Source organism: Nicotiana tabacum, chromosome 7 (assembly GCF_000715075.1).
Source record: "Nicotiana tabacum cultivar K326 chromosome 7, ASM71507v2, whole genome shotgun sequence".
NCBI classification, from domain to species: Eukaryota; Viridiplantae; Streptophyta; class Magnoliopsida; order Solanales; family Solanaceae; genus Nicotiana; species Nicotiana tabacum.
Window position 1 is genome coordinate 117858868 of NC_134086.1, and position 144179 is coordinate 118003046.

At 37.7% G+C, this 144179-nt stretch overlaps 6 protein-coding genes across 10 annotated transcripts; 3 read left to right on the forward strand and 3 right to left on the reverse strand.

The window, feature by feature from the left end:
* Nucleotides 1-2381: 2381 nt before the first annotated feature.
* Nucleotides 2382-5921, reverse strand: LOC142161827 (NADPH-dependent pterin aldehyde reductase-like). Of its 2 annotated transcripts, none has more exons than XR_012693499.1 (3): nucleotides 3261-5919; nucleotides 2974-3122; nucleotides 2382-2748 (listed from the first exon to the last, which is right to left on the reverse strand). XR_012693499.1 is itself a non-coding variant. In XM_075217535.1 (3 exons), exons 1-3 carry the CDS (start codon nucleotides 5793-5795, stop codon nucleotides 2727-2729), a joined length of 264 nt encoding a protein of 87 aa, XP_075073636.1. In that variant the 5' UTR covers nucleotides 5796-5921; the 3' UTR covers nucleotides 2382-2726. The 2 variants fall into 2 exon arrangements, 1 of the variants encoding a protein (XP_075073636.1); XM_075217535.1 differs by having other exon boundaries at nucleotides 5703-5921.
* Nucleotides 5922-6927: 1006 nt separating this feature from the next.
* Nucleotides 6928-12153, reverse strand: LOC107830838 (NADPH-dependent pterin aldehyde reductase-like). The gene is made up of 5 exons (XM_075217536.1): nucleotides 11797-12153; nucleotides 10003-10072; nucleotides 8246-8439; nucleotides 7474-7646; nucleotides 6928-7248 (listed from the first exon to the last, which is right to left on the reverse strand). Exons 1-5 carry the CDS (start codon nucleotides 12049-12051, stop codon nucleotides 7179-7181), a joined length of 762 nt encoding a protein of 253 aa, XP_075073637.1. The 5' UTR covers nucleotides 12052-12153; the 3' UTR covers nucleotides 6928-7178.
* A 35596-nt stretch (nucleotides 12154-47749) lies between these two features.
* Nucleotides 47750-56417, forward strand: LOC107830837 (uncharacterized). 2 transcript variants are annotated; one of them, XM_016658503.2, is made up of 9 exons: nucleotides 47750-48330; nucleotides 49624-49776; nucleotides 49903-50040; nucleotides 50227-50385; nucleotides 51509-51601; nucleotides 52287-52403; nucleotides 52702-52776; nucleotides 52964-53187; nucleotides 55182-56417. In XM_016658503.2, exons 1-9 carry the CDS (start codon nucleotides 47950-47952, stop codon nucleotides 56122-56124), a joined length of 2283 nt encoding a protein of 760 aa, XP_016513989.1. In that variant the 5' UTR covers nucleotides 47750-47949; the 3' UTR covers nucleotides 56125-56417. The 2 variants fall into 2 exon arrangements, with proteins under 2 accessions (XP_016513989.1, XP_016513988.1); XM_016658502.2 differs by having other exon boundaries at nucleotides 47756-48330; nucleotides 55173-56417.
* Nucleotides 56418-61088: 4671 nt separating this feature from the next.
* LOC107830836 (DExH-box ATP-dependent RNA helicase DExH9) lies at nucleotides 61089-72338 on the forward strand. 3 transcript variants are annotated; one of them, XM_016658501.2, is made up of 15 exons: nucleotides 61089-61184; nucleotides 61285-61575; nucleotides 61905-62105; nucleotides 62197-62415; nucleotides 64401-64739; nucleotides 65056-65160; nucleotides 65382-65492; nucleotides 66080-66330; nucleotides 67282-67405; nucleotides 67489-67771; nucleotides 67852-68006; nucleotides 70081-70230; nucleotides 70333-70565; nucleotides 71259-71523; nucleotides 71851-72338. In XM_016658501.2, exons 2-15 carry the CDS (start codon nucleotides 61309-61311, stop codon nucleotides 72127-72129), a joined length of 2982 nt encoding a protein of 993 aa, XP_016513987.2. In that variant the 5' UTR covers nucleotides 61089-61184; nucleotides 61285-61308; the 3' UTR covers nucleotides 72130-72338. The 3 variants fall into 3 exon arrangements, with proteins under 3 accessions (XP_016513987.2, XP_075073638.1, XP_016513986.2); XM_075217537.1 differs by having other exon boundaries at nucleotides 61089-61150; XM_016658500.2 differs by having other exon boundaries at nucleotides 61096-61575.
* Nucleotides 72339-78532: 6194 nt separating this feature from the next.
* Nucleotides 78533-79096, forward strand: LOC142162249 (uncharacterized). Its single transcript, XM_075218579.1, has one exon. It carries the CDS (start codon nucleotides 78533-78535, stop codon nucleotides 79094-79096), a length of 564 nt encoding a protein of 187 aa, XP_075074680.1.
* Nucleotides 79097-93126: 14030 nt separating this feature from the next.
* On the reverse strand, nucleotides 93127-94105 carry LOC107830839 (non-specific lipid transfer protein GPI-anchored 30-like). The gene is made up of 2 exons (XM_016658505.2): nucleotides 93748-94105; nucleotides 93127-93348 (listed from the first exon to the last, which is right to left on the reverse strand). Exons 1-2 carry the CDS (start codon nucleotides 94058-94060, stop codon nucleotides 93245-93247), a joined length of 417 nt encoding a protein of 138 aa, XP_016513991.1. The 5' UTR covers nucleotides 94061-94105; the 3' UTR covers nucleotides 93127-93244.
* Between the last annotated feature and the right edge of the window lie 50074 nt (nucleotides 94106-144179).

Sequence of the window (144179 nt, forward strand, 5' to 3'; positions counted from 1 at the left end):
TAAAAAGTAACAGGCAAAGCCATTCACTACACGATCACTACATAACAAGCTACAGAGTTTTTAAAATGAACTGAACACTAAAAAGCAACAGGCAAAGCTATTCACTACACAATCACTACAAAGTACTACCAGATTTACTAGTCACTTGGCTAACTAGACATAGAGATAGTCACTAAACACAATCAGAACAATACTAGTCGATTGGCTAACTACAGAGTCACAAAACACAATCACTATACTTGACAGAGTCGTCTTCATTCACTCACTTGGCGCAAAAATCATTTGGGAGGCACCACAAAATCACACAGCAGACCCCAAGTGAATAAAATTCCAGATAAACTATAAGGAACTGGATGCACCTAGCAGATAATGCACAAATGGACTTTCCTTTCAGCCTCTCGTCCATTATATGAAGATGCTTCTCCAATATCTCCAATGTATCAGCATCCAATCTCTGCTTCAGCCCCCTCACCTTAACCATCTCAGCTTTAATTTCATCCCGGAGAGATGATCGGGTTTCAACTTGATCCATCACCTCACCTTCTTTGAGAAATTTCACTTTCATCAATGCGAGATAGCAGCAAAAAGCTGACAAGCTCATTAGGACTAAACCAGTCAAGTAAAACAAGGGACATTCTAATTCTAGAGTTTTGTTTGAAAACGCAAGCACCAGAACAACAATCATTGCGAAGGACAACCCAAGCGATTTTAAAGAGAAATACAAGGAATTGTCAAGTTCACGTTGTACCCGACGTTCGTCTTTGCGTAGAGAGTCCAGTTTTTCCTTCAAATTCCTCGATTCAGCTTGTACTTCTTCCACAATCTTCTTCATAACCTCAGCCATAGTAAGTAATTTTTCGGGAGAGAGTTTTAGGGTGGGTGAAGAGAGAAGGGAACCGCCCAAGAGAATTGGAACACTATGGAATAACAGGAGCAAGCAATTCGTCGTTACATATATAGCTGGCTAAGACCACGTCATATAAAATAACAAAGATTAGGAGCTTATAATGTTTATTTCTCGTTTGATATTTGAGTAATTTAACGATTTTCTTTAAATTATTTTATTTTCAGGTTAATATTATTATCATCAGTTTTTTTTTTGAGGTTTGGGGGATAAGCCTTTAATTAAAGAAAGTAATCACATCATGAAATTAAGAAAAGAAATGCGCATTCAAGACTTTAACATCTCAATATAACTGCTATTTTTTTGTTTTGTTTCTCAGGGATTGATTTTACTAAATTTTTTACAGAATTAACTCGTCTGTCTAAAAAGAAAATTTGCAGAAATATCAGAAGTACAAGGTTTCAAATATTGATCAGAGAATGATTCGTCAAACAAATTGCTTGAATTGATCTTATCTGTTTAACAAATGAAAACAAAAAAAAATGCTCGGAAAATATGAACTACTTTATCAAACAAGAATGCAAAAAGGCCTCCGGGCCACCTAAAACTGCATCAAATTTTAAATCCGGTATATATAAACTTCTGATTTTCCCATTTTAGCACGTCAACTCGATAAAGTTACTTATAATAAACTCCTCCCTCATAGTGTGTCAATTTATTATTTGACATTTGTAATTTGTGGGTCCCATTTTTTTTAAAACCAACTTATCAAAATTTTAATTCTTTTTGCTTTTTCCTTTGTTCTTCATCATTGTTCCGCCAAAATCTTCCCTTGCCCAACCACCATTTTCAATGATAAAAGTTCAAATATGATCCATTGATATCCTGCGACATATTTTAACCAAACCTCAGTCAAGAAAGTAGTCCAAAAAATCATAAGATCTTTCTAAAAAAAAATATCAAAACCATTCCGATAAAGTTTTCCTCGAAAAAAATGAAATCTCGACGACACTCATCAAAATCAAAATTAACAAACCTCCTTAAGCACCTATTACTTCCCATCCCTGAAAGTTTCAAGCAATTTCTTCGTTCCAATCGGCCAAAGAAGATCACCAGAAATACTGTTACCACCACACATTTGTCGTCAACCGGAAAAATGAGATAGACCAATGCCAAAATGATTATTTTGCAAAGAAATAGAGGCTGGCCAAGGGATCATTTAAAGCTGCAATGAAGAGAAAGGAGATGGAGATGGGGGAACAGGAAGAAACTGTAGGGAGAAAGAAAAGGTATTTTTTTTTTTTTTTTTTTTGGGCGGGGGGGTGGAGGAGGGGAGGGGTAAGGAAGAAGATAAGAAAGGGATATGGTAGGGATTTAGGATTTTTTATTATTATTATTTGTTGTCTTTTATTTACTTTCTCCTTTACATTTTTAAATAGAGTAATTCGAACGACGCACTTTGTCTGCATGATTGGCACGCACTTTGACCACGTGAGTTGTGCTACTGCCACATAAGCATAGTCAGAAGGCGGAGGTGTTTACTTATAAGATCCGGTGCAATTTAGGTGGCCCGGAGGCCATTTTGCCAACATAGAAACAAAATTTACGCAAGCCTAAACTCCTTTCTGACTATCTTAGTTGCTCAAATTTCAAAACATTCCAAACGTTTCAAATCTCCTAAACTCACAAAATCATAAGAAAACTTTGGCCCTCTGGAGACAAAACTGATATCATACTCAATGGATCCAAAAACTGGTACAAAAGGTGGTATGTCACTGGTAGTATCCGGCATTCTGCTGCCTACAAAAGGTGGTATGTCACTCAGCTGCATAAATTTACACCGACAGAGACGCCCCATTATCAGCCGCAGTTAGATTCAGTATCATATTAGCTGCCTTGGAGCCCTGACAAGGTAGAAAGATTTAAGCATCAGCAAACTTCTAGAGTATGAAACTCATTTTGAAGCAAATGCATAACTTGAAACATAACTATAGCATTCCTAGACAAGCCCCAAATACCAACTGAATAAAGATGTCAAGGTTGCATCCAGACAGCCAAAGAAATCGTATGTAAGTAGTTCTTAATTCTTGAAGAGTAGGAGAAGAGGTGAAGTGGAAGGTATTAAGTACCATGACTCAGGTGTCTGGTAGAGGGATGTTGAATTGCCAAAGCACGACTGAAGCATGTCCGTGTAAATGACACCAGCATTAAGTGCAACAGCTGCCATTCCAGGAGGCAACTCCTTCGCAGCTGACCTTGAAGTACAATATGGTGTCACCTGTTTACCGAGAGGTTAAAAAGGTTATGCCTAAATTTGTGTCAAGTAAACAAATGGCATTCTTGAAAGGGAGGCAAATCATGGATGCATCTTTAATCGCTAATGAATGTCTCGACACTAGGCTAAGAGAGAAGATACCAGGTATAATGTGCAAACTTGATATTGAGAATGCATACGATCATGTGAACTGGAATTTCTTGCTGAAGGTCCTCAAAGATTTAGGCTTTGACCGGAAGTGGTTGAATTGGATTTGGCATTGTATCAGTACAGTAAGGTTCTCTGTACTTATAAATGGTTCACCACAGGGTTTCTTCGCTTCCCAACGAGGCCTTAGACAAAGAGATCCTATTTCTCCTTTCTTATTCTTGTTGGTAATGGAAGGACTTAGTAATATGATCAATTTTGCAGTTCTGAAAGCTGAATCAGTGGTTTCAGGGTGAAATGCAGACAGGACCAGGGCCTCTCTATTTCGCATCTTCTCTATGCTGATGACTCCCTTATTTTTTGTGAACCAGAGGTGAATCAATTGAGATATTTGAGACTGATTCTATGTGTGTTTGAAGGAGTTTCAGGACTTCATGTGAAGTGCAGAATAATTCCAGTGAACACAGTTCAAGATTTGCATAGTGTTGTTGCAGTTTTAGGGTGCCAAACAGAGTTTCTTCCTACAAGTTACCTAGGATTGCCTCTGCGGGCAAAAGCAAAATCTGAATTTATCTGGCAAGGAGTGGTGGATAGATGTGAAAAAAGATTGGCTAACTGGAAGAAACAATACCTTTCTTTTGGGGGAAGATTAATATTAATTAACAGTGTATTGGATTCAATTCCCACATATACTATGTCCTTATTTCTCATGTCATCCAAAGTGGAGAAGAAAATAGACAAGCTAAGGAGGGAATTTTTATGGCAGGGAAATAAAGAAAACAAACGGATTAATCTTGTCAAATGGAGCACTGTCACTGCAACTAAGGAACAAGGAGGTTTGGGCATTAAGACCTTAAGGATACAGAACAGAAGCCTTTAATTGAAGTGGCTTTGGAGATTTAGTGCAGAAGCCGACACTCTGTGGAGGAGAGAAATTTGGTCTTTTGAATGTATGGTACACCAACAGAGATCCCTCTTCACAAGGAATTAGTATCTGGAGGAACATAGACTCCTTGTGGCCAGTTTTCTCACAGCATATTGATTTCAAGACAGGTAATGGAAGGAAGATTTCCTTTTGGCAAGATAAATGGTTGGGTCATCTACCTCTCAGAGAACTTTTCCCTGTAATATACAGATTGGTACTCGACAAAGAATTCACTGTAGCACAATGCTGGGAAGATAATAGCTGGAATATAAAACTCAGAAGAGACATTAATGACTGGGAGCTAAATGAGGTACCTGAATTCTTCAGTATACTACCTATATCGGTAAGCCTAACCAGTAATGAAGACCGTTTGATATGGAGAGGACACAGAAATACAGAAATAGAAAGGGGGTGAGAAGACAGACTCAGAGAAGGGGAAAAGAACTTCACAATACAATCGTCTGCTTTGTTTTACTAACCTATTGCTATTTAAACATTCTCTAACCCGGGTCTAACACATAACTTGCTAAATTTCCTAATTCATCCTCCAAGATGTTATTTCCATTCATAACACCATCACACCTTGCCACACCCCCCTAATTACTATATTTGGCCCCTAAAGGAAGCCCCATATAAACCGAGGGATAAACATCAGTTTTCCAACCCATAATACTTGCCAAATCCATGACGCAGTCACTGGCATTTTAGAATTGCTATAAAATATATGAAAAAACAGAATTGAAAAGAAAACTTTTAAGCACGAAACAAGCTATAGAAAGGTTTTGAATAAACTGAACTGTAAAAGGTAACAGATAAAGCTAGTCATTACAAAATCACTACAAAGTGCTAACGGATACCAGATAGTTGGCTAACTACACACAAAGCACTAAATACTAGTCAATTGGCTAACTACACAGTCACTAAACACAATAACTACTTACAGCTACTAGTCAGATCAACTACACACTGAAGTTACGAAGCTAGTTACTTGGCAGGGTTGTTCATTAGCTCATTTGGAGCAAAAAACTGCGTGGGTGACACCTGATAAAAAGGCGGCAACCACAAGAGATTTAAATGCGAAAAAAACTATGAAGAACTGATAGTAAATAGGAACAGATGCAGAAATTGGCATTTGCGCCACCCTCTTCTCCATCATATCGAGATTCTCTCTGACCTTCTCCACTTTCTTCCTTGTATCAGCATTCATTTCCTGCTCCAGCCCGCTTAACTTAAGTATCTCAGCATTAATTTCATCCCCGAAAGCTGATAGCTTTTCAGCTAGACATTTCACCTCAATTTCTTTCACAAATTTTATTTTCCTAAAGGCCAAATAGCAGCAAACAAAAGTCCCGCTTACTTGGACCAAACCACTCACCACAGTAAAGTAAAATACGGGACATTGTAAAGTTTTGTTTGAAGTTAGGGCAAACACAGAAAAAATAATTCATCGCAAAGAAAAGAGCTACGGCTTTTAGAGAGAATTTCAAGGGATTGAGAAGTTCACGTTGTACCAGACTTTCGTCTTCGTTTAGAGATAACAGTTTGGTCGTCAATTTTTTTGATTCAGCTGTTACTTCTTCCACCACCTTTACAACTTCAGCCATAGTGTTGGAGAAAGGAAGAGAGGGAGGGAAAGGGGCCGGCGGGGTGCACAATCCAGAAATTGAATGAAGAAAACCGTTGTTATATATAAGGAGGTCAAAGCCACATAAACGTAAAAGTAGAAACCGGATAAAAATAACTAAGCTCAAACATAATACTTGATTCGCAGCTTAAAATATTTATTTGACTTATTTATTGCTATATTACTAATAATAATTTAATAATTGAAAGTTTAGTTTCTCATATCAAAGTTTAATAGTTGAGTAATTTAACGAATTTGAATTTTTGAATGATGTGAACATAAACAGTAAACATCGATTTCTGACCGTCCATTTTTCTTTAAATTGTTTTATTTTTATGTTGTTATTATTGTCGGAAATTTCGGGGAAAAAAAAGAATAAACCTTTAATTTTGGAGAGTAATGATTAAGGAGAACGAAGGTTGCTTCTTCTTTTATACACGACTACACCGAAAAAATTAGGGAGAAATTCAAAAATAGTCAGATTTACAACTGGTCGTTCAAAAGCAGCCCAGTTTCAAAAGTAATCGAAATTTAATCACTTTTTTGTGTAATGATAAATCTAAGCGAAAACATTGTTCAAAACCCAGAAAATACACCAGTATATTATACTGGAGTTCCAGCCCAGGATAAGTATGCTCCAGCATAATATGACGAAGTTCCAGCATAAGTACACTGGAACTCCAGCATAATATACTGGAGTTCCAGCAAGTATAATTGTCCAGTATAATATACTGGAGTTTGGAGCACCGGTGCTCCAGTCTCTAGTATATTATACTGGAGTCAGCAAAGTATACCGGTCCAGCATAATATGCTGGAGTTCATACACAGGTACACCGAACTCCAGTATATTATGCTGGACCGGTCTCTGTTGCAGCAAAATAGTGACTATTTTTCATTGACTTCGTAAACGCTAGCTATTTTTGAATGACCAGTCCGAAAACTGGCTATACTATGCTATTACGCATTCAAGACTTAAACATCTCAATATAGCTTTTCTTTTTTCGGTTCTCAAGGATTGATTTTACTAATTTTTGTTTAGAATTAACTCGTATTTTTAAAAAATTTGCCTTTGTACTTAATTAGAAGATGATTAGCAATGAAAACAAGAAAAATGCTCGGAAAATAGGACCTACTTTATCAACCAAATAGACAAATTTACATAGCCTAAACTCCCTTCTGACTCTGTCTTAGTTGTTCAACGCATTCCAATTGTTTCAAATCTCCTAAACTCACAAAAACATAAGACAACTCTTGGGGGGTTGGGGGGGGGGGGGGATGTTATCATAATCGCTGGAGTTAAAAACTGGTAATATCCGTCATTCTGCTGTCTACAAAAGGTAGTATGTCACTCGGCTGCATAAATTCAGACCGAAAGAGATGCCCCATTATCAGCTGCAGTTAGATTCAGTATCATATTAGCTGCATTTGGAGCCCTGACAAGGTAGAAAGTTTTAAACATCAGCAAACTTCTAGAGTATGAAACTCATCTTGAAGCAAATGCGTAAGTTGAAACATAACTGTAGCATTCCTAGACAAGCCCCAAATACCAATTGAATAAAGATGTCAAAGTTGCATCTAGACAGCCAAAGAAATTGTAAGTAGTTCTTAGTTCTTGACGAGTTTGAGGAGAGGAGGGTGAAGTGGAAGGTATAAAGTACCATGACTCAGGTGTCTGGTAGAGGGATGCTGAACTGCCAAAGCACGACTGAAGCATGTCTGTGTAAATGACACCAGGATTAAGTGCAACAGCTGCCATTCCAGGGGGCAACTCCTTCGCAACTGACCTTGTCAGACCCTCTATTGCCCATTTTGAAGTACAATATGGTGCCACCTGTGAAGATCCAATCAGGTCACAACAATATTGGCCAAACTCGAACCCCCAGCAATTATTTAAGCTAGTTGGAAATCTAAATAAATTGGTTTTTTCATCACCCATTTGAATAATTAATCTGGTGATGATTCGCATGCATAAAGTTCCGTCCTCATTAACTTCCAAATTTTGAAGTGCCAGTTTAAAGGCTCTCATTTTGAGACCCCCCCCCCCCCCCACACACACACACACACACACACAAAAAAAAAAAAGGTGGAGTGAAAATTTGTCAAAGGCCGAGAATAAATGTATGAGTTGCATGGTCACTACATGTCATATAGGGCAAATGTTCTCAACTGTCACCAAATTAACCTAGCAAAATGAAGCTCATCAAGCATATTGGCTCTTTGCATATTTTGAAACCCCTCAGTTATCAAGGAAAAGATCCAAGAATTTATGACGTGGAACTCTAGGGACATAAAACATGAGATCCGATGCACAGCTGGCATACAAGAACCAACATTTTTGCAAATCATCAGCAATATGATTAACAGACTAGAGTAAAACTATGAGAACTTATGGATAAAGTTCTGGTAATTTCAGTAGAAACTGAGTTTTACCTGTGCAGCGGCAGATCTTCCCCATGAAGAAGACATATTTATGATCACTCCTTGCTTCTTCTCAAGCATTAGGGGAATAAAGTGACGCAGAACATTTGCAGTTCCTTTTATGTTGGTATCAATGACAGAATCAAACTCTTCAGCTGGCACTTCCCATAGTTTGTTGTTCCTATTAATAGTTCCTGCACTGTTCACTGAGCGAGGTTCATATTTTAGGTCTTTTTGAATATGAGATAACAAAGACCACTACAAACTATAGGGTGTCAATTTAAAACCATAAAAGTGTAACCTGCCAATTCAGCAAACTTCAACAGGTTGGGTAAGTGCCATAACCATTCAAGGATTAAATTAAGTTAACCCCAAATTAACCCATTGAAAAGACTGGGTCAACTTGGGCTACTTACCAGCCCATACAAACATGGAGCTGCGCACACTGTCACCCAAAAGAAAAAGACAAACAAATGGTTTTGATGAATGATATAATTTTACTTTATTGCTCAATGAAGCATTTTTAAGCAACTCAACATTACAATATAAACTAGAAAAACATAAACAAATGGGAAAGTAGTGTTGAGTTGGGCGGTTTGGATCAAGAGCCGCTGGTCAACCCATCTTGATCTTACTCATTTCGACCGGAACAGACTTCGAACAAATAGGATCATTGACCCACTCAATGATTCAATCATTTTTTTCTACCTAAATCGACCCATTATACATAATTGACACTCCTAGTTAAGAGTAAATATCCAACTGAATTTCCTACCTTTATTTTAATGCTACAAACTTACAGCCATCTTGACCAAAAAAAATTACAGTCAATCAATCAATCAACTACATCTCTATCAGAATCTTGCAAGTGACCCCAGTTATTTATAAATTCTCAATTTATTATAAAACACGAAATTAGCTCACCAATCCCAGCAACTCGACTCGAGACCTTATAATGATAACACAAATTTCTAAAGCAAGTGTCAACAGACATATCAACCAGCAGTACATGCATATAGAGCGGGAGGCTGCGATTTAACTTTAAGTGCAGGAGTGTACAATACCATACTAAATAATGAACCGAATGCTTAATGATGGCAAAAGAATGATGACACAATATGGCATAATACATACTGATGAACAGCACAAAGCCTAGGCTACACTGTGCAGTCTTGAAACAGCTCAGGAAATATGAATAGAGAATATAAGCCACTTGTAAAATGAGAAGCACTTGTTTTACCCTCTTCTCTAAGTAGAAACCAGAACCAATATGCTCCATCTATGCCAAGAAAAATTGATTATCTTCAGAATAATTTGGCTATTCTCAAAGTAAAGATGTCATCAGTTAGTGATGTATAATCAAGTCCAGTACCTAAATTAGTATGTATGTGAGGATTAATTTCAGATCCTCAAGGACAAATATGCTTTCATCTATCACTGTGAGATGTGACAGGAAACTCAGAAATAACAGCCTTAAATAGGATTAATGAGAGAAACTTTCTCCAATTTCTAGTCGGACCATCGCAGAATGCTTTCTCCTTCAAGATATTCTTCGTTTAAATTTTAAAAAAAAAAAAATCCCAAGATTCAGGAAAAACTCATCTGAATTATTAAATAATTATTTAAGTCAATTGAATGTTGTTGTTAGAGAGGCAGGAGTAAGATTGCACTTTAATATTGGTAATGGGAGCAAAGTTATTAAGATCACTATATCCTTTATAAAAAGAACAAAATGTACAGCAGCAGCAAGGTTGTATACAACCAAGTACCAATAATATCAGGAACGCCCTTTTTCTCCATAACAGCACGTGCTAACTCTTCAACACTGCTATTTAAACTCTGAAATGCCAAGGAAGAAACACAAACTATGTCAATGGATGCATGTAGGCTGACTAGCAATTTTGTGAAGAAAACAAATTAAACTATATAAATATACAAACACAGATATATTCATTCTTGCAGTCAGCCAATATGTTTATTCATCACAGCAACATTCAACTATGACAAACACCTGAGATTTAGATGCAAGCAATATGGAAAGCAAGTACTCAGAAATATAGACAAGGTACAAAGTACTGATTGAGGAGGTGCAGAAAATCTTGTACTGAACTTCAAACATGTATTCTATCTCTCCTTAACCAACAAGGCTTTTAATATTAGTCGTAGTGTCTTACAAGCCATTCTTTTCTTTTTTGATATGTTGGGACACTTTTATCCCTCATTTTTTAGCAAAACTAGCAGATGGAAACACTAGATAAAAAATTAAAAAAGAAATTTACATCAAAAAGAGAACATATAAAAGGGTCTCTAGAGTTGAGCACCCCCATAAAAGTCCTTCCTCGATAATGGACATAAAAAATTAAAGGAATTTCCATATCTTCAGTATACATCGGGTCATTTATATTCTTGTTCTCTTAGAAACTTGTTCCTACCTGTCCCACATCATTTTTGCCCAATTCTGGAGTCAATCAATCTGTGCCTTCAATTGAGCTTCGAGACTCAGTTTCTACTTTCTATCGAACTATATTTTCCATGAACTTTTCGTCAAATCGAATAAGTAACCGCAACACTCTATTCCACCTGAGAGACATAGGCTTTTACATTTTCCATGTCTCCTATTCAACTCATTCTACCAGTCTTCACTCAATTCATCCTCATTATTTATAAACTAACCACACTCAGAACAGCCAAAACCCCACTTTGACTCAAGTATTTGGTATTTTTAGCTTTTCCTCCCCTTAGTCTCCAGCCGTTATTTTCAGCCTATTCACTTGCGCATCCTTTGGAACTTGAATTTATCCAACTATATTCCCCGTGATGTCTTGTTCAGATGAAGAAGTTAAAATAATGCTTTGAAGCTATTATTGTATATCCAGTTCAGAGGAAAAAAAAAACTTCTTGAGTCTTCTCAATGACTCGATCTTCTTCTATTCATGCCTCCTTGTTGCTTAAACTAAAACTACATGCAGGATAGTATACACCCTAATCCAGATGAATAGACAAATTCTAATTTCTGCAACTATTGCGGAGTTTTCTAATACATTAATGGAGCCATATTCCAGAAAAACTACAACAATCACCCATACCACAGTAGCTACAACGAAACAAGCAGCAAAACTAACAACATTACAAATTCATGTTTCAGTTTCACAAAACCGCAGAGCAAAAATAATAGTAGGTAAAATGTGGAATGATGTGGAGGAAGAAAAAAATATTTCTCTGTCACCAGCTTATGTGATAATATTTCCTTATTAATCTGTTCCAAAAAGACATATTTCTATAACTGGAACCAATTACTTTGAACTTCTCATTTAACCTTAATGAGAAGCTATTATATAGCCACACAAATGTTTTGGCATGTTTTAAGGCGACAAATGTCAATCCATAGACAATTACCATCTTGAGTAAGCTTTCTAATTGAATTGTTTAACCAATTTTCCTAAGTAAACTACTGACAAAAAAAATTAAGGTATACAAATGCAACTCCGTGGGAAGATTCTGGACGCAAATACATTTATGCAAAAAGGGCGGGGCAAAGAGAAAAATGTGAAATTAAGGATTACCACGTCGACGTTCATGAGGAGGTGTTTATTCTCAGAAGGAGGATTGGTAACAGAAGCGAGCTCGGGTTGGAGGGCATTGAGCTTGTCCTGAGAACGAGCGCAGCCGATGACACAGTGGCCTCTCTTCGCCATTTCTAGGGCTAGGGCTTTGCCTAATCCTCGGCTCACGCCTGTAATTAACACCGTCCGAATCTCTCCTCCGGCTAATCGCATACTGGAAATTCCTGCCGTCGTCGGCATTGGCGGTAGTGTCATGTCTTCTGATAGGAAAGCGGCAGAATTGAAGTTACTTCCCTTTCCCTGCTTATATCCAGTTGCAAAAATAATACTTGGATAGAATTATTTTAAAATAAATTATCTCAAATTAAAAATTATATCGGGTCTATCACAGAGAAAAATAATAATCCTCGAATAAAGCATAGACAATTTCAGAATCAATACAATATATCTAATCGTCAAAAGATAATATTATAATAGCTAATATCAACATAATTAATCTCAATTCCAACATAATTTATCTTCGAACTAAACGACCCCAAATCGGATTCCAGCTCTCTTCTTTTTTGTTTTAACTTTCAACCTCTAGAATGCCAGCACTTTACTCTTTGGGGGTCATTTGATTACAAAAATTAAAGGCATACAACTATTTTGGGTTCGATTAAATTTTTTATTTCAATATAGGCATATTACAATAATTAATATTTATACCTCATATATCCATTCTAATTATGTATTATTAATCTCGAGGTAAAATATCAAAATAACATATTTACCAATTACCCTTTTCAAATTTCTTTCCCCGAAATCTTTTAATAAAATTAAGGTTAATATTAAAACTTAAAATTCTATCCAAGTTTATATAATATTAAACCAAATGTACATTATTTATATTTATAGCTCATGTATTCTTCTATTCCAACAAATTAAATATCTATCAATAAAAGTATATTTACTAAATAAATTTGTTATTATTTAATCTCGTTTTATGATCCGGACATTATAATGGAACTGTTACTTAACAAACCGAACCTACTTTATTTCTAGCTTGTTTGGGTAAAGTTTTGAAAGATCAAAAGTACTTTTAAAAAAAAATAGTTATTTTAAAGAATTATTATTATATTGGCCGGGTTTTTAGCGAAGGAATAGGCATCTATTTATCTATATCTATATTCTATATAGAATTCTATATAGAATAAGAGAAGCAAAAGCACTACATTAAGACAAGTGTCTTAACCACAAAAGGCCAAGTGGCATTGTTAATACAAAATAAACTACTTTTGTAACTAAATTTTTTTAAAATTTTAAATTTTGAATTAATTGGTTACACTACTTGAATTAATAAATATAGATATTTTATAATTATCAATAAAAAATGAAAATACAAAAAAAAAATATTCTACTCATTCAAATTGGAGTTTTAAAATTATTTTATAATAAATAAAAAATAACAAAAAATAAAAAACTACCAATTCAAATTAGAAAATAATTTTTTCCTAATATAGTAGTAGTATTGTATGTGTGTGTTTACATATGGGAGTAGTTATTATACTAAATCGGTAATTTATTAATAATTCATATGTCAATTTAACAATATTAAGTAGTGGATAATACAATTAGATAAAAAAACAAATAATTTATAATACAATTAGACTTATAAAAATAATTAGGATTATTATGAGAAAAAGCGTACATATACACATAACTAAAATCATAATAAACAAATAGTCATAAATGAAGAATATTAAATAAATAAATCAAATGATATCTTAAAAATACATATACTGATTAAATTTCTCGTATAGGAAAATTTAGTGAATAAATAGAACTCATAATTTCATAATGAAAAATACAAAAATATAAAGAAACTATTAGGATATTATACATAAGATAATATATTATATATAAAACACAAATTATTAATTATTAACATTATTAGTATATTTTTTATAAAAAATAATAAAAGGTTTATAATTTTGATGAATTCAAAATTATAATTTAGTAAAAAAAATGATATTATTTAAATTTTCAGTAAATATAAAATGAGAACTAATCAAATATTATAGTAGAAATGAATGTACGAAAAGAGGTGGATTAATTTTATAATAATTAATAAATAAAGTATAAATAAATAACACTCAAGAAAATGATTAATAAATTCACACAATTGAAGAATTTTAAACAATATAACATAAATATAAAATATATATATATTCAGAATAAGAAAATATATGCGTATGTTCTACTAGAAGAGAAGTGGTATCAAAATATTAAGATAACTGACAAATTAATAAATAAAAATTAGTAAATATATAGTACTAAGTACTTGCTAATTTAATAAAGAATAAATAAGGAATAAATAATTTATTTGATTACTATAATGCTTTGTATCTTTTGATGATAAATTTTATTATACTTAAGTATACTACATTAAATAATAAATAGTAACTATTATTTATTAACATAATATAATATATTAGATCATAATTTTATAAAATTAATATTCCGTCAAATTATGCGCGTATCACGTGGGGTTCAAACACTAGTTTTGAAGTAATAGTCGAAAATGGTTTTCAACTTTTAGACAAAAGCAAACAAAGTTTTATTTTATTTTTTGACCTATTATAATGTTCAAACACATTTTGTTATTTTCTCTTTGACATCACTGTAATGAGAGTGCCAGTAGTATGTATTGTATTATATTGTATTGTATCGTATCGTCTTGATGTATACAGTGTTTAGATAGATTGTATTGTTATTCGTCGTTTCATGATATTATGCACCAACAATATGAAGAATAAACTTGCAATATTATAAAGAAAAAAAGTAAGATAAGAGGTAATATTATTATATAAAAAGGTAGGATAAAGGATAAAATAGGATTTTTTTTAATAATCAAAAAAGGCAAGGTGAGAGAAAAAAAACAAGAAAATGACGCGACCACGCCAAATCGGTCGTTTCATAAAGTGGTACTTTCGTCGTTACGTAACGACGGATTTAACGATACAATACAATAAAATTTAAGTAACAATTAAAACAAACATTGTATTTAAAGTAATAATACAATATAATACAACAGGTAACAACCATCCAAACAAGCTGTAAAGAGTTAGAGTGGTTAGAGTAAATAAAAAATTACAAATCACTACATTCAGACTCGTTTTTTATTTACATATTAAAATTTTATCTTATGAAATATAATATTGATTTATTAATAAATATATTTGATTAACAAATTTTTGGGAGTTATCTTGCTAATTGATAAATAGGTGACAATTTAAATGTATATAATTTTTCATAATTTGACAACATAAAAATTACTCTTTGAAAGAATTAGCCAAATACAAGTTACTAATGAAATAACTTCTCGTATGTGCAGCACCCCGGAAATTTTTCAAATGTTAAAAGTCTCATTAGAAGGTCATTACGAGCTAAACCTTTCAATTGCATGCTAACAACGACAAAACCTATGAATAAAATCCATTTGATATGTTAACATATGTTAGGACATGGTTTGAAGGGTTATAAGGACATTTAGAAGTGGGGTAAAGTAGTTTGGAACTATTTGAAATTGTTACAAGAATGGAGGCGCCCAAGGTCGCACATGACCTAACTTCAAACGACCATGTGTATAATGAGTTACACTGGGTTCAACCTGTAAAATTAAAGATATTCAACAAACATCTCGAAGGGTTCAAATAGCTGGCACTAGGCCCAAATATGACATTCAACCCAAATAATGATGATAGCAATTAGTTTTCAGTCAAATACACGATAAAATCATCAATCGGGACGGATCAAGTCACAATCCCTAATAGTACACGACCTCATGCTCGTCATCAAGTGTGTGTCTCACCTTAATATAGCACTACGATGTGCAATCCGGAGTTTCAAATCCTCAGAACATCATTTACAATCAGTACTCACCTTGAACCGGCTAAATCTCTAGCTCGCGACGCCTTTGCCCCTCGAATCAGCCTCCACGCGCGTCGAATCTATCCAAAATCTGAACGAATACGTCATAATATGCTCAGGGAACAAAGCCCAAGCGAAAACAATCGAAAAATACCAAAAATTCCGAAATTAGCAAAGCCTGAGCCCCGGGCCCACTTCTCGAAACTCAGAAATTTTCACATCAACGGGTTCCTTATCCTTCCACGAGTTCGTACATATCAAAAGTTCCCAAATCCGACATCAAATGGTCCTTCAAATCCCAATTCAAAAGTTCAAAAATCTCAAGCCCTAGTTTCTTCCATTTTTAGCTTAAGTTCCAAGAATTTCTAGGTTGATTTCACAATAGAATCACGTTTTAGGATTCAAAAATCTTACCTCCAATCAATTCTCCTTGAATCCTTCTTTAATCACCTTCAAAAAGCTCTCAAGATGCTCAGTTATGGAGGAAAATGACTCAAAATCGCGAATGAAATAACTTAAAAGCTTTCTGCCCAGTTCTGACCTCTCTTCATCGCGATCGCGGCCCAAGCAACGCAATCGCGAAGAGCAAAATTCCAAGGCTCCAAAAACACGCTACGCGAACGCGACATATGCACTGCGAACGCGATACTTCCACTATCCATATTATGCGAATGCGAGACCAATAATGCGAACGAGAAGAGCAAATTCCACTGGATCCCAAATCCTTATACGCGAATGCGGAACACTTCATGCGAACGCGAAGCATAGGATCTACGCCCTCCGCGAACGCGAGACCTCAAATGAGAACGCGAAGGCTAAACTCAGGCCAACCCAAAATCCTTCTACACGAACGCGAGACCTCAAACGCGATCGCGAAGGCTTAAATGTATGCAACACCAGAACTGAAAATCTGCAATCTCTCAAAATAAAAAATGGTCCGATTGACCACCCGAAACTCACCTGAGGCCCTCGGGACCTCAACCAAAAGCACCAACACATTCTAAAACCTTATTCAAACTTGTTCCAATCATCAAAATACCTCAAACAACATCAAATCTACCAAATCACATCGGATTCAAGCCTAAGTTTCTAAAATCTTCCGAAATACGCTTTCGATCAAAAATCCAACCAAACCACATCCGAATGACCTAGATTTTGCACACATATCCCAAATGACTCAACGAAACTACTACAACTCTCGGAATTTCATTCCGACCTCTATATCAAAATCTCACCTATCAACCGGAAAACGCCGAAATCTAAATTTCGCCAATTCAAGTCTAATCCTTCCACGGACTTCCAAAATGCATTCCGCTTATAAGTCCCAAATCACCTAACGGAGCTAGCCAACTCATAAAAAACCCAATCCGAGATCATATACAAACAAGTCAAACCTTGATCAAACCTTTCAAATTTTAAGCTACAAATTGAGAACTATTCTTCCAAATTCGTTTCGATTCCCCTGAAAACCAAAACCAATGATTTACATAAGTCATAATACATCACACAGGACAAATCATGCCCGAGAACTAGCGATCAAGTGCAAAGCTCACAACAACCGGTCGGGTCGTTATATCCACCCCCCCTTAGACATACGTTCGTCCTCGAACGTGCCCAAAGTTGTTCTAAAAGCCAACCAATTGCTGAATAACCTTACCATGCATATACACGGGGGTGATCCCACGTCACCCTATTTCACATAGGTCCGATAACACAATATGACTGAAATTCACAATCCATCACAGCCCATAAGCCTAAGAATCGCATTTCCACTACCGAAATCATCCACAAGATCAAAATCTCACATCTATACTCTGAATAAACCTGAACCAGCTGTAATAACCCATACCTGCAACCTCAAGTGCAATTACATGATAGACCACATAACTCAAACGCTTGTAGCAATAACTTCTATTCACAGCAGCTGCACACAACACCCGCATACTGATAGGAAAACTTTTATCAATTAAAGTCTCATCCCAACACTTTTATATACTGCCAATGATCACTAAGACATGCGGTAAGCCATAACCATTTCCCAGATCAATCATTCATGAAGTCACTTCTTCCTTGGCAAATACCACAGCAAATTTCTGAACCGAAGCTCGATATTATCCTTCCAACATGCTGAAATCGCATCCGTTCGTATTTATTAATGATCCCAACGATCTCCTCTAATCCAACACATTACTCGGGTGATATGACATATCAATACAGGCCTAAGCCACAACTTGCACGATACACGCACTAATAAGCAACGGTCTGAACATACTCAAATCTTGAAAACGACTCTAACGAAAGAGCTATCCCTCAAGCTCACCGGTGCCATCACAACACAAGGCTAAGAACCCGTCTCACATCATAGAAATAGAACACACGAATCTAACTCGCAAGGTCACATCTCCACATTATTTCGTTGTGATGCGCGATCCTATCCAACACTGTTCCACATGAATCACCTCAAATCACTATGCTCGAAATTAACAACCATGCACAATTTGATGTCTGGAACCAAAGCAATCATCATGCCCACAGTGAAGCAAATAACATACACCACACTAACCTGAAAGGACATAACCGATACGCCATTCACCGAGCAACACCCAATCACTCTTCCCGCTCGACTTCCACTATGAAACCCCAATAGAACTGCACCATATGTGCAAATCATACACCTCGCAACACAGAAAGGTAACTCATAGACCTCCCCAGATTACTGATAAGCTCAATAACAATCGAATCAACACATCCCTTAATAATACAATTTGGTGCCAACCAAGCCGACTCAAGTTAGAACACGCATCTACATTGGCCTGCCAACGAGCCCCTTATCAAGGAAGTCCTGAAGCTGCTCTTTCTACCCCTATAACTCTGTCAGTGCCATACGATACATGGTGCCCGGCATCAAATCAATACCGAAATCAACAACCTTGACCGGCGGCATCCTCGTCCACAAGGAACACATCCGAAAAGTCCCTCACCACCGGAACTGAATCAATGGTAGAAGCCTCTGCCCTGACATCTATCACGAAAGTCCACACAAGAAAGACAATCCTTCCCAGTCGTCCGATGGTTCTTCGAAATATAAAACCACTCCACTAGGACATAATCCGTCGAACCTCTCCACTCAATCCGTGGCATTTCCAGCATAACCAACAGCGCCGCCTTAGCGCAATAGACCAGAATAATACAACACAGAGACAACCAGTCTGAACCCAATATCATATCCAGAATCTAATATCCCAAGAAACAAAAGATCTGCTCGGATCTCCAAACCTCGATAGTCACTATACCGTGCCAATACACACGACCCACAACCACACATAGCCTGAATATGAGAACCTCCCGTCTCCAAATCCATATGGCACATGAATCAACACACCTGATCCCAATTCCGCCGTCCGAATGCATAACACACCTCAAATACCCAATCATTCCACGAAAGATACTCTAAAATTCCCTTATGCCATCAAGCAAACTCGAATATCAGCAGTCGATCTAATAAGAAAGTGTCGCAATATTACCAAAGTACCATCAACTTAATCTCATTGCCTTTTCTGAAGCATATACCCTCGTCAAATCACTTCAATTAGCAATACCATTTTCTTAATCATCTGAAGATCATTCCTCTAATCATCTGAAACTGCCCGTGCTGCCTAAGAATATTATGACCTTCTTTTCAGAACCGAACCACAACCTCACACACGCAATTCTCAATCATTTACAACATACCGCATATCCCATACCATTCTAGGATAACCATGAGAACTTTATATCCCTTCCGAACCGCAAGAAACTATGCATTCCACTAGCCAAGAACTTCTCATTGATCCCATCTAGAAACGAACCACTATACATCCCATGCTCCACATGCCAATAGGAAAATATACATCTCCAACCAAGGTAGGAGCCATCAAGAACTCCCGACATTTGCACAACCCTAACTCATTAGGACTGAATCTTTCTAACTCAACCGAGCTACGCATGACTCTAAAACCCAAAAGAATTGCCGCGAAACACCTGCAGAGACTCATTACCCCATATGCATCCAAAGAGTTAATCATATCCTTACCATATCGATCCAACCCACTATCAAGCTATACCATCTGTCCGAGTTTCCTTCTGATTTACCTTCAACCTGATACTCCTTCTTGCTATAACATCACAATTCCTCAACCCAAACTTACCACGTGGGACCCAAGCAACAAGCCACTGTTTGAGACCAATAAGCCGCTAAATACTCTCTTAACTATTCCCAAAGGCACCGCATTCAAAATACTTGACTCTGAGGAAACTTCCTGCGAATCTAAATCCGTTACCTTTACCTTCCTGATACTGATACATAGAATTCCATAATTAGTATAGAAAATACCACAAGTCTTGACATCTTTCAATGAAAACTCAGTCTCTAGCCACATATACAACTTTAAAATACCCCATTGTACATGTAGAATCTTGAACACATTGGAACCATTCTCGCAAGTCATCCACTCCACTCAACCGTAATTAGCCCGATCAAAAGAACCGAACAACCTGTGCATTATTAGCACTTCAGACACTGCAGAATGCAACATCATCCCAATACAAACAAGCCAGTTCCTGCTTTATGCACTGATCACCCTTTACTAACAACGACTCCAGACATTTCGAGATTCCCATACTCTATGAAGCATAATATAACCTATGTCAAAATTTCCCTTTACTCGATCCATCCTCGCTCTTAATTTCCGCGGGCCATAACTGATTCACCTGAATGCCTCAAACTAAAACCGACATAACACCTAGCCGTGCAATCAACTACTCAACAGCAGACTCCCCCACTTGGCTCAAAGCCACAGATCAAAATACACTCAATAACGCATAACGCTTATACTCTATTGATGTCATAATACCATAGTGAGGTTAAACTCAAATCCTTTATAAGCTTGTAAAAAAAACACAGATCATCAAGAATTTTAACTCTTCTGCCAATCTCGCATTCACTCTCGCAACAGTTAAGCCTACTCTCTTAAGCGACCCAAAATTCAAATTTCAACACTTATATTTCACTTGTACATAAGATCTTCTAATAGACACATAAGGATCACACAATCTCAGAATACTTCGCATGAGATAGTCCACCTGTTTTGCCTTCAATTAACATTTCTGTATACCTTCCACCGTCACAAACATTATGCAATCACTTAGTCTTCCTAAGTTTGAACTCATACCGAAACATGAAATTTACTTCACTCATAACTGGAATTATGAAAAGATTATTCTCACGCCCATAACTCAGGGCTATACCTCGAATCAAGATGAAATCCAAGCACCTAATAGTTCTTCTATCCTCCAGCAGACCCTTCTCGTCGCTTCCAATTTGTACGGATACATCTCGCAGCACCAACATACTTATCACATAGATACCCAGTCGTCACTTCTACTAATAGGGGCACTACTGAACATATAAGTTCAAAAATACTTGCTCACACAATCAGCACCTCGGTGCTCAAGCCATAGGTAAAGATCTGGCCTCAAGTCCTCCAGACTGGACCAACATCAACTCACAAAGATCACATATCGTCCCTCGACCAGGGAATTCACAAGCCATCGATGCACATCTGATACTGAGCGCTCATGCGTGCATATGAATGCGTGGAAGGAATTCAAAGAGTTACATTTCAAGCTGAATCAAGGACGCACGATAAGAATTTAAGAATGTGAAGTTTTTCCTAAAGGTTATGCAGCCTCTCGAGGATAAATACAGACGCCTCCGTACCGATTCGCGAGACTCTACTAACCCTGCTCATGGCTCGTGAGACCTATGTAACCTAGGATCTGATACCAACTTGTCACGACCCTAACCCCGAACCCGGTCGTGATGGCGCCTCTCGTGAAGACAAGGCCAGCCGATTTAACCGAATTTCCATTTTTTAAGCAGTTAATTAACATGAAACAATATAAACATGATTAAATGATACTAAATAGCGGAAAATATATTGATAAAGGTGCGGAATATCCAACCCAACACAGCCCTAACCGGGGTGTCACAAGTCACAAGCGTCTACTAAGATCTAAAATACAACTAAGTTCTGAAATAGGCTAAATACAAACTAATGAATGAAAAGAGAGAAAAGCAGTATTGCGAATGCTGGCAGCTACCTTGCTAAACTCCGATAACTCTGCCTCCGATTAGCCAAAACCCGCTACCGGGTGTATAAATACCTGAATCTGCATACAAGATGCAGGGAGTAAAGTGAGTACTCTAACTCAGTGAGTAATAATCATAATTAAAGTATGAATGGTAAGAAATCACGTAAAGCATATCAGGATGTTGTATAGAAGCAGTTCAAAACCAGTAAGAAAGCAGTGAAGCTATAAAATCTCTCTTAAAACATCTTAGCTCAGTTGGAAAACTTCCTTGAAAATTACCTTTTCAACCGCTATGCAAATGAATGCAAACAATTAGTGCAGATAAACACAGAAATCCGCCCCTCGGGCACAAATACATAGTTTAAACAGGTAAATAGCAAGCAAATAAGATAAGATAAACACATAAGGTTCGCCCCTCGGGCTCAATCTCAGAACAATACCTGCCCCTCGGGCTCAATCTCACATCACAATGGGTACCCGCGCTCACTGGAGGTGTGCAGACTCCGGGAGGGGCCCCTTACGGCCCAAGCGCAATATCAAACCATCTCGTGGCATCAAATCTAGGCCCTCGGCCTCATATCAATCAACAAGCCACCTCGTGGCGTACATATCTCAGGCCCTCGGCCTCATAATCAAATCAGTATCTCACTGCTGCGGCGTGCAGCCCGATCCAAAAGTATCCTCAACACACAAGCCCTCGGCCTTACTCAGTCAAAATCACATAAGCCCCACGGGCAACAGTAAAATATGATGCTCAGCCCAAAATATTATTTGAAATATTATTTCAAGTGTTAAAGCAAAATAAACTTGGCTAAGTTTTGAAAATAGTGGAAAATAACATGACTAAGTTCAAGTATAAAGTCAAAACAGTGAGGAAATATCAACAAACATCCCCGAAGGGTTCAAATAGCTGGCACTAGGCCCAAATATGGCATTTAGCCCAAAAAATGATGATAGTAATTAGTTTTCCGTCAAATATTCGGTAAAATCATCAATCGGGACGGACCAAGTCACAATCCCCAATAGTACACGACCCCACGCTCGTCATCAAGCGTGTGCCTCACCTTAATATAGCACTACGATGTACAATCCGGGGTTTCAAACCCTCAGAACATCATTTACAATCATTACTCACCTCGAACCAGCTAAATCTCTAGCTTGCGATGCCTTTGCCCCTCGAATCGGCCTCCACGCGCGCCGAATCTATCCAAAATCTGAACGAATACGTAATAATATGCTCAGAGAACAAAGCCCAAGCGAAAACAATCGAAAAATACCAAAAATCCCGAAATTAGCAAAGCCCGAGCCGTGGACCCACTTCTCGAAACTCAAAAATTTTCACATCAACGGGTTCCTTATCCTCCCACGAGTTCATACATATCAAAAGTACTCAAATCCGACCTCAAATGGTCCTTCAAATCCCAATTCAAAAGATCAAAAATCCCAAGCCCTAGTTTCTTCCATTTTTAGCTTAAGTTCCAAGAATTTCTAGGTTGATTTCACAATAGAATCACGTTTTAGGTTAAAAAATCTTACCTCCAATCAATTCTCCTTGAATCCTTCTTTAATCACCTTCAAAAAGCTCTCAAGATGCTCAGCTATGGAGAAAAATGACTCAAAATCGGGGATGAAATAACTTAAAAGCTTTCTGCCCAGTTCTGACCTCTCTTCATCACGATCGCGGCCCAAGCAATGCGTTCGCAAAGAGCAAAATTCCAAGGCTCCCAAAACACGCTACGCGTACGCGATATATTCATTGCGAACACGATACTTCCATTATCCATACTATGCGAACGCGAGACCAATAATGCGAACGCGAAGAGCAAATTCCACTGGACCCCAAATCCTTATACGCGAACGCGGAACACTTCATGCGAACGCGAAGCACAGGATCTACGCCCTCCGCGAATGTGAGACCTCAAATGCAAACGCGAAGGCTAAACTCAGGCCAATCCAAAATTCTTCTACGCGAACGCGAGACCTCAAACGCGATCGCGAAGGCTTTAATGTATGCAATACTAGAACTGAAAATCTGCAATCTCTCAAAACCAAAAATGGTTCGATTGACCACCCGAAACTCACTCGAGGCCCCCGGGACCTCAACCAAAAGCTCCAACACATTCTAAAACCTTATTCAAACTTGTTCCAATCATAAAAACACCTCAAACAACATCAAATCTACCAAATCACATCGGATTCAAGCCTAAGTTTTTAAAATCTTCCGAAATACGTTTTCGATCAAAAACCCAACCAAACCACGTCTAAATGACCTAAAATTTTGCACACACATCCCAAATGACTCAACGAAACTACTGCAACTCTCGGAATTTCATTCCGACCTCTATCAAAATCTCACCTATCAACCAGAAAACGCCGAAATCTAAATTTCGTCAATTCAAGTCTAATCCTTACACGGACTTCCAAAATGCATTCCGATCACGCTCCTAAGTCCCAAATCACCTAACGGAGCTAACCAAATCATAAAAATTCCGATCCAATATCATATACAAACAAGTCAAACCTTGGTCAAACCTTTCAAATTTCAAGCTACAAACTGAGAACTATTCTTCCAAATTCGTTCTGATTCCCCTAAAAACCAAAACCAACGATTTACATAAGTCATAATACATCACACGGGACAAGTCATGCCCGAGAACTAGCGATCAAGTGCAAAAACTCAAAACGACCGGTCAGGTCGTTATAGTGACACCAGATTCTAGGTAGTAATAGCAATAATATTGGTCTATTTACTTACTTCTGCATTTATCTTTTCTGGTTTTAACTTGTTTATTGTTAATCACTGAAACGTAAAAGAATTTGGTTAATAAAACTCTAAAGCTGGCTTGCCTAGCAAGTGTAATGTTAAGCGCCATCACGATCCCGATGGTGGGAATTCCGGGCCGTGACAGCCCTTGTCTATATTTCTGATCGAGGTGCGCAGTTCGTTGATAACTAGGGATTTTGACGCATTTTATATTCCTTCTTTCTTACGCTTTGATTATAAATTCATACAAAATAATCCCAGAAGGCTCATAAGTTGTGCTTGATTGCAGGTTTGATCAATAAAGTGACAAGATGTCAAAGATCAGCTCAAAAGGAGTAAAACTTGCACAAGTGCCAAAGACAAGACAAACTCAGGAAAAACAGGCCTAGTGCGGCCGCACTACACTTTGTGCGATCCACACTAGGGAGATTCAGAGAGCTAGTACTTCAGGAATTAAGGTAGTACGACCGCAGAAGGTTTTGTGCGGTCAGCACTGAAGGTAATGCGGCCGCACTACCATTCTGTGCGGTCCGCAGAGTCAAGGTTCAGAGAGGGTGAAGTTGGAGCTTTCAAGCATGTGCAGTCCGCGGTCCAATTTGTGCGGACCGCACTAGAAGCCTTCGCGGCCGCAGTCCATTCTGTGCAGTCCGCGGAGCCTGAGTTTAGAGAGCCAAGTTTTCAAGTTCAAGAGCCTAGTGCAGCCGCACACCATTTTGTGCGGTCCGCACTAACCCCGTATGGGCATTTTTGTCCAGTTTTTCCAGCTTAGTATAAATAGATCCTTTTTCCATTTTTAGGGTATCAGACATTTTAGAATAACTGTTGCGCTCGTGGGAACATATCTTGTAGCCATTTTGGGCATTTTTACTTACTTTTTATCATTGAATCTTTGTATTTAGCTTAACAATTAATTAATATGTGTTCATCTTCATCTATTTCTCTGTTTTTCTCTTCAAGTATGAGTAGCTAGACCCATTAGCTAGGGTTGTGGCTCACCCCTAGTGTGGGTAATTGTTGGGTGTTGCAATTTAAGGCTAGATTGACTATGGGTGTTTGTTATTTGGGTCAATTTCATGGTTTAATTACTGAATTAGTGGTTGCAAACACTAGTTTGTGCTAAGTTAACTTGGGCTCTTCTTGAGAAAGAGAGTCTAAGTCTCCGAAATTGATCCAACAAGGAATTGGGATGGACCCAAGAGAATTGATAGTCCCAATTAAAGGGTTAAACCTCGAGAGAGTAATACCCGACTTGAACCCTAGTTGCTTGAGCAAATATGCATACCCAATTGGTATTGAGAAAGTCAATTGGGCAAAATCATTCTTTCTACCGAGAGGTGTGAGAGTGGGTAATATCGATCGACATTTATAACATATTCCCCAATCATGTCAATCGTGTCTTAGACGCAATTACCAGTCAATTAGCCTCCTAGGTGAAAGTCACTACCCTAGTGCCTTTTAGAATATTTAAACAACTTGTAGCATTTTACTCTTAGCTTAATCTAGTTGCAATTATAATTTGTAGTTTGATAATAGTAGAATTATAAAAGAAAACTAAAAAATGAATAGAAGTGTAATTTGGAACGCTATGCAATCCTAGGCTAAATAGACACTCAATTCCAATTCTAGCTCTTTGTGGATGTCGATCCCGACCCAAAATCGGGTAAAAGCTATTGCGACCCTATCTCACTACCTATTAGTGGTGCAGAGTTGGTTTTGATCACTTTTTGGTGTCGTTGTCGGGGAGCTAATGGTTTTGGCTATCTATTTAATTAGTTTTGCGTATTGTTCTTCTTTTTATCTTTGTTACTTACTTGTTTGTGTTACTACTTAGGTACCAATATGGCATTGAACAATGCTAATGACCCTCTTGGAAACGTGATTGGGGGGAGGAGGTAGATGATGTTGAACAAGATGAGGTGCCTCTTGTACCTCAAGGACAACGTAGAGGCCACAATGCCAATGCTAATCCAAATGGTAATATTCCAGACCTTCCTCCGCCACTTCCAAGAGTGGCTCCTAGAGTACTTCCGAATCAGGGTTATGCAAGTGCTATTGTCCCACCCAGAATCCGGGCGGGCAACTTTCAGATAACCAATGTGATGTTGACCTTACTTGAGCAATGTGGGTATTTCACGGGCGTTGCAGATCAAAATGCCTACAAACATCTCAAGGGGTTTGTAGATACATGCTGGGGGAGTAAACAGACGAATGTGTCTGAGGATGCTCTTAGGTTGAGACTTTTCCCATTCTCACTTCGGGGGAAGGCAGTAGATTGGCTCGAGAGACTCCCCAACCATTCCATCATAACTTGGGATGAGTTGGCGGATAAATTCATTTCTAAATTCTTTTCACCCGGGCATATGGCGACATTATGAGATGAGATATTGGCTTTCAAGCAAGAGCCCATGGAACCTTTTCATGAGATTTGGGAGCAGTACAAAACGATGGTGAAGGAATGCCCCAATAATGATATGATTGACGCTATGATCCAACAAACTTTCTACCAGGGCATCAATACAACAAATCAATGCATAGTGAACCAACTTGTCGGGGGCAACTTTATGAAGTTGTCATATGATGAGGCATGTGATGTACTTGATGAGATGGCTGACACTTCTTCTGCATGGCAAAGTAGAGCCAATGTACCTCAAGGCGACCCTATGGTTATTCATTTACATAAGAAATACATAACCATGGGCAAGCTATAACGGAGTTGACAACTACTATAAATCAATTGGCTAAGGCATAGTTACAACAAGTCCAAAATCCTCGCCAAGTGAATGTCATGGAGGGTGTTAATATGCTTGTCAACTAGAGAAGGCAAAGAAGGCAACAAAACCAAGGGAATTCTGAGCAATTTGATGATACATGTGATGGTTTTCAAAATGATGATTATAATGACCAAAGTGAAGAGGTTCAATATGTAAACAACTATCAAGGCCAACGGGGCAACTCTTCCAAGCAACAACAGTGGCGACCTCAAAGCAATTAGGGCAACCAACAACAAAATAGTGGTAATTGGGGGAACAACAACCAAAACAACAATTGGGGCAATCAGAACAACAATCAAGGCAACCAAGGGAATTGGAATGGTAATAACAATAATTGGGGTGGCAATAATAATCAAGGAGGATGGAACAATGGAAACCAAGGAAACCGGGGGCAAGGCTTTCAAAGGCCCCCAATGTACCAACAACTGAACAATCCACCACCATTTCCATCTCAAGGTCCTAGTTCTTCGGGTAATGATATGGGTAGAATTGAAATGATGTTCGAGCAAATGATGAAGAGGAATGCGGATTCTAATGCACAGTTAGCTTCTCACAATACCTCTATCCGAAACTTGGAGGTGCAATTAGGCCAAATCTCTCAGTCATTGAATATTCGCGCGAAGGGTGCTCTACCAAGTGATACGGTAGTGAACCCAAAGGGTGGGAACAATCATGTTATGGCGGTTACAACAAGAAGTAGGAGAGGCGGTGATGTGAATGCCTCTAAGCAAAAGCAAGTCGTGTATGATGATGTTGAGTTGCAAGATGATGAAGTCTCTTTGGTAGTTGAAGATGTGGTTGATGAAAATGTGAACAATGAAGTGAGGATTGATATTTAAGAAGTCTATATGGAAACTCAAAATGATGTGAACCCGTCTAGGGAACACATAATTGACATGCCGGAGCCGGTTATGCCAAAAGCCAAGGCTCTTTTGCCAAGGCCACCTCCACTTTATCCTCAAAGGCTCGCGAAGTAGAAGAATGATAATCTGTTTAAAAAGTTCATTGATATGATGAAGAGCTTATCTATTAATGTACCTTTGTTGGAGGCACTTGAACAAATGTCGGGTTATGCAAAATTCATGAAAATACTTGGTTACAAAGAAGCATTTTATGGATTGTGAAACTATAAAGATGACTCACCAAGTTAGTGCTATAGTGCATTCAATAGCCCCGAAGCTTGAAGATCCTGATGCTTTCACCATTCCTTGCACCATTGGGAGTGCGGATTTTGCCAAGGCTCTATGTGACTTGGGAGCTAGTATCAATTTGATGCCCTACTCGATTTTCAAAACTTTGGGTATCGGTCAACCTAGGCCAACCTCAATGAGACTTCAAATGGCAGATCGATCGATGAAGCGACCTTTGGGCATTATTGATGACGTGCTTGTCCGAGTGGAAAAATTCATATTGTCGGCCGACTTTGTGATTTTAGATTGTGAGGTGAACTATAAGGTTCCTATTATCTTGGGAAGGCCTTTCCTTGCAACAAGGAAGGCGTTGGTTGATGTTGAAGCGGGTGAGCTCACTTTTCGAGTGGGAGATGAAAAGGTCATCTTTCATGTGTGCAAATCTATGAAGCAGCCCAATAGTACCGAGGTGTGCTCTTTTGTTGACCTCATCACAGCAGTGATAATTGATGGCACTAGTGCAATGATCAATGTGGAGGACCCATTGGAAGCCGTATTGTTAAATTTTGATGTCAATGAGGATGCAAGACGAGTGGAGTGCGTGAATGTTTTACATGGAATAAGCTCTTATTCATATGAGCCTAGAAAATTATCTTAGGATCTTGAAAACCGGAAAATGCCACCAACAAAACCATCAATTGAGGAGCCACCGGTGTTGGAGTTGAAACCACTGCATCCACACCTCAGGTATGAGTTCTTGGGCTCAAATTCTATTTTACCAATTATTCTTTCTTTTTGCCTTACTAACATGCAGGTTGAGGCCACTTTGGCGGTGCTTCAAAAGCGGAAAAGGGCAATTGGATGGACTTTGGCTGACATTTGGGGAATAAGCCCCACATTCTGTATGCACAAAATTATCTTGGAGGATGATGCAAAGCCTTCCTTGGAGCATTAAAGAAGATTGAATGAGGCAATGCAAGAAGTGGTGAAGAAAGAAGTGATCAAGTGGTTGGATGCCGGTGTTGTGTACCCCATTTTCGATAGCTCATGGACTTCTTCGGTGCAATGTGTACCGAAAAAGGGTGGTATGACTGTGGTAACAAATGAAAACAATGAACTTATTCCCACTCGGATAGTTACCGGATGGAGGGTATGTATGGACTACCCAAAGCTAAACAAGGTGACCCGAAAGGATTATTTCCCATTGTCATTCCTTGACCAAATGCTTGATCATCTTGCGGGGCGTGCTTTTTATTGCTTTTTGGATGGATACTCGGGGTATAATCAAATCTTAATTGCCCCAGAGGACCAGGAGAAAACCAACTTTACCTGTCCATATGGAACCTTCGATTTCTCTCGGATGTCGTTCAGGTTGTGTAATGCTCCAGCGACCTTCCAATGATGCATAATGGCTATTTTCACCGACATGGTGGAAGATATATTGGAGGTCTTCATGGATGATTTTAGTGTGGTTGGTAATTTCTTTGAAGAGAGTTTGAGAAATTTGGATAGAGTATTAGCCCGATGTGAAGACACCAATCTCGTGCTTAATTGGGAAAAATGTCACTTCATGGTGGAGGAAGGCATAGTGTTGGGCCACAAGATTTCAAAGCATGGAATTGAAGATGACAAAGCCAAGATAGAGGTGATTTCAAGGCTTCCTCCTCCCATTTCCGTCAAGGGGGTGAGGAGTTTTCTGGGGCACGCGGGATTCTACCGGAGGTTTATAAAAGATTTTTCAAAGGTTGTAAACCCCTTGTGCAAGCTACTAGAAAAGGATGCAAAGTTTGTATTCTATGAGGGATGTATGCAAGTATTTGAGCTTCTCAAGCTTAAGTTGACCACTACCCCGATCATTACCACACTAAATTAGAGCTTGCCTTTCGAGCTCATGTGTGACGCAAGTGACGTTGCAATTGGGGCTGTCTTGGGTCAAAAGGTTAACAAGATGTTTAATCCGATGTACTATGCAAGCAAGACCATGAATGAGGCTCAAAGGAACTATATAGTTACCGAGAAAGAGTTGTTGGCTATAGTGTTTGCAATGAAAAAGTTTCGGTCGTATCTTATGGGGGGCCAAGGTCATAGTGCACACCGATCATGTCGCCCTTAGGTACTTGATGACAAATAAAGACTCCAAGGCAAGATTGATGCGATGGGTGTTACTACATCAAGAGTTTGATCTAGAAATTGTGGACCGGAAAGGTAGTGAGAACCAAGTGGCAAACCACTTGTCTCGTTTGGAGGAGGAAGGGAGGCCTTGTGATGGCCTTGAGATCAATGATTCATTTTCCGATGAACAACTCCTTGTGGTTACAATGAATGATATGCCATGGTTTGCCGATGTTGCCAATTACCTTGTGATTGGAGTAATCCCGTGTGAACTCTCTTCTAACCAAAGGAAGAAACTCAAGCAGGATAGTTTGGATTTCTATTGGGATGAGCCATTCTTATTCAAGATTTGCACGGATGGTGTGATTTGTAGATGTGTCCCAGAGGAAGAACAATTGAGTATCTTAGAGACTTGTTATTCTTCATCCTATGGTGGTCATCACGGTGGGGTGAGGACCGCCTCAAAAGTTCTTAGTTATGGATTCTATTGGCCAACCTTGTTCAAAGATGCGGGTGATTTTGTGAAGAGGTGTGACGAATGCCAAAGAGCGGGTGGAATTTCAAAAAAGGATGAAATGCCTCTCAATACCATTCTCGAAATGGATATCTTTGATGTTTGGGGCATCGATTTCATGGGTCTATTTGTTAGTTCTTGTGGGAATACTTACATTCTCGTGGCGGTTGACTATGTCTCAAAATGGGTTGAAGCCGTGGCTTTGCCTAACAATGAAGCCCGGAGTGTTGTTGCATTTCTTAAGAAGAGCATTTTCACAAGGTTTGGCACTCCCCGTGCGATTATTAGTGATGGGAGATCTCATTTTTGCAATAAAGCTTTCGACACGTTGCTTTCTAAGTACGGTGTCAATCACAAAGTTTCTACCCCCTATCACCCTCAAGCAAGTGGTCAATGGAAGTCTCCAACCAGGAAATCAAAAGCATATTGTTAAAGACGGTCAATGCAAATAGGACCGATTGGTCGAAGAAGTTGGATGACACTCTATGGGCTTATCGAACGGCGTACAAAACTCTGATCGGTATGTCTCTGTATCGGTTGGTTTTTGGAAAAGCTTGCCATCTACCGGTTGAGTTAGAGCACAAGGCCATGTGAGCTTTGAGGAATATTAATCTTGAGTGGGATGTTGCAGCCAATCTTCGTGTGGAGCAGCTCAATGAACTTGATGAATTCAGATTCTATGCCTACTATAGTTCATTCTTATATAAGGACAAGATGAAGTACCTTCATGATAAATATGCTCGTGGAAAAGAGTTCAAAGTAGGTGATTTAGTTCTCTTGTTCAACTCCCGGTTACGTCTATTTCCGGGAAAGCTCAAATCCAAATGGATTGGACCGTTTGAAGTTGTGTTTGTGACCCCTTTTGGTGCTCTTGATTTGAAAAATAAAAATGGTGAAGTCTTCAGAGTTAATGGGCACAGGGTCAAGCATTATCTTGGGAAAATTGATGACATCCACGTGGTGGCGCTCCTTCATTTCAAATGATGTGATGGTAACATGCATCGTGCCGCGACGTTAAATCAGGCGCTTCTTAGGAGGCAGCCCATGTGTTTTTCTTCTTGTTTTCTTTGATTTTCTTTGTAGTAGAGGATTGATTGTTGGGCTAACTGGTTGTGCGATGTTGCAGGGTTGTGTTGATGTAGTATAAGACATGGTGGAAATATGCACAGGTCTCTGAAGTTGCCAGTGCGGCCTGTAAGCACGTGATTTTTGCCCTATGAAAGAATTACTCCCAAAAATTCAAAATAAAACAATTTTCCTTTGTGTGCAATTTTTGTTATTTTGTGGTATTTTTGTATAATTATTTGTATTTTTATGAGTGCATGTTTATTTGTTTTAATTAATAAAAATATAAAATATATCACATTTTCATTTAATATTTAATTAAGTTTGTTTTACAAAAAAATGAAAGTCACAAAAATAGGAATATTTTGCATTGTTAGCATTTAATGTCAAATTATGCAATTTTGTTTTAATTGGTGTTTAATTGTCTATGATAATTTTTGTTAGGAGTTTAATTAGTATTTTTGGAGTTAATTTAGTTTGTAGCTCAATTTAGAATTTTAGTTTTATAAAAAAAAAAAAAAAGAGGGCTACAAAACGTTAATATTTGAATTGAGTCTAATATAGCTATTTTGACTATTTTACCTTATTTCGTCGCAAAAGAAAAATTACAAAAAAATATATATGTAAATTTTAGCTTATGTATTTCTCATAAACTTGAAAAAATACAAAAATAGTACCTTATTTTTTATACTTTATATAATTTCGAAAATTATAAAAAATGTAGTTTTATTAATGTTTTGTAGTCATTTTAAACTTAAAAAATATAGAAATAGTACTTTATATTTTTATCGTTGTATAATTTCGAAAATTATAAATAAAAAAAAGATTTATTAACATTTTCTAGCCATTTTAATCTTGAAAAATACAAAAAATAGTACTTTATATTTTATCTTTATATAAAAAACGAAAATGACAGAAATAGTTTTATTTATGCTTTGTAGCTATTTTAATCTTGAAAAAATACTAAAAGAAAAAGAGAAAGAAATAGTTTTGTTTTAAAAGTTAGTCTTATTTTTGTAGTTATTTTGCTTGCATAGGATTAATTGAATAACATCGTGTTTTATTCTCGGGTCCGGGCAAAAGAATAATATTTGGGTTCAAACTACCCGTTTTTAGGCCTAATTTTTTACCTGGCCCATAATAATCCGAACCCACCACACACGTGGGGAACACGGACGGAACCCCACCACACATGGGGGACATAAGTCTTGGACCCCTACACACGTGAGGTCCATTTCTTTGAGCATGATACAAAATGCACGGGGGGACAAAGAAAAGGGGGTTTTTAAAAAAACGAAAAATTGAAAAGGAGAAAGGAACGGGTAGGGGGATTTAAAAGGGAAAAATTTGGAAAAAGGGAGGGGACAGAACGTGAAAAGGAGGGGTGGGGGCAAAAATTTAGAAAAAGGAAAAAAAATTGAAGAAGACTGTTCACCTTCTTCTTCCTTTTTTGAACTGAAGAAAACAAAAAAAAAAAAGGTTGGCCATTGCTTCTTCTTCCTTCACGTCCAAACGATACCAGTTCTCACCCAATGATCCCTGCTAATCCGCCACAGTCCAAACGACCAGCTTCTGTTTCGTCCTTTTTTGACGTCCACAAAACAGTCCGTTCGACCTCCAATAGTTCAACTCCGAGTTCGACTTGGGTTCGTTCAAGTGTCAGATTTTTCTTTCAAGATTATTTAGTTCATTTGATTTATTTTATGTTATGGTTTTTGGTTTTAAGTGTTGTTCATGATCTTGTTTTATTCATTCTATTTTTCGGATTATTGATTCTTTGTTTAAAGTGTTATTTTGTAATCTTGTCTTGTTCATTAGTTCTCCTTCTTCTTCAAGACCTTTTTATTTGGTCAAGGTTTTTCTTCTTTTTTATTTGAGTGTGCGTTATAAACTACATTCGATTTGAACAACTTCGTCGAATAGTTAGTTTATGACTGCTTTATTTGGACGAATACAACATGAATCACTTCGTTGGTCTGTTTTGATGCTTGAATCATTTGTGTGAATTTGACTTAAGGATTGGTTGTAACTGTGTAGTGATTTGGTGTAGTTGTAAATCAGAGAGGTTTAAATACAGATTGTTAAGAGTGAGGGCAAGACAATAATAATAGGGGATTTTCAGGGTTATTTTTTGGGTGCTAAAAGATTTAAAATGTTTAGTGTTAGTAGTCTGCCAGTTGAATATTCAGTGTACAACTAAATTAGTGAATTATTTAATGAAAAGGGAATTAGTAGTGCAGAATACACCCTGTCTGGTATCTTTAAGGGTGAGAAATCATAAAATAAGCATGAGATTAATGATAAAAGTGTATAGATGCACATGGGAGGGAATATATAGGCTGAAAGTGAAAAACTTTGAATAAATAATGTTTAGTTCTAGCCTATAAATAGGAGGAGTTGATATAGAGATGAGGACTGGAAAATTGAGAGAATTTTTTTTTCCAGAACTTCAAAGTGAGAAATAGGCTAATTTTTCAGAATTAAAAGTCAGTCTTTAAGAGCTAAAAATTGAAAGTGAGGTCCTTTTCTTTACTACTGAAATCAGAACTTTGTTACTGCTTCTGTGGATTGCGTTTAGTGCTACTGAATTTTCAGTCAGGCTTTCCGGGGTTTTTCAGTTTGGTTCTGACCATTGTTACACTGGTTATTACTGGTTTTTGTTGTTGTTATTTGCTGTGGGATTCTGTTGCTGTGCTACTGCTGTACATTGTTGCTCCTGACCTCTTTTCTCTATTTGTAATTCGAATTCCAAGTACACATTCGAATCTTGTAGTGATAGAGCTTTGAAGTTGAAATGCAGCAATAAAATCCAACCGCTTCAATAAAGTAGATAGTAGACAATCTGGTCTATTCAGTTGTTTTCTTTGTGAACTGTTTTTTTTTTTGTATAATTGGACTGAAAAGAGAAGGAATCGTATAAATGGTCATGCGCTGATATAACATAAACCTTTCAATTTTATCAGATCAATGAGGTTAATCATGATAAGTAGCATATCTCTAGTTAGTTGTTTGTTTCCATGCATATATTCAAGTAGTCCATAAACGAGATAAGAGTACTTAGTCAAAACCCGATTAGTATTTCGTTTAAATGGTTAAAACTAATTTCCCTTAGTCATCTTAAGTGATTATACTCTCATCAATATTGGCATTAATTAATATTACAAATAATCTCACATAGATAGATTGTGGACTTGATAAAAATGTAAATGTAAGGTGGTTGGGTAGTGTCAACATTATAGCTCCAATAATAATAATAAAAGTAAATAAATAAATAAATAAAGGTCGTAGTCGATAATTTTATGTATTAATAATTAAGTATACTTACACTAATGTAGAGTAGTTTCAATAAGCATTTAGTATAGTTAAATTGCGAATTCATTAGGGTTAATGAATTAGTCTATAGCTTTGATCATTTAGTTAACCTCACCACAGTTAAAAATGGCTAATTGTAGTAACGTTAGTCAATCTTGTACGTTTTTTTTATATATACATAATTCCATTTTAGTAATATTAGCTTATGGAATAAGGCACGAAACAATTTTCCATTTTTACAAGTTCAGGTATAATTTTCGTTAGCATCTGTTGTAATCTATTAATTAAATAAGTTATGTTTTTTTTAGTATGTAATTAACCAGGATTTTTCTTTATTTAGAGACAAATAAAAATAGAAATGTAGTTACTTTCCTTTTAAAAATAAATAAATAAATGAATGAGACGAGCTTCGTCAAATAAAAAATAAAAAAAATAATAAAAAAAAAATTGCAGGACCCTCAGCAAAGGTTTAAGAAATTTTTAGAAGTCGGGAAGAGCCGTTTAGCGAATTTCACGGCCCTCCCAAAAGATAATAACGCGCTAGAATCTTTAGGCGCGACTTTAGTAAATTACATTCCTAAATATGGGTGGGCATTTTATGCGGCCCGAATCCAAATCCTAAGACGTTGAATAGAGTGTGCCTAAGATTGCGGGTTCATTTGATGCGGCGCAATCCGAAAACATATTTTAAACGGCGTTCACTCTCTCGAATAAATATGTATATGTAAAAGCAATAAAAAGTAGAATCAGCACATAGGTTATTCATGTAAAAATCAGATAATAGCTAAATGCAACAGTTGAGCGACCGTGCTAGAACCACGGAACTCGGGAATGCCTAACACCTTCTCCCGGGTTAACAAAATTCCTTATCCAGATTTCTGGTTCGCAGACTGTTAAACAGAGTCATTCTTTTCCTCGATTCGGGATTAAATTGGTGACTTGGGACACCCTAAATCTCCCAAGTGGCGACTCTGAAATAAATAAACAAATCCCGTTTCGATTGTCCTTTAATTGGAAAAACTCCTTCACCCCTCGCGGGGGCGGAAAAAGGAGGTGTGACATGGCCGCACTACATTTTGTGTGGTCCGTACTGGTGAAGGGTGAATCGAGACCTCTCTGAAGTTTGCCAGTGCGTCCGCACTACATTTTGTGCGGTCCGCACTGGACCTTTGCGGCCGCAGTTCATTCTGTGCGGACCACGGAGAATTGCCTTCTCAGGTTTGAACATAACTGTGCAGTGCGGACCACGGTTCATTTTGTGCGGTCCGCACTGGTTGGTGAGAATGGCCCCCAGGGTTTTTCTATAAATAGACCTTGAGGGACCCCTTTTACTCTTTTCACAAAATTTGAACTTTAGAGCTATTAAACATTGTTCATTCATATCTCTGCTCGTAATTAACTGCCTAGGATCATCATTCCTCAATTTATCTCATAACTGGTAACTTTGAAATCATTTTTTTCTCCTTGTTAATTTTGTAATTTCGTTCAATTTTTGTTTTTCTTAGCTTCTTTTCTTCTTCCTCCCATATTTATTTCAATTGCCTAGGCTAGAGTAGTTAAATTTGGAATTCATGAGGGCTTTGTTAGTTTAATGGACCGGGAAATGATTTAGGGACACTAATTAGGTGGAAAATTGGACTTTAAGGCAAAATTTCATGAACCTAAATTTAGTGCCATTTTTGGGCACTCAGTGCGGGTCGCGGTCGTTTTTGTGCGGTCCGCAGTACCATTTTGTGCGGACCGCACTGAAGAACTTCTGGGAAGCTGAACATTGTGCAGTGCAGCCGCACTGGACCCTGTATGGCCGCACTACTATTTTGTGTGGTCCGCACTATCACGATATAGAGGGTGAGTATTCTGAACCCCATCCTTGTGCGGACCGCTGTCAATTTTGTGCGGTCCGCACTGACCCCTGTGCGGTCGCACTCCATTTTGTGCGGTCCGCACTGGGCTGTTTTCTGCAATTCTTCATGTCTGATCTGCAACTCATTTTGTAACATTGCTTTCAACTGCTGCAATGATATTAACGAGTTCATTTGATTGTGCTTGCGGGCTATGGTTAAACAACGAGGAAAAGGCTCGAAACAACCCGGCAGAGGTGAATCCTCCCGGGGTGGAAAACAGAAAATGGTCAAACTCACTCCCCAAGCTAGGCAAAACATCAAGAACATGAGGAAGGCCATAAAAGCGGTTGACAGAGCCATTGACATGTTGGGGAGTGAGTACGAGCATCGCTGAACATTATCCCTTTTCCCCCGCTGCCCAAGTATCACTGAACATTTCTTCTGGGTTGTCTGAGGGCTTAGGTGAAGGTAGTGGGGAATACTCCACCTCTCCTACAGCTTTATTATTTGGGGAGGGTGCATGAGGAGGTGAAGAGGATATACAGGGAGATGAGAGAGTAGCTAATGGTAGTGAGCCTTAAGTGGGAGGCATTGCTAGAACTAGGAAGCCCGAAGCTTGGGAGGATAGGTTTGTAAGTGAAGTGGCATACCATAAGTTTAGGGAGTGATGGTCGGGGTGAAAGTTGATATCGGAGTGGAGTTTCATTAACAAAGACTTACTACCCCACAACCCCAACGTGTAGAGATAATTTAGAACTAGAGTGGGTTGGGAGCACTTCCTAGATGCTTGTGTGGACGCCAACAAACACTTGGTCAAGGATTTTTATTGCAATGTAGCCTACATCAAAAAGGGCTCCAAAGTGACCAAGGTTCGGAACCTCAAGGTGTTATTTGATGGGAAGTCGATTAATGAATATCCGGGCTTCAATGAGGAGGATGAGACTCTGTATATGGCGAAGATGGAGATGGGCGAGGAGGTCCTCCATGGCTAGCACAATACCTGGTAATCCCAGGTACCGTCCCTGATTGGTTGACTGCTGGGTCAAAATATTGAGAAGGACCTTAAACTTTAAAGCGAGGGGATGGGAGACTTTTGTTTACAGCCGGTTGGACCCTACCACTCATGACAACACCCTTCCTCTCCACCGGGCTGTATTGGTTGCTTCGATTATAGCGGGGTACCCGATAAATGTGGGGAATATGATGTCCTGGATTATCACTATTGTAGGCGCGGGGCATGATCGGAACTATCCTTTCCCCAGTTTCCTCACAATGTACTTCCGGGACCTAAATGTGTACAAAAGGCCCTATGACATCAAGGTCAAGGCAACAACCCCATTTTCCTGGTATAGCATGAAGGGAGATGACAACCCCAAGAGCAAGAACTATAAAGTACCAGCTACTGCTCCAACTGGCCAGTCTGGGGAGCCGGTTGAGGTAGTGGCTTCTGCTGAGCATACCTCCACATCTCCAGATATCCCTCCCGGTCCATCCACATCCTCAGCCATTCCTCCTGGGCCATCCACATCAGCAGGCCTGAAGATCCCATCTAAGTCAGGCCCTTTTGAGTATCAACAACTGGATGCAGACTGCCTCATCCAAGTTGTCCATTTTGACTGCCACTATAGAGGCTCAGTCGGTTTCCCCAGCTCCATTGGTGCCATAGTCGATAGAGGATGCGCTCAAGGAGATAATTCACAACCAGAAGAAGATCCTCGATACTCAGGCTACGCTCTTAAAGATAGTCAATTCACATAGCAAGGCTCTCAAGGAGCTTGCTAAGGAGCATAAGAAGCTACGAAAGACATGAGCCTCCAAGGAGTCTGAGAATGTGTTGCGGGCAGATGTTGATAGACTAAAGGCAGACCAACTGCCTTTAGACTTATTGCTTGATGACCTAGTGCCAGCAGCTCACCCATAGCCGGAGCAGACACAGAGGCCTCCGAAGAGGAAGAGGAGGATTCTTAGAGCTGATGATGCTATCATCCAGTTGGCGGACCCACCGGAGACTTCCTCCAGTCAGCCACATGATGTACCAATTCCAAAACCTGTCGAGTCCAGGCCCAGATCCCAGTAGCAGAGAATCACACCACCGGGAACCAATCTGAGGTTCCCGAGCACATAGAGGACCCAGGGACCACCCATGATCCTATGCAGACAGACAGGGCTTAGGGAGTCTTCTATATCCTTTTTCTCTATCTTTTTGGTTCTTATTTAGACTAGTTGGCATTGGCGACAATGCCAGCTTTTATTTGAGGGGGTAGGCCCTACTATTCATTTGATGGATGACTGTATATATATTGATACATTTTTATGCTTTCTTGATTTTTCATCTTTGGTCTGTATATAATTTGATATTTAGTTACATTTATTGCACTTTTATTTTACTTTGGGTCTGTATATAAAGTTATATCACATTGTATATATTCATCCAATCCGTTGTATATTCAAATCCCCTCTTGTATATATTCATTCTATTTTTCGCAAAAATTTTCGTTTTTAGCTTCTTATTTATGTTCGTAGTTTTTTTTTTTGTTTTGGACATTTTCAATAAGATTTGGTTTTCTTAATGCCACGGTTCTTTCCAAAGGTGGAGTGTTGTGTGAACCAGGTGGCTCTTCCCAATGCTGGATGGTGTGATAACCTTCTTAAGGGTTTGAGTCCGTTTTTCTTTTTGTTTTTAGTAGTTTGTAGTTAAGGATACCTCAACCAAAGCTTCACTTGGGCCTAGCACATTTGACTTTGATCTCATGATCAAAAACAAGTTGTTGTGTTTAGGATGGTGAAAGTCGTGACCTTGAGACTCTTGTGTTGACCAATAATCATCAAGTGGTTTTTCGGGACCATTGTGTGCTCAAATCGTATCTAAGGTCATTGTGGGCCCCCGAATCTATGTCTTTAGCAATCCCTTAGCTTGTGTGGTGAGTAATAGAATTGCGAGTCCAAGTCCCGAGCCATTGGTCTAGAACTTGCCCTGAATATTTGTTGAGGCGAAATCCTAAGTGAATTTTGACTTGAGACGTTATTATAGGCTCTCCTTGATCCAAATGATAGTTTGAACAATTCCATAGCCTACCAATGATATGATCCCTAGTTAACCCTTTTGAGCCTTAGATCTTTTTCTTTCAAGAACCATGATACAAACCTATACCCGTTCTAAAAGATACCCTCTCTTGGCACCCGATCTTTCCTTTAGCACATGGCAAAAATATAAGTTTGGGGGGAGAGACGAGGATGGCAACAAAGTGGTAAAAAGGCACGAAAATGAAAAAGAAAAAGAAAAGGCAAGGCAATGAAAAAGAAAGAAAAGCAAAAAGACAAAAAGAATGTTCAAAGTGAAAAAGAATAAAAAAGGATTCAAGAAAAAGCAAAGAATGAAAGGTGTGGAAAGTTGAGAAAGGAGAAAAAAAGTTTGAAATGCATAAGATAGAGTGACATTATGTCTCTCTAACCCCTTAGAAAGAAGTGAAATGACTCAAAGAGTCAAGAGAATGTGTGCCAAATGAATCAAAAGAAGTGCTTAAGGGAAGATGGAACCTACTTAGACCAAAACATGTCTTACCGTGAACCAAAAGCCTTCACAATATCTCCACTAAAGCCTTATATGATCTTGAGTTGAATGAAGCTTACATTAGTGGATACTCACATAAGGGGCAAGCATATGGTACTTAGAGCTGGACTTGTGACTTTTTCTTGAGAGAGATGAGTGAAATTCTATTTAGCCTCGTTTTGTGTGCCAATATTCTAAAGGTGAGGTTTGCTTAGGGAGAGTTGAGGATGTGTGAGTTTGGGTTCCATAATGACCAAAGTCATTGAGAGAGTTCTTTGATGTGTTGAGTCAACTCTTGAAGCTCTTGTGTCGCACTTGATCCATGGTTTTTCAAAGGTTAAATGTTGTTAATGACTCATTTGTATTGAGGGCAATTGTTAGTCCCAATTGATGCTAGTGAGGTTGCTTTAGGATAGCTGAAATTTTTTTGGATTTTCCCTTAAGGGATGGGTCTTATTTTGTTTGTTTGAGGACAAGCAAAAGCTTATGTTTGGCGGAGTTGATAACTAGGGATTTTGACGCATTTTATACTCATTCTTGCTTACGATTTGATTATAAATTCATACAAAATAGTCCCAAAAGGCTCATAAGTTGTGCTTGATTGCAGGTTTGATCAATAAAGTGACAAGATGTCAAAGATCAGCTCAAAAGAAGTGAAACTTGCACAAGCACCAAAGACAAAACAAACTCAGAAAAAACAGGCCTAATGCGGCGGCACTACACTTTGTGCGGTCCGCACTAGGGAGATTCAGAGAGATGATACTTCAGGCATTAAGGCAATGCGGCCACAGAAGGTTTTGTACGGTCCGCACTGAAGGTAATGCGGTTGCACTACTATTCTGTGCGGTCCGCATAGTCAAGGTTCAGAGAGGGTGAAGTTGGAGCTTTAAAGCCTGTGCGGTCCGTAGTCCAATTTGTGCGGACCGCACTAGAAGCCTCTGCGGCCGTAGTTCATTCTGTGTGGTCCGCGAAGCCTGAGTTCAGAGAGCCAAGTTTTCAAGTTCAAGAGCCTAGTGCGGCCGCACACCATTTTGTGCGGTCCGCACTAACCCCGTAGGGGCATTTTTGTCCAGTTTTTTAACTTAGTATAAATAGATCCTTTTTCCATATTTAGGGTATCAGACATTTTAGAATAGCTGTTGCGCTCGTGGGAACGTATCTTGTAGCCATTTTGGGCATTTTTTACTTACTTTTTATCATTTATTCTTTGTATTTAGCTTAGCAATTAATTAATATGTGTTCATCTTCATCTATTTCTCTATTTTTCTCTTCAAGTATGAGTAACTAGACCCATTAGCTAGGGTTGTGGCTCAAGCCTAGTGTGAGTAGTTGATGGGTGTTGCAATTTAGGGCTAGATTGACTATAGATGTTTGTTATTTGGGTCAATTTCATGGTTTAATTACTGAATTAGTGGTTGCAAACACTAGTTTGTACTAAGTTGACTTAGGCTCTCTGACTTAGGCTCTTCTTGAGAAAGAGAGCCTAAGTCTCCGAAATTGATCCAACAAGGAATTGGGATGGACTCAAGAGAATTGATAGTCCCAATTAAAGGGTTAAACCTCGAGAGAGTAATGCCCGACTTGAACCCTAGTTGCTTGAGCAAATATGCATACCCAATTGGTCTTGAGAAAGTCAATTGGGCAAAAACATTCTTTCTATCGAGAGGTGTGAGAGTGGGTAATATCGAGCAACGGTTATAACATATTCCCCAATCATGTCAATCGTGTTTTAGACGCAATTACCCGTTAATTGGCCACCTAGGTGAAAGTCACTACCCTAGTGCCTTTTAGAATATTTAAACAACTTGTAGCATTTTACTCTTAGCTTAATCTAGTTGTAATTATAATTTGTAGTTTGATAATAGTAGAATTATAAAAGAAAACCCAAAAATGAATAGAAGTGCAATTTGGAACGCTATGTAATCCTAGGCTAAATAGACACTTAATTCCAATTCTAGCTCTATGTGGATATCGATCCCGACCCTAAATCGGGTAAAAGCTATTGCGATCCTCTCTCACTACCTATTAGTGGTGCAGATTTGGCTGTGATCATTCACCTCGCACTTCTGGAGGGCAGTACAATGTGAGTTGGGCACACAGGTTGAGTTGAGCATAATATTTCATCCTCAGGCGGACGGACAGTCCGAGCGCACTATTCAGATATTGAAGGATATGCTCCACACTTGCTTTATAGACTTCGGAGATTCTTGGGATCATTTGTTGTCACTTGCAGAGTTTGCCTACAATAATAACTACCAGTCGAGCATTCAGATGGCTCCCTATGAGGCATTATATGAAAGGTGGTGTCGTTCGCCAGTTGGATGATTTGAGTCGGGGGAGGCTCGGTTGTTGGGTACAGTTTTGGTACATGATGCCCTTGGATAAGATCAAGATTATTCGAGATCGCCTTCGCACAGCTCAGTCTAGGCAAAAGAGTAATGTCGACCGTAGACTTTGTGATGTTGCGTTCATGGTCGGAGAGAGGGTATTGCTCATGGTTACACCCATAAAGGGTGTGATGAGGTTTGGTACCTCGTGGAAATTCCTGAATAGATCTGGTGTAAAAGCGATTGTTCTTGTTGAATTGTACTTGTTTTCCTTTATTTGGTCTCATCGGACTTAAGTTGTGTCTAACTTACTCTACAATATTTCTATTTGTTTGCTTCTTGTTGCTAACCGTTGTTTCTAGTGTTTCATTGCAAGTATTGTTTTGTATTCCTTACCATGCTTAACTTTATATTAACATTGTTTCCCCATTAATTCACCTTCATACTTGTTCAGATTATTTAGTCCAGTAGGTGTCCTAACTGTCCCTCATCACTACTTCACTGAGGTTAGTCTTGATACTTACTGGGTAACACCGTGGTGTACTCATGCTACACTTTCTGCATATTTTTGTGTAGATCTAGGTATTTCGGAGTTGGTTGATCAATAGCTAGTTGTTCGGGTTTTGCAGTGAAGACTCAAGGTAAACCTGACGTAGTGTTCGCAGGCCTAGGAGTCACCTTCTGATATTGTATTTGTACTGTTTTATTTCTATTCCGAAACAGTCGTATATAGGGATTTTCTAGCAAACTCAGTAGAGCATATGACTTGTACTACCGATTTTTGGATTGTTGGCTTGTATGGAAATTTCCATATTGAAATTCATTGTTGTTGGTTAAATTTTGCTATTAATTCAGTAAGTGTTAGACTTACCTAGTCTTGGAGACTAAGTGTCGTCACGACATCCTACGAAGGAAAATTAGGATCGTGACATTAACTTCTACACATAATGGCATTCAATTGGTAAAAGAATTGAGAAGAAAATTTATTCCGCCTTTAGATGGAGCCGTGAAGAATGATTTCGGAAAAAAAAAACACTAAAGAAAATGAAAAGATAAACTAGTAATTTTCATTAATGGCAACCTTTCTTAGAGCTTGTTTGGCCTAGCTTCTAAAATCAGCTTATTTTGAGAAGTGCCTTTCTCAAAAGTATTTTTTTATAAAGTGCTTTTCGTGAGAAGCAATTTGTGTTTGGCTAATTAATTTGAAAAGTACTTTTGAACAGTAATTAGTGTTTGGCCAAGCTTTTAAAAACTGCTTCTAAGTGTATTTTTCTAAAAAGTACTTCTCAAAAAAGTATTTTTGGAGAGAAGATATTTTTTTTGCTTCTAAAAATCGCTTCTGCTTCTCCTCGAAAATACTTTTTTTCCTTCTAAAAGCTTGGCCAAACACCTCAATTTTTAGCCAAAAAAAGCTTGGCCAAACAGGTTATTACTCAGTCGATATTCAAAAGGAGAGTGTTTGTAATTCCCTAGATAAATGTTCTATATTTTTCACATTAACACACAGACCTCAACAAGTAGTTACTAATAAGTATATGTCTTATAGCTTGTTTGGCCAAGCTTCTAAAATTAGCTTATTTTGAGAAGTGCTTTTCTAAAAAAAAAGTGCTTTTGATGAGAAGCAATTCATGATGCAAAGCAAGAAGCACTCCACTCGGAAGCCATCTTAATCTGTCGAAGGACCAATGATCTAAGAAATATGAAGAAAAGAAGTACATGTCCAAAGTTCCATATGCTTCAGCAGCAAAAAGTTTGTTGTATGCTATGGTTTGCACTAGACCTGACATAGACCATGCAGTTAGAATTGTCAGTAAATACATGTTAGATCTAGGAAAGGAGCATTGGGAAGGTGTAAAATGGATATTGCGATATCTCAAAGGCACCTCAGGCATGGCACTTTGTTTTAAAAGGAGCAATATTATCTTACAAGGTTTTGCTGATGCAAATTTAGGCGGCGATCTAGATAGTCGAAAAAGTACCACATGCTACGTGTTTACCTTGGGTGATGGTACTGATTTTAGCTGGATGTCCAGACTTTAGAAAAATGTTGCGCTATCTACCACTGAAACAGCGTACATGGCAATCTCAGAAGCTGAAAAAGAGACGATTTGGCTCAAGATTTTTCTTAAAGAGCTAGGTAAATAGTACGACAATTGTGAGCTTTTCAGCAGTACCTAGAGTGCAATTTATCTTGCCAAGAATCTAGTGTTTCATGCAAAATCGAAGCATATCCAGTTGAGGTATCATCATATCCGAGAGTTGATACGTGAAGAAACTCTTTCCTTACGAAAGATACCAGGATCGAAGAACCCGTCAAAAATGTTGACCAAAGTTATCGGTGTTGACAAACTGAGGTTGTGCACTGCCTCAATTAACCTTCAAGACTGATAACGTGAAGGCGCCACCAGAGAATAACAAATCTTTTTTTAGTTTTTTTCTTGATGTAACATACGTTTGAGAGGGAGAATGATGGGAGCAAACCTTGTTGTATGTGGAAGAAAGAAAATAGACAACACAAAAGAAAGAAAAATCAAAGAGACAAGAAAAGTAGTATGAAACATAATGATAGGCGGAAGAAGTTATCTCTAAATTTTTTTTCTTATGACGTAAGTGATTACGCATGACATTCAAATACGTATAAAAGGGGTCTGTCTTTTCATTAGCAGATCATCCCTCAACTTCCTCTTTCTTTTCAATTAATAAAGAGTTATTCTTTGTATGGTCGTGAAGTAAGCAAAAATTGTCTAACCACATAAATCTTGTCTTGCCTTATCTTGCGTAATTTATTACTTTTCTCTTTTAAATATTTTTTACCTCCTACTTTAACACGCTTCCCGACAACCATTGTTTTCCAGAAGAATAATAACAGTGCTTTTCCACTAATCTAAACTGCATAGTCACGACTTACCAATTGAAAGTGGATGTATCTCATGAACTGAATTTACCGCAGAAATTGCTCAAACAATGAGACTAATCTTTCTATATTAGTTTATTAACTTCTATACATAATGGTATTTAATTGGCAAAAGAATTGAGAAGAAAATTTATTTCACCTTTAGATGGAGCCGTGAAGTATGATTTCGGGAAAGAAACTGAAGGAAATGAAAAGGTAAACTAGTAATTTCCATTAATGGCAACTTTTTTTACTCAGTTGATGTTCAAAAGGAGAGTGTTTGTATTTCCCTAGATAAATGTTCTATACTATTTTGCACATTAACAGACAGAACTACATGCTTGTTCAACAGGTAGTTACTAAGTATGTCTTCATGTTTTCTTGTAAAAATAGCACGGTATAGCCAGTTTTCGGACTGGTCATTCAAAAATAGCCAGCGTTTATGAAGTCAATGAAAAATAGCCACTATTTTGTTGCAACAGAGACCGGTCCAGCATAATATACTAGAGTTTGGCGCACCTGTGTATGAACTCCAGCATATTATGTTGGACCGGTATACTTTGCTGACTCCAGTATAATATACTGGAGACTGGAGCACCGGTGCTCCAAACTCCAGTATATTATACTGGACAATTATACTTGCTGGAACTCCAGTATATTATGCTGGAGTTCTAGTGTACTTATGCTGGAACTCCATCATATTATGCTGGAGTTCCAGCATACTTATCCTGGAACTCCAGTATAATATGCTGGAGTTCAAACATACTTATGCTGGAACTCCAATATAATATACTAACATATTTTCCGGGTTTTGAACAGTATTTTCGCTCAAATTTATCTTTACATGAAAAATGGCTAAATTTCGATTACTTTTGAAACTGAGCTATTTTTGAACGACCAATTGTAAATTTGACTATTTTTGAATTTCTCCCTGTTTTCTTTTGACCTGGCCCAAAGATTATTTAAGAGGAAAAAAACTGAAAAGTTTAAATAGTTTTGCACTTATTGATGAAAGTATGTGAAATTTATTATTATTTTTTAATTATAAATTACGAAAATTAAAAATAATGCATAAAATAATTAAAGATTTTCTCTAACTTGGAACACAATAATTTCTAAGAAGTATTTTCTCTTTTAAGATGGCAAATATCATGATGTCAAAAATAAAAAAGAAATTATTAACGTGTCCCCCACCCCATGCGGGCGAAGCGCGACAATAGTCATATTTAAGCCCACTATTTAAAATATATCCACAATTTATAATGTCTTAAAGATTAACCAATTCACCCAAACTTGAGGACTAAGTATCATGAATTCAGAAATTCAGGACTTAATATCGAGCTGCTAATTTAAAATTCAGGACTAAGTGTCCTAAATTTCTGAACCACTAATTTAAAATTCAGGACATAAAATTCGAACTTCAGCATACAATTTTCGAATTTTAGGACACAATGTCTTGAATTTAAAATACAAAATATATGATTCAAACTTCAAGATACAATTTAAAATTTTAGGACACGATATTGTGAAGTTCAATTTTGTGCCCTAAAATTTAAGAAAAATTAACTAATATTTAAATACATTTTAAACACAGCTTAAAAATGACTAACGCATGTCATTTACAGCTGGTGCGGGTTAATTTTCATGTCCGTGTCTTTTCCTTTTTTCCATTACAAATACGCAAACCAAATACTACAACTTTAAGCAAAGGTGCGTGCTAGGCTGCTACTATGAAATTGAAATGTATGTATTGATCAAAATTCAGAAGGTGAAACCAATTTCATTTCATACAAACCATTGTACTGACACTATTGAAACCCTAGACGTATGACGGAACCGATATCAATCGAAGAAGACGACCGGCAAGTATCGGAACTTCAACAATGCGGTGCGGCGGCGGCGATATGCAAAAATCGCAAGGAGAAACGGAGGTTGACTAAGAAGGAGAAACGGAAGCAGAAAAGGAAGGAACTCGCCGAGAAGGCGCGCCAGGAAGAGGAGGCTAAGCTGAATGATCCGGAGGAGCTTCGCAGGATTCAGCTGGAGGAGGAGAAAGAGAAGGAAAGATTAGAGAGAGAAAGGAGAGAGTTTGAGGAGAGAGAAAGACTCTTCCTCGAAGAACTGGCTCGAAAGAAAGCTCAGGAGGAAGAAGAAGAAGAAGAGCGAAGGAGAGCAGAAGATGAGGAAGAAAAAGCGAAACAAAGCCAGGTACAAATTCTTCGTGCCAAGCGCACTTTCACATTATCTTTGTTAGCTTAGAGAAATATATGCAGATGTATGCATCGAATAGTTATTTAGTTTTAGCAGTCAACTTTGAGTTATGTGGATTGTGTATTAACTTTATTGGTCATGTTTGCTCATTAACCTGGTTAGATCAAATATAGGCCCCAAGGCTTTGGTCTAAGCGTCACACGTGATGTGGGGGTTAAATGCACATACAGGTTCAGGTGCCACTGGCCCTTAGGGATTTATCAGTTATAAAAAATAAAATTCGAATATAGTGCTAGCACGTTGGGAACTAAGGTTACTAGATGATTGTACAATGGACATTACGTGATGAATAACAAAATTGAGGTAGTAATGAAATTAGTCATAAGTTTGCTAGCATTTTTTTGTTTATAAAAGGAAATGCATAGCAATTGACTCTACCAATTGTTGTACGACCGTTAATTTTAAGTCAAGCATAGAGAATCTTGCATTTTGGGACTTGATTGAAATTTGAAGCAGTAGGAAACATTTTGGTGAATGCTTCATATTTTCTAGAGACGCAAAAATAGGTAGTAGTTTAAGAATGACCACGGTGCAGAGAGAATGTGCATGAGAGTTGGTCGTTGCAGAAAAATTGTGAAACCAAACTATTCTATTTTGGTTTCAACATTTGGAACAAGAATATGTCTACATAAACCGAGTGGAACATGTAGCATATCACGTGCTTCTTTGATTGCATAAATTAGTTTGTGCTTTCCAGATTATTGACCTTAGCATACAGCGCACAATTATGTGCACAGGTAGTTCTATTGCCGTTATAGCAAGGTTTGGTGAGATATGTGTGTGAATGAGTGTCTTATTTGACATGCATAACAATTCAGGTATTGGTCCTTTGATCTAAATCATCAGTGTTACCCAGTTTAACACGGTGAACAAACTATTGCTTGCTTAGTTGCAGACAGTTCTGACATCTTGTTTCGCTAACCTTTATTTTTTATTTTTTTAATCAAGTGAGTAGTAGTTTCATTAAGAAATTGGAGAACTCTCATATACAAGAGGTATACCGAAAAAGGAAGAACCTACAAAAAGACATGGTTCTATACAAAAACTCCCGTTCTTCTATTGTTTTGTAAATCTTTCACTGTGGGTGTTCGAAGAGTTTAGCAGCATATGCAAATGTCCCTTTGACTCTCTCCCCCCCCCCCCATGTAGACCTGTTATGTCTGTCTTACACCTTTAAGTGCTGCGATTTTCACGGTTCACTGATATTTTGTATACATGCAATCCTAGTAGGTTGCTCTTGAGAATGAATCAGATGGAGATGACGAGTGGGAATATGTAGAAGATGGGCCTCCCGAAATTATATGGCAAGGAAATGAGATAATTGTGAAGAGGAATAAAGTGAAAGTAAAAAAGAAGGATCCCAATCATGTGATTGTTAAAGAGGTACTGATTTGTAGTTCTCTATACTATGTGTATTTCCCAAAGCCATAGTTTGTCCTCTTTCAAAATCCTATCACCTAGTGATTGCCAAAATAGATGGAATGTAAAGGCTGTCCTTTACCGGTGCAGGATCCCAATAGGCCAACATCCAATCCACTGCCTCCACAATCTGAAGTCTTTGCTGACTACAAGAATGCTTCATCTCTTTCAGCACTGCAGTTATTGGAGAATGTTGCTCTACAAACTCCGAATTTTGGAACTGAGCAGGTAGACATCTACAAATCCTAATTAGTAATTAGTATGTCCTTTTCTGAATGTAGATCCGCCTTAGTAATGATGACATTTTGTTTCTATTTCTTTAACGTAAACTTCTATTATTCAAAATAATTACTCTCTTCTCTCCTCTCATTTTGTCTATCATGACCATCTGCTTTCTTGGTTATCTCATGGCAGGATAAAGCTCATTGTCCTTTCCACCTAAAAACTGGGGCTTGTAGATTTGGTTCACGCTGCAGTAGGGTTCATTTTTATCCTGATAAATCCTGCACACTGCTCATGAAGAACATGTACGCTGGACCTGGTCTTGCTTGGGAGCAGGATGAGGGGCTTGAGGTCTGTTAGTGAAGTCTTCATGTGGCTCTAGTATCCTGATTTTGGTTGTTGTCAATCTTTAGTAGTTTTCAGTTACTGCATTTCTTTGGAACTTCTATTATTATTGGTCAGTTCTTCCTTAGGCTTCTTATGCTTCTCAATACAAAAGCGAAAAAGCACTAATGTGAGTGGTAATAGATACGTCTCTCAGTTTTTGGGTGTGTCTCCTTTTTTACTTCTTTACTTGCATCAGTACTGGATCGATGTTGGTTGTCAATTGTCAGTAATGAAATATGATGTCAAGATGTGGCTGGAACACTAATCCTCTTTTTTTCTGTGTGGCTATTTTCTTGTTTATCGAATTCACTCTTCTTTAAGTTTGTAGAAGTTTTTCTGTTTGTTCTTTAACTCCCTTAAAACAGAATATCTGCCCTGAAAATTCTGGAGGTACGTGTTTCTTCCGCGCATCAGCTGGAGACTCTTATCGAGCTCTGTGTCTTGTTTTGCAAAGTGAGCCAAAGAATTATGAATGTAACAGTTGTTGTATGTTTGTGATTTCTATATTTTGCATTTCTTCATGTTATTTACCCTTCTGTTTTTGGTAATAGATAAAAGGAAGACTGACAAGAAATTATTTTTTAATTGGATTACAAGGTATTACTACTGTATCCCATTGGTATTTTGAAAGATAAGTTAGGGATCATACTGAAGACATGATTAAGTATAAATAAAAGTGTGCTCTCTCGAACAACTTAAGTTTTTAAATGAGATGGTCACACACTTCAACCGAAGCTATTAGTTTTAGCAAAGTTGAGGGTTATTAATGATCTTTAGATAATAGTAGGCTGTCCAGTGCTAAATGTTAAAATTCTGGATTTTCCTTTATTGATTTAATTCTTTATACCTGCATAGTCTTTGTACGTACATGAGTATGGCTACTAAATTTTTTTGGGTAGTTTTATGTAGTCTATCTGCAAAACCTTAAGAGTCTTTCTGGTCTTGGCTTATCATAGAGCTTGTTGGTAATCCGTTGAATATTTAGTTGTTAAGTACTTGCTAGTTGTATTTGAACTTCTATTTATATTTCATATACTATGCATATGTTTATGCAATCAATTGTGGTCCACTGTTCTTTTTTCTACAGTGTACAGATGAGGAAGTTGAACGTAGTTATGAGGAATTCTATGAGGATGTTCACACAGAATTTTTGAAGTTTGGAGAAATTATAAATTTCAAGGTAGTTACTTCTCTTTCTTTCTGTTGTTGCTACTATCCTCAATTTGGGATGTAAGTTCCTAAATCAGTGACAACAGGGATATTCTGTTTGAAGTGAGCAGTGTCCTTTCCTACTCTTTTAAAGCATGTTGCACATAGTAAAAACTTACAGTTTCACGACTCCTTGATGAAAGAAGGATGATTCAAAAGCTGAGTTGTTGAGGTGCCTTACAATACTCTAGCCTTTTCTCTTAGGTATATTTGGTTGCCAAGGAAGCAAAAAAGAAGTATTAAAAGTTAGTTACTTTGCACTTTAGGTGCATTTTATAAGCAGGAAAGTCATGGGAATCGTAATGACCTTCCCACAAAACAACTTTCGTCCAACATAAGTCCTGCAAAAGGTGCCGGATTTCTGAACGGAGTGGTTCTCTCTTACTTTTCTTTTTGTTTGGCGAAACATATGCATGAAAATTAGGACCCCCCCCCCCCTCCTCCCACACACACACACACAAAAAAAAAAAAATCAACTTTCTTGAAATCCAAAAGAAGCCTTGAGGATCTAAAACATGTAACAATATAGCTAAACCAAGGAGATCTTTTGGAGAGCTGTATCACATGACAATGAGAATTTTATTTGCAAAGTAATACTGCTATTGAAGGAGTTCTCCTTTAATCTGGGTAACCAACAAATATGTTTCCACATGTAGGTGTGTAGAAACAGTTCATCTCATTTGCGAGGGAATGTTTATGTACACTACAAAGATATAGATTCTGCGGTGCTTGCTTATCGTTCTATTAATGGCCGTTACTTTGCTGGCAAACAGGTATTTGACTTCCATTCAAGTTAATGGTTTGTGGTTCAAATGAGATGCATTTTGCTGTTTGTTATTCTAATTAGCTTTCTTTTAAAGAGAGCTGACCGAGTGAAGCAAATGAAATTTCCCCTTTTGATTACAGCCTATTGTTTTCTGTTTACCTTGGAGAGTCGAGGTTGATAATACTAACGCCCTAATGACACACTTCTAGGGATCACAATACCCCATATATGCACTTTGCTTACTTGCATTTGAACGACTTGGTTTAGAATGTAATGACAATTGCTTTTCTTCTGGTTCTTGATAGATTACATGCGAGTTTGTTAGTGTAACAAAATGGAAGGTTGCCATATGTGGGGAATTCATGAAATCGAAGCTTAAGGTACAGCTTGAATCTCACTACTCTTGCTTATGTGATGTGTTCTGACTTAGTTACTCTTTTTTTTTTGTCAGCATTATTTTAGGGAGTAGATTAGTTAAATAACATCTTTATTGTTTCCCTGATTCTGATCTTAAGATCATCTTTATCTCCTAATTTATTAACATGAATTACACACATGTATTGACAGTCATGCTCTCGTGGAATGACGTGCAACTTCATCCATTATTTCCGCAATCCTGGTGGGGATTATGAATGGGCAGATTTGGATAAACCACCGCCAAGATACTGGTTAAAAAAGATGGCTGCTTTGTTTGGATACACTGATGAGTCTGTCTATGATAGACGGCTTGAACGGAAAAACTCAGAATGGATGTTGAATTCCTACAAGATGCCGACAGCTGATTCTGACAGGTTTGTTAGCTTTTTGCATCTTTCTTGCGAACTTGATAGTTTAGCGATAATATCTTGATGCTTAAGTCTTCATAAAAGATTATATTGATACTTCATTGATGGCTATCAGATTTTAAGAGATTACAATGAGGCATGCCTGTTGGATATGTGAGTGGTGGCTAGCAGGTGGTTGTGTTGAATTTGAGCGGGTTAAGAACAGTTAAAGAAAATTGGGTCAAAACCCAACCCATGTTTAATGCGTGTCAAAATTGGGTTAGATGATGGGTAATTCGGCTCAAACCTGTATTTTTGTACACAAATGTAGAAAAAAGAAAAGGCAAAAACTCTTTGATTAGCCATTGCCCATCTTAAAAAATATAGATAATTTAAGTCCATTCATTACACTATGTTTTAGGAATTAAGATGTAGAAATTTGATAAACAATATTCCCCAGTCTTTCAGTGAAATACCAATCTTAAAAAATATAGAAAATTTTAATTCCATTCATTACATTATGTTTTAGGAATGAAGACAGTTGTAGAAATATGATAAATAATATTCCCCAGTCTTTCAGTGAAAAAATTAATCTAACCATATTGCAACCAATCTTGGACATGTAAATGAGACAAAACCAATTACTCTTTGACCTAAGTGCATGAATAAATCAATATGATGGATTGGGTCTCCATTCTACAGCTCACCTTTCTATTTAGAAATATTTGCAATGCCTGATTAAATAAATCCATGAATACAGAACTTGGAATATTTTTCCTTTTCTGTGAATACATTTATTGTTCTGGATTCCTCTTAGCGTAGCGACTCAGTTCTCTAATTTTCTGTGATGTATGCTGTTGCAAACTTGCAATTCCCAAGTTCATCGCAGACACTTCTAAAAATGTACTAGGCATCTACAAATCACAAATATTAACTATTGAAAAGCAAAACACTGAAACCAACTTCATCTTTTCAAATAACACCATAGCTAGTATGATCTCACAAGTGGGGTCTGGGGAGGGTGGAGTGTATGCATACTTACCCCCCTACCTTGTGTGAGGTAGAGAGGCAAGGCTGCAGGAACTATTTTAGAAAAATGCCAACACTCTTTGATTGGCTAAATATGAATGAATTATAAATAGAGGTGTTAAAATAATAGTAATTTTTCTTTTTAACAAACCACCTAGCACAAGTTGAGCTACAGATATGTATCATATTAAAGAGAAAATCTACAATTGGTGGAGGAAATCAGTTGATGCCTCCCCATTCAGTTTTAAGATAACAGTAGTTGACAATATTTTCAAAAATGTTTTCTACCTAAATGAGTCCATTTTATTACGGTTTAAGAAACAATCAGCCCATTTTAACCTAATGGGCAGTTTGAATAAGGTTTCATCATGCGCGGTTGTGAGTGGGTCATACAGGGTTCAGATTGCCATATCTGATTACTGTTGGCTCCTCTTTCTTCCCTCAGTTTCATCATTCTTTTCTAATTTTAGATGAAAGATATATTATCTCCCTGTTTAATTTTCCAGAAGACTAAGGTGTGGGTGAATACATGGATGCATATCAATCTTGAGCAAGTATGAAATCCTTTGACTACTTGTTTGGATCCAGTATAGAAGAATTTGGTTGAATATTAGAACAGGTGTAGATGGTCTGATACTCCATGCCTGAATGAATAGGGTTCAACGAACATATTGGAATGTTATTTCTCTATCATTTTATCTTGTCACCTGTGTGTTCTCAAATTGGCAGGTTCCCCCATCCCATCCCATCCCATCCCTTTTCTTTTTTTTCCCTTGTGATGAAATTCTCTCCTGTTTCTATGTAATATAAGCAGAGTGCAGAAAGCATGGTTTAAAATTCAAGACCATTTTAAAATAACTATGCTTAATGGCTTCCTTGCACCATCGAATATTACCGACAGGAAAAGGCATATTTTTTTGTTAGCGTACTTTGTTGTTACTATTTATTATATGTTCAAGTAAAACTTCTGATAAATTTTCTAGAATTGACAGGCATCGCTCTGTAATGTCGGATTCAAGGGAGAGAAGGTCCAGCTCAAGGGATTCAAGGATCCACTATAAGGATTATGATGGTCATAAGAGGGCACATCAAGAGAGAGACGGCAGTATTGATAGGAAACGGCGCAAAATTCTTGATAAGAAACGATACGTAGAGGAAACAGGACAACATGGTAACAATAGATATCATAGTAGTGACTCTGATGGGGATTTATCTGAGAGAGAGAGAGAGGGAGTTATTAGGCGCAGTCACAGCAGAAGGAAAAGATCAAGAATCCACCATAGTGAAAAAATGGGGCATCGACATTGTAATGGTGACAGCAAAAGAGGGGTTAGCCATTCTGACTCTGATGATGATTTGCCGGAAAAGATTAGATATAGAGATGCAGGATCTGGAAACAAAGAGAGGGGCCCAAGACATTGGAAGGAAGATCAAAGTACATATTCTAGCGATGAGTGGTTCAGTGAGATACGAGACAGAAATTGCCATCACAAGAAAACTAAAAGAAGAAGCAGGTCTAGGCGTCATGACAGTGCTCCATCATCGCCCGATCGACGGGATAAGAGAAGAGCAAGCCATGATAGTAGTACTACTGGAGATTGGACTGCTGCTGTCACAGATAAAAGAAAGCCAAGTTCTAACAAGAGTGTCGATTCAGATAGGGATTATCAATATCATCATAATGAAGACATCGAGGAAAGAGGCCGATGGGAACCTGATGAAGGTGCAACTGCAACATTCTCTAAAAGTAGTAAAGGGTCTGAAATTGATGATTCTGAAGATCACAATGTGGAATCTGAGCTGAATGATGATGGGGACTGTAGAGGGAGTACACCAAGGGGGAGCAGCCGATCAAAGAAGCTAAAAGGATCTAAAAAGAATAATAGTAGTCATGAGGAAAAAGACAATAATTACGATGGACACAAACAGCATTAAGTTAAGCTCCTAAGGCAGTCATTGCATTACTAGTTTCGCGACTTTCATACCCTATATATAATCAGTCGAAATGTTAGGGAAAACTTGGGGGTAGATATGAATGGTCTCGTGCATCAACAATTGGTAAATTTTGGTCTTGATCGTAAATAGTGGACTCTGACTTTGTCCGAATTTAATTTCCCATAAATTTTCAGCTGCTGCTGGAAGTATGAACATTTAGCCCGATCGGTGCTATAGTACTTAACGTTGATCACACCTCCCTTAAGGTGTTCAGCTATTTCTTGATTAGAAAAGCAAGACTATTAGTTATGAAGTTAGACTTAACGAGATCACATTAAAATCCATCAGACATCAGTAGTAGATTTCTAATATAATTCTCTTGGGCTTCTGAACCCTTGAAGCACCATGGTTAACATAGCAAAACACCCTCAGAGAGTTTAACTAATAACTTATTGTTAGGTGCTTATCTTGGATGATTGAAGATTAGTGTGCTAGTTCACTTGATGGTATTTCGTAAACTAGCTAGCTCTTTTATGTTTGGATGAAAAAAGGATGTAGTGTTCAAATTTGCTTTTTTAGGAGTCATACATATGGCTCTCTTTGATGAATCTTACTGTGATTAATGTTTGAAACCTTGTACTTATGCTATTCTGTAATATTTCTTTTTAAAGGACGAATTAATTCTGTCCTACATTTTATAAAATCAATCCTTGAGAAACATAAAGAGTTACATTGAGATGCTATATGGATAAGTGAATTTTGAGTTTTGAATAGGCTTATATTTCTGATATATACGTGTAAAAGAAGAATCCACTTTCGTTCTCCCTCAATTTTATGATTACTCTCCAGAGATAATGCTTATTTGCTTATGTGCAACTATCTTTTCAAAAAATTTATTTTTTATTCTATTATGATATATAAGTTAAATAAAAATTTTAAACTCCGAATGATGATTTACGCAAGTAGTTTCAGAGTTTATTTGGTGTGAGAAAAATCACCATAATTTAATTATGGCTTATGTGTCATCTACTACAATAAAGGGGTATGTTTCTTTTTTCTTAAAGTTGATTTTCACTTATTAATAGTCAAATCAACTAAACTGTAGTCAAAATGGACTTGAGTGTCCACATAAATTAAAAAGAAAAAGAAATTAAGGAACTAGCGGATAAAATGCTATAAAATAACTGATTGCAGTTTGAGTATAGAAAATTTTCTTGTACTTCATATTTTATGTTTTTCTAAATGTTCAACACATTTTTTAGGAAGAATTATACAATAGATCACTCCATAAGGTGACCTTGCAGTATTTTAGCTCAGTTACAAGTTTGCAAATGTGTAGCCAAATATCAATAAACTCATATCCGAATTTTTTTTCTTTTTTCTTTTTAATTCTCCAGATCTTCCAGCGTGAAAGATCCTTGAGTTTCCATACTCCTTTTTTCCTCAAGTTTATACACGTACCTATCCCATCTACAAAAATGCAAAAACAGACGCGAGAAACCTAAAATCTCTTCTTCTTCAATGTTAATCTTGTTAAATTTTAAATATGATTTTATGAGAAATTTGGAATGGGATTATTTGAAATTATTAGAAATAGTCTAAATAAGTTGTATACAAAGTTTGAAGTCATTTGATGGAGTTTTGAACTAGTTTTGAACAAGAATAGCAAGTGATATCGTATAAGAAGTTCGTGAGAGATGTTTATACACTTTTATACGACATTATACACTTTTATACAAAAAGGTACATTATGTATATAGTTGTATAGAAGTGTATAAAGATGTATAAGCACTGTAAAAAAATATTTGTGATACCTATGTATATGCGTATAGGAGAAGAACAATATGTGAGAAATTTACCAAATACTTGTGAATAATGTATTATTGTGTATGAGAGTTGTTTATACACTATTATATACTACTTATATAATTTTATACATTATTATACAGATGAATCCTATCGATGGAACTTCACATGTTCTTCTTCTTTCTCGGGATCTTCTGGAATTTAACTCAAATCTACCTTAAACTTTACATGAACCTCTTTAGTGCAAACACAGTTCTTTCCACTCTATTGAAGGAAATGATCTTCATATGACTCCGAAAAACTAATTCTTTTATGTATTATTTTTTCTTCTTCATCCATATAGTGGTTATCGGCTTTGAATCTGGAGGACCGTTGATGGAGAATAACAACGATGGAGAAAGTTTAGGATGCAAAGTTGGAACACAAGGAGAATAAGAACAGAGAAATGAAAACAAAAATTAAAGGAGTAGACTAATGGATGAAAAGTAATTTTCACAGTATATACAACCTGGGCCATACGGGGTAATGACTTCAAACATGGACCATTTTTTGATGGGCTATTGAGCCAAGTGATAATGAGTGTAATTCTTCTTTTTCTTTTCGAAATGGACATATAACTAAAAATAATTTTAGGCCATTTCACCACCGACCTAAAGTCTCGAGATTTAGATTCTAGTACTTAAAGGTAGGGGTGATAATTTGAGCCCAAACTCATCCAATCTACCAATCTGTCCAGAGATTAATGGGTTGGGCTACAAATATTGTAGCTCGTGGGTCAATTTGGGGTGAGCCCAAGTTGACCCATTATTTTTTATAGCCAATTCTGACCCATTAAGCAGCCCAAATACAACCCATAAATCTCACCCAAAATAAAGGAATCTTAACCCAACTTATTTAGAAATTTACTTAGTTGTCCTAATTTTACTTTTTTTTTTGTATTTTTAATTTTCTGTTCATTTGTTTTTCTGCACCACCCACCCACTCCTACCTTTCCCCCTCCCCTCAAAAAGAATTTTACTTTTTTTTTATTTTCAATTTTTTTGTTTTTCTGTTTTTCTACACCCCCCTCCCCCGCGCGGAAACCCCCTAAAAAAATTACTTTTTTGTTTGTATCTTCAATTTTCTATTTTTTTTAATTTTCTGCAGCACCCACCCTACCCCCTAACCCCCCCCACACGCAATCCCCATCCAAAAAAGTTTTTTTTTTGTATTTTTATTTTTTACACATCCCTACCCCCTCCGCCCCCTCCCCCTCCCCTCAAAAAAAATAATTTTGTACATTTTTTTTGGTATTTTCAATTTTCTATTTTCTTTTTCGTTTTTCTGCATTGTCCACCCACCCCCACCCCCAAAATGTTTTTCAACTTACACATTTTAAGGTAAAAGACTTTTTTTATGAAAGATGAGCATGGTTTTAAAACATGGGTCAAGTTGGGCGGGTTGGGTTATGACCCATTGTTTAGCCCATCTTGACTCAACCCATCTTAGCCCAAGTACACTTTGGGCTGGGTTGGGCAATAACCCATTTATTGACCTAACCCATTTTGACTCGCCCAAATTTAACCCAACTCGCCCATTTGCCACCCTTACTTATAGGTAACCATGTGTAGTTTTACGTCTCTTTCCCCCTCTCCCCGCCTTAGAAATATGACTGAGGAAAACGTCGCCACCACGACCTCCAACTGCAACCGCCGACCTCCTTTATTTTAATTGAGAGTTGAGAGACAAAGAAGCTGAATTTCACCAATATTTATTAAAAAGGGTTGCCCATTTCAACTCCTAATTTAGAGTTTGTGGAAGTGTTTCTTCAATAGTTAAAACGTTTTATCTCTTCTTTACGAACAAGGTTCGTTTGCCTCAAGGGCGGTTCCATAAAATTTGTGGCCTAACGCGAAATTTTAATCGAAGACCTTATACTTTTCTAATTAGTACATATACACACACATATGAAGAAAAAAGTTAGTGTTGCCATTTTTTCATACTTGTTATTTATAGTATAATATTCTTAAATATATATTGTTTACCTTTGATGTTGTTGTAAAAATATATATATTTATTAATGTGAAGATTTAAGTAATTTAATTCAAAGTTCTAAAATATTTTTAGTGTTAAAGAGTAGATATTTTTTTTTCTTTCTTTTGTCCAAGTTTTTTTTTTTCAAACTTTAACATTGTCTAACTTGAAACAAAATCATAAAATTCATTATTAAAAAATTAAGGGGACGTAAATTAAAGCTTTACCAGTCTACTACTTGAGCCACATGTCCATCCCCTGATATTCTCAATCAAATTTTATAGAGTCTCAATTAACATAAGTTAACAATTAGTGAATGTGTTATTTAATTGCCAAATATGAACGAGGCTGGTTGAATAACACGTTCATAAGGCAGTGATCTATAAATAATTGGTGATCATTAATGAGGGCGACTCAGCGGAATTGGTGGCTTAAAACTAAAATATATTAAAAGACACTGAAATTTCTTTCATAAAATCCATATAGTATTGAGACAAAAAAGTGGTAAGAAAATAACATATAATACGCAGTTTATGCGCAAGTCATATGGTATTGAATTCTCCCCTATACAAAAATATAGCATTAAGTGAAAATGATAAAAGGATTGAGCCTATTATCGATCGTATTTTGAACCTTACGATACTTGTCTCTGGATTTCTTAGTTAAAAAAAAATGAGACATAAAAGAGCTTGCTTATTGATGTGTGGATCAATCAAATGTGACAAAAAAGAAGAAGAAGCTATTTTAGAGAATCTGAATTGAAATTAGAAATATGAAAAAAAGAAAAATAGAATTGATGAGAATGTAAATATATTATTTAATTTAGTGAGAGAAATGTTTTATCGTATTAACTCATTCAATCTTACATCTACCAAATTTTAGATAAATATTAAAATTTAAAATATTTTATCAATAATTGTATAAATATAAATTACATATATACTCACCCCGGTCCACATTAAGTGACCAATTTGCTTTTTTATTTTGGTCCAAAATAAATGTCCATTTATATAATCAAGAAAGAATTCAATTTGTTTTTACAAATTTATCCTTATATATATCTCTGAAAAGTTTTTTTTACTTCTCATATTAAATACTTAATTAAAAGTGAGAGGTATTTTTATATAGAAATTAGTATTTTTTTAATGGGCTTGCCAAAAGAAAACCGAGGAAGGGGAAGGATCAATGACTTATTTGGGGGCCTAAGGTGAGAGAAGACCCTAGAGCCGCGGCCGCCCTTGGTTTGCCTCACCCTTACTGATTTCTTATATTGTACATGTTCTAAAATAGTTTAGGGTTTTCATTGACTGAATACGGCTTTCTTTCATTGAATTGTTTTAGGTTGTGGATTAATAATAGTGAAAGATGGGTTCTTTTAAGAGGAAGTCGCAAGAATTCTCAAATAATGAGGGTAATATTATACTTCCTCCAAGTAAACAGATGAAACAAAGTGGTTTAGTGGATGAAGCAGTTGCATGTGTGCATGATGTATCATACCCAGAAGGCTATATTCCCTCTGCTGCTTCAACTTTGCCTCAACAAGACTCAAAACCTGCTAAAGAGTTCCCTTTTACCCTTGACCCTTTTCAATCCGAAGCTATCAATTGCCTTAATAATGGCGAATCCGTCATGGTAAGCTTACTTTTTTTCCCAATAGTTAATTTAATTTAATCAATGCAGCAGGCTGGCAGCCAGTAATACATATTCATATAGCCAACTCAACTTGCTTGGGATTGAGGCGTAGTTGTTGTATGAATTAATCAATCAATCAAGATAAGTTTAAATGGCGAATTAGTTGGGGTCTTTATTCGGCCCGTATCATGAGTAACAAATAATGTCATCTAGGGCAAATTAAAGTTTTTTCAGTTTCTCTGAAATTTGACACTTATCTCACATACATCTTAGTTAAGATTATTTTATATTTAATGGTGGTGGGACTGAATTTGAAGTTGTGTCCGTAGGTATCAGCACACACGTCAGCTGGAAAGACAGTTGTTGCATTGTATGCGATTGCCATGTGTCTGAAGAATAACCAGCGAGTAGTATATACTTCACCAATTAAGGCTCTTAGTAATCAGAAGTATAGAGAATTCAAAGAGGAGTTTTCAGATGTGGGTTTGATGACCGGAGATGTCACGATTGATCCAAATGCTTCTTGCTTGGTATACCCAGTTTTTGTTCGATGCATTTGCTCATAATTTTTCTTATTCATGCTGGGGTTTCAGGGGAGGCTAAGGTATGATTTGGTTTCAGGTAATGACTACAGAGATCTGGCGTAGTATGCAGTACAACGGATCAGATGTTATAAGGGAGGTGGCTTGGGTTATTTTTGATGAGGTACATTACATGCGTGACAGAGAAAGAGGTGTGGTTTGGGAGGAAAGTATTGTTATGGCCCCGAAAAATTCTCGTTTTGTGTTCCTCTCGGCCACGGTGCCCAATGCTAAAGAGTTTGCGGATTGGGTTGCAAAGGTATCAATAACTTGTATAAACACATTGATATTGATTAGCATGCTTGATGCTAGAAACCATTTGATATGTTCATGGATAGGGTGTCCTACTTTAATATCAATGACAACAACCGAAAATTTATTGGAGCGATTCTTACGATATACTCCCTCTGTTTTAATTTATATGACTTAGTTTGACTCTAAGTTGTTCGGACTCGGGTGCAGGTATCCGATACGGGACGGATCCGAGTACCGGATTCGGCAAAATCTAAATTTTAAGATTCAGGGTTGCAGATCCGGATATGGATAAGGGTGCGGGGATTCGGCTAATAAAAAATAGAGCTATAAAAATATTGTAAATTTTGAGAGATATTCTGTGAAAAATTTACATGAATATTGTAGAATTCAATTTTCATTCTCCAAGATGGACATTATTCTTTCATTCTCCTAAATCTGTTTTATTTTTGATTTTGAGAAATCAAAATCTCAATTTTTCTTCCAAATTTGTCGATGGACTCTGGTCAAAGTGAAGTCAGTAGACCGAATCCGGGACGTATCCCGCTCCCGTCCCCGTCTCGTATTGGGATGGGGACGTCACCAAAATCGAAGAGTCCGCGCAACTTAGGTTTGACTTGGTATGGAGTTTAAGAAAAAAGGAAGGTTTTTGACACTTGTAGTATGAAGGGATAAAAGCTTTGTGGGGTCATGACATTTGTGTGGCGCAATAAAAATTGCTCATTAAGGGTGAAATGGGTAGAATGAAAAGTTTAAAGTTAAATTATTTTCAAATATAGAAATGTGTAATTTTTTTTTGGAATAGACTAATAAGGAAAGTGTGTCATATAAATTGAAACGGAGGGAGTAATTGGAGTAATGTATTTCTTGATTGCTTTTGGTCTTCTGTTTAAGAATTTGTTTGTCTTAATGACGTTGCTCAAGTCTTGAAAGTAATATAAAAAAACAAATCTTGCTTCCTTCATAAACTGCTTCACGAAGTAGATAGTTTTTGCACTTGTTTAGATATGGAGGATGGTGGCACTTTTTTTTTTTTTTTGGATATGTGGGGACATGTTAGAGTTATGTATTGAAGGGTGAAGAAGATTTGGCTTTGTTTCATCAATAATTCAAATAATCTGACATTTATGGTGTTCACGAGTCAGTGTTGAACTCCTAAATTGCTTGGTTTCTATCTTGTGTCCTCTAAACCTTGCTTTATTGTGAATCCCTATTTAGTTTGATTTGATGTGTAGTTTATTGATTGCTATATGATATGCAGTGAACTAGCATATTTTTTGAAATCTTGAGTGTGACATCCTCTAATTTTTTTCTTGTTATTTGATTACGAGATGTTACACTCGAGGTTTAAGAGAAATGTTGTAATCTTTGCCTGCTACTTATAATTAGGAAAAATAGAACGTTTGCCTGTTATATTATGCGTACTTTATGTGATGTATATCGACCGTGCCCAAGTATACGATGGTCATTTATGGCCTCATTTCCCTTTAGTGAAGAACATAAATACATTGGAGCATGGGCTAATCTAGATTGTAGGGTGATGCTTTGAGAGAGAATCCAATCAAAGAGTTGTAGATTAAAGATTGGCATACGGGCACAAAGCCATTATCTAGGTTCAGCTGGACCATTAGTTCATCCTGGAAACCTGCAAAAGAAACTTAAATAAGGTAGAAGCTTAGGGGGTTTACCCTAATTCCTTGCCTCTCTTTCTCCATCTTCCAGGAGACCCATGTCTCATGAATCTCTCTCCTCTTTTTGTGACACTGCATGCAAATCAATAGCTGTATACCAGTTATTCTGGCCAGCCCAGACTTGAGGTATCAAGTTATCCACAATGGGAGATGATGAGGAGAGCTTTTATTATTGAAATAGTTCACCACTAAGAAAGAGTGATCTTGAATTATCCTTGTTTTGATGAGATACTAATTTCTGAAAGTTTAACCTGTTTATGAATCTTATGGTCGGATATTAACCTGGTTTGTCATAGTGCAGGTCCATCAGCAACCATGTCACATTGTTTATACGGACTACAGACCCACACCACTTCAGCATTATATATTTCCTTCTGGTGGTGATGGATTATACTTGGTGGTTGATGAAAAAGGGAAGTTTCGTGAGGATAGTTTTCAGAAAGCTTTAAATGCTCTAGTTCCAGCCAATGAAGGGGATAAGAAAAGAGAGAACGGCAAGTGGCAGAAGGGTCTGGTTGTTGGCAAATCTGGTGAAGATAGTGACATATTCAAGATGGTTAAAATGATTATTCAGCGGCAATATGATCCTGTAATATGTTTCAGCTTCAGCAAAAGAGAGTGTGAATTTCTAGCAATGCAGGTATGTTTTGTGTCTTTTGCTGAAGCGAATAATTCTTAGATGGCTATTCTGTGTGAGGTTGGCAAACCAACATACAAGTTTCCTAATTTCTTCTCTGTAATATCCCCTTTTCATCTGGTTCAGAGAGAAGAGAACATGCCATCAACTTTTGAAATGATATTCATTCTGTAGAAGTATATTTTGTTCTATCCACCTTTGAACCAGCTTTCCATTGTGTAGAATTATATGTACTTGTTTGCTGGCACATGAGAACATCTATTTCTGTCTAAGTCTTGCTTAATGCGCTAACTATTCTGCCTTTTCAATATGGAAATAGATGGCTAAAATGGATCTTAACAATGATGATGAGAAGGTGAATATTGAAACTATTTTTTGGAGTGCTATGGACATTTTATCGGATGATGATAAAAAGCTACCGCAGGTAAGCATCTTATATTTTTTTTTATTATAGTTGCCCTAGGTGAGATTTTATATGTGGTTACAAGTGAAACACTGAGATTCTTTTCCTACTAAGTACTACCATTGTTTCCCCACCATGTATTCCTGGGATGGTTCAGTTATGCGATAAATTTATTGCTTCATGTTCTTGATGTTTGGAAAGAGTTCTTACTAATGACTGGTTGTTGATAATTGACATTGCAGGTTTCAAATATGCTTCCCCTTTTGAAACGTGGAATTGGTGTGCATCATTCTGGTTTGCTTCCTATATTGAAAGAAGTGATTGAAATCCTGTTCCAAGAAGGATTCATCAAGGCAGGGAGAAAATAATTTTTAATTGCTTCAAAGAATTAATCCTATTAGGAGAAGGATTTTTATGTTACTACTTGACTTCATTCAATCCAAGAAGTTGATTAACTTTATGTTTGCATTTAAAGATATATTTATCTTATGTCCTGAAATTTTTCTGCAGTTATAGAGTAGATTAGAATGTTCTATGCAGGCATATTAATAACTCAACTAAGTGATAGAATGATGCTTTGGTTATTAATGTTGCCTTCTATATTGGCTAGAAAGTTCTTGTTCATAGTTGACCACTCTCCTGTTTTAGTTGGGACCGACACTTCTGTTTAAGCGTTCAATGCCTGCTAAGCCTCTCCATCGAAATACTTCTGTCATCATTCTAATATTCTATGAAGGTGCCAGAGGAATATATATCATCTCTTTTTTTCTTCTTCCAGATTTGTTTACCTCATCTCAAAGTACCTCTGAAGTCATAGATACACAGATACTTGTGCAGCTGCACTGATATATGCATAAAAGTTTCGGTATACTTTTATCCTCCGTAAGAGACTCTTCTAAGCTCAATTCGGATCATGTAACTCTATATGATTTTCTTGCAGTGTTTGTTTGCCACAGAGACCTTCAGTATAGGTCTGAACATGCCTGCAAAAACTGTTGTCTTCACAAATGTTCGTAAATTTGATGGAGACAAGTTTAGGTGGATATCCAGTGGTGAGTATATTCAGATGAGTGGTCGTGCTGGTCGTCGGGGGATTGATGAACGTGGGATCTGCATCCTTATGGTTGATGAGAAGCTTGAACCTCCTACAGTGAAATCCATGCTAAAAGGAAGTGCTGATGCATTAAACAGGTGCCACTTTTGACTACTCATTTATGTCGAGAACTTTTTTTTTTTTTTTGGTGAAGTGGTTTCATTAATGGCATCAAGCAGATGCAAATAGTACAAAAGATAGTAAGAACCAAAGCGAGTTTGTTAGTTCCATTACGATGTGCCCTATGCTAAAGATAAGGAGCTACAAAGTCCAAAAAAGTGTCAGGGGAATTTACGGGGGAAATTACTCCAGCTATAGAAATAGAAGGCACTTGGCCTTGAGAGTCTGATTAGGAGTTGATAGATCAAAACATCTTCTTTCCTTTCTGTCCTGACACACCAAAAAATACAGGCATGAAGCGTTTCCAGATTTCCATTCAAAAAAAAAAAATCCAGATTGTCCTGATGTATATATCAATTTTCCAAGAATATGTAGGTATCCTTAGCATGAGCCAACTTCGTCCAAAAACTGAAAAGAGCGTGTTCCAGATATCTGTAGCATCTGAGCAGTGTAGTAGGAGGTGACTGTTGGTTTCTATACTGTGTTGGCACGTAGCATCTGTTAACAATGGGTATGTTCCTTCTGCTGAGATTATCTCGAGTCAAACATGCTTCATAGAGTGCTGTCAAGCTGAAACAAATTACCTTCTGGGGGTAGTTATCTTCCAAACACCCTGAGTAAAATATCTTTCTTCCTCTTAGAGGATCAGAAATATGTTCTTTTCCGTTAAGAAGCAGTGCGTAAAGGAAAAAAAGACATTGATTAATATTTATGTCATGTGTATATCTAGACTGCAAATAATGCATTGACGACAACTATGCAGCTATTTGACACTACTAAAAAATGAATAATTGGTTAAATTGATGAACACAGCCGTTTCAGCATTGTCTTATTTGTCACCCTATCTCCCACCACACACAGACAAAAGTTTTCTTAATCATCGTATCACTTCCAACGTTGTGTTTTGACTCCTTGTTTGTGTATGTCAGTGCCTTCCATTTAAGCTATAACATGCTTTTAAATCAAATACGGTGTAAAGATGCTGATCCTAAAGATCTTCTCCGTGACTCGTTCTATCAATTTCAAGCAGATCGTGCAATTCCTGATCTTGAGGTTTGTCAATTGGCTCAACTCTTGGCTCCCTCTCTCTAAAGTTCTTTTAGGCTTTGTTTTTATTTTTTCCGTTTTCTTGCCAGAAACAAGCAAAAATTCTTGAAGAGGAGAGAGACTCAATTGTGATTGAAGAAGAAGATAGCCTTGAGAGATACTATAGTCTTCTAGAACAATATAAGAGCTTAAAGAAGGATGTACGTAACATTGTTTTATCTCCAAAATATTGCTTGCCATTCTTGCAGCCTGGTAGGCTTGTATGCATTGAGTGTACGAAGATTGATGATGATGTTCCAACCTTCTCCATCAAAGAAGAGGTCACATGGGGAGTAATAATTAATTTTGAAAGGGTGAAAGGTCTTTCTGAAGGTGAGATGATATTTAATTGGACAGTAGTTGGGTTCTCTTGCAAGTTAGATTCTTAACCTTTAGTCGAATGTTATGTTCAGATGATGCAAACAAAAAACCGGAGGATGCAAACTATACGATAGATGTACTTACGAGATGTATAGTGCAGAAGGATGAGGTTGGTAGAAAGACAATTAAAATTGTCCCGTTGAAGAATGCCGGGGAACCAGCTGTTGTTTCTCTTCCTTTGTCCCAGGTAAGCTCCTTATGCATATTTTGCTGCTAGCAATATCTGATGATACACTAAATTTTGTAAGTTAAGATGCTAGGAAAATTTTTCCCTTGAGCCTAAGCCTTACTGGATAGAGTTACCTATACCTGTGCTAGTGAGAGATGGTAGGTTTGCGACTTGCAGACTACATTTTAGTTGCAGAAGTCCTTCACAAATTACATTTCAGCTAAAAAACTAGGCGAAATACATAAACGGCCCCTTGAAGTTGTCCTCAACGACCAATTGAACACCTCAACTGAGCCTATTTTCAGTTGGACACTTCTTGCCTTTAATAAAGTAGGTCAACTAAACACCAGAGACCAACAAACCTCATGCGTGTATTACAATTGCGGATGACATGTCAAACGGACAAATCATTAAATGGCACTTGTATTTGTTTTTTAAAAAAAAGATTATCTATTAACTTTCCTACCCAAAGAACATCTGCCCACCCTAATTAATTGGTCACCATGGCTGCCAAAACCCCCTACACGTTTTTCTTTCTCAAACCCAAATAAAAAATCATCCTAACCCACTTAAGTGAAGATTTTCACCAGCAGAACCATCTCGTCTCCAGCCCTTCCTCCCCGTCTCCAGTTTTCTTCAGCAACTATTTTGCAGAAGAGGGGAAATTGCAAAAAAAAAAAAAAAGTTCAAACACACCACTCACCCTTCTTCAATCGGAATTTCACTTCAACAATTTTTTCTTTTTATGGAAGAAAAACCTCTTTCTTGTGTTTCAGTCCCTTGATATTGAGCAAATGCAACAGATTTGAGTCCGATCTTAATCCTTTGAATCATGTTGGAAAGGTGAATTAGCTTACCAAATATTTTCCTGATTCTTATCAAAATGAAATGTAGTTGGCTTAGCTGAATCGTCAGTGATGTTAAAAACAGATTTACTAATATTTTGAGAAAGGTAACAAAAGGACAGATGTAGATTAATTCTTTATTCCAATATTTGAAGCAGCTAAATTGAGCATTTGTGATTTCTGTTTGCGTGTTTTGAGTCGTAGCCTAAATCATCAGGCAATCTTCAAGCTGTTCAAACTAGAAATTCATGGCTGCTTGGATCGGATTGTTCATTGTTGTAACTGATTAAAATTTAAAAATGTGGATTTTGTTTGATTTAGATGTGGTGAAGAAGAGGTTTGGTGAAGATGGAATATTTTGGGAAGAAAGTAAAATTAATGTGTGGAAAATAAAATATAATGGGACCCACATAAAATAAAGTTAAATTTAAAAGAAAGAGAAAAAAAACCTTAATTTTGAGGGTTTCACGCGCTTAGAATTGAGTATAAAGCACACACTTTGCCATGTCAGCGTGAAGGGTTCACGTGGTCGTACTTTAGTGGAGAAGAAGTGTCCAACTGAAAATAGGCTCAGTTGAGGTGTTCAGTTGGTCGTCTAGGACAACTTCAAGGGGCCGTTTATGTATTTCGCCAAAAAACTACTTAGATAAAGCATAGCTGATTCTTTCTTGGTGCTGAAGTACAAATAGATCTGCAATTTCCTCTTGATACTCATCTGTGCATATTTTTGAGAAAGGTAACAATATATTCCTCTGTACATATTGTTGGAACAAATTCGGTAGTCTTGGTAATTTGTCATTTCTCAGTGCAACCTTACTTTCAAAAAGGGAAAAATTAAGAGGAGAACATTCCTGCTACACCTTTTAAGTCAGGTTATTTTGATCTACATCCTCCTGTATTACCTTAACTACTACCAAACTATTATGGATGGAGTTACAGTGTAGATGATGTTTTAACTGCTAATCATTCCGGTAACACCCTAGTCCTGTTTCTACTTTTGCAGTGTCGTCACTTCTTTGTTTTAATTTTTCTGGTCTTCTGCCTTCTCTTTCTGCATCTGAATGCTGGGATTTGTCATAGATTTTGAAAATCGTTTCTCATCTAATCATGTGTTGCATGTATCTGCTCTCTAGCAGGTCATGAAAGTGAGAATTTAATTACAATGTCGTTCATGCAAATTAAATTTAGACTTGTTGTTCACTTATTGGTGTACCTGATGTATTTTCTGCTAAACAAATTATTGACAGATTGATAGTTTGAGCAGTGTCCGTCTTGTGATACCAAAGGATCTTTTGCCTTCGGAAGTTCGAGAAAATACACTAAAGAAGGTTTCTGAAGTTCTCAAAAGATTTTCAAGAGAGGGCATGCCTCTCTTACACCCGGAAGATGACATGAAGGTCAAAAGCAGAGCTTATATCTCTCCCATCACCACCCCCCGACTTGCTGGTATTAACCTGCTGGCATATTAGCTTGGTGTTCATTTGATGCTTGTTCTGCAGGTTCAAAGTAGCACGTACAGGAAGGCTTCAAGTAAGATAGAAGCCTTGGAGAGTCTGTTTGAAGAGCACAAGATAGCAACGTCTCCCCTCATAAAAGAAAAGCTTAAGGTTTTGCATAAGAAGAAAGAACTTACTGGCAAAATCAGATCAATTAAGAGAGCAATGCGTACTTCAAAAGCCTTAGCGTTCAAAGATGAACTTAAAGCAAGGAAAAGAGTTCTCAGGAGACTCGGGTATATTCACCTCTCTATCTTACCAACCTTATATTGGTTTTGCAGACTGTGTTTCTTCTTTGAAGTTGCGCTGTGTTGGCTATTGCAGCTGTCAGAATTAGAGGAGTAACATGCTTTTCGTATTGTTTTTGTTTCCTCTCATAAAGTTACTGAAACTTTTAACAGTTGAACTGCTTTATTTATTTTTTATTTTTTCTTCTCCATTTTTTCATCAGTATTATATTGCCAATTGTTTTACCCTTTCAAAGGTGTACTAAACATATAAAATGCTTCTAGTGTTGTAATGAGCCCATCATCCTCCCAAATCCAATTCAGATCCTTTTCCTTTGATATCTGGGTACTTTCATGGGTATATTTGGATTTGACAGTGTAGACTATGAGCTACAGATAAGTAGCCTGCTTTTAAGAGAGAACCTTGCAAAGAATTGTTGTTAATTCTATTTCTATGTGGTATGGCAAATGCTTTTTTTTTTTTAAACTTAAGATAAACATTAATGCAAAAGAGACCTCAGCGGAGTTATTGAACCATCTATGTTTCTGACATACACTTTGGTTCCTCTGTTTGGTATGGTATGTGCTTCTTCATCATGTTATGTATTCTCTCATGGTTTCTTGCCCCAGAATTATGTTCTCTATGACTTTGCTCTGATTGGTCAATTGCATGAAGGTTCTTATGAGGTGGGAATTATGCAGATACATCAAAAGTGATGATGTCCTGGAGTCTAAAGGGAACGTTGTCTGTTTAATCAGCAGCGCAGATGAGTTGACCTTGAGTGAATTGATGTATAATGGGACCTTCGAGAAAATTAAAGTGGAGGAGCTTGTCTCTCTTCTCTCTTGTTTTGTGTGGCAAGAAAAGCTTCAGGATACTCAGAAGCCCAGAGAAGAGCTAGAGTTGCTCTTTGCGCAGTTACAAGATACAGCTCGAAGGGTTGCAAAAGTTCAGCTCGAGAGCAAGGTATGCATCATCTGAGTAATTATGCTGATAAAGCTTGATAATTATGGTATTAAATACAATAGCTGAATGAACATGTCATTGGGTTATTATCTAACTTTCAGTTTTTCGGGCACTATTAAACATTTTCTACGTTATCAGCGATTTGAATTAGTAACATGAGTTTAATTTGTTGAATCTGATTCAATTGTTAATGTGAATTGAGAAACTAATTACCGAAGACCCTCCATAATCTGCAACCAAAAGAGCAACTACTTGGTAGAGATTTGTCATGCAAAGTATCACTTTCTTGTTTACCATTTTGTCTTAACTCCATTGTGCTTTCAATAGGTCCAAATAGACGTTGAGAACTTTGTGAGTTCATTCCGGCCTGATATCATGGAGGCTGTCTATGCGTGGGCTAAAGGATCTAAGTTTTATGAAATAATGGAGATTACTCAGGTGTTTGAGGGCAGTTTAATCAGGGCTATCAGGAGACTGGAGGAAGTTCTTCAGCAGCTAATAGAAGCTGCAAAAGCCGTTGGGGATGAAAAGCATGAGGCAAAATTTAAAGAGGCTGTAGCCAAGATCAAGAGGGACATTGTCTTTGCGGCATCTCTGTATTTGTAGATATAAAATTGAGGCATTTCCGTCAATGGTGTCCATATACAGAGGTTTAGGTTAGGTGGAGGTGATGCCCACTATTTATGCGACTTAAGTGTAGGAGTGATCATGGTTCCGTTTTTATGTAAATCGAGACCAAACCAACTATGTCGATTCATTAGATATACAAATTAAGCCAAACTGCATACAGTCAGATTTTGTTTCGGTTTTGTCAATTTTCTGGAATTTTCCTTTTATATGAAATACAAATTCATTTCATTTACTTGCCCAAAAAATTCATTTTATTCAATGTAATAGAGTATAATTTTTGACATATGTGTTCCGTAAGAATTAGACATTGATTTACCTACTACACACATATATAGGGAATATATATACTAGCTTTAGTGTACGTGTGTTTTGCGTCATTCAATATAAAATATATAAAATAAATAAATAAATTATTGTATACATTGAAACAATATCTTCTTAACATACAAAGATGATGAATATAGTTGAATTAGTTATATAATATAATATCGTGTGAAATAAGAAATAAATATGCATGCTGTTGTATCTCGTCTAACATCTCTTTGGAATATAAGTAATACAAATTTCGACTATCAATTAGACCAATGATAGTACTATATTACGTCACAATTTGTCAAAATTTTTATTTCATCAAAATATTATAAACTTTAACTATTGGATATAAATATTTAACCTGATTGTTTATTCGGTAGATGCGTCACTACATTCCCAAATATATCTACTAAATAATGTAATTTTTCATAAAACTTCAGTCACCTAATTAGGCCAGTCTTCAGGAAGTTGTTCTTTAAGCAAATTTTCTTAGATCTTTATCCAATAATATTAATTAAATAGTTATTATTTTTTTTAAAAATATTAAAAGCTTGAAAAATTGAATAATAACTTAAATTTTTGAAAAGGAGATATAGTGCATTCCTAAAATCACCCTACAAGGAAATAATAACATTTTTTTATTATTAATTATCAAATAATGAATACAAAAAATAATGAAGCTTTAAAATAAATGGTAACATTTTCACAATTAATTTATCTTTAAGATTCTAACACAAATATTTTATGTAGAAAGAGAATTATATATTTAAAGAATTGATTTTTCTAATGTAGAGGAAGGTTTAGTAAACAATATTTATTACGACTATAGATTATAAGTAAGTATAATTAGTTTTCCATTTCCATGAAGAATAATAAATAAAACCTAATTTAATTTGTCAACATTCTAAAATAAATATTTTATGTAGAAAATAAATTATTTTTATATAACAAACAGATTTAAAGATTTAAAATATGTTATGATTTTTTTCTCGAGTTGAGTCTTTTTTCCCCCTTGAAATCTATATGTCTATTTCTTACATGGCGGTAATATTTGTTTTTTGTAATCAAGATACATAGTATTCGTTCATATAGACTTAGAATCTTTCTAACTTTGTATCAAAATTAAAAGACAACGAAAGTAATTATCTTGTCTAAAAGATATGGCGTTGGTAAATAGAATATGGTTATATAGTTTATTTTAAATTCTTCAAAAAATTAGTTAATTTAAAGGTCCTAAATCTTAGGGAGATAATTAAATAACTTTTTTGTCTAGGGTGAACTCTAATTTTAAAAGGGTAAAAAATACGAACATATTTCGCCAAGGGCCTTTGTGCTTTTAATATAATATAAGTTTTTAAGTGTAAGATTTACATAAAATAAACTCTTAATATTTTTAAAGGTTTTGGACTTTTTACATAATTTAAATAAGAAAAAAATTAATAAGTAAAATTTTAATTAATTTTAAACTCCTAAACATAGATTTGTATAAAGTAAACTCTAAACAGTTTTAAAGTTGTAAATGGTAGAACTTTCTGCATAATTCAAATAAGAAAGATTTTAATGCATAAAATTTTAATTCATTTAACTGTTAAATATAAGGTAAAAATTAAATTGATTTTAAAGTCCTAAATTTTAGGATTTTCTACCCAATTTAAATAAGGAATGATTTAATACTTAAAATATAGTAATTAATTTTCAAGTCCTAAATATTAGGAAAATGAGTTAAATGACTATTTTGTCTAGTGCAAAATTAATTCTTAAATGGTAAAAAAGTCGAAAAATGCATATTTTATTTTGTATATATTTTTGGTATATATATACATTATGTATGTTATATATAAAAATTATACAAATCTTATACACTTTTTCGGCTACCGAATGTAAATAATTTCCGGCGCGGGCTAAAAGAAAAAGGCCCCCATATCTATGGGTGAGGTTTTGTTGCTGAGGCATGACATTCACATTCATGAATAAAACAACCTTGCATCCATTTATGTTTTCAAAGTTACTTGACCTAAATGATTAAGTCGATAAAAAAATCACTCCTGAATAACTTTAATATACAAGAAATAGGAAGCTCAATTTTGCAAGGAAATGGTAGCCTGATATTATATGCTTTGCTTCAGCCTTCCACACGGCTTACTTTAATTCTCGAATATGAAAACACGGAAAGAAACACCTGAATAAATTGATCACACACCCAAAAGCTCCACCAGCTCTCTCTGTTCTTGCTTCTGTTGTCACAGGTACACCATACACTTGATTCGGAACCATATACTGTTGAGGCAAAGTACTAGTACTAATATTATCCGACGGTGTTGCCTTTGGTTGATTGATCTCACTAACATTATTGGAGTGCTGAGAATTAGTGCCATGAGTTTGGTTTAGATTTGCTGATGTCGAAGTTGAACCTTGCTCTGTTGTGAAAATGGAGTCATGTAATTGCTGCTGCTCGTACTCGAACCAAGGCGGCAAGGGCGGTGCTGACGGCTGAATTGGGTAATTATAAGGGCATTGATAATAGCAGGAGAGCAATGGTGGTGGCGGTGATGGTGGTTGTTCAAGAAGAGGAGCTCTCTTTTTCTTCTTCTTTCTTGACCAGAACTTGAGTTTCTTCATTGCTTTTGTTAACTTCATTGGCTTTGTTTTTCCTCAATAGTGAGAGTGTCGAAGATGATTGTTGTGATGTGAAAACCAAAATGCTCAAAAAAAAAGGGAATACAGAGATGAGGATTATATGATACACTATCCGTTAAGAAAATGATACAATGTGAAGCTTTTTTCAAATTTCATGACCGTTACCTTTAGATAGCTCCATCAACTTTTTGAAAAAGAACATTGTTAGTGCTAATCTTGCATTATTTGCTGACTATTTAGCCGAGGGCCTTTTCGGAAACAACCTCTCTATTCCTCTAGAACAGGAATTCTTCTAGAATTGGGGTAAAGTCTGCGTTCACACTTGACACTATCTTCCCCAGGCCCCATTTGTGAGATTCCACTGGGTTGTTGTTGTTGTTTGCTCACTATTTCGCCCCATCTTCTTTGTCTACTTCAATAATGATATAGAAATAATTCTATGCCACGCTCTTCCTCCCACCGTTACGATTGTGAATTTAAGTTTTTTGTACTAATAGAGTAATACGTACTACTCCCTCCGTTCTAATTTATATGAATCTGTTTGACCGAGCATGAAGTTTAAGAAAAAAATAATTTTTTTTGGAATTTATGGTTCTAAACAAGTTGAAAAGGGGCTCAGAGTATTTGGGATAGATAATACATATATGATCAGATGCATACGTGGTAAAAGGCTTCTTAGAGTTGGAGAAAGAATTTCTTATTTAAATTGCAATGTACAATGATTCGAGAAGTAAGAATTTTCTTTTCTTAAAACAAAACAAAATACATCCTTTTCTTTTCCGAAAAATATTAATTTATTTTTACGATGAGTGTCTTTTTTCTTTTTTTTTCTTTTTATTCTTTCTTTCCTATAATTCCATTACATTATACAATTTAACTTTTAAAGGTCAAGATTACAAATATTTGAGGCAAAATTAATGTTGACCAATTCAAATATGAAAAGTGAAAGTTGAACAACTTAAAACTGCTTAAGAATCCTATCTATGATGAGTGTTTTTGATAATAATATTATAATAGCAAAATATATAAACAAACATTTAAACTTACTCAATGATCATGTTGACAGTTCAACTTGACAACCCTGGTCCGAGCGATCTTACGCATGTGCTCCAAGCGCGAGTGATGTGGCAAAGTAACAATTAGCAAATGACATGTAAAATTCATATAAAAACAAGAGAGAAAGAAAAACGAAACATTTTAACTGGAAAAAAGAGGCCCTCACCCACCCCCACGAATCCCAGCTTATATAAATTTTACTTTTTAAATATTAACTAATGAATTTTTTCAGTTCGTTACTTCTATCGTGGTATAACAAATACAAATAGTTGGAGGAAGAAAGAACAATAGTTGGGTTAAGCCCCCCCCCCAAAAAAAAAACAATTATTAGACGTAAAGAATTTTGGCTCTCTAGTTGAAGAGGGTTTAATGGCGATAGAAGAGTTTAAGGCCTCACTGGTGGACATCTTTTATGGGATGTGGATGTTAAGAGAAAGAAATAGAAGATAGAGAACGATTGGGGATGGGCACTTGGAATGAAATAGAATTTTTCTTTTTTTTTTTTTTGCTGAAAATTGGTCAAAATAACATCTCATACGCTCAAATGTGAAGACGACACACCTATTGTGCCAAGTCAGATTTGAGTGTCTATGAGACATACTTGAGTCAAGTTAAAATGTATATTTGATCATTGAGTAAGTTTAATTGTCATATTAACAATTGAGGCGAAAATTGAATATTTATCTAGTATTTTGCCTATTATAATACTACACAATTATAGTCTTTGCAAAAGCAACTCTAGGGAAAGGCAAGTAAAACCCTTGCCTAATGCCTCCAAATGTTTAAGCCCCCAAAAATATGAATCATTAATATATTATTATATAATTATTAATAAAAAAAATTTAAATTTTAATATATTTTAAAATAATACAAGTAAGATTGAGTGAGTTAATAGGATAATTTTTTTTCTCTCTAAATTAAATAATATATTTAGCTTCTCATTAATTGTATTTTTCTTCCTTTATGTATAATAATTTTTCATGTTTCTCACGATTTTCTTTCTAAGTTCAACTCATATTTTCTAAATGAAATATTCCTTTTTGTCACATTTTGATTGATCCACGTATCAGAAAGCAAGTTCTTTTGTGTCTTATCTTTAACTAATTTTTTTTTGAAACAAGTGTCGCAAGGTTCAAAACAAGATGAACAATGGGTTCACCCCTTTGCCATTTTCATTTAAGGGGAAATTTCAATACCACATGATATGTGCCTAACTCACACATCATATATTGTGCTCTCACCACTAGGTCAAAGTCATTTAAGATTTTATTTGTTTATTATATGAATTTTATGAAAGAAGTTTCAGGGTCTTTTAATATATTATGTTTTAGGCCTCTGGTTCCGTTGAGCCACCTTTAATTACGTCAATAATTATTACAGACCACTACCCCATCATGAAGGTATTATTCAACCAGCTTTATTCACATTTGGTAACTAAATGACACATTTACTGTCTTTAATGTTCTTGTCATTGTTGTATAAGTCTTATCTTAATTGAGACTCTATAAAAATTTGACTAAGAATACCAGGGGTAAACAAGTGGCTCTAGTAGGAGACTAGTAAAGCCGTGATTTAAGTCCCAAAATTTTTAATAATAGATTTTATATGTTTATTTCAAATTACACAATATTAGTGTTTGTAGAAAAAATAAAAAAAGTACAAAAATTTTGGAAATGTTATGAATAAAATTCTATTTAGAGTGAATGCCTATCTTGTAGAGAGTTTTACTTTGTGGCTAAGTCATTTTACCCTATAAATAGAGGGGTCTTACCCTATTATAAATCATCCCAAAATTCAATAAGAATTTCCTCTCTTTCTTTCTCTGCAATATTATTCTTCTACTTTTATTGTTTTATAACATGTTATCAGCACGAGACTCTACCGTCTCAAGAAGATTAAGGTACAACTTTTCTCCTCTTTTAATTATGACTGGTATTATGAAAAGAAAGTTCGTTGCCCTTGAAATTTCGGGCAAGAACTATATGACATGGGTGTTGGATGCTGAAATCCATTTAGATGCAATGGGTCTTGGAGACGCCATTAAAGACAAAACTAAAGCATCCACCCAAGACTGTGCTAAGGCCTTGATTTTCTTGCGCCATCACCTTGATGAAGGGTTGAAAATAGAATATCTCACAGTCAAAGATCCACTTGTTTTTTGGAATGGCTTAAAGGAAAGATATGACAACTTAAAGTTGGTCACTCTTCCACAAACACGATATGATTGGGCTCATCTGAGGCTCCAAGACTTTAAGTCTATTTCTGAATATAATTCTGTGATGTTCAGAATTACTTCTAAATTGAAACTCTGTGGAGATACTATCACTGATTATGATATTCTTGAAAAACGTTCACAACGTTTCATGCCTCCAATATGGTCTTGCAACAGCAATACAGAGAGAAAGGTTTCAAAAAGTACTCTGAGTTGATTTCTTTTCTCCTTGTGGCTGAGCGAAACAATGACTTGCTCATGAGAAATCACGAAAATCGGCCCGCTGGGTCTACACCATTACCTGAAGTGGATGAAGTATATTCCCATTATGCTAAGCGTGGAAAAGGCCGTGACCCTATTCGTGGTCGTGGTCGTGTGCATGGTCGTGGCCGTGGACAAGGAAGAAATTTTCCTAGTGTTGATCAGCCCCCAAAGAAAAATAACCACCAAAAGTGGAAAGGGAAAGATGAGAAACCAAAAGCAAATGGTTCAAAAACCGAATGTTATCATTGCGGTGGAAAAGGCCATTGGGCAAATATTTGTCGTGTACCAAGACATTTGGTTGAGCTTTATCAAGCATCTCTAAAGAATAAAGGCCATGAAGCTAATCTTGTCTATGACAATGAATTTGACATCACCCACTTAGATGTGGCAGACTTCTTTGAGTGCCCTGATGGAAAAATAGACCACTTGATTGGTGATGGATCTGTGGTTAAAGAAAATTGAGTAGTTTTATTTTTATTTTTCGCCTATTCTTAGTAGCTAGTGAATAAACATCATGTAACCATAGTTCTTTACATGAGTAGTAGTCATTAATATTATTTATTTTATAAAATAATGTTAGTTCATTTTGACTAAATATCGTTCTAATATTCATTTTAAATAATTACTATTATTTGATATTACTTAATTATGTGGCTGCTGATACAACATGAACGCTGCGGTATGAAATCGTATTCGTTTTGCGCATGGTGATTATCATTGATGTACTATTGTGATTGTGGTGTTTGAACTGGTAATTAATTATGGTATTGGGCAAATATAATGCAACACACTTTACAATGATTTGTGTTTAAGAATACACACGTAAGAATACAAAAGTTTTGTACTATTAATTTTTTAATTAATATTTATTACTCCAATAACGTCAAAGTGATATTGATCCTACCAGATTGTGGGTTATAAAGTGTATAGGAACATGATCCTTACCTTTAGGGAATTCAACAACAAATCTTTGTTCATTTATGCATAATAAATTGCCTACTTTATTTACGTTTGCAGCAAATATGATATCTCTCAAAGCAAACTTGGATCAAAGTTCAATTGTAAAAATATTTGTTTAGTTGATTCATGTACGACACATACAATATTCAAAGAGAAGAAATATTTCTCTCATTTAAGTATGTGTAAGGCAGATGTTACTACAATTTCTGGTAGTAGTAAATTAATTGAAGGCTCTGGAAGAGCTACTATAACTCTGCCTAAGGGAACAATACTTATCATAGGGAATGCAATGTTCTCCTCCAAGTCCAAGAGGAACTTGTTGAGTTTTAAAGATATCCGTCGAAATGGATATCATATTGAGACAATAGATGGGAATAATCTTGAATATCTCATCATTACCAAGAATGTCTCTGGACAAAAGAGGGTTATTGAGAAGTTCTCATCTTTATTTTGTGGCCTGTATTGGACAAGAATTAGTGCAATTGAGACACATTCTACCGTAAACCAAAAGGTTACTGATTCCAATACTTTTGTACTTTAGCATGATCGATTGGAACACCCTGGATCAATTATGATGAGACGAATTATAGAAAACTCAAATGGACATTCATTAAAGAATTTAAAGATTCTTTTAAATAATGAATTTTCTTGCACTTCTTGTTATCAAGGCAAGTTAATTATTAGACCATCACCAACAAAGGTTGGAATTGAGTCCTCTGCGTTTTTGGAACATATACAAGGGGACATTTGTGGACCTATTCACTCACCTAGTGGGTTGTTTAGATATTTTATGGTCTTAATAGATGCATCTTCTAGATGGTCCCATTTGTGCCTATTGTCATCTCGCAACCTCGCGTTTGCAAAATTAATGGCACAAATAATTCGATTACATGCACAATTTTCCGATAATCCAATTAAGTCTATTAGACTTGATAATGCTGCTGAGTTTTCATCTCAAGAATTTAATGATTATTGCTTATCAATTAGGATAAAAGTGGAACATCTTGTAGCTCATGTTCACACTCAAAATGGTCTTGTAGAGTCTTTAGTTAAACGTTTGCAATTGATAACAAGACCATTACTCATGAAAACGAGGCTGCCCACTTCCGTTTGGGGTCATGCCATTTTGCATGCAGCAATGCTAGTTCGTCTCAGACCGACAAATTATCATAAATATTCCCCGTTGCAACTAGTTTTGGGTCATGAACCTAATATATCCCATTTAAGAATTTTTGGATGCGCAGTATATGTGCCTGTAGCACCGCCATATCGCACCAAAATGGGTCCCCAAAGAAGGTTAGGAATATATGTTGGGTTTGAATCGCCCTCCATTATTCGCTATCTTGAAACATTAACGGGGGATTTATTCACTGCTCGATTTGCAGATTGTCGATTCGATGAGACACTTTTCCCAAAATTAGGGGGAGAAGTTGGTGAAATCAAACGGGAAATTTTGTGAAAAAATCCATCATTATCTCATCTTGATCCACGTGCCTCTATTTGTGAAAAAGAGGTGCAAAAGATTATCCATTTGCAAAGAATAACAAATCAAATGCCAGACGCATTTACGGATTTGAAAAGGATAACAAAATTACATATCCCTGCAGAGAATGTTCCAATCCGTATTGATGTCCCTATTGGACAATCTTCTAGTGTCATAGCTAATAAGTCAAAAGCACGCCTAAAACGTGGTAGACCATTAGGTTATAAGGATCGAAATCCTAGAAAAAGGAAAGCAAATGATCAAAATGACACTACGAAAGAATCTCATGAAGAAATCCACAATTTAATAAATTCTGAGATTCATGAGAAATCCACTGAGCCCGAGACTCAAGAAAATAAGGAACTATCAATAAATCCAATCGATATTAAGACAAAGTTGAATCTAGTGGATATAATGGTGGATTATGTCTTTGCATATTATGTTGCATCTAGCATTATGCAAGAAAGTGAGGATCTTGAACCTCAATCTGTTGGAGAATGTCGACAAAGACTTGATTGACCAAAATGGCAAGAAATAATCCAATCAGAGTTGAACTCACTTGCAAAATGTGAAGTTTTTGAGCTTGTAGTCCAAACACCTAATGGTGTTAAGCCTGTTGGCTATAAGTGGGTTTTTGTACGCAAGAGAAATGAGAAAAATGAGGTACAAAGTTGCACAAGGATTTTCACAAAGGCCTGGTGTCGATTATGAAGAGACATATTCACCCGTTATGGATGCTATAACGTTCCGTTATCTCATTAGTTTTGCTGTCCATGAAAAGCTTGACATGCATTTAATGGATGTGGTTACCGCCTACCTTTATGGCTCACTTGACAATGAGATATACATGAAAATTCTTGATGGATTTAAAATGCCAAACGCACATAATTCAAAGTCCCGGGAAATATTTTCAATCAAATTGCAAAGATCTTTGTATGGTCTAAAGCAATCAGGACGAATATGGTATAATCGTCTTAGTAAGTATTTATTAAAGGAAGGCTATATAAATGATGCCATTTGCCCATGTGTTTTTATAAAAAAAACAACATCGGAATTTGTTGTACTTGTCGTATATATTGATGACATAAACCTTATTGGAACTCCTATAGAACTCCAAAAGGCAATTGATTATTTAAAGAAGGAATTCAAGATGAAAGATCTCGGAAAGACAAAATTATGTCTTGGTTTGCAAATTGAACATTTGGCAAACGGAATTTTTGTTCATCAATCTGCCTACATAGAAAAGGTATTGAAACGGTTTTACATGGATGGAGCACATCCATTAAGTACTCCGATGGTTGTTCGATCACTTGATGTGAATAAGGATCCATTCCGGCCTCAAGAAGAGAATGAAGAGCTACTTGGTCCTGAAGTACCATATCTTAGTGCAATTGGTGCACTAATGTATCTTGCTAATACTACAAGGCCTGACATAACTTTTTCAGTTAATGTCTTAGCAAGATATAGCTCTGCTCCTACAAGGAGACATTGGAATGGAATAAAACACATATTGCGGTATCTAAAAGGGACTATCGATATGGGCTTATTTTATGACAATAATTGCAGTCCCGATCTTGTTGGTTATGCTGATGCTGCATATTTATCTGACCCACACAAGGCTTGATCTCAAACAGGTTATGTGTTTACCTGTGGAGGCACTGCCATATCTTGGCGATCGACTAAGCAATCAATTGTGGCTACTTCATCTAATCATGCTGAGATAATTGCTATTCATGAAGCAAGTCGAGAGTGTGTGTGGTTGAGGTCTATAATACATCTTATTCGAGACAAATGTGGTTTGAAATGTGACAAGTTACCCACGATTTTGTATGAAGACAATGTAGCATGTATAACTCAATTGAAGGGAGGATTCATAAAAGGAGATAGGACAAAGCACATTTCACCAAAGTTATTTTTCACACATGATCTTCAAAAGAATGGTGATATCAATGTGCAACAGATTCGTTCAAGTGATAATATGGCTGATTTGTTCGCAAAATCTCTATCGACGTCAACCTTCAAGAAACTAGTGCACAAGATTGGGATGCGAAGGCTCAAGGATGTGAATTGATGCTCTCATCAAGGGGAGTTAATGTGAGTTGCACTCTTTTTTCCTTACAAGGTTTTGTCCCACTGGGTTTTCCTTGCAAGGTTTTTAACGAGACAACCAAAAGGCGTATTGTTAGATATGTGTACTTTTTTTCCTTTACTAGATTTGTTTCCCATTGGGTTTTATTTTAGTTAAGGTTTTAACGAGGCATATTACTTATTGAGTAGACATTCAAGAGGGAGTGTTATGAATAGAATTCTATTTAGAGTGAATGTCAATCTTGTAGAGAGTTTTATTTTGTGACTAAGTCATTTTTCCCCTATAAATAGAGGGGTCTTACCCTATTATAAATCATCCCAAAATTCAATAAGAATTTCTTCTCTTTCTTTCTCTGCAATATTATTTTTCTACTTTTATTGTTTTATTACAGGAAAAAAGAAAGAAAGAAAGAATGTCTACTCTTTAACAGTAAAAATATTTTAGAACTTTAAAATAAACTACTTAAATCTTCATATTAGTAAATACTTTAGTTACAACAATATCAAATGTAATATATTGCAAATACATGTCTAATATCTATTTATTTGAATTATTCCTTTCTAATATAAATAATAATATTACTATATGAAGTTAAAGACTTTATGTTGTTTAATAATGTTATACTATAAACAACAAGTATGAAAGAGATAGCAGCACCACAAGAAATACTTGTGAGTCTGCACCTGATAAAGTGAATTCCCCAAGTGGAAAAACCTTCTCAGCAGGCTTCACCCAAGTGAACGAGAAACAATGGCAGATTTCTTGCTCTAAACCCTGCAAAAACTATCTATGAAAGCATTCAAGTAAAAGTCGTCAAGGTGGATAAAGTGTGAAGTCATGGATAATTAGGATTTAAGAAGCCAAAAAAGCCAATCAAGAGGTAACTTCAACCAAATCAGAAGTTTATAGACTTTTTATAATGGTCTATTCATCAAAAAGTTTCTCCAATTCGACCAGGATAGCTGGTCATTTTACTACATGAAACAAGATACAAAATCTGAAATGAACTTGAAAGAAAAAATTTGATAACTACAACAAAGCTACTAAATAGATACTAACTATAAGCTAGTCGCGACTTCATCCGCTATTCATTCGACTGACATGCCCGGTAAGAGGTAGCTAAAAAAAAATGCACCATCCACAATAACATCAATAAAGGGCATGAATATGATTAATTTTGTATACCATCTAGTATACACATCACTAGACGACATTTGAGTCAGCCTCCTCTTCATGATTTGTATATCTGTCAAGATCTTCTCCGATTTCTTCACTGTATCTTCATCCATAGTCTCTTCTCCGATAAGCTTCCTTCAGTTAACATAACCTTTAATGACCTAAGATTAACTTAGACCTTCACCTTCTGCGGCTCACTTGTTTTTCTTATCTTGGCTTCAAGATCTTTTTTCATGGCACACATCTTCTCCCTTAGATTCTTGGCCTCATCACATTTTTTTTGTCTCCTCTTCATCCCGTTTCTCTTCATCCCGTCCCCGCTCTTGAGAAAGTTTTTCAGCATGCTGCTTCTCTTCATCCCGTCGTCGCTCTGAAAAAATTTCAGCTTGCTCACTAGGGTTGGCAGCTAAATTCAGTCTTCTCTCTTCATCCTGTACTGAGACACGACTAGTCCGAGTAGCATATAGCAATGATGCAAGCTTGAGGTCCTTTTCCTTTGTCCTACAAAACTCCTTCAATGTAGTTATGGGTGAACTCAAATTCTTTCTAGATTCCTCAAATTTTGCTTCTTTTCCTTTGTCTGGGGTCTCCATCGTGAGGGAAACCATTTGCAGGAACTCGCTACAAATGATAAATATTAAAAAATAGAGAAATATTACATGTTAGGTTTCTGATTTATCCCGCGGTTCTTTTTGTTGTCCGAATTAAGATGAACTAACTCCGATTCAATTAAGAAAAATACATTTTTATCAAGAGACCAACATTTGAATCATAATATCTGAACTAATATCTGGGTTGAATGGGTTGAACCCAATTTGGATGAATGAAGAAGAAGATGAAAAAAGAAGAAACAGGTAGGAAGGTCGATAGAAACTAAGAGAGAAAGAAGTGATTCTTATTATCTGAATGAATTATATAGTGGTGTATATCTATATATATAGGTAGCTTACTAATTAACTATTACCAAGTAAATAAAAGCTATTAACTAACTAACTAACATTAGGAATGATTGTTAGTAACAAACTAACAACTTGTTTGGATGATTGTTCCCCATTGTATCGTATTGTATGTTTATCCCAAAATAATATTTGTTTTGATTGTTCCATTAAAATTGGTTGTATTGTATTGTTAAATCCATTATTATGGAACAATAAAAATTCCCCTTTTTGAAACAACCGATTTGGTGTGGTGGGATTGTTTTCTATTTTTCTTTCCAATTATGCCCTAACTTATTACTTCACAATTCTATATTACCCTTTAGCTTTTTTTGCTATTTTAACTCCAAATCTCCAACCTATAACCTACTTTGTTTTTTTCCAAAACTTCTGCCGCTAACGTTAAAGGTGTTTTGCCGCCTTCTGTTTTATTTTTTCTCCTAATTTGCTTTTAATTCAATTCTAATTAGTTGTGCTCCTTTGTTTTGTCTTCTTCTGTCTCGCTCCTTTGTTCTGCTTTCTTAAGGTGTTTTGCCTTCTTCTGTTTTATTTTTTTAAAATTATTTTTATGCATAATTTTTGATAAATTTAATATTTAAACAATTGAGGGTATTTTAGTAAACTTATCAATTATAGTACAATACGATACAGTCAAACTAAACAACAAAATATTAGTTAACAATAATAAACAATACAATCTATTCAAATATTGTATTTATAAAACGATACGATGCAATACAATACAATACATTATAAAACGATGAAGAACAATGATCCAAACAGAGTCTAACCAACTAATATAAAATTACTAGACTGCCCTTTCTAGACTATGTTATATCTTTCTCTACACTCCCCCTCAAGCTAGGTGCTGAAAATACATTAAGAGCACCTAGCTTGGAGGAAAGATATTCATGCTGCACCTTGTTGAGCCCTTTGGTTAAAATATCTGTTGGTTGCTCTTTTATTGATATGTAGGTTGTTTTGATAAGGCCTTGTATAATTTTTTCCCTGATGAAGTGGCAATCAATCTCTATGTGCTTTGTTCTTTCGTGATACACTGGATTTGCTGCAATTTGAATTGCAGCTTTACTATCACTAAATACTTTAACAGGTAACTTGATATCAACTCCCACTTCTTTTAGTAATCCAATTAACCAAATAAGTTCTGCCACAGTTGTTGCAAGACTTTTATACTCAGCTTCTGTTGAGCTTCTGAAAACAATTGTTTATCTTTTGGACTTCCACAAAATTAACGAATCTCCAAATTTAACCAAATAACCTAAAACAGACTTTCTTGAAAAAGGACAGGCTACCCAGTCTGCATCACAATAAACTAAAAGAGTGTTGTTGTTTTTCCTGGAGAGTCTAATTCCTTGCCCTGGATTGTTTTTGATATATTTGACAATTCTTAGAGCTGCTTCCTGTGAGACTTCTTTGGTCTTTCTAGGAACTGACTTAGTATTTGAATACTAAATGAGATATTTGATCTTGTCATTGTTAGATATAAGAGTTTGCCTATCAGTCTTTGATAGGAATTTATATATGCCAATTCTTCATTCATCAAGGCAGTAGACTTAGTTTTCTTGATATGTTCATCATATTCTGCTGTTGTAAGATTCATATTTACATCAAGAGGTGTTATTTCTTGTTTAGCAGTTGCAGTACCTGTCTCAGAAATCAATTCTAGTGCATATTTTCTCTGGTGCATGAGAATGCCTTATTTTGATATAGTAAATTCTATACCTAGGAAATACTTTATTCCCCCTAGGTCTTTCATCTTAAAGGACTGTTGTAGATGTGATTTGGTTTCCTCTATTAATTTCAGGGAATCACCTGTTATAAGCATGTCATCTATATATATTAGTACCATTGTGATACCTTCTGCAGTTTTCTTAAAGAATAAGGACTGATCATATTGACTTTGCTGAAATTGAGACTTTAGAAGAGCTTCTGTTAGTTTAGCATTCCATTGTCTGGGAGCTTGTTTCAATCCATATAAGAATTTGACAAGTCTGCATACTTTATTCTCCCCCTGACTTGTGAATCTTTGGGGCAGATCCATATATATCTCATATAATAAATCTCCATGTAAGAATGCATTATATACATCCATTTGATGTATATGACAGTGTTTTGTAGCTGCCATAACTAATATAGTTCTGACAATTTTCATTTTGATAACTGGAGAGAAGGTTTCTTGATAATCTATCCCTTCCTTTTGACTGAATTCCTTAGCTACTAGCCTAGCCTTAAATCTTTCTATTTCACCAGATGCCTTATATTTGATTTTGTATATCCACTTACAACCTATAGGAGTCTTACCAGTAGGCAAAGTTACTATGTCCCATGTGTGATTATTTTGTAGGGTTTCATTCTCAGCCTTCATAGCATCTATCCACTTAGGATTCTTTATAGCTTCAGAGTATAGAGTTGGTTCAGTAGTATTTGATGTTTCTGTTAAGTAGGCTTGATATGTAGGACTTAAGTGTTCATAGGTTAAGTATTTTGATATTGCATATGGTTCATTCTATTGTGCAGTTAATAACACAAAATCTTTCATCCATATAGGTGGTTTCTTTCCTCCACCTGACTTCCTTATGTTTAATTGATTAGTAATTGATTGTGGAATTTGATCTGTTTACTGTAGGACTGAGGTTTGTTGATTTTTAGGTCTGTACAACTTCTGTAGAGTTGGGTTCCTAATATTGTGTGAAATCTTATGTAGTATCAAGTGTAATTGAATCTTCTTGTTGATTTGAATACATATGACCTTCTAGAATTGTAGTTTATGGTATTGGATATGTTATATGTAAGAGTATGTCTGTTATGTTTGGTTGAATAAACACAACTTTGTTATTGTCCTGTTTGTTTTTAAAAGGAAATATGTCTTCTCTAAACTGAACATCTCTGCTTACAAAGAATCTTTTATCTATTAGATCATATAACACATATCCTTTTTGATCTGTAGCATATCCCGTGTGAATAGAAGGTTTTTCTCTAGGTATTAGTTTATCATTCTAATTAACCAATTTTGCATAGCATAAACAACCTATAACTTTAAGATGTTGTAGTGTAGGTTTTCTGTTATATAGTTTTTCATAAGGACTTTTATTATCAATTACAGAACTAGGAAATATGTTAATAATATATACAGCAGCAAGCACACAGTATCCTTAGAGTTTCATTGGTATATTTGCTTGAAACCATATAGCTCTAGTGAGTTCTAAGATATGTCTATGCTTTTTCTCAGCTACTCCATTTTGCTGAGGAGTATAAGGACATGTCTTTTGATGAATTACTCCTAGATTCTTAAAGAAATTTTCACAAACTGAATTAATAAACTCTGTACTATTATCAGTCCTGACTATTTTAACAATTGCTCCAAACTGTGTTTTCACAAAAGTAAAAAATTATTGTACAATCACATACACATCAGATTTCAATTTCAACAAGAAAATCCATGTCATCCTAGAAAAATCATCTACTACAGTTAGAAAGAATCTATTACCATCAACAGTAGGGATTCTGTAAGGACCCCACAAATCCATATGAACTAACTCAAAAATAATAGAAGTTCTTATGCTACTGATAGAAAAAGGATTTCTAGTTTGCTTTGCACAAGGACAAGTAGTACATAGATCTAATCTAGCAGATATATCTTGTGCATTTGCAGATAGTAGCTTCTTGAGAACAGTAGCAGATACATGTCCAAGTCTCCTATGCCAAAGATCAATGTCATTTGAACTAACTCCTTTACTGATTTCTGTCTACTTAGTGTTTAAACTAATTGCTTTATTTCCTGGTAATTTTTGTCTACTGAGAATGTATAAACCACTGTCTTCTTTACCAATCACTTTTACCCTCCCACTGAAGAGTTCCTGAAATATGCAAAAATCAGGGAAGAAAGCAATTGGACATTTAAGTTCTTTTGTTATTTTAAAGACAGATAAGAGATTATACTTAAATTGAGGTATGTAGAACACATTAGTTATAATGTCCTGTTCTGTTAATTCACTAGTTCCAATATGAGTAACTTGAGTAGTTTCTGCATTAGGCAATACTTTGTTTTACTGATTTGTTTGTATTAAAGATGCCTTATTTAACAATTCTAAATCAGCTACCATATGATTTGTAGCCCCTATGTCTATAATCCATTCTTGAAGAGTATTAGAGGCTAATAGATCACAAGGAATACATGCTGCATTAGCTGCTGGTGTTGCTGTAGTAGAAGCAAAAGTTGAATTATCTTTGTTGAGTAGTTGCACAATGTGATCATACTGCTCTTTAGTGAAAGTGCAATTTGCCATCCAAGGAGTATTGTTTACTTGTCCAATGTTCTGAGGATTGTTCACACTCATTGCACTGCTTGTTAGTTGAGAATTCTGAGAACTGTTCTCATTCTAATTACTGCCCTGATTACCCTGTATACCAATATCAGATAACACATTGTAAGCACTGTGTGTATTTATGTTCCTTTTCCTTGCCCTATATTCAGGAGGATAGCCTACAACTTTGTAGCAATTTTCTTTAGAATGTCCTCTTATTTTGCATACTTCATAGAATAGATTGAAATTTTTCCTAGTCAGTCTCTGATTATTTCCACCAGTCTTGGTATACATGGCTACATCATATTGATTAGTTCTAGATGTAGGATTTGCTCCTAGTAAGCCAACATTATTAGCAACTCATTTTTGACTCTCATCACTAATCACCATGGTATATTCTTGATTAACTGATGGCATTGAACTCATCAGTAGAATCTGACTCCTAGCTTGACCATAGGAATCATTTAATCCCATCAAGAACTGAAATAATTTTAATTTTTGCAAATGAACCACAAATCCTCTTGATTTTGGGCAGTCATACCCAGGTGCAGGGACCAGTGCCTCAAACTCCTCTCACAGATCTTTTAGTCTTGATAAATATGTAGAGACAAATGTTGTTCCTTGACTCAGCATTGCAATTTCTTTATGCAAATTATACGATCTTGAGCCATCAACTTTGTCAAATCTCTCATGCAAATCATTCCATCCCAATTAGTTGAAGCGATATGATTGGAATTCCACTAACATCAGATGGACTTAAAAATAACGGATGATTATAATCAAGTACATGCAAACCTCCTTGGTTAGGAATTGAAATAGGTACTCCAGGAGGAACAATTGGAACTCCATTAGGAACAATTTATTGTTCATTTCCATTCATAGTGATCAAGAATTTTTAAGGATTGAAATGTCGAAGAAGTGGATTTCAGAACTATTTCTATTTTGTGAATCAAGAAGTTGAATCGAGGTTTTAGCTACTCAATTAGCTGATCCTGCTCTGATACCATGAACTAATATCTGGGTTGAACCCAATTTGGATGAATGAAGAAGAAGATGAAAGAAGAAGAAACAGATATGAAGGTCCATAGAAACTAAGAGAGAAAGAAGTGATTCTTATTATCTGAATGAATTACATAGTGGTATATATCTATATATATAGGTAGCTTACTAATTAACTATTAATAACTAAATAGAAGCTATTAACTAACTAACTAACTAACATTAGGAATGTTTGTTAGTAACAAACTAACCAACTACTATAAAATTACTAGACTGCCCTTTCTAGACTATGTTATATCTTTCTCTACACTTTACAATTTTGAGCAATTAATATACGCATATTGGAAATGTGGATTACATAAATTATGATCTTTACCCCCTTCAACTCTCAGTCCTCCTTTCCATAAATACTTTGTTTTAATTTAGATCCTCATATAGTAGTCGTGTTAGGGATATAGTAGATATGCCCTAGATCCAATATCATATTTGATAATTTGAACATATTTTTGTGAACATTATTTGATATAAAATATGTATGGCATTAAATATTATTTTATCATTGTTATTAATTGCTTGATTAATTTGATAAGGTCCTTGATTAAATTTTGAGACTTGACATTGTGATGGAGATCATGATAATGAGAGTGAAATGTCTTACAATTTAATCTAAATTTTGTTCTTGATCGTAGGATTATTAATTTGGACATTAGTAATCCGGTTAGATCAATATTTATGTGATCGTCTTTTTTGGATAAAGATTAGTTGATCTCATTAACTAAATCACATAGATAGATGGCGCATATAGAGATATGGTCATTGAACCGACTCATTGGATAATTCCTAATAGTTAGAATTACCATAAACTGTCAATAGGATATTCTTTTGAAGAATGTGATGTAAGAGTTTCCTTTGACCTGAGATCGTCATAGTAATTGACAAGTTATTTATTGTGCTTTCATACTAGACACCTATGGCCCTAGGGCAATAGTTGAAAGGATATTGGGTGCGATTAAATACTTGTAGAATTAGTGATTGATCAAGATGGAATCTGTCAACTCTTGGTAATGAGTTTAATCTCCATGTTATCATAAATTATAAACGACCAAATTAAGACATTGGCTAGGGCAATTGAATGAAAGAAGAAAAGAGTTTCTTAGGTCATTCAATGGTCGATTACATTTGACATGAACACATAGTTGGTCGCCTATTAGGATTTGACAGTTGAACCATATCCTAGGGTGATCCAGAGCTATAAGGACAGAAGGAATTACTACATTATTCTTCTACTGGTTCTTGAGAGTAAATTGTATACTTCATTCTATCCGGTCGTTAAGGAGTGTTGCTAGACGCCACCCTTGATTAGTATATTGATGTGATCAATTTGCTACCGGCTTAGTATTGAACCTATGAGGTCGCACACTAACGAGTGTTCTGATCTTTGCTAAAGGATTAATTATTTTGTTATTTGATAATTAAATTATAGAATTTAATTAGTCAGATAAATAAATTATTAATCCAAATGAAATATTATTATACTCTTTGCTAGCACAGAGACTATAATTAATATTGTGAACGAATTGAAGTTTTCTATTTAAAATAGTTAAAATATATCTCTTGGTTGAAATATATATGTGATATATATAATTAATATTTATTTATATAAGAGACACACATAAAATATAAAATAAATGAATGGGTTGTTAGTAATTCCAATTTGAAATTGGATTGACTCACGTGCAATTTCATCCCATTTGGAATGAGACTAATATTCTATTAATATATGAAAGCAATTCCAACTTTGAGTTGGAATAATCACGTGACATTACTATTCGGCGAAACCCATCTGAATAGGATTCGAAATTTTATGAAAAATTATACAAAGTTTATTTTTGGAATAAACTTTTACCCTAAGTAAATTATTACCTCAACCAAGTAAAAAAAGGGTTTGTAGGTGATGCTATATAAGGAGTGATAGAGAAAATTTGCCGTATTATTATTTCTTGAGAAGAAAACCACTTTGTGAAAGTGAGAGTGCAATACAAAGCCAAGAGAGAGAATACAATTACAAGAAAAGTATTTCTTGTTCTTCTAATTTGAGTTGAGATTTTTGAGAAAAATTTCAACACAATATTCTTTGTTCAATTTGTTCGCGGGTTTCATCGATCAAAGAGTTGATAGCAAAGATCGGTCTCGGTGTGGATACGCATAGAGTCTTCGCACAATCGAAGAATTTGAAACGAGACTTTCTTCACGAGGTACGTCTTAGATCTGATCTATTGACATGTAAATAAATTTTAAATACGAAAAGATTTGCCTAAGATTGTTATTGTCTTCCGCTGCGTGTTACGAACACCTATATACAATCCTTCAAGTCGAACTTAAAGATCTACACTATTTGACAGAGCCCCTATCTAATTGAATGAGTGTTTGTTCGCAAAAAATTAAGCTTTATAAAATAAAATAATGGAAGTCAGATTATACTCATATAGCTTACGTGAGGAATTCACTACATGTGGAGGGGGAAAGAACACAAAGTAAAGAAAATGTATATTGATTGAATATAAACAAGAGGTAAAATATAAGGATGACTATCAATAGAGCCCATCGAGAAAATCAAAATTTAAGTCTCTATTTTCTGTAGCTTCACAACACTTGAGTAAAAACCAGAGAAGCAACAACCAGCAACACTTTCATGCTTGAAGTCCGCATTGAGTAGCCAGCTGAATTTGAATCTGAATTAGATGCTCCTAAAACCAAGAATAATACTCGAAATCAATTATAAGATAATCAAGTTTAATTGCCAGACCATAAAAAGAAGAAGAAAAAAATCAAGAAAATTGTCGAAAACTAGACGACTTCTTACTTATGATTAAGCACATGTTATACATACATAAACATATTTTCATTTACTAATACATGAAATGCTTTCATTACAATAGGAGAAAAAGAATGCTAATCAAATTATTAGTACGCGATATGCCTCTATTATATATATGTTGTTTGCGATTTCATCCCTTCCGTAGTTTCATATTAGAATGAGTGTGTTATCTTTATATATGTAAAGTACTATAGCTAGTTTGACAGAAAGTAATTAATGAGTTGGGTTGAATCCCTAAATTTGCCTCAGCTGGTTCAGGGCGACATACCTTTAAGACATCCAAGGTAATTAACGGGCTGTCCACATCTAGCAGGCAACATTTGAGCCTCGTTGACATTAATTCCAGCTTGCTCAGCTGCATTGCTCCCTTTAACGCTAACCATTTGACACAAACATTCAGGCATGTTTTCTATAACATCCTTTAGTGGATTACAGCAACTTTCTGGTGGATTCCCTCTTGATCCATTGAAAAAGTTCATACACGGCAACAACTTGTTTATACAGTTCGTGTTTTGACCCAATGCTACCTCAGATAACAATATGATCATCATTATCCTAGTTATCATAAACTTCATTTTCATTTTTGATACTCTAATTTGATTGTTCTTTAATTTTCTTTACTATTGAGTTCTTGCAAATGTTATGTTTATATATTTATTTGTGTGTAGTCTAATCCTGTTAGGGTGGAGGAGTTTGGTTGGAGTTGTTGATCTAACAGTGTCTAAAAAAAAATGATAATTTAGGTAAATAAGACGGCAAAAATATAGATAAGATAGGTTGAGCTACTACATACCTTGCTTCTCAATGTGATCATTTTCTTTTTCTCATTTTTTCCACCCTAGCTCTTATCACCACCAAAAAATTGGCAAATTAGTCACAAATCACAAACAATAAATTGACTTAAATATAGATTAAAAAATTGTCAGGGGATTAACATGTCTATTTGGAGACGGCATGTACACTTGAAATATGTGTCATATATTTGGATGAACATCTTCCCAACTTAGCTAATAGTAAATCTGCAAAGTTGGTAAATAAATAATTCAATGTTGCATGCTCTATCTTGCGGAAGAACCAAAGCTGTTTTATTTATTTATTGAGTACGTGTAATAATGCTTGAAGTTACAAGGCAACCCTTTGTTTTTCAAATGAAACAACCGTAATTAAATAGTATTAATATGCTATTAATTGTTCAATAGTGACTTTAATTATATTACTCCTGAAGCATGCAAAAGGAAACAATAAATATAATTAAAGTCAAAAGAAATTTCCAATGTTTTAGTGCCACTTGCTTTCCATCACCACGAATGTAGCTGTTCTCGATATCCAGACAACACAAAACAATTCAAAGGAGCACAAGTCACCTACCGCAGTTTTATACGGAGAAAGTTATTCTGTTCATTTACACTAAATTAATAAATACATTAAAAAAATTATTAGTTGTAGAGAGATCTTCATTTTTGTTTAATTTCGTAATACTAATCTATCCCTCATAATTTGCATAGTACGATTACTTTTCTTGTTTTAATTTATCTATAACAATTCTTTTCACATAATTATATAAATGTAGTTTAATTTTTTTTATCTGACTAATTTGCCTCCGTTGTTTAATTTAATTTTGTAATAGCAGAGACCCTCAAAGAAACATTTCACTTAATGCATTGAGTAGAACATTTTATAACTTTAGCATAAAGACATATATCATATACTAGTCGAGTTAATATAGACATCGAGTCTAAGTTCATCCCATGATGCTAATGATCAGCTTCACTTGTTTTCGAATTACTCACTTTATACTAATTTTCAAGTAATATGAATTTTTATGTAGTTGTCTCTTTTAATACTAAAAAAATCTTTACATTGTTAGGCTATAAATTAAAACCTTAAAATGGGCAAAATTTCAATAAGTTTATGTGCATTGATCGATTAAAATATATGTACACAATTGGGAAAAGATAATTGCATGTAGCTTTTTATAGAAAATTCATCGGTAACGTGAAGAAAATGATAAGTATATATTCTACCTTAACTGGTAATGTAAAAAGTTCTTTCAAGCGTATATACAAATACAATAAATAGTAATATCTTCGCTTCCTTGAAAACATCTGCTATAAAACTACCGATCGAGCAGGGGTAAATACAATAAGAAATGGATTGTGATTGCATTAATTTTCGTGTTCTTGGAAACGTCTGTTCTACTAAATCACAGATTGAGGGGGTTATATTATATATACATATAACCAAAGTACAAGGTAAAGTACTATTAAAGAGCAACCCCAATTATGCAACTGGAAAATCACAAACATCAATGGAGGAGAAGGCCACAAATGGAAACAATATCTAAGCTCGAATGTCGGGAAGAAGGCTAATTTCCTATATTATAATCCACTAGAAATCTCGAACAAAAGGGTTTAATGAAATAAAAGCAATACCAATTAATCCGCCTTTTAATGATAGATGAAGCTCTCTCGTGCCAATACCATAGATTCAAGGAAAACGGATCAGTGAAAATAAGTCCACATAAAGGATCAGATCCTCATATGTGATATGGCAAAGGATGGTATGGTCCCTTGACCAGTTTCTATGATTACCACATAGTTCTCATCAAGCAAGGAATACGGATTCGCATCAACATGTATTGACCAAATGAACAAGTGCAACAAACTTGTACGGGGAGAGTCCATTAAAGAGTACCCATAGGGGTCTGTTGCCACACTCTTTCATCTAATATATTCCCAGAGGATTATATGACCAAGGAAAGAGAAAAACTAATTATAGGAGTTCCGTCAACCACGATGCAGTAGTGTTGTATAATTGATTTCTAGACTCATATCCTGATGGAGAGCTTCAGTGCCTTGGGACTTTCAGCAGAGCTCTTTATATGCAGTCCTTCAAATTCAACCTTGGCAAATTTATCCTGATGATACCTTCTCCGTGTAAGAAGGCCCAAGTTGGTAAGTAAGCATAACACGAGAGGTTACAAACTGGTCGGAATATCTAGCACCTATTGGCTTAAAGGACAGGAAATTGCATTGACACTGCCTTGATTTCTGTTGGGGAAAAGAAGTCTTATAAAGCTATGCAATTTCATTTTTCCAAGTTCTAAGACAACCTTGTGACCTTGTCGTTTAGGTGCTTCTGCTCATAAAATATGTCCTTTACCTATTGAACAGTAATATGCAGAGATGAAATGTAAAACTAAATGTTATCAAAATACCGGAAAACGGAGTACTTTTAGGTATATGAAATTAAATAGTGCATTCCAACCTATGATTCTGGAAGAAATTACACCTTCTATCAAATAGGGATAATAAAAAATATTGGTTTTAATACCTTAAAGAAAAATGGTTTTAATATGCACGATATTCATGTTAGAAAGTTTTGGGAGAGCAAGACAACTAAACAAACACTCAAAAACTCACTATTAGAGAGGTGGAGGAAAGGATGATTTCTATTCAGCTTCACTTACACCAAATGGCTAGCATACATGGGTATTTATAGTAGAACTCGTACATGTATCTAGCCTAAACTTTATGTGTACATATTAATTAAGTCCACACATGTACACACTAGTTGTGACGACCCAAAGGGTCATCACCTGTTTTCTTACCCATTATGTGCTTCTGTGGCCTTGAAAACCTCATTTAGAGTCGCTTTGATTTGCGTGCGCAGTCTGGGCGCGTAGCCGGAAAGCTTAAATATGAAATTCTGTGAAAAATGTTAAGTCTTGACTTTAAAATGAATAAATTTGACTTCGGTCAATATTTTGGGTATACGGAACCGGACTCGGACCCGTGATTTGACGGTCCCAAAGGGTCCGTAGGAAAATATGGGACTTGGCGTACGCGCGGAATCGGAATCCGAGGTCCCTAGCCCGAGAAATGAATTTTTAAGTGAAATTGTTTTCAGAAATTGTTTAAGGAAATTTGAAGTAAAAACATTATTAGAAAGCAATGGTATCGGGCCCGTATATTAGTTCCGGCGCCCGGTACAGGTCTTATATATGACTTGAGTCATTCCTGTGAAATTTGGTTAAAAACGGACGTCGTTTGACGCGATCCGGACCTTAATTGAGAAATTTGATGTTTAAAAGAGTTTTGAGAAATTTTATTGATCTCGAGGTTTAATTAGATGCTCGTGATGTTATTTTGGTCATTTGAGTACACGAATATGTCCGTAGGATATTTTTGAGGTTGTGTGTATACTTGGGTTAATTTGATGCTTGACTCTCAAGGCATTCCCAAGAAAGATAGTTTCAAGTACCTTGGATCGGTTATTCAGGGGATCGGGGAGATTGACGAGGATGTCACACACCGTATAGGGGTGGGGTGGATGAAGTGGAGGTTAGCGTCGGGAGTTTTGTGTGACAAGAAAGTGCCACCGTTACTAAAAGGTAAGTTTTATAGAGCAGTGGTTAGGCCTGCCATGTTGTATGGAACTGAATGTTGGCCGGTAAAGAACTCACACACCCAGAAGATGAAAGTAGCAGAGATGAGGATGTTGAGGTGGATGTGCGGGCATACAAGGATGGATAAGATTAGGAATGCAGATATTCGAGAGAAGGTGGGTGTGGCCCCCATGGAGGACAAGATGCGGGAAGTAAGACTCAGATGGTTTGGGCACATTCAGAGGAGGACCACTGATGCACCGGTGAGGAGGTGTGAGCGACTGGCTGTAGTGGGCACGCGGAGAGGTAGAGGGAGACCTAAGAAGTATTGGGGAGAGGTGATCAGACAGGACATGACGCGACTTAGGATTACTGAGGACATGGCCCTTGATAGGGAATTATGGAGGTCGAGCATTAAGGTTGTAGGTTAGGGGAGAGGGTGAATATTTCTACAGCACAACTGAGAGAGACTATCTAGTTAGGAGTTAGACTAGGAATGTCAGTGGTCGTCTATTGATGCAGGGCTTTACCTTCTAGTTGTACTATACCAGCCATCTATTTCGTATTTCGTATTTCGTATCCTGTATTTCATATTTCGTATCTCTTATATATTGTTGTTATTTTATTACGCATTTTTATGGTACTAATATATTATCTCCTATTGCTTTTTTTGAGCCGAGGGTCTCCTGGAAACAGCCTCTCTACCCTTCGGGGTAGGCGTAAGGTCTGCGTACATATTACCCTCCCCAGACCCTACTTGTGGGATTATAATGGGTCGTTGTTGTTGTTGTTGTTGTTGTGTATACTTGGGTTGGAGTTTCGAGGGCTCGGGTGAGTTTCGAGTGGGCTCCGGAATGCCTTAGGCTTAGAAAGTCAGATGCTGCAGGTTTAGGAAGTTGCAGTCTCTGAACCCTCTAGTGCGGTCCGCGAGAAATCGCGTGCGATCGCGGAGGGGCCAGCGCAGCCGCTGTCTCCTTTGTGCGGTCCGCGGTGGAGGCTATGCGACCGCAGTCGCCTTTGTGCGGTCCGCCCAGAGTGCTGAACTGCAGGTCTTCAGGGAGGGGCCAACGTGGCCCGCAGTCGCCTTTGTGCGTTCCGCGGTGGAGGCTGTGCGGCCGCGGTCCATTTGATATGGTCCGTACTGGGGGTCTGATAAGGGTATAAATAAACGAGAATTAAAGTTATTTTTCACTTTTCAAAACCCCAAAACATAAGAGGCGATTTTTCAAACAACCTTTCTTCTCCAAAACGTTGGTAAGTGATTTCTATCTCATTTTCTTCACTCCTTAACATCTTTAACATGATTTCAACTTCAAACAAAGATTTTCATGGGGGAAATTGGGTTGTTTTGGGTAGAACCTAGGTTTTCTAAAATTGGGGATTTGGACCTCAATTTGAGGTCCAATTTCAAAATAAATTATATATTTGGACTTGAAGGGGAATGGGTAATCAGGTTTTGGTCCGAACCTCGGGTTTCGACCACGTGGGCCCGGCGGGTGATTTCTGACTTTTGGGTAAAACTTTAGAAAACTCATTTTCATGCATTGGGGTTGATTCATTTAGCACTTATTGATGTAATTAAGTAACTTATGACTAGATTCGAGCGGATTGGTAGTGGAATCAAGGGGTAAAGCTATAGTTGAGACTTGAGTGGTGATTAAGGCATCGAGGTAAGTGTTTGGTCTAACCCTAGCTTGAGGGATTAGGAGTTGAGTCATACTTGCTACTTGCTTCTTGTTGAGTACGACGTATAGGCATGGTGATGAGTATCTGTACGTTGGTGTCAAGCATGACCGTGAGTCTTAAATTGAAGGTTGTTGTGTTCTTAAATGACACTTGGTGCATTACTTAATGATCTTCGATGATTGGGCATTTTCAATAATTGAACTGAGTACAAGTTGAGTTGAGATTGGTTATAGCTAATTCTCCCTTGCCGGGATGACTAATTCAATATTGTTGTTCCCTTGCCGGGAAAATTATAATATTGTTGTGTTCCCTTGCCGGGAAGTTATTATATTATTTATGTTCCCTTGCCGGGATTTCTTGTGATTGTATAATGAAATGTAAAATGGAGCGAGTGGTACGCCTACCACAAGATATAATGAAATGCGAGCGGGTGGTATGCCTACCACGAGATATAATGAAATGGGAGCGGGTGGTACGCCTACCACAAGATATAATGAAGTGGGAGCGGGTGGTACGCCTACCACGAGATATAATGAAATGGGAGCGGGTGGTACGCCTACCACGAGATATGATGAAATGGGAGCGGGTGGTATGCCTACCACGAGATATAATGAAATGAGAGCGGGTGGTATGCCTACCACGAGATATGATGAAATGGGAGCAGGTGGTACGCCTACCACAAGATATACTGAAATGGGAGTGGGTGGTATGCCTACCACAAGATATACTGAAATGGGAGCGGGTGATACACCTACCACAAGATATGAGAAATGGGATCGAATTGCACGCCAAGATGAAACTGAAAGTGAAAGTTGCCTTATTTCTCTTTATCCGTGTTAGAAGTTAAATTGTAGTTTCCTTACTATTTTTTGATATTCTGTTTTATCTGCTACCCCCGGAGCATGTTTCCCCTTTCCCAGCTTTGATTGCTTATTACCTGTTTACTTTTTCGCAATATAGTATATAACTGCACAGGTTTATCTGGAGTCTGGTCCTAACCTCGTCACTACCTCGTCGGGGTTAGGCCAAACACTTACCAGCACATGGGATCAGTTGTGGTGATACTATACTCTGTGCTCTTTTGCACAGATCCAGGTCTTGGACAGCAGCAGTAGCGCGGGAGCCAGCTTTCAATCTAGTGAGACACCGAGGTAGCCCTGCAAGCGTCCGCAGGCCCGACGTCTCCTCTATCTTTATTTCAGTCTGTTATCTCATGTATTCGAGAGAAACAATTTATATTTTTTGTCTTTCAAACGATTGTATTTAGTACTCTTAGAAGTTCGTGAGTAATGTGACACCAGTTCTTGGGTAGAGGCATATGTTGATTGTCGTATTATTGTTCAGTTTCTTTAATTTAAGTCTTCCATATACTCATTAAATTCCATTGTTTTCATGCTATCACTGATAATCGATAAAAAAAGTGATTTATTAATGAAGTAAGCTGTTAAGGATTGGCTTGCCTAGCTCACATTAATAGGCGCCATCACGACTCCCGAGGGTGGGAATTCTGGGTCATGACAAGTTGGTATCAGAGCTCTAGGTTACATAGGTCTCACAACTCACGGACAAGCTTAGTAGAGTCTGAAGGATCGGTACGAAGACGTCTGTATTTATCCCCCAGAGGCCCCAGAGTTAGGAAGATCTCACATTTGTTCTTTCTTGTCGTGCAGATTTGTTCCTCAGATGCTAATTGGATTTCTACTCTATTCTTTCGTAGATGGCGAGAACATGCGCTTCCTCATCTACCGCTCAGCAGCCCGAGCCCCCAGTAGCAGCTCCCACTAGGGGAAGAGGTCGAGGCCGTGCTAGAGGTCGAGGTTGGGGCAGAGTTCAGCCCGAGCAGCAACACCAGTGGCAGAGCCTCAGGTTGATTTTGAGGAGGAGGTTCCGGCCCCAGCAGTTTCGGTCGGCCCAGCTCAGGTCTCAGAGGGGTTTATTGCTACCCCAGTTCTTCAGGACGCTCTGGTCTGATTGGTGGGCCTCATGGAGAGTGTCACCCAAGCAGGTTTGCTTCCTGTAGCTTCAACCACTTCTCAGGCTGGAGGAGGGGCTCAAACTCCTACTACACGCACTCCGGTGCAGGTAGCTCCTCGGATTCAGACTCCAGCGGTTTAGCCAGTTGGAGCAGTTCAATCGGGTGTAGTATCTCAGACCGGTGATGGAGCGGCTATGTCTGCCGATGCTTTGTGGAGGATGGATAGGTTCACCAAGCTCTTCACTACTACTTTCAGCGGTGCTTCTTCTGAGGATCCCAAGGATTTTCTATATAGCTGTCACGAGGTTCTCAGGAACAAGGGTATTGTTGAGACCAATGGGGTTGATTTTGCTACATTCCGCTTGTCTGGATCGGTCAAGACTTGGTGGAGGGATTATTGCTTAGCTAGGCCAGTCGGGTCGCCATCTTTGACTTGGGAGAAGTTTACAGTATTGTTTCTGGAGAAGTTTCTCCCCATTACTCAGAGAGAGGCCTATCGGAGGCAGTTCGAGCGCCTCCAACAAGGTTTTATGACGTTCACCCAGTATGAGACCAGGTTCATCGACTTAGCTCGCCATGCTCTTGTCATACTTCCTACCGAGAGAGAGAGAGGGTGATGAGGTATATCGACGGTCTTATTTAGCTGATTCGTCTTCAGATAGCCAAAGAGGCCAGGAGTGAGATCACTTTTTAGGAGGCGGTCAATATGGCCTGCAGAGTTGAGATGGTTCTGTCGCAGGGAGGTGGTTAGGGGTCGGATAAGAGGCCCCGTAATTCAGGCAGATTCAGTGGTACCTCATTTGGAGGTAGAGATTCATATGGTAGAGGCCATCCTCTTAGGCCCTTTCAGTCAGTTTTTCAGGCTTTTCACGGTGCTTCAGGTGGCCGTGGTCCTCCGATTCAGTATTCTGATTAGCAGTCCTTCAGTGCACCACCATTACCTACCAGTGCACCACCGCTTCAGAGTTTTCAGGGTCGTCAGCCCCAGTAGCCGAGGGCTTGTTTTACTTGTGGCGACATGAGGCACATTGCTAGGTATTGCCCTCGTGCTTCGAGCAGTTCTCTGCATCAGGGTTCCCGTGCTATAGTTCAGGCACCAGATGTTCCACAGCCCACCCAGCCAGCTAGAGGTGGGGGTAGAGGTGCTAGAGGTGTAGGTAGAGGTCCTAGAGGTGGATCTCTAGCCGCCAGAGGTAAAGGCCAGCCAGCAGCAGGCCGTCCCAGAGAGGTAGTTCAGGGTGGTGGGGCCCAACCCCGATTATGCTCTCCCAGCCAGGCCCGAGGCTAAGGCTTCAGATGCAGTTATTATAGGTACGATTCTGGTTTATGATAGAGATGCTTCAGTGTTATTTGATCTAGGGTCTACATACTCGTATGTGTCATCTTATTTTGCACCGTATCTGGTCATGCCTAGTGATTCGTTGAGTAGTCCTATTTATGTGTCTACGCCTATGGGTGATTCTATTGTGGTAGATCGAGTCTATCGCTCTTGTGTAGTTGTGATTGGGGGTCTTGAGACTCATGCGGATTTGTTGCTTCTAGACATGGTTGATTTCGATGTCATATTGGGGATGGACAGTCTATCACCTTACCACACTATCTTGGACTGTCACGCCAAGACTGTGACCTTTGCTTTACCGGGTACGCCTCGTTTAGAGTGGAGAGGGACTCCTGGTCATTTTACCCATAGCATCATTTCTTATGTGAAGGTTCGGCGTATGATCGAGAAAGGGTGCTTGGCCTATTTAGCTTATGTTCGTGATTCTAGTGCGAAGGTTTCCTCTGTTGATTCTGTGCCCGTGGTTCGTGAGTTTCCTGAGGTATTCCCTTTAGACCTGTCGGGTATGCCGCCCGACAGGGATATTGACTTTTGCATTGATTTGGCTCCAGGCACTCAGCCCATTTCTATTCCGCTGTATCGCATGGCCCCGCCTGATTTGAAGGAGAAGTTGCAAGACTTGCTTGATAAGGGTTTCATTAGACCTAGTGTTTTGCCTTGGGGTGCGCCGGTGTTGTTTGTTAAGAAAAAGGATGGTTCGATGAGAATGTGTATTGATTATCGGCAGTTGAACAAGGTCACCATCAAGAATAAGTATCCACTGCCGTGGATCGATGATTTGTTCGATCAGCTTCGGGTGCCAAGGTATTTTCAAAGATCGACTTGAGATATGGCTACCATTAGTTGAGGATTAGGGCATCCGATGTCCCTAAGACAACTTTCCGCACTCGGTACGGGCATTATGAGTTCTTGGTCATGTCATTTGGGTTGACAAATGCCCCAACGACTTTTATGGATTTGATGAACCGAGTGTTCAGGCATTATTTGGACTCGTTCGTGATAGTCTTCATTGATAATATTTTGATATATTCCCGCAGTCAGGAGGAGCACGAGCAACATCTTAGAGTGGTTCTTTAGACTCTGAAAGATAGTCAGTTATATGCTAAGTTCTCGAAGTGTGAGTTCTGGATGAGTTCAGTTGCATTTCTGGGTCATGTTGTATCAGCAGAGGGTATTCAGGTTGATCCGAAGAAGATGGAGGCAGTCAAGAACTGGCCTAGACCAACATCAGCTACAGAAATTCGAAGTTTCTTGGGATTGGCAGGCTACTATCGTCGGTTTGTAGAGGGGTTCTCATCTATTGCAGCCCCGATGACCAGGTTGACCCAGAAGGGTGCCCAATTTAGATAGTCAGACGAGTGTGAGGTGAGCTTTCAGAAGCTCAAGACAACTCTGACTACCGCACCAGTGTTGGTTTTGCCCACAGGTTCAGGGCCTTACACGGTTTATTGCTATGCTTCCCGTATTGGGCTTGGTGCAGTGTTGATGCAGGATGACAAGGTCATTGCCTATGCTTCGAGGCAGTTGAATATTCATGAGAAGAACTATCTGGTCCATGATTTAGAGTTGGCAGCCATTGTTCACGTATTGAAGATTTGGAGGCATTATCCTTATGGCATGGCATGTGAGGTGTTCACTGATCACAAGAGTCTTCAGTATTTATTCAATCAAAAGGAGTTGAATTTTAGGCAGACGAGATGGTTTGAGTTGTTGAAGGATTATGATATCACCATCTTATATCACCCGAGAAAGGCCAACGTGGTGGCCGATGCTCTGAGTAGAAAGTCAGCCAGCATGGGTAGTCTTGCTTATATTCCGGTCGGTGAGAGGCCGCTTGCGTTGGATGTTCAGGCTTTGACCAATCGATTTGTGAGATTGGATATCTCTGAGCCTAGTCGAGTATTAGCTTGCACGGTCGCTTGATCTTCATTATTGGAGCGTATCCGTGATCAACAGTTTGATGATCCCCATTTGTGTGTCCTTAGAGACATGGTGCAGCGTGGAGGTGCCAAGCAGGTTACCTTAGGTGATGATGGAATTTTGAGATTGCAGGGGCGAGTTTGTGTGCCTAATGTGGATGGGATTTGAGAGTTGATTTTAGATGAGGCCCATAGTTCCCGGTACTCTATTCATCCAGATGCCGCGAAGATGTATCAGGATGTGCAGCATCATTATTGGTAGTGTAGAATGAAGAAGGATATTGTTACATATGTGGCTCGATGTTTAAATTGTCAGCAAGTTAAGTATGAGCATCAGAGGCCTGGTGGATTGTTTCAGAGGATTGAGCTTCCCGAGTGGAAGTGGGAGTGGATCACTATGGACTTCGTTATTGGACTTCCGCTGACTCGGAAGAAGTTCGACGCAGTTTGGGTCATTGTTGATAGGCTGACCAAGTCAGTGCATTTCATTCATGTGGCAGTCTCCTATTCATCAGAGAGGTTAGCTGAGATCTATATCCGGGAGATTGTTTGCCGTCATGGTGTGCCTGTGTCTATCATTTCGGACCGAGGTATGCTGTTTACCTCACATTTCTGGAGAGCAGTTCAGCGAGAGTTGGGCACTCAGGTGGAGTTGAGTACAACCTTTCATCCCCAGACAAACGGCCAGTCCGAGTGGGCTATTCAGATTCTGGAGGATATACTCCGAGCTTGTGTCATTGATTTTGGAGGTTCGTAGGATCAGTTTTTGCCTTTAGCAGAGTTTGCCTACAACAATAGATACCAGTCGAGTATCCAAATGGCTCCTCATGAGGCTTTGTATGGTAGGCGATGTCGATCTCCAGTTAGATGGTTTGAGCCGGGGGAGGCTCGGTTGTTGGGTACGGATCTGGTTCAGGAGGCCATGAACAAGGTCAGGATCATTCAGGAGAGGCTTCGTACGGCTCAGGCTAGGCAAAATAGTTATGCAGACCGCAAAGTTCGAGATATGGCTTTTATGGTTAGTGAGCGGGTATTGCTCCGAGTGTCGCCTATGAAGGGCGTGATGAGATTCGGGAAGAAGGGCAAGCTTAGCCTTAGGTTCATTGGTCCATTTGAGATTCTTGTTCGAGTGGGAGAGGTGGCTTATTGACTTGCATTGCCGCCTAGCTTATCAGTCGTGCATCCAGTATTTCATGTGTTCATGCTTCAGAAGTATCACGGCGATCCATTCCACATGTTAGATTTCAGCATTGTCCGATTGGACAAGGACTTGTCTTATGAGGAGGAGCCGGTGGCTATTCAAGACCGACAGGTTCGACAGTTGAGGTCGAAGAGTTTTCCTTCGGTTCGTGTTCCGTGGAGAGGTCAGCCTCCTGAGGCATCGACCTGGGAGTCCGAGTTCGATATGTGGAGCCGTTATCTTCATTTATTCCCCGACTCAGGTACTTCCTTCTTCTGTCCGTTCGAGGACGAACGGTTGTTTTAGAGGTGGAGAATGTGACGACCCAAAGGGTCATCACCTATTTTCTTACCCATTATGTGCTTCTGAGGCCTTGAAAACCTCATTTAGAGTCGCTTCGATTTACGTGCGCAGTCCGGGCGCGTAGCCGGAAAGCTTAAATATGAAATTCTGTGAAAATGTTAAGTCTTGACTTTAAAATGAATAAATTTGACTTCGGTCAATATTTTGGGTAAACGGACCCGGACCCGTGATTTGACGGTCCCGAAGGGTCCGTAGGAAAATATGGGACTTGGCGTATGCCTGGAATCGGAATATGAGGTCTCTAGCCCGAGAAATGAATTTTTAAGTGAAATTATTTTCAGAAATTATTTAAGGAAATTTGAAGTGAAAACTGATTAGAAAGCAATAGTATCGGGCCCGTATTTTGGTTTCGACGTCGGTACAGGTCTTATATATGATTTAAGTCATTCCTGTGAAATTTGGTTAAAAATGGACATCGTTTGACGCAATCCGGACCTTAATTGAGAAATTTGATGTTTAAAAGAGTTTTGAGAAATTTTATTGATCTCGAGGTTTAATTCGATGCTCGTGATGTTATTTTGGTCATTTGAGTACACAAATATGTCTGTTGGATGTTTTTGAGGTTGTGTGTATACTTGGGTTGGAGTTTCGAGGGCTCGGGTGAGTTTCGAGTGGGCTCCGGAATGCCTTAGGCTTAGAAAGTTAGATGCTGCAGGTTTAGGAAGTTGCAGTCTCTGAACCCTCTAGTGCGGTCCGCGAGAAATCGCGTGCGATCGCGGAGGGGCCAACGCGGTCGCGGTCGCGGTCACCTCTGTGCGGTCCGTGGTGGAGGCTGTGCGGCCACAGTCTCCTTTGTGCAATCCGCCCAGGGTGCTTAACTGCAGGTCTTCAGAGAGAGGCCAGCGCGGCCCGCGGTCGCCTTTGTGCGGTCCGCGGTGGAGGCTGTGCGGCCGCGGTCCATTTGATGCGGTTCGCACTGGGGGTCTGATAAGGGTATAAATAAACGGGAATTTAAGTTATTTTTCACTTTTTCAAAACCCCAAAACATAAGAGGCGATTTTTCAAACAACCTTTCTTCTCCAAAACGTTGGTAAGTGATTTCTAACTTATTTTCTTCACTCCTTAACATCTTTTAACATGATTTCAACTTCAAATCAAAGATTTTCATGGAGGAAATTGGGTGTCTTGGGTAGAACCTAGGTTTTCTAAAATTGGTGATTTGGACCTCAATTTGAGGTCCGATTTCAAAACAAATTATATATTTGGGCTCGTGGGGGAATGGGTAATCGGGTTTTGGTCCAAACCTCGGGTTTCGACCACGTGGGCCCGGGGGGTGATTTCTGACTTTTGGGTAAAACTTTAGAAAACTCATTTTCATGTATTGGGGTTGATTCATTTAGTACTTATTGATGTAATTAAGTAACTTGTGACTAGATTCAAGCGGATTGGTGGTGGAATCAAGGGGTAAAGCTATAGTTGAGACTTGAGTGGTGATCAAAGCATTGAGGTAAGTGTTTGGTCTAATCCTAGCTTGAGGGATTAGGAGTTGAGTCATACTTGCTACTTGCTTCTTGTTGAGTACGACGTATAGGCATGGTGAAGAGTATCTATATGTTGGTGTCAAGCATGACCGTGAGTCTTAAATTGAAGGTTGTTGTGTTCTTTAATGACACTTGGGTGCTTTACTTAATGACCTTCGATAACTGAGTATTTTCAATAATTGAACTGAGTACAAGTTGAGTTGAGATTGGTTATAGCTGATTCTCCCTTGCCGGGATGACTAATTCAATATTGTTGTTCCCTTGTCGGAAAAATTATAATATTGTTGTGTTCCCTTGCCGGGAAGTTATTATATTATTTATGTTCCCTTGCCGGGATTTCTTGTAATTGTATAATGAAATGTAAAAGGGAGCGGGTGGTACGCTTACCATAAGATATAATGAAATGAGAGTGGGTGGTACGCCTACCACGAGATATAATGAAATGGGAGCGGGTGGTACGCCTACCACAGGATATAATGAAGTGGGAGCAGGTGGTACGCCTACCATGAGATATAATAAAATGGGAGCGGGTGGTACGCCTACCATGAGATATGGTGAAATGAGAGCGGGTGGTAAGCCTACCACGAGATATAATGAAATGGGAGCAGGTGGTACGCCTACCACGAGATATGATGAAATGGGAGCGGGTGGTACGCCTCCCACAAGATATATTGAAATGGGAGCGGGTGGTACACCTACCACAAGATATACTGAAATGGGAGCGGGTGGTACGCCTAGCACAAGATATACTGAAATGGGAGCAAGATATGAGAAATGGGATCGGGTTGCACGCCTACAACAAGATGAAACTGAAAGTGAAAGTTGCCTTATTTCTCTTTATCCGTGTTAGAAGTTAAATTGTAGTTTCCTTACTATTCTTTGATATTCTGTTTTATCTGCTACCCCCGGAGCATGTTTCCCCTTTCCCAGCTTTGATTGCTTATTACCTGTTTACTTTTCCGCCATATAGTATATAACTGCACAGGTTTATCTAGAGTCTGGTCCTAGCCTCGTCACTACCTCGCCGGGGTTGGGCCAGACACTTACCAGCACATGTGGTCGATTGTGTTGATACTATACTCTGTGCTCTTTTGCACAGATCCAGGTCTTGGACAGCAGCAGTAGCGCAGGAGCCAGCTTTCAATCCAGTGAGACACCGAGGTAGCCTTGCAAGCGTTCGCAAGCCTGATGTCTCCTCTATCTTTATTTCAGTCTGTTATCTCATGTATTCGAGACAAACAGTTTATTTTTTTTCTTTCAAACGGTTGTATTTAGTACTCTTAGAAGTTCGTGAGTAATGTGACACCAGTTCTTGGATAGAGGCATATGTTGATTCCCATATTATTGTTCAGTTTCTTTAATTTAAGTCTTCCGTATATTCATTAAATTCTGTTGTTTTCATGCTATAACTGATAATCGTTAAAAGAAGTGATTTGTTAATGAAGTAAGCTGTTAAGGATTGGCTTGCCCAGTTCACATCAGTAGGCGCCATCACGACTCCCGAGGGTGGGAATTCCGGGTCGTGACACTAGTCCATACATGCCTACACTAGTTCACACAAATTTACACATGTCCACACCTCACTCTTTTCTAAATATATGTATGAAAACATTAAATTAATGTAAACAAATCTAAATAAATGTGGACAAATAGAAATAAGTTTATTACTATTTTTAACATCCCCCCTTAAACTTGTTTCATCACTCCAAGTGCCATCCTTAACTTTTGAATGGCGTCAATCTTTAACGGCTTGGTGAAAATATCCGCAATTTGATCTCCAGACTTCACATGCTCAAGCTCTACAACTTTATTAGATATGCAATCTCTAATAAAATAATATCTCGTATCGATATGCTTGCTTCTTTCATGAAATACCGGTTTCTTGGCTAAATCTATAGCCGATTTGTTGTCAACAAAAATCTTTGTAGCATCCTTCTGTGGTTGGTGAAGTTCTTCCAACAAGCTCCTTAGCCAAATTGCATGGCAAACACACGAACAAGCTGCTACATACTCCACTTCACAAGTTGACAAAGTGACAATTGGTTGCTTCTTAGAATTCCATGTAAATGCGGAATTTCCAAGAAAGAAAACAAACCTAGTAGTACTTTTCCGATCATCAATATCACCAGCCCAGTCACTATCACAATATCCCACGAACTTGGATTCTTTAGAAGATGAATAAAGAATTCCATAATCAAGCGTACCTTTGATGTACCGAAGTATTCTTTTGGCTACCTTTTAGTGCGAGGTAGTAGGAGTTTCCATAAAGCTACTCAGGAGTCCAACTCCAAAAAAAATATCTGGCCTTGTACATGACAAATACCTTAAGCTTCCAATAAGACTCTTGAAAAATGTGGGATTGACTCTATCTCCATCTCCATGCTTGAATGTTTTAACTCCACATTCAACAGGGGTGCTTACGGGGCGGCCAGGCTGAGGCGGTCCCGGGCCAAATGAGTGGAACCGGCCCACTGCGGTCCTAAGCCCACATGGTCCTGGGCTAAATGGGTCGGACCCGCGGGCCTAAACGGGCTTTTTCGTTCCGGGCTTTTTTTAATTTTTTTATCTAAGTCAATTTCTTGTAAACTATATATGTATATACTAATATAAATTGCTTATATACAGCTGTCGTGCGATATATAGTATATATAGTATGTATATATAATTATATATTGCCTTATATAATATATAGCTTATATATATATATATATATAGTGCCTTATATATAGCTTATATGTATTAGATATATAATATATATACTATATCAAATTTAAACACAAAATAAATTGCAAAGAAATATTCAAGGGAATGTCTTATAATTTTTATTATTACGACATTAACAAAAAATGGCAATATCTTTCTTAGTCTTCCTCCCCCCCAATGGAATGAGCACAACAAGGTACTAATACCACCATTAAAAGGAAAAAAAACTAAAGAAGATGTGCCAAAATACAAGTTACATATTAGTCTATGTATTATCTCTAACAAATCTCATAAATCCTTCAAGGTCCGGAGGAATTTTCGTTGGTGGTGGTGGAAAAGAAGCTTGTTCATCATCACTTCCGGGTGAAGCAGCATTCTGCGCAAGTTCTACTAGGGTTGAACTAGATTTGAACCTGTACTAGGATTAACCGTAGTATCTACACTTGTCCCCTCTTCCGCAGCTTTCATTTGTAAATATCTAGTTTTATCTCTAGAGTGTTTCAATATGTGTCTAGTCAAACTACCCGTACCGCTACGGTCTCCAGTATATTTATGAGCCATCAAAGACCCACAAGTTTTACACTTAGCCTTATTTTGTTCTCTTAGTTGAGTAAAAAAGTGCCAAACAAGAGATGTTTTAGGCCGTTAGAAGGTTTTCTATTAAAAGTAGGGGTTACTACAGGAGGGTCAGGCGAGACATTAGTTGAGTTATTAACAGGACTAGTAGGTGTATCATCTAAATCCGGTTGCGTTTCATCTAAATCATCATTTTCCTCATCATTTTCAAAGATAGTTTGATTAGGATAAAAAGCATTCATAACTTCTTCATTTAATTGTTGACCTGGTGCAACATCATGGCAAAATTGACTATCGAAAAATTAAAAACAAGGGTTATCACTATCAAGAATAATAGGTGGAGGAGGACGGGTAATAGGTCTGGGTCGGGGAGCCGGGGGAAGAGTAGTATCTTGGCAACTAGATTCACCAATTTTAGATTTTCCCTTACCCTTACCACCAAATATTCTTTTCAAAGAAGAGTCCATATTAATTATAATTATACTAAATAAAACAAACAAAACTATAATATTAAAACTTAAGAGTTGGAACAAGTTTATCGAATTGACGAATAACTTCTTGAAAATTGAATATCGTTGAAGACTTGAATACTTCAATCTTCACAATTTTTCACGAAATTGCAATAATAAAGTAAGCAATTATAGAAGAAAATTAGAGAGAGATTGATGAATTTGTGAGTAAAAATGAAAGAATGAGGGGGTATTTATAGTTGAGAATAGGGAAAAAGTGTAATTATAAAAAGTTTGGGGTTAAAACAAAGTTTGGGGGCCAAATGACTATTTTTTAAAGTTCCAAACGGCTGAAAATTGAAGGCCAACTGCTAGATTTTTAAAAATCTGACCGTTGGCCATTTTAATTTTTTTTTTTAAAAAATAGCCGTTGGGGCCCGTTTGGACTGTTTGGCCCGGTTGAACTGGTCCCGGGCTCACGGGATATTTGGTCAGGACCGGCCCGCTATGGGCTTTTGCACCACTAGAGACCGGCCCGTTTGAACCGGCCCATTTGGCCCGTTTGGCACGTGGTCCAGGGCTGGTCCCGGGCTAGGCCCGGCCCACAATACACCCTTATCTCTATAGGTATTTATCGGGCGGGCTGGGATAGGCTGAACGGGAAAACCCCCAGCCCGTTCGGTTAGCGAGCGGGGGATAACGGGCTGTTATAGGGCTGGGATTTTTCGGGTTTTCATGGGCCCGTACGGGTTAGGGCTCACACGGGCTCGGGTGGGTCGGGCTCAAATTTTTTTCTTTTTTCTTTTTAATTTAAATTTTATTTTTCTTATTCAATGTTATTGATAGTTAAGTATTTGCAAACTTTTAAGGGTTAGAATTAAACTTTGAAGTTTAAAGTTTAAAGTTTTAAATTTGAAATTTGTATTTTATAATTATAAAATTGAAATTGGAAAGTAAGTGGCTACAAAAAATTATTTAATAAGAGTATAAGACCAATAGGCAAATGTAAGGAACAAACTCCGAAGGCTTTCATTTATATTTTTAATATTTCAAATTAATTTGCAAGTTCTTTTTTGGATTTTTTTTTATTTTTGAACTTGCAAATTAAAACTTAAAAGTTTACAATAATTATAAAAAATAAGAAATAGTACATCACATGCTTTGCATCATTTTTGTAAGTTCTTCCATGTCAACATGAGGTTCTTGGTTTTCGGGATTGGTTGAATCGGAACCATAAACCATTATATCTCTAATTTCTTGGTCCTCCTCTTCGTCTACCTCGTCACGCCCTTGATTTCGCCGTTCTGATCTTATCCAATCTCTGAATCACACTAGAATTTCCAAAGCGTGGCTGCCCAATGAATGACGGGTATCTCCTAGTTGCTGCCTTGCTTGGATAAATGCGCTCTGTGATGCGACTGTTGAAATCGGCACATTTAGCACGTCTCGAGCCATGGCCGAAAGAACAGGAAATTGATTTGAGTTGCTCCTCCACCAACTCAGCGGTAGAAAATCCTTTGTGAAAGGCTCTGGTGACTTTTTCAAGTAGAATTGTAGTTCATCAATATTCCTGCTACTGGTTTGTTGATGCTCTCCTAGTGTTGACCAAATCTGATAATCTTGAATACAATCATCATTATCCATAGTTGTTCCAGATGTTGAAGGATTAGTTGAAGGAATATTTGCATCTACAACCGAAGAAGCATCAACAATGTTAGTATAATAATTATATAAAGTTTGTAAATGTGTGTGTAGCTCAGAAATACAAGTGTCAATATCAGGAGTTTCAGTTGGGCCAATATCCATATAAGTATATAAAGCTCTAATTAATTGGTGACACTTTATCATTTTGACAGTAGGGTTTAAAATAGCACCAATTAGGTAAATATAGGGAATTGGGTAGAAATACTTTTTAAACTTATCTAGCATAGATTCAACAACAGTTGCATATCCATCTTTCTGCTTCAAATTATGTAGTAAAAGAGAAATTTCAGCAATATGAACTAAACCATTTGAAATGGTAGGATAATAAGCTCCAGAAAACTCAAGTGTAGCCACATAAATTTTTTGTAAAAATTGTATAACATCATGAATGACTTCCCAAGTTCTAGATGTTAACAAACGGTTAGGATCGGTACAATGAGAATTAGCAACTTCAGTTATAGGCATTCTATATTTATAACAACATCTTAAGAACAAATAAGTATAATTCCACCTAGTAACTATTTCTTCAGGCATGAGTCTTGGTTTTAGTCCATAGTGTACACATTTTTCCTTAAATGCATTTAATCTAGCACTTCTATTATTTCCTTGAATTACACCAACAGCTCTCCTAATAAAAGTAATTTCATCTCTAAATAATTCAAAGCCACTCTTCACAATCAAGTTATAAATATGACATGCACATCTAACATGAAATAATTCAAGAATTGGTAGGTGTAGATGCAATTTTAATATTGTAATAGCAGCAGCGTTGTTAGAAGCATTATCAAATGACATACACAAAACATTTTCTGCAAGATTATAAAATATAGCAACTTCATGTATAGTATTACTTATAAATGCACCAGTATGACTTTGATCTTCATCATATTTAAAAGCAATAATACGTTTTTGCATACAAAAATTATCATCTATCCAATGACATGTAACAGTCAAATAATCATTTCCATTCACAGCACGACCAATATCAGAAGTAAGAGAAACTTTACAAGGAAGACTTGCGAACAAATAACGTATATATGTCTGATATTGTCCAAAAAGCCTAAAGATATCAGCTCTACAAGTACTTGTAGGAATACCTTTAAACATAGGGTTATAAATTCTTTGAATATAAGTAACAAGATATGGTGAAGAAGCAAAACTAAAAGGTAAACAACCTAAAACAATCATTTTAGCTAATTCTTCCCGTTCTTTCTTAATACCGTATTTCCCAAATAACCCACCAGTACTCGGGTTAAGTCTTTGTTGCCCAGATAACTCATCTACTCCCCATTCAAGAGGGTGTTTCTCTTCCATATGCCTACAAAGTTGACCCGTCCCCCCTCCTTTACCAGGTTCATGTTTATAATGTTCACTACAAATTTTACATTTTACATATTTTTTTTGATTTTCTAGTCTTTCAAAAAACATCCAACACTTACTTCTTAATCGTCGATTCTTCTTAATAGGGAGAGGAGGCCTACTTGTTGCACCTGCACCCCTAACATTTTGAGTTTGACAAGCATTACCAGGTGTAGGTGGTGGTGTGTCAAGATTATCGGGTGATTGAATATCATCTAACAAAGCATCTAAATCATCATCTACACCATAATTTTCTTGCATTCGCTCATAATTGTGACGACCCGACTCGTCGTCTCGTGAGTTACATCCCCGTTTTCCCCATTTCCTATTTCTTTATGCTTTATTATCAGTGTTGGGTGTGAACGAGTTGATTTGGATTGGTTTTAGTAGGAAATGAGACACTCAGTCTCTTTAAGGAAGGTTTGTTTTGGAAAAGTCAACCAGACGTTGACTTATGTGTTAGAGGGCTCGGATTTGAATCCTGATGATTCGGTTAGCTTCGGGGGATGATTTGTGACTTAGGAGTGTGATCAGAAGTAATTTTGGAGGTCCGGTGTAGAATTAGGCTTGAATTGGCGAAGTTAGTATTTTGGCAAATTCCGGTTGATAGGTGAGATTTTGATCCGAGAGTCGGAATGGAATTCCGAGAGTTGCTGTAGCTTTGTTAGGTGATTTAGGATATGTGTGCAAAATTTCAGGTCATTCGGACGTGGTTTGGTCGGGTTTTTGATCGAAAGTGTATTTCAGAAGTTTTTAGAAAATTAGGTTTGAATTCGATGAGTTTTGGGTAATTTGATGTTGTTTGAGGTGTTTTGATGATTGGAAGAGGTTTGAATAATGTTATGAATTATGTTGGCATGTTTGGTCGGGGTCCCATGAGGCTCGGATAAGTTTTGGAAGAGTTTTTGGAAGATTTTTGCTGTTTGAGCATAAACATGTAATGATCCAAAATTCTATTTTTAGTTCTAGAGATCGAAATTTTATTTCAAGATTTCCAAAATTTAAATAATGAATTATAGGAGTGATCTGGAAAGTTTGGTCTAATTTCATGAAGTCGCGATTGGGTTTTTGACACGAAACATGAGTTAATTGTTTAACGAGCGAAATGGATATCGCACTGAGCAAACGAGCTCCGAATTCAGTTTCAATTGAAGGACTATGTTTGTATCATTATTTGTGACTCATAGGAACAAGAATCATCGAATTCCGAGTTCGTATGATGGAGTTAGAGCCATTTTTGGCTGCTGTAATTTTTTAGCAGCGTGAACAGTAACCGCGCGTGAAAAGTAACCGCACAGGTGAACAGTGACCCCGCACGTGAACAGTAACCGCACGGGTGAACAGTACTTCCGAAACAAAATCTGGGCAGTGAATTTATAAGACATTTCATCCGCGAGCTAAGTTATTTCTTTCACCATTTTTGGGCATTTTGAGAGCTACTTGGGAGCAATTGAAGAGGGATTCGAAGAGGATTGATTGGAGGTAAGTTTTATGAGTTAAAAACATGATTATATTGTGAAATCATCCTTGAAATTCATGAAAATATAGCCAAATTGTAAGAAATTAGGGATTGAAATTGAAATTCTAAATTTGGGATTTGAGGGGTCATTTGTGGTCCGATTTGAGAGATTTTTGTATGTATAGACTCGTGGCAAGATAAGGAGCCCAATGGCGTAAAAATTTCTGAGTTTTGAGACGTGAGCCCGGGCTCGGGTTTTGTCAAATTCGTGAATTTTGATATTTTTCAATTGCTTTCGATTGGGTATTGTCTCTTTAGCATAATGCGACATATTCGTTGTGATTTTGGGTAGATTCGTCGCACAAGGAGGGTAATTTGAGAGACAAGGTCATAGCGAGCTAGACTTTGACCGTCTTGAGGTGAGTAATTGATGTAAATAATGTCCTGAGGGTTTGAAACCCCAAAATTTCACATCGTAACGCTATATTGAGGTGACTTGCACGCCGGATAACGGGCGTGGGGTAGAGCACCATTGGGGATTGTGACTTGGTCCATCTCGAGAGATGTTTTTACCGTATTTTCTACTTGAACTAAATTGAGAATCATCCTTACTTGGATTTAATTGTTGCATTTGGGATTCTTGCAAATTATTTGAATCCTTCAGGGATTGACATAACTGTTTTCACATACATGCATATCATTTGATCTCAGTCCAAGGTTTTAAATATTGTTTTGCAAACTCAGCCATCTTTCTAAGATTTGAAAACTTAAATGATATTTCTAAATGATATTTCGGGCTGAGAACTACTGTTTTACAAATGCCCAAGGGGCTTATGATGATTTCTGGACTGAGCATGGATCGGGCTGCGCGCTGCAGTAGTGTTATATTGATATTGAGGCTGAGAGCCTGGTTGATTATATTGATATTGAGGCCGAGGGCCTGGTTGATTACATTGATATTGAGGCCGAGAGCCTGGGTGATTATACTGATATTGATATGAGGCTGAGGGCCTAGATTTGATGCCACGAGATGACTTGATATTGCGCTTGGGCTGTAGGAGCCCCTCCAGAGTCTGTACACACCCCTAGTGAGCACCGTCGACGATAAATAAAATGGATGGCTCGGGCTGCACGCCGCAGTGGGTACTAGAGAGTACCATCATATGCATTGCATTGCACTCATGCATAGAGTGTACCATCATATGCATTGCATTGCACTCATGCATTTGTTTTTATCTGTTATACCTGTCTCAGTAATTGGTACTCTGATTTAATTGACTTGTTGCTTCACTAATTGTTGTTCTAAACTGCCAGTCATAGTTTACTTTGTATTTTCCCACGATTTCTTATTCTCAGCCTTTATTTATGTTTATTACTCACTAGGTCGGAGTACTCACATTACTCCCTACACCTTGCGTGCAGATTCAGGTACACTACAAGCTGAGTGAGGATTTGTTTAGCTGAGCAGCAGTATCCGGGAGTATTGAGGTAGCTGCATGGCATTCGCAGCCTTGATCTCTCCCCTCTATCTCTATCTTTTATTCCGCATTTTTCCTAGACAGACTTGTAATAGGTGGATATTCTGTATTAGAGGCTCATATTCGTGACACCAAATTCTATTGGGCTATGGTGTGGTATTTTAATTGAATTTCCGCAGATTTTATTATTAATTATACACTTGAATGTAATGACTTAGTAAATTCTCTGTGATATTTATCTATAATCTGAATAAGAAATTTGGGATAATGTTGTTGAATGGTCGGGCTTGCCTAGCAGTGTGTTGGGCGCCATCATGACCGGGGTTGGGGTCGTGACAATAATCTACATTTAAATTTTCAGGTGAACTTTCAGAAATATGTGTAAAGCTACTAGAAGAACCAACACCACCTCTTGTTCTTTTTGAAGTTTTCTTACTACCACCTCTAGTGCACGCTTTTTTGGCTGCTCTAAGTAAATCCATTATATAAATTAAAGTAAGAAATTAAATTAAGAAATTCAAGTAAGAAATTAAATTAAGAAACTAATTAATAAAATAAGTGTACACCAAATAAGAAAAAGAGATGGAACGAGTGTACCGGGATTCCTTAGGCCGCACTAATTTTGAATTTTTGATATCAAAATTCAAACTTCAATTGATAGACCGAAACTTGATAGTTGATAATACTTGAATACATGATAATTGATACCACACTTCACTTGAATAATTGATATTTGACAATAATAATTTTGTAATGGCTAAACTAAATAATTGATGAAACTTGAAATAATAAATAATTGAGAATTTGAGATTTGAGAATTTAAGATCTATAATATCAAGAGAGAATTGAGAGTTTGATACTTGAGAGAGAATTAGAGTAGTAAGAGAGTGAATTTATGAGAAAAAATGAAGAAGAAGAGGGGCTATTTATAGATTTTGGGGTGGGAGGGCTATATTATTAATGGGGGGCCGAAATTGGCCATTTTTGCAATTTCTGGCCGTTCCCCAACAGTCATTTCTGAATTTAACCGTTGGGAACGGTCCAATTTAATTAAAAAAAATTCAAACGGAAATCGGGATGCTAACGGGCTGCAGCCCGTGTTCAGCCCGTTAAGGAAATTCGGGTTTAACGGGTTCGGGGCACCGTTAGTCTAAACGTGAACGTACACAACCCGACCCCCATCCCAACCCGGTCCAATGTGAACAGTAGCGGGCTGAACCAGGCTGACCCGGGTTGAAGCGGGCTGAAAACGGGTCAGCCCGTCCTGATTAACACCCATATCTCTATCTCCATGCTTGGATATTTTAACTCCACATTCAACAGGGGTGCTTACGGGATTGCAATTCTCCATCTCAAATTTCTTGAGAATTTCCTTTGCATACTCTTCTTGAGAAATAAAAATGACATCCTTCCTCTGTGCTACTTGAATTCCAAGATAGCAGGACATTAGGCCAATGTCCGTCATCTCAAATTCTCTAGCCATTGCTTTCATGAATTATTCAAACATCTTTGGATTATTTCTTGTAAATATCAAGTCATCTACATACAAGCAAACAAGTAAGATGTCACCATTCTTAGCAAATTACATAGAGGGCATGTTCATGTGGACACTTAGAAAAATCATTTGCTTGGAAATATTTGTCAATTCTACTATTCCAAGCTCGCGGGGCTTGCTTCAACCCATAAAAAGCCTTCTTTAATTTCAAGACTTTATATTCTTGTCCTTCAACCTTATATCCCAAAGGTTGATCAATATAGACCTCTTCCTCCAATACGCCATTCAAGAAAGTCGACTTCACATCCATTTGATGGATTTTCCATTGATTTTGTGCCGCCAAAGCAATGACAAAGCAAATTGTTTCCAAACGAGCAACCGGCGCAAATACTTTATCATAGTCAATACCGGCCTTTTGCTTGTAGCCTTTAGCTACCAATCTTGCTTTGTACCTTTCTATTTCTCTCTTGGAATTATTCTTTAGCTTGTACACCCATTTAACTTCAATGGTGCTTTTGCCTTTTGGAAGTTTGTCCAATTCCCATGTATCATTCTTTTTTATAGCTTTGATTTCTTCATCCATTGCATCCCTCTATTTGGAATTTCGGCAAGCATCTTCAAAGCTTAGAGGCTCACTGTCCACCAGCAAACAAAAATGAGTAAAATCATACAAGTCATTTCTTACCACTTCCGTATTTTCATACAAGTCAGAGAGACTTCTACTCTTGTGAGGTGCTTCACTTGAACTTGAACTTGATTCCCCAACTTCTTGATCTTGTGGCGGAGATGTTGAAGGTGGTGTGATAGCATGATCCCCATCACCTTCTTCATCATCTTCAAAGAATGGACTAAAAGAGTATTCTTGCTCTTTAGATTTCCACTCCCAAGCATTATCTTCATCAAACTCAACACCTCTACTTATGGTGACCTTGCCATTTTTAGGGTTATACAATTTATAACCTTTAGAACTTTGATCATAGCCAATGAAGATATACCTCTCACTTTTGTCATCAAGCTTAGATCTCTTCTCATCTGACACATGTGCATATGCGATGCTCCCAAAAACTCGCAAATGAGCAACTTTTGGCTTGAAACCGTTCCATGCCTCTTGTGGTGTTTTTCCACGAACATTTATGGTGTGACTGTCTTGCCCCCTTTTTCTCGCGAAATCGGGTTTATGACATTTGGGAGGACAACTCATTCCTTTTTTGGGAATTTGGGTTTGAATTGAAGAGTCGCCACCTAATGATTAAGGTGCATTAGGACACCAAGAAGATTTGATTTGAGTAACCAGAGATTGGGGTAAGGGCTTGAAATTATCCCACGGAGAAGGTGTTAGGCACCCCTCAGGATCCACTAGTGTGGTTCTCGGCCAGACTATTGTTGTGAATTTAGGTGCAAATAACATGTAGGCAAATAAAACTTCAAATAAGAGGGGATTTTCACATAATGGTTACAAAAAAAATTGGAAAGAATTAAAAGGAAGCTGATTTTCTTAAAAGAAATAGTTTGAAATCTTTAGAAAAACAAAGAAACAAAGGGAAAAGGGGAGGTCCTAGGTTTATCAATAATATGCATCACCCCACACAACATCGGTAATCACTCCTTAGTGAGGGGATACACGAGACATTATCGCGTGGTTATTATATCCATATCTACCCTTTCCGACCTCGTTAAGGTATTAAAGCGCAAAATGGTCTCGTTTACTTATTGCATGCTATTACCCGTCCCAATCCTATCAGTACCGGAGGCATTTAGGACTACTAATCCTAATTGGGAGGGATATTAGGCTTATTTGTAGTTTCAAAGGCAAAATTCTAAGGTGACATATAAAAACATGTATAGCAAGTTGAGGGAAAGCACATAACAAGTAAAAGACTCAGATATACCTCCGTGAACAAAGAAAGCACATACTTAGCATGACTTTTACATACTGTTTATGGTCTGATTAAGAACTTAACGGTTGATGCAGACTAATTTATTACATAATTCAGATAAGAAGCCCGAATCAGGCCTGCCTGCTGGTTGTAGTTAATAACACAGATTCAGTTTATAACTTCGCCCTAAGGCTTGCCTAAGCGTTGGACAAGGATCCTATAGGTATGGTATCTATTGAATTCAGAAAGCAATAATAAACTGAATACGTACTCGTTAAAAAGAGGCAGTCAGATTATTAAAAGAAAGGCAAGTTTTAACGAAGGTTATAAATTCTGCAACTGATGGTACCTGTTATTACAGGTTTTATCTCTAGACATGAATGAAGCGATTCAGATTCGATTAGGAATTCTTATAGACATGTTTTCTATGCATAGTTGATTTTGAACCTTGTAGACATGATATAAAAATGCATAAGACTCGTTTTAAACCTATGAACACGATATCTAGATGCTGAATTTTGTTTAAGACCTATGGACATGATATCTAGATGCTGAATTTTGTTAAGACCTACAGACATGATATCTAGGTGCAATTGAACGTGCAGATTTAGACAATCCTGTAAGTATGATTTCTATATGAATATAGTAGTCCTATGACCATGATTTTTAGATGAATGTAGGATATACAGAATTCAGAAGGAGCTATAGGCATGATTTCTATATGCATTTGCATGTGCAAATTTCCAAACACCTATAGGCATGATTTCTATATGCATATTCAAAATTCCTATAGACATGGCATCTACTCTTTTTTGGCATACATAGTTACCCGCCCTCTTCACTATCTATCCCAAGAGTTTATTACAGCCTAGAATAAAGTAAAAATACATCAGAAAAAGAAAAGTACAACCAAGGAGAGCCTGATTCAGACTTCATGTCTGAAATATGAGGTAAACCAACTCCATGAGATCATGATCCAAAGCCTTTCTCCCATTTGAGTGTGTCAAAATTCCTTAAAAACCTCAAAGGGACTCCGGGCAATGTTCACACCCAAATGTATAATCATATTAGGACAAGTGCAGTGTGGAAAGGACAGCCCTCAAGTGTCCAAGTTTAGAGGAAACTCAAAGGGTCCCAAGGCAAGACTCACAAGAAGGGGGCAAAACTTATGTACTAAGAAAGTGTGCAAGTGCAGAATAAACTACTAAAGGGGAAAAATAGAGGGAAACAACTATTAATAAACATACATAGGGAGTTCAAGGGGGTAGGGAAATTGTGAAAAGCCTATTGCTTAAGCCAGGAAAGGCTTCAAGCATGCTCAACAATGGAGGATGCTAGCATACTCTCAAACCTTCCAGAACACACTATTTAGAGGCTAGGATCCCAAGGGATCGAGTTTGATTCATGGACAATAACTTGTAGTATTTCCATGCCTCAAACCATAGCTTAAAAACATAGGGGGACAGGGGTTTGGGATTCATAATAGAACAGGCCGAAAGAGATCAGTAGTGTTGAAATACACAGAAGCAGTAAACAGGCAGGGATACAAAAGTAGTAAATAAACACATTGTTGTGATGCTAAAAAACTTAAATTAGGACGTACCAGTTTTCAAAGAAGCAAATAAAGAAAAGTAAGCAATATGTCTTGTAAACAGGCCACAGTACAAGCAACAAGAAAGAATATTTTCTTTCAAGTGTAAGTGTAAGTTCAGAAAGACTATGAGTGATGATCTCTTTGTGTCAATGAAGAGCAGGTATTTATAGTGTGAAGAACAGGTAGAAACAAGGTAAAAAACAATTAAGGAACTGAATATCAATTAAAATCAATCAATACAAGACTTTCTTTAATCAAGGAATTCAAACTTAAATGATAAAAGCTATTTAGGGAAAGGAATCAAATAAACATCTTGTGCAATGTAGGCAATTAGAGGTAAATACATTAGAGTTTTAATTAAGGGAAGGACTTTGAAATACACGGTTAAAAAAATAAGATAAGGATCCTCCAGTATGCAGTAAATCAAGGGGTCAGAGATTATGTAAGTATTGGTCCATAAATGAACCAGGTCAGAAAAGCTAAGGAAAACTTTTAACTTAAATCGAGTCACAGGGAAATCAGAAAACATGGAAAGAAATCAATCAAACCTATCTAGAAGGAAGTCTGAAACTAATCAAAATTTGAAAGCCCTTTAGAAGGGAAGTTCAGCACATATAAAGAGTACACAAGTATCAGACATGCGAGGCTGAATTTAGAACAAAGTGAAAGTGTCATGCAATTGCAAAAAATAAGTAGATAGTAGACTACATGATCATGGTAGTCACATAGGTTAGCAGTGTAGAAGACAGATAGTATCAATTAGCATACAAAAGGTCCAGTGTAAAAGACCTTAGAAGAGTTTAGCAAAAGCCAGAATCATATGAAAGACAAATATTTCAAAGCTCAGTTCAAAGACTCGAAATAGGTCTACAGGAGTTAGGGTTCTTGAAATAAAACCAGTTTCAAGCAAATCACGTAGCCAACTATTTCCAAACTTGGAAGAAACCCCAAATTCTAGGGTTTCTACAATCAATCGAGTGTAGAGATTAGAGGACAAGTAATCAAGTCGAAACAGGTTCAGAGGTTTCAGAAAGGAACTGAGCCCTTTAACATGTTCCTTCAGTAACAGAAACTCATGAGAAACATAGTAGAAGAGTAACATGTGAAACACAGTAGAAGAGCTCAAATAAAACATAGTAGAAGAAACTAATAACAAACATAGTAGAAGAAAACTAATCAGAACACTGTAGAGAAACCAAAAAAACATGGTAGAGGAAACTGATAAGAACATGGTAGCAGAAGCTTAACGAGAACACGGTAGAAGAAACATAGTAGAATAAACATACAAGAGAAAAAGAAAATCAGATAGACATCTAAAAACCCTAGATCGGAAAATAACGGTTTTGAAAGCATAACTTTTGAAAAATCAGAAAATCGTTTAAAAGCTTAAGGAAAGCACAAATCTGGAACAGATCTAAAGAGATCAGAAAAACCTCAAAAGCTAGGGTTTTCAGAGGAACCCAAACGGTGAGAAAGGCTTGGATCTAAGCGAGAGGATTCGAGGCCATGCTCGAAACAGACATGGCTTGCCGGAGTAGGCTAGAGATGGCCGTAAAGCTTGAATCAATAGAGGTCTGGACCCAGCTCTTCGTGGTCAAGTCATGAAACTTCAGTAACCAAACATGAGGAGCCATAGGAGGCCGGCGGGTGGTGAAACCACCCTGGATTCAAGTTAGAATGTGGCCGGAGAAGATGAAGGGAACTCATCGGAGAGGAGGGGAAGGGGGAAGTTCTAGAGAGAACCAGAAATAGAGAGATAGAGACGAGTGAGGAAATGAGAGGGGTATTGGGGGTCGTTTGGAATTAAAATGTTAAGAACGGATGGGGGCCGTTGATCTTTTAGATCAACGGCCAGGATTTAATGTGGTTTTGGGTCGAGTAGGGGTAATTGGGGCCTGTTTCGGGTAATCTTATTAGGAATTGGGCTGGGTATTGGATTTAATTAGGCCAAATTAAAAGGCCAAATGTCGCTAAAAGTTAAATAGCCCTTTTTCCCTTTAATTTATAAAAAAATAATAAACAAATTTTTGAAAACAAATTAAAAGCATTAAAATGATTTATAATATACAATTATAAATTTAAAAATATAAAATCCATTTTATAAATACGAGACAGATTTAAACCTAAAAATGGCTAATATTACAATTATACAATTTTATCCTTAAAAATATCAATTAAATTTGTAAAAAATATCTTAGCTATATTTAATATAAACATGAGACTCCAATAAATGAATCACTAAAAATGATAATTTTGGGGATAATTATTGGTTTTTTTCTTGATAAAATAGGGAAAAATTAAGGAAAAATAATGTAACCTTGGGATATACTTATATACGCATATATAGGCTATTTTGAAGGTATTTTGCATATTTTTTTAAAAAAATACAGGGAATAATTGGGTATCAACAGCTGCCCCTCTTTACCCGGGAAGGATGAAAGAGTTGTCGGATAAAGATATGATGGCCAATTTTGACCGAACAAAATGGTTTGAAGAGGCTGGTCGTGCTCTAGCTTCTGAGCTGCCTACATATCCCTGGTCTTATAGGAATCAGTCCATATGTAGTTTAGGATCCGTCGGCAGAGTATGCCGATGGAGACCTTTTCAAGAACGGGCACGATATTCAGGTCGGGATGAATGGTTAAGGCCTAATAGGCTACAGGAACTGGAGTGGAATCGCTCCTGCTGAGATGACCGTTGCTTGCCGGTTTACCTACAAATGAGCAATACAAGCATATATTGTGCATAAATTTAAACGTGATGCAAGTTCCCGTCGGACCATGAATGTTGTCTTTGGACGGTTAGGATGACGTCCTCAGACCATGACAACCTGGGCCATGAAGTGTATGATAAAGGATTCGCAGGCCAGGAAATGATGCTCTCGGGCTATGAGAATGATGCCTCCGAACTATGATGTCTTTGAATAATGATATGCAAAAGATAAAAGGGATCTTCAGGCCATGACATGGTGTTCTCGGGCTATGTAAATAGTGCCTCCGAACAATGACTCCCTTAGATAATTTGGCGATCTTTCAGCCAATGAAATGCAGTGTTTGGTGATATTTCAGCCCATAAAATGCAATAAGCAGCGATCTTTCAACCATGTAAGTGTAAAATAAAGCAGCGATCTTTCATCCATGCAAGTGTAAAATACAGCAGCAATATTTCAGCCATGCAAGTGTAAAATAAAGCGGCGATATTTCAGTCATGCAGGTGTAAAGGTGGCAATCTTTCAGCCATGCAAGTTTAAAATAAAGAGGCGATCTTGCAGACATGCAAGTGTAAAATACAGCGGCGATATTTCAGTCATGCAAGTGTAAAATAAAGCGGCGATATTTCAGCCATGCAGGTGGAGGTAGAGCTTAACCTCGGAAGGCAGAATGGTAGCCTTATGCAATGCAGAGAAGGCAGTGCTTAGTCTCGGAAGGCAGAATGGTAGCCTTATGCAATGCAGAGAATGCACATGGAGGTAGAGCTTAACCTCGGAAGGCAGAATGGTCGCCTTATGCAATGCAGAGAATGCAGATGGAGATAGTGCTTAGTCTCGGAAGGCAGAATGGTAGCCTTATGCAATGAAGAGAATGCAGATGGAGGTAGAGCTTAACCTCGGATGGAAAAATGGTAGCCTTATGCAATGCAAAAAATGCAGATGGAGGCAATGTTTAGTCTCGGAAGGCAGAATGGTAGCCTTATACAATGCAGAAAATATAGATGGAGATAGTGTTTTGTCTCGAAAGGCAGAATGGTAGCCTTGTGCAATGCAGAAATAAAAATAAAATGGCAAATGGTAATAGAGTTTCTTAGCTGATAGCAGGTTGCGACATTGTGACTGCTGGGGACGTTGCGATATAGGGAATATCACCAGCATGCGTGGATAGCAAATGCTGGTAAACACGAACAATTATGAGAGTTGTATTCCTGAACAATATGAGTGTATAATATGTTCGATGATTTTGCAACTCAAGTGCCTGCATCCAAAGAAAATCATGAGTTTTGTAAATGGGAAAGGTTGGTTCGTATCCCCGCTGGATCTGCTCGATCTGCTCGGCTATGTTTTGGTGATACTGTGCGTATCATTGGGGTAACATTGCTAGACGAAGCAATTTCAGTAACAAACATGCATTATTTAGTAAAAATATAACATAAGTACATAATCGAGAATAGTTTTATTAAGATAAACTGACGATTACGACGTGGTTCAAGACACTTCAACTTTTCTTGCTACGGAATTTTGAGGGTCCTCCTCAAAATTCTGCCCCAGTTTACTGGGATGATGCTTCGGCGGCTACTTGCGATGACTGACTGAAATCACTTCGGAATTTTGAGGGTCCTCCTCAAAATTCTGCCCCAGTTTCTAATTACAAGGGGAAATAAAATTTTTATTGACTTGTGACTGAACCTTAAGGCTGCCTACGTATCCCCTCTTAAACGGGAATCAGGTCAGGCGTAGTTTAAATTACATGATATGAGGAAAGCATAAGATTACACATAGTATCGCTTGACTGCATTTGAGTTGATCGGTTTTGGCCAGACTTCTCCATCCATTTCCGCAAGTATGAGGGCTCCTCTTGTTAGAACCCGGTGAACCATGTACGGACCCTACCAATTGGGAGAGAATTTCCCTTTGGCTTCATCTTGATATGGAATTTTTTTTTAACACCAGCTGCCGCGGTGTGAACTGTCTTGGCTTGACTCTTTTGTTGAAGGCTCGGGACATTCTATTCTGATAAAGCTGACCGTGTCAAACTGCATTCATTCTTTTCCCATCGATAAGAGCCAGCTGCTCATAACGACTCTTTACCCACTCTGCATCGTCGAGCTCTACTTCCTGTATGATTCTTAAGGAAGGAATTTCCACCTCGGCGGGAATGACTGCTTCTGTACCATATACCAGCATGTAGGGGGTTGCCCCAGTTGATGTGCGTACTATGGTGCGGTATCCCAATAAAGCCAATGACAGCTTCTCGTGCCACTACTTATGCTTCTCTATCATTTTCCTTAGTATATTCTTGATATTCTTATTGGCGGCTTCTACAACTCCGTTTATTTGAGGCCTATAGGCTATAGAATTCTTGTGTTTGATCTTAAAGGTTTCACACATAGCTTTCATCAAGTCACTGTTGAGATTGGAGCCATTATCAGTGATGATTGACTCTGGAATACCGAATCGGCAAATAATGCAGTCTCGGACAAAGTCTGCCATGACTTTCTTAGTTACTGCTCTATAAGACGACTCTTCGACCCATTTGGTGAAATAGACGATTGCTACTAGGATGAATCTGTGCCCGTTGGACGCGGAAGGTTTGATTGGTCCAATAACATCCATTCCTCCGGTGGCGAACGACCATGGTGAGCTTGTTGTAGTAAGCTCATTTGGGTGTACCTTGATCATGTTTGCATATATCTGGCAGCGGTGGCATTTTCGGACATACTGGATGCAGTCCGTTTCCATAGTCATCTAGAAGTAACCATCCCGGAGTATCTTTATGGCTAAGACAAAACCATTCATATGTGCACCGCAGGTCCCAGCATGGATTTCTTCTAGCAGTTTAGATGCTTCTTTCGCGTCGACACACCTTAGTAATCCCAAATCAGGAGTCCTCTTATATAGGATACCTCCGCTGTGAAAGAAATTGTTGGAAAACCTCCGAAATGTGCATTTTTGAGTAGGTTTTGCAAGTTCTGGGTATTCTCCTTTCGTCAAATATTCCTTGATATCATGAAACCAAGGCTTTCCGTCTGCTTCTTCCTCAACATGAGCACAATAAGCTGGCTGATCATGGATCTTTACCGGAATGGGATCAATAAAGTTCTTATCTGGATGTTGTATCATAGATGATAGGGTAGCCAGTGCATCGGCGAATTCATTCTGGACTCTAGGGACATGCTGGAATTCTGTCTTTGATGTTCTCTGCACCTCCCAGGTTAACAATCTCGGTCTCGTCTAGTTTGGACTTAGGTCTGTTCTCAAAATTATCAACTTCTTCAACAACCTCTTCTGGTATTTCATCTTCCTCTGAATCTGTGTCCGTTTGTTGCGTTGTCTCATTGCAGGTCACAATCATTGGTTCATCAAGATAAGTAATAATAATGTTGTATAAGTAAAGTAATGAGAGAAAATAATAAGAGTAAGATTTATAAGTAAAGTCGAAATGCTTTGATAAATTCCATAACTATTTTGAACATTCAAGATCTTATTGCGAAATTTTAAAATGCGAGAGGAAAGTCAACTAGTAAAAATAAAAGATAGTGCATGATGCTTGTTCAGCCTTGCTACCCCGAGGTTTTCCGGGCTCTGGTGGGTCTGATGGTCCAGTTATTGAGGCATGCTCCTCTGCTTACTGCCTGTATGGAAGGGCCTTCCTCCCCCTCCTCTTCGAAAACAACACAACAATCCATATCATTGTTTTCTAAGAACAAATTCCTCACTGCTGCCAGTGCTTCCTCTTCTTCTGACCCATAAATAACATCTGCTAGCTGGAAAGTCTGCTCCAAATGTGGTATTGGCTGCTCCAGCAGATAGTAAGGACCGCACCATGGTGGCGACCAATTGTTGAATTCCTCCTAAGTGTACTCATATCCCAGACCAAAGGTGGTGCCATGTTTCTTTAGTTTGATAGGCTTAGCGATTCCTTGGAGGTTCTTGCCAAGTCCTTTGCCAGGTTCGTATCCGCTCCAGTTCGATATGCTTTCAATTTTATTGTCCCACCATTTGTCTTTGTCGACGACGTTGACTCGCTCGATGTGGTGATAGGTCTCCCCGCCTATCTTTCTTCTGCCTCCGATTGCTGAGATGGTCTGGCAACTGTATATGGGATTGCTACCGTCGCCGTGAATGATCACCTCTTTGTGGTTCCACTAAAATTTCACCTCCTGATCTAGTGTTGACGCTACATCCCCAGCGGCATGAATCCACGGTCATCCAACAACAAATTGTAAGATGCTGGCACGTCTATCACTTGAAAATCAACATCGAACCAAGTAGGCCCCATTTTCAAACACAAGCTGATTTCCCCAATGGCTCCGTCTTTGATCTCATGAAGCTCCTTTCCCAATGTCCTGAGTGTTACCAACGGACAAATATTGAGGCTGGACCCTCCATCAATTAGGATTCTGGTGATAAAATAATCTTCGCATTGCACGGTGATGTGCAACGCCTTGTTGTGACTCAACCCTTCGGATGGCAGCTCATCTTCATGGAAAGTGATCTTGTGGCTTTCCAATACTTTCCCTACCATGTTTGCCATCTCTCCTCCGGTGATGTTGCCTGGTACATATGCCTCACTCAGCACCTTTAACAAGGCATTCTTGTGTTCATCGGAATTTTGTAGCAAAGCTAGGATAGAAATTTGTGTCGGCGTTCTGTTCAGCTGATCAATGACTGGGTATTCCTTGGCTTGTATCTTTTTCCAAAGGTCATCTGGACCTATCTCAATAATGGGTGACTGATTAGAGGCCTGCTTGCTTGACTCAACTAAGTGTTTGGGGCATAAACTCTGCCAGTTCTTGTCATTCCTTGTGCGGCAACAGTTTCCTTGAACCTAACCTTGCCATTCCTCCTTGCCTCGACTATATAGTCCCAGGGTATAGCTTTTGTATGGAATGGTGTCACGATAGACATCCCCACTAGGATCGGCGTGGCTATCTTCACCTTGAACGGAGCAGGTCCCTTGGGTGGTAAAACTGCAACTTCGAATGGTGTAGGTGCATTTGCTAGTGACATAAATTCGACCTCAATCGGCATTGGCGTCTTTGCAGAGGATGGTGCTTCAAACTTAAGTGGCATGGACATATTTACCTTGACATCCCCAGAAGGCTGAATCTGGACTACAATCGGATTAAGGGTGACTATTGGCTTCTTTAGATTATCACCTTTTGTGATCAAACCGATCGATCCCTTGGGGTCCCAATCATCCTTTATTTCAATCATGTGAACACCTCCACCCTTGTGGTCTGGCAGAGGGCTATTATGGAGATTCGGAGAAGGCTCTTTTGCCACAATAATCTTGTTATCAATTAGGGCCTAGATCCTATCTCTCAAGGAGCGACATTCGTTGATGATATGCCCTTTCATACCGAAATGGTATGCACAGGATTTGTTTAGGTTGACCCATTGAGAAGGGTTCTCAGGGGTTATAGTAGGGATAGGGGTGACATAACCAGCAGCTTTGAGCCTTTCGTACAGCTGGTCAATGGGTTCAGCAATGGCGGTATACTGTTTGGGAGGTCTTCAGTCAAAATTTGGTCGAAGTCTAGGAAAGTTTTGATGTGTGGGAGGCAATTGATAGTTGGATGGTTGAGCATTGTACGCTTGGTAGACATGTGCAGGTTGGGAATATCTTGGTCAGGTAGGTTGATATGTGGGAGGTGGAGGTGATTGATAAGTGGGTGGTGGAGTTTTGTAAGAGGGTGATGGTGCCTAGTAGATCGGAGTATCCTGATATGTGAGTGGAGGCATTGGATAGGTTTGGTATTTGATAGGGGATTTGGTTCTCTGTGCCACCATTACGGCACCTACGTCCCTTTTCTTGGACGTACCACCAGACTGTAAAGCCTTATTAGTGGCTTGTAAGGCTTCAAAGTTTGTAACCATACCACTTTTAATGTCTTCTTCGATCCTTTCTCCCAACTTGATGATGTCAGAAAACTTATGGTTCTCAATCAACATTAGCCTTTCATACTCCTCTAAACTTATGGTCCTGAGCCCGGACGAAAAACTTATTCATTTGTTCCTCCTCTAAAGTAGGCTTGACCTTAGCAGTTTCTGATCTCCAGCGAGTAGCATACTCGCGGAATGTTTCTGTGGGCTTCTTCTTTAGGTTCTGGATGTAGAACACATCTGGTGTATTTTCTGTGTTGAACCTGAATCTGTCCATAAAGTCGGATGCCATACTCACCAGTTTGACCATTTCTTCGGGTCTTGGCTAATGTACCAACATAGAGCATCTCCTTTCAGACTCCTTATGAAAAGTTTCATACGGATCCTCTCGTCCTTTCCTACTCCGACCAGCTTGTCGTAGTATGTTCTCAAATGAACTCTCGGATCCCCTATACCATCAAACATCTCAAACTTAGGAGGTTTGTACCCCTCGGGCAGTTCGACATCGGGTTGTATGCAAAGATCTTTGTAGTTCAACCCTTCAATCCCCTTACTTCCTTCGACGCCCTGAATTCGGCTAGTCAACTTCTTAAGTTCTTCAGCCAGGTTCCTGATGAGTGAGTCTTTATCATCAAACTCGAGTATTCTTGAGACATGTTAGGTGGAGTGTGGCAAGGTCTCCACGTAGATGGGGGTGTTATGATGGGTGTGAAAGTGGTCATTTATGGAGTTTTGGGGTCCAGGATGAGTAGTAAAGTATTGTTTGAAGTATGGTAGGTCTTGCAGTGGTGGTGTGGAGCGGGATGGTTTTGTGGCTTTAGGATATTTTATAGAGGTGTGGGGTTCTGAGCATTTGGGAAGTTGGCATCTGGAGTGGTGACGGAAAATGACATATTTGCCAGATTCCGAACCTGATCAAGTTCCTCTTGAAACTTCAGCAGCTTTTGTTCCAGTTGGGATGCATTCTCTTTGGAAACCTGAGTACCATGGGCATGAGTGACCTCTACCCGTTCAGTTGAGTTCTCCTTTCTGGTGTTGTTCAGATCTTCCATCTTCCCTTTGTTCTTGTTTCTAATATGACTAAGAAAAGGATTGGGTGGAGGGCCCCTGGATCCCGTTGAATAAGATGATGTTGCCAGAGTGCACGAGCTAACCTTTGGGGAGGGGGAATAAATAAATAAAAGTAAAAACAAAAAGGTAACAAGTTAGTGAGGATTATAAGAAAACAAATGTTGCTATATTTAAACACATAGTGCAATAATGTAAATCGTGTCCTAACTTGGGGAACCTCTTTGTACCCGAGGTAGTCCTAGCGACAAATTGATTTGAATAACGTAGAGTGCTAAATGCCTTATTTTATTAATAAAAAGTAGACGAATCCCAAAACGACATTAAATAACAGGAAATAAAATGTCACTATGGTCATTGGCCTTATTACATTTTGCAAAGTGAAAAAGGAAAAACTCCTATCTACTTGGTCCCAGAAGGACCTTCCCCAGACTCGGCATCTTTGGCTCCGTCAAACAGCTTTCCCAACTCACGAAGTCCCAACAATAGGTAGGCTCTGGCTAGATGTCCGCTCTCGTTTCCCTCAACATTCTGGCAATCCTCGATTCTTTTGAGAAATTTTCTTTCCAGGTCTACTAAACCCCGCTCCAAGTATCTCAGTCGCTTGTTGGCATTGACAACCATGTCTTTCCACTCTTCAATCAGCCTTTGGTGGGCTTCTTGTATCTCACGATGCTCGCTTTCACATTCCTGAATCCTCTTGTGCAGTTGATTGTATTTGACCTGTGCCTCGACCTTTTCATCTATGATTTTGTGACCTCGAACAAACCCGGGTTGACCCAGACCATTATGATTATCCTCCAGCTAGCCTGAATAGTATGGAGTACAACCAGCATGGTATTTGTTTGGCTGGATTGTATCTCTTCCCATGATGATATTGCAATGCCACATATGCTGAGCTTGACACTTATAAGGACTGTCATTAGCTTGGAAGTCGGCCCGGAAGTGATTCATCTTGTCGACCCTTGGTATAACCTGCTTCCTACCAGCCTGTCCCATAACTCAAAGAGGGACATAAGGGTAGGTTCCTCTCAGGCTGATTAATATCAGAAATGGCGCATCCCTGGATCGGGCGATAAATTCCTCGGTAGGGAACCATTCGAACATCCATTGTATTTGATCCTCAGTTATGTTTTCGAACAGCTTTAACCACCCCTTGGCGTCTTCTGGTTGGGCAAACATGTTGGGCATGTAATTCATCCGCCTTGGATGATGGGACCGGTATTCACCCCTTTGGAGATGTTCTATGAGTCAGAGCTGGAGTAGCAAATTGCAGCCCTCGAAGTGTATGGCTCCTCGTTGACACTTCTCCAAGGCTCGGTATATCTCCGCAATAATCATGGGCACAATGCTGAAAGGTTTCCCACCAATGCCCTCCATCAGAGTTTTAGTTACCATAGCCAGCCTGGTATGGATCCTTGCTTTCTTCATTGGAAACACTATCAACCCCAGGAAACAAAACACGAAGAAAATATCCTTCGGTGAATATGCCCCAATGATGTGAGGGCGAACTCGTCAGGATAAGTACGGTAAGATTTGTTGTGACCGTACCTCTCGTGCAAATAATCAAAGGGAATATACGACTCTTTCAAGCATGTCAAGTCTGGATTCTTCTTTAGACCCATTATTTTGAGGAAACCTCTACCCTTGCAGTTTTCCGGCATTAACAAACCCAGAGTTTCCCATGGCACACCAGCTAATCCTCCTATTTCATCTAGCAAGGGTGTCATCTCAATGTCCCCAAAGCGGAACACAGACCTATCAAAATCCCAGAACAAAGTAGCAACTTCTATGATCTTATTGTTAGGTTGGATTTCTAGGAGAGAGGGTAGATTTCCTAGGTATTTCCGGACAAGAGTCTGATCATTAGAATGAAGATCCTCCCACCAGCTTAGCAATTTTGGGTGGATGTTGGTGACCATGCTGAATCTAGGGATTTCGTGCCTCATATTTCTGCAAGACAAAAGGGTTAGTCCCTTACCCCCACCATACTCGACTATTAAATATCAATAATTGGCATAAAACATTTAGTTCTCCAAATAAATGCACAAAATGTGACAGTGTCCGTTTGGGTTTTAGGGAAACCCAGTGGACTTTGGACAAGGCTATCTTAAAGAGTCATTATGCGGACAACATAACTGACTCGGCTAGGTTTGACCATGATGCATGCACAATTAAACAGAGTAGGGTTTCTATAGGGTTTTAGACTGGTACCCTTGAGCGGACAACTCAAGAGGGAAAGGCGCGGAACCGTCGACTACACCGTTGATCGACTGGTTTTACCGCAAATATGCCTTTGCCGAATTTAGGGGTGATAATATCGGAAGAGCGCAACCACTTATTATAAGCGTTGCTATGGTATTTTGTTTGGCACGAGTGGAATATGATGTTGAAAATATGTTTATGCAATAACTAAAGCAGGTTGTCATGTATTTGCATGTTGAGAAAGCAGTAAATACAATAGTTCTTCATAATTTAAAGCAGTAATAAAGGAAAGCAGTAAAAGAAATAAAGGAAAGAAACAAAAGACAAGTTAGTTTTGTAGTTGAAAAGGGGAATTGAATGCTTAAAGGTATTAAACAAATAAAGGCATATAAGGAAAATGTCAAGCCACAATAATAGTCTGAAATGGTAAAAGCCTAAAAGATTCCCAGCAGAGTCTCCATGCTGTCGCGCCCCTTTTTTCCCACAAAATCGGGTTTATGACATTTCGGAGGAGAACTCATTCCTTTTTTGGGAATTTGGGTTTGAATTGAAGAGTTGCCACCTAATGATTAAGGTGCATTAGGACACCAAGAAGGTTTGATTTGAGTAACCAGAGATTGGGGTAAGGACTTAAAATTATCCTAAGGGGAAGGTGTTAGGCACCCCTCAGGATCCACTAGTGTGATTTCCGGCCAGACTATTGTTGTGAATTTAGGTGCAAATAACATGTAGGCAAATAAAACTTCAAATAAGAGGGGATTTTCACATAATGGTTACAAACAAAATTGGAAAGAATTAAAATGAAGCTGATATTCTTAAAAGAAATAGTTTGAAATCTTTAGAAGAAACAAAGAAACAAAGGGAAAAGGAGAGGTCCTAGGTTTATTAATAATATGCATCACCCACACAACATCCAGTAATCACTCCTCAGTGAGGGGCTACACGAGACGTTATCGCGTGGTCATCATATCCATATCTACCCTTTCCCACCCCGTTAAGGTATTAAAGCGTGAAATGATATCGTTTACTTATCGCATGCTATTACCCATTCCAATCCTATCAGTCCCGGAGGCATTTAAGACTACTAATCCTAAGGGGAAGGGATATTAGGCTTATTTGTAGTTTCAAAGGCAAAATTCTAAGGCGACATATAAAAACATGTATAGCAAGTTGGGGGAAAGCACATAACAAGTAAAAGGCTCAGATATACCTCCGTGAATAAAGAAAGCACATAATTAGCATGACTTTTACATACTGTTTATGGTCTGATTAAGAACTTAAAGGTTGATACAGACTGATTTATTACATAATTCAGATAAGAAGCCCGAACCAGGCCTGCCTACTGGTTGTAGTTAATAGCACAGATTCAATTTATACTTTGCCCTAAGGCTTGCCTAAGCATTGGACAAGGATAATATAGGCATGGTACCTACTGAATTTAGAAAGCAATAATAAAAGGCAGCCAGATTATGAAAATAAAGGCAAGTTTTAACGAAGGTTATAAATTATGCAACTGATGGTACTTGTTATTACTAGTTTTAGCTCTAGACGTGTATGAAGCGATTCAAATTCGATTAGGAATTCTTATAGACATATTTTCTACGCATAGTTGATTTTGAACCTTGTAGACATGATATAAAAACGCAGAAGACTCGTTTTAAACCTATGAACATGATATCTAGATGCTGAATTTTGTTTAAGACCTATGGACATGATATCTAGGTGCAATTGAACGTGCAGATTTAGACAATCCTGTAAGTATGATTTCTATATGAATATAGTAGTCCTATGACCATGATTTTTAGATGAATGTAGGATATACAGAATTCAGAAGGAGCTATAGGCATGATTTCTATATGCATTTGCATGTGCAAATTTCCAAACACCTATAGGCATGATTTCTATATGCATATTCAAAATTCCTATAGACATGGCATTTACCCTTTTTTGGCATACATAGTTACCCGCCCTCTTTACTATCTATCCCAAGAGTTTATTATAGCCTAGAATAAAGTAAAAATACATCAGAAAAAGAAAAGTACAACCAAGGAGAGCCTAATTCAGACTTCATGTCTGAAATATGAGGTAAACCAACTCCATGAGATCATGATCCAAAGCCTTTCTCCCATTTGGGTGTGTTAAAATTCCTTAAAAGACTCAAAGGGACTCCGGGCAATGTTCACATCCAAATGTATAATCAGATTAGGACAAGTGCAGTGTGGAAGGGACAGCCCTCAAGTGTCCAAGTTTAGAGGAAACTCAAAGGGTCCCAAGGCAAGGCTCACAAGAGGGGGGCAGAACTTATGGACTAAGAAAGTGTGCAAGTACAGAATAAACTACTAAAGGGGAAAAATAGAGGGAAACAGCTATTAATAAACATACATAGGGAGTTCAAGGGGGTAGGGAAATTGTGAAGAGTCTATTGCTTAAGCCAGGAAAGGCTTCAAGCATGCTCAGCAATGGAGGATGCTAGCATACTCTCAAACCTTCCAGAACACACTATTTAGAGGCTAGGATCCCAAGGGATCGAGTTTGATTCATGGACAATAACTTACATGAAACCATAGCTTAAACACATAGGGGCAGGGGTTTGGCATTCATAATAGAACATGTCGAAAGAGATCAGTAGTGTTGAAACAAACAGAAGCAGTAAATAGGCAGGGATACAAAAGCATTAAATAAACACATTGTTGTGATGCTAAAAAGCTTAAATTAGGATGTACCAGTTTTCATAGAAGCAAATAAAGAAAAGTAAGCAATAGGTCTTGTAAACAGGCCACAGTACAAGCAACAAGAAAGCATATTTTCTTTCGAGTGTAAGTGTAAGTTCAGAAAGACTATGAGTGATGATCTCTTTGTGTCAATGAAGAGCAGGTATTTATAGTGTGAAGAACAGGCAGAAACAAGGTAAAAAACAATTAAGGAACTGAATATCAATTAAAATCAATAAATATAAGACTTTCTTTAATCAAGGAATTCAGACTTAAACGGTAAAAGCTATTTAGGGAAAGGAATCAAATAAACATCTTGTGCAAAGTAGGCAATTAGAGGTAAATACATAGGGGTTTTAATTAAGGGAAGGACTTTGAAATACACGGTTAAAACAAATAAGGTAAGGATCCCCCAGTAAGCAGTAAATCAAGGGGTCAGAATTATGTAAGTATTTGTCCATAAAAGAACCAGGTCAGAATATCTAAGGAAAACTTTTAGCTTAAATCGAGTTACAGGGAAATTAGAAAACAAGGAAAGAAATCAATCAAACCTATCTAGAAGGAAGTCTGAAACTAATCAAAATTTGAAAGCCCTTTAGAAGGGAAGTTCAGCACATATAAAGAGTACACAAGTATCAGACATGCGAGGCTGAATTTAGAACAAAGTGAAAGTGTCATGCAATTGCAAAAAATAAGTAGATAGTAGACTACAGGATCATGGTAGTCACATAGGTTAACGATGTAGAAGACAGATAGTATCAAATAGCATACAAAAGGTCCAGTGTAAAAGATCTTAGAAGAGTTTAGCAAAAGCTAGAATCATATGAAAGACAAAGATTTCAAAACTCAGTTCAGAGACTCGAAATAGGCCTACAGGAGTTAGGGTTATTGAAATAAAACCATTTTCAAGCAAATCACGTAGCCAGCGATTTCCAAATTCGGAAGAAACCCCAAATTCTAAGGTTTTTACAATCAATCGAGTGCAGAGATGAGAGGACAAGTAATCAAGTCAAAACAGGTTCAGAGGTTTCAGAAAGGAATTGAGCCCTTTAACATGTTCCTTCAGTAACAGAAACTCATGAGAAACATAGTAGAAGAGTAACATGTGAAACACAGTAGAAGAGCTCAAATAAAACATAGTAGAAGAAACTAATAACAAACATAGTAGAAGAAAACTAATCAGAGCACTGTAGAGAAACAAAAAAACATGGTAGAGGAAACTGATAAGAACATGGTAGCAGAAGCTTAACGAGAACACAGAAGAAGAAACATAGTAGAAGAAACACACGAGAGAAACAGAAAATCAGATAGACATCTAAAAACCCTAGATTGAAAAATAACGGTTTTGAAAGCATAACTTTTGAAAAAATATCAGAAAATCGTTTAAAATCTTAGGGAAAGCACAAATCTGGAGCAGATCTAAAGAGATCAGAAAAACCTCAAGAGGTAGGGTTTTCAGAGGAACCCAAACGGTGAGAAAGGCTTGGATCTAAGCGGGAGGAGTCGAGGCCAGGATCGAAACAGACATGGCTTGCCAGAGCAGGCCGGAGATGGCCGTAAAGCTTGAATCAATAGAGGTCTGGACCCAGCTCTTCGTGGTCAAGTCATGAAACTTCAGTAGCCAAATGTGAGGAGCCATAGGAGGCCGGTGGGTAGTGAAACCACCCTAGATTCAGGTCAGAATGTGGCCAGAGAAGATGAAGTGAACTCATCGGAGAGGAGGGGAAGGGGGAAGTTCTAGAGAGAACCAGAAATAGAGAGATAGAGACGAGTGAGGAAATGAGAGGGGTATTGGGGGTCGTTTGGAATTAAAATGGTAAGAACGGATGAGGGCCTTTGATCTTTTAGATCAACGACCAAGATTTAATGTGGTTTTGGGTCGAGTAGGGGTAATTAGGGCCTGGGTCGGGTAATCTTATTAGAATTGGGCTGGGTATTGGATTTGATTAGGCCAAATTAAAATGCCAAATGTGGCTATAAGTTAAATAGCCCCTTTTTCCCGTTTAATTTATAAAAAATAATAAACAAATTTCTAAAAACAAATTAAAAGCACTAAAATGATTTATAATATATAATTATCAATTTAAAAATATAAAATCTCATTTTATAAATATGAGACGGATTTAAACCTAAAAATAGCTAATATTGCAATTATAAAATTTTATCCTTAAAAAATACCAAATAAATTTGTAAAAAATATGTAAAAGATATCTTAGCTATATTTTAATATAAACATGAGACTCCAATAAATGAATCACCAAAAATGATAATTTTAGGGATAATTATTGGGGGGGGGTTTCTTGATAAAATAGGCCAGTAAATTGATTTAAAAATCTTTGAAAAATTAAGGAAAAATAATGTAGCCTTGGGATATACTTATATACACATATATAGGCTATTTTGAAGGCATTTTGCATATTTTTTTAAAAAAAGAGGGAAAATTAGGTATCAACAGTTGCCTCTCTTTATCCGGGAAGGATGAAAGAGTTGTCGGGTAAAGATATGATTTAACCGAACGAAATGGTTTGAAGAGGTTGGCCGTGCTCTGGCTACTGAGCTGCCTACATATCCTTGGTCTTATAGAAATCAGGCCATATGTAGTTTAGGATCCGTCGGCGGAGTATGCCGATGGAGACCTTTTCAAGAACGGGCGCGATATTCAGGTCGGGATGAATGGTTAAGGCCTAATAGGGCTGCAGGAACTGGAGCGGAATCGCTCCTGCTGAGATGGTCGTTGCTCACCGGTTTACCTACAAATGAGCAATACAAGCATATATTGTGCATAAATTTAAACGTGATGCAAGTTCCCGCCGGACCATGAATGTTGTCTTTGGACGGTTAGGATGACGTCCTCAGACCATGACGTCTTGGGCTATGAAGTGTATGATAAAGGATTCGCAGGCCATGAAATGATGCTCTTGGGCTATGAGAATTATGCCTACAAACTATAATGTCTTTGAATATTGATATGCAAAAGATAAAAGGGATATTTAGACCATGACATGGTGTTCTCGGGCTATGTAAATGGTGCCTCCGAACAATGACGCCCTTAGATAATTTGGCGATCTTTCAGCCCATAAAATGCAGTGTTTGGCGATATTTTAGCCCATAAAATGCAATAAGCGGTGATCTTTCAACCATGCAAGTGTAAAATAAAGCGGCGATCTTTCAGCCATGCAAGTGTAAATACAAAGGCGATATTTCAGCCATGCAAGTGTAAAATAAAATGGCAATATTTTAGCCATACAGGTGTAAAGGTGGCGATCTTTCAGCCATGCAAGTGTAAAATAAAGCGACGATCTTTCAGCCATGCAAGTGTAAAATACAGCGGCGATATTTCAACCATGCAAGTGTAAAATAAAGCCGCGATATTTCAGCCATGCAGGTGGAGATAGAGTTTAACCTCGGAAGGCAGAATGGTAGCCTTATGCAATGCAAAGAATGCAGATGGAGGTAGAGCTTAACCTCAGAAGGCAGAATGGTAGCCTCATGCAATGCAGAGAATGCAGATGGAGACAGTGCTTAGTCTCGAAAGGCAGAATGGTAGCCTTATGCAATGCAAAGAATGCAGATGGAGGTAGAGCTTAACCTTAGAAGGCACAATAGTAGCCTTATGCAATGCAGAGAATGCAGATGGAGACAGTGCTTAGTCTCGGAAGGCAGAATGGTAGCCTTATGCAATGTAGAGAATACAGATGGAGATAGTGTTTAGTCTCCGAAGGCAGAATGGTAGCTTTATGCAATACAGAAATAAAAATAAAAGGGCAAATGGTAATAGAGTTTCTTAGATGATAGCAGGTTGCGACATTGTGACTGCTGGGGACGTTGCGATATAGGGAATATCACCGGTGTGTGTGGATAACAAATGCTGGTAAATGTAATCAATTCTAAGAGTTGTATTCCTGAACAATATGAGTGTATAATATGTTCGATGATTTTACAACTCAGGTGCCTGCATCCAAAGAAAATCATGAGTTTTGTAAAGGGGAAAGGTTAGTTCGTATCCCCACTGGCTCGGCTCGATTTGCTCAGCTCTGTTTCGGTGATACTGTGCGTATCATTGGGGTAGCATTGCTAAATGAAGAAATTTCGGTAAAAGACATGCATGATTTAGTAAAAATATAACATAAGTACATAATCGAGAATAATTTTGTTTAGATGAACCGACGACTGCGACGTGGTTCAAGACACTGCAACTTTTCTTGCTACGGAATTATGAGGGTCCTCCTTAAAATTCTGCCCCAGTTTACTGGGTTGATGCTTCTGACGGCTTCTTGCGATGACTGACTGAAATCACTTCGGAATTTTGAGGGTCCTCCTCAAAATTCTGCCCCAGTTTCCAATTACAAGGGGAAATGAAAATTTTATTTACTTGTGACCGAACCCATAGGGCTGCCTACGTATCCCCTCTTAAACGGGAATCGGGTCAGACATAGTTCAAATTACATCATATGAGGAAAGCATAAGATTACACATAGTATCGCTTGACTGCATCTGAGCTGATCGGTTTTGGCCAGACTTCTCCGTCCATTTCCGCAAGTATGAGGGCTCCTCTTGTTAGAACCCGGTGAACCATGTACGGACCCTGCCAGTTGGAGGAGAATTTCCATTTGGCTTCATCGTGATGTGGAAAAATTTTCTTTAACATCAGCTGCCCCGGTGTGAACTATCTTAGCTTGACTCTTTTGTTGAAGGCTCGGGACATTCTGTTTTGATAAAGCTAATCATGGCAAACTGCATTCATTCATTTCCCATCGATAAAATCCAACTACTCATAACAACTCTTTACCCACTCTACATCGTCGAGCTCTACTTCCTGTATGATTCTTAAGGAAGGAATTTCCACCTCGGTGAGAATGACTGCTTCTGTACCATATACCAACATGTAGGGGGTTGCCCCAATTGATGTGCGTACTGTGGTGCGGTATCCCAATAAAGCCAATGATAGCTTCTCGGGCCACCGCTTATGATTCTCTATCATTTTCCTTAATATCTTCTTGATATTCTTATTGGCGGCTTCTACGGCTCCGTTCATTTGAGGCCTGTAGGCTGTAAAATTCTTGTGTTTGATCTTGAAGGTTTCACACATAGCTTTGATCAAGTCACTATTGATATTGGAGCCATTATCAGTGATGATTGACTCTGGAATCCCGAATCGGCAAACAATGCGGTCGCGGACACAGTCTGCCACGACTTTCTTAGTTACTGCTCTGTAAGATGATGATTCGACCCATTAGGTGAAATAGTCGATTGCTACTAGGATGAATCTATGCCCGTTGGACGCGGCAGGTTCGATTGATCTAATAATGTCCATTCCCCAGGCAGCGAACGACCATGGTGAGCTTGTTGCAGTAAGCTCATTTGGGGGTACCTTGATCATGTCTACATGTATCTGGCAGTGATGGCATTTTCGGACATGCTGGATGCAGTCCATTTCCATAGTTATCCAGAAGTAACCAACCTGGAGTAACTTTTTGGCTAAGACAAAACCGTTCATATGTGCACCGTAGGTCCTAGAATGGATTTCATCTAGCAGTTTAGATGCTTCTTTCGCATCGACACAGCTTAGTAATCCCAAATTAAGAGTCCTCCTATGCAGGATACCTCCGTTGTGAAAGAAATTGTTGGACAACCTCCAAAGTGTGCGTTTCTGAGTAGGTTTTGCAAGTTCTGGGTATTCTCCTTTCGACAAATATTCCTTGATATCATGAAACCAAGGCTTTTCGTCTGCTTCTTCCTCAATATAAGCACAATAAGCCGGCTGATCATGGATCTTTATCGGAATGGGATCAATAAAGTTCGTGTCTGGGTGTTGTATCATGGATGATAGGGTAGCCAGTGCATCAGCGAATTCATTCTGGACTCTAGGGACATGCTGGAATTCTGTCTTTATGAACCTCTTTCTCAACTCCTGTACATGGTGCAGATAAGGGAGTATTTTGGAGTTCTTGATCGCCCATTCTTCTCGGACCTGATGTATAAGCAAGTCTGAATCCCCAATTACTAGTAATTCTTGAATGTTCATGTCAATGGCTATCTTGAGCCCTAAGATGCAAGCTTCGTACTCGGCCATGTTGTTGGTGCAAGGAAAATTGAGTTTGGCAGACACCGGATAATGCTGATCGGTTTCTGATACTAGGACTGCTCCTATGCCGACTCCTTTAAAATTTGCTGCTCCATCGAAAATAATTCTCCAACCGTCATAGGGATTCTGTGATATCTTCTCCTATGAATGATACTTCTTCATCAGGAAAGTACGTTTTTAGGGGTTCGTACTCTCTGTTAACGAGATTTTCAGCAAGGTGATCTGCTAGTGCCTGTCCTTTGATTTCTTTCTAAGTTACGTAGACAATGTCAAATTCACTTAACAAGATTTGCCACTTGGCTAGCTTGCTGGTAGGCATGGGCTTCTGAAAGATGTACTTCAAAGGATCCATCCTTGATGTGAGATATATAGTATAGGCATAGAAGTAATGCCTCAACTTCTGAGTTACCCAAGTCAGAGCGCAACAAGTGCATTCTAATAGAGAATACCGGGCCTCGTACGGGGTGAACTTCTTGCTGAGGTAATAGATGTCCTACTCCTTCCTCCCCGTCTCATCATGTTGCCCTAGGATGCAACTGAAAGCTCCGTCCAATACCGCAAGGTAGAGTAATAGAGGTCTACCTGGCTCGGGTGGGACCAGAACTAGTGGTATTGACAGGTGCTCCTTGATTCTGTCGAAGGCCTTTTGGCAGTCATCAGTCCATTTGGTAGCGGCGTCCTTCTTCAACATCTTGAATATTGGCTCACAGATGACAGTAGATTGTGCTATGAACCGGATGATGTAGTTGAGTCTCCCCAAGAAACTCATTACGTCCTTCTTGTTCTTTGGCGGTGGCAATTCTTGAAAAGCTTTGACTTTTGATGGATCCAGTTTTATTCCTCAGCGTCTCACAATAAACCCAAGTAGTTTTCTGGCAGGAACCCAAAATGCACACTTTGCGGGATTCAGTTTTAGGTTGTACCTTCGCATTCTATTGAAGAACTTCCTCAAATCTTCCATGTGATCAGTGGCTTTCTTGGACTTGATGATAACATCGTCTAAATATA

What these genes read in the sequence shown, in the direction of transcription:
- LOC142161827 (XM_075217535.1), bottom strand. Translation starts at nt 5,795, where the DNA reads ATGGCTGAAGTTGTAAAGGTGGTGGAAGAAGTAACAGCTGAATCAAAA. An exon ending in TAAACGAAGACGAAAGTCTG is followed by an intron (nt 3,123 to 5,702) that starts GTACAACGTGAA and finishes CTCGGTAAACAG; the next exon opens with GTGACACCATATTGTACTTC. An exon ending in TACCAGACACCTGAGTCATG is followed by an intron (nt 2,749 to 2,973) that starts GTACTTAATACC and finishes CTACCTTGTCAG; the next exon opens with GGCTCCAAGGCAGCTAATAT.
- LOC107830837 (XM_016658502.2), top strand. Translation starts at nt 47,950, where the DNA reads ATGACGGAACCGATATCAATCGAAGAAGACGACCGGCAAGTATCGGAA. An exon ending in CGAATTTTGGAACTGAGCAG is followed by an intron (nt 50,041 to 50,226) that starts GTAGACATCTAC and finishes ATCTCATGGCAG; the next exon opens with GATAAAGCTCATTGTCCTTT. An exon ending in TCATGAAATCGAAGCTTAAG is followed by an intron (nt 52,777 to 52,963) that starts GTACAGCTTGAA and finishes ATGTATTGACAG; the next exon opens with TCATGCTCTCGTGGAATGAC.
- LOC107830839 (XM_016658505.2), bottom strand. Translation starts at nt 94,060, where the DNA reads ATGAAAATGAAGTTTATGATAACTAGGATAATGATGATCATATTGTTA. An exon ending in TTACCTTGGATGTCTTAAAG is followed by an intron (nt 93,349 to 93,747) that starts GTATGTCGCCCT and finishes TCTTGGTTTTAG; the next exon opens with GAGCATCTAATTCAGATTCA.
- LOC107830838 (XM_075217536.1), bottom strand. Translation starts at nt 12,051, where the DNA reads ATGACACTACCGCCAATGCCGACGACGGCAGGAATTTCCAGTATGCGA. An exon ending in GGGCGTTCCTGATATTATTG is followed by an intron (nt 8,440 to 10,002) that starts GTACTTGGTTGT and finishes AACCTCGCTCAG; the next exon opens with TGAACAGTGCAGGAACTATT. An exon ending in TACCAGACACCTGAGTCATG is followed by an intron (nt 7,249 to 7,473) that starts GTACTTTATACC and finishes CTACCTTGTCAG; the next exon opens with GGCTCCAAATGCAGCTAATA.
- LOC107830836 (XM_016658501.2), top strand. Translation starts at nt 61,309, where the DNA reads ATGGGTTCTTTTAAGAGGAAGTCGCAAGAATTCTCAAATAATGAGGGT. An exon ending in ATCCAAATGCTTCTTGCTTG is followed by an intron (nt 62,106 to 62,196) that starts GTATACCCAGTT and finishes ATTTGGTTTCAG; the next exon opens with GTAATGACTACAGAGATCTG. An exon ending in TTTCTCTTCCTTTGTCCCAG is followed by an intron (nt 68,007 to 70,080) that starts GTAAGCTCCTTA and finishes AATTATTGACAG; the next exon opens with ATTGATAGTTTGAGCAGTGT.
- LOC142162249 (XM_075218579.1), top strand. Translation starts at nt 78,533, where the DNA reads ATGGTCTTGCAACAGCAATACAGAGAGAAAGGTTTCAAAAAGTACTCT.